Source organism: Tauraco erythrolophus, chromosome 7 (assembly GCF_009769465.1).
Source record: "Tauraco erythrolophus isolate bTauEry1 chromosome 7, bTauEry1.pri, whole genome shotgun sequence".
In the NCBI taxonomy this organism is placed as follows: domain Eukaryota; kingdom Metazoa; phylum Chordata; class Aves; order Musophagiformes; family Musophagidae; genus Tauraco; species Tauraco erythrolophus.
Window position 1 is genome coordinate 39104766 of NC_141471.1, and position 144179 is coordinate 39248944.

A 144179-nucleotide genomic window follows, 5' to 3' on the forward strand; every position below is an offset into this window, starting at 1 on the left:
AGGGAGAAAAGTGTAGTTACATAGACCTTTCTAAGACATTCAAATCTTCTCAACATAAACATATTATTATGGAACCTAATTTTAAGAAGATAAACATTTCTCTATTATTTAGCTTAAAACTGTAGGAACAGCAGTCCTAGGGGAGCCATTAAATGGTGGGTGGCAATATAATAGAGAAGACTTGTGAAGTATTTGTCGATTTGTACAATGTATTTGAAGAGAAAGTAGGTGCCTCATTAATATCTGATGTTGATTAATCAAAACAGGGTTTTTTTTTAAAAGATAAGTTGAAGATCCAGAAACTAACTTTGTATAAAAAAATAATTCAATTGGCCTTGAATGTAATTGACATGCTTAGATCCACCAAAGACTGTAATTAAAAGAAAAATGTCATATTTTTGTAACAGGAGAAATACACAGGTAGAGTATTACCTCTTACCCTAGGAGCCCTGATTATTCAGAGTTTTATCAGAGAGCTGTGGGAATGATTAAAATGCTTTGCAGGTGGGTGGTGTTTTTCCTGTTTTTCGTGCCTTAATGTATAGAAGCAAATACTACAGGACCTGTAAAGGAAGCCAAAGGAAGGTATAATGATTTGCAAACCTTTTATTCTTCTGCAGGTCATTATGCATGCTCTGGATGGCAGAATAGTTCTCATCTCTATGTCTGAGCCTTGAATTGTGTTTAGGCTGCAGAGTTCAGTAAGGTCCCTAGTGTATGAGTAGCCCCTATGCCGAGTACAACGCATTTCGTGATTTTTTTTTGTAAGTTACCAATGTAAATTCTCTGGCGTGTAAAAATCACATGGCTTTGCTGAGTGAGGTGAATTACTGAGTTTCCACTCAATTCCGAGTCTGCAATTTTAGCCTTTAAAAATACTTATGTTTTTGTATCCAGAGAAGGATGAGCGCAGGGCTAGATGGGGAAGATTGAGATAATCTCTGAAAAGTTGTTGAACAGCCTCCACAGTCAACTGCAGGGCTAAGACCAGCACATACCTTTGGATAGTCAAAAGCAAACACTTGCTCCCTTGCTTAGAGGGACGATAAAATGACACATGTCAAAAATAACAGAGTTATGAAAAGCAATTATTTGGATTTTGCTAAAGGTTAATAACTTTTTAGGGAATGTGCTGTCTTCTTTGACAAGCCAGATAAACGGGCATCGTGTCAATGTATGAGTGCATTTCTGGAACGAGGAATGTGCTGACACTACTTCAACATAAATGCTCTAATTGAAATACTTCATGGTGACCCTTTTAATGCCATTTTTTGTCATTTTTGCGGTTATTTCAGTCACATTTTTTCATACAATGCCTGACTGCTTTGCTGAGTCCAGGGATCGTTGGCTGGAGGGCTGGGTTTGGTTTTTTTTAGGACGCAATAAGTAAATGACTGGAAACGCATTGCCACATTCTGCACAGTGATAAAATTACTTCAGCAGAGCTATTCTTGTATATGCCAACTGATTATCTGGTCTTGATTTTTAGCCAGGAACTAACTGGTCATTAGTTAGAAGCTAAAGTGTATCTGTGTAAGATAGGAGGTCTGCTAATGTGATGTGATTTAACTTATGTCATGTGTTTATTCCTACCAAAGAAATGTCAGTCTCTCAGGCAGAGCCCTGATAGTGGCATTTTAATGTCTCGATACCTCTGGTTTATAGATTAAAAACATGAAAATATGAAAATAACCATGTTACACTGGCATTAGTGTTAAAATAGAGAATGGTAGCAAGCACTGGGGCGTAATTTTTAGTGACCAGATTAAATTTAGTGGCAGCCATTAACTCAAACAGATTTTCAGCAATCAAGCATGAATGAGTTTTGTGTTTTTTTCATTGTCTACCCTTTCTAGTTTTTAGACATAAACCTTTAATGACTTGCATGAGGAAATTCTTCATTGTTGCTCTGTGAACAAAATGTTTCAAAGCACCTAAATCATGTTGGCTCTTTAAAAGCCATCCAAGGTCAAATAGATTCAAAGTGATTCAGCATTAGAAAGGACCTACCTGCCTAAGATGAGGCAGTGTGAATACCCTTGTGCACTCTTAAATCTTACAGATTTCCGAGGAAATACTTAAAGCATTGGGAATGTTCGCATCAGCTCACTTAGACCCCTGTTGGGTTCTTGTATTCGATGTCTGGAAGAGCTTGTCTAATTCTATGTCTTGGGCCCCATACAGTAGCCCTAAGAAAGACTAATCTCCTAAAGAGACTTGTAAAACTAGAGTTGTACAAATACCCTTCCCTTTTATGGTTCTCCTATTGCTATTGAGAACTGTACATATTCTCTCCATTTCCAAATTTCGAGTGATACTTTCAATGCTTTTAGTTCTCTTTAAGGCTGTGCAGAATAGAAAGACAGAATTTTTAATTAAATGGGATATTGCTCCAATTGGATGGTCATAGCTGGCTGAACACTGCTCCTGCAGAACATGGCTCCTTAAGCTTTTCTTCTGCAAGTGTAGCTGTGCGTTCAAATAATTCAAATCTCCTGTGAGCTGTTGGAGTATTCACTTACTTCACAGTCGTATTTTATTTGATAGTTGATAACTCTTCTAAATTATTAAAATTACCTATTTTCATGATCTTTCATCTGCATTTTAGTGAAACAGACGTGCATTAAACAAAATTATCCATGGACTGTCTACTATTGGAAAGATACTGTTTAGAAATCTGAAGCAAAACCAGAAGAGAGCACAATTTGGAAAGACTGATTTGTAGAACGGACTAGATGAGCTACCTTTACAGCAGTGGCTTCTAATAGCAAGTTTATGGTAGGGAAAAGCAAAAGCTACAAAATAGCTGTCAATTCATATTGGGCTTATTTAAAGCTTACTGTCTAATTGCTGTTCAGGCTTGAACTCCGCCCCTTTTGTGAGCATTTTTTTTACATTTTAAATTACACACTATCGCTGATTTTTTAAGAGAGAATACCTCAGTGGGAAGTACCCATCATCTGAATCAATACACCAATTATAAACTATGTTGCAAATAAACAATTTGATCGTTTCTGTTTCTGTGCCTTATGCTGAAAGTTGAAGTGTCTCATTAAAACAAAAGCTGAAGTCTCATTCCATATTTTAGCTGTCTATGTTCTGATGATGAGAAAGTTCAGCAATAAAGCTGGCAACTACTGGCTTCTCCATAGTCAACTCTGTGTTCTGAATGAGACATTAAACAGAGCTTTTGACATGCTGAAATGTTTCAACAGCTACATTGCTAATTATGAACTGCAAGAGAATTAATTTTGCTCTTCAAAGGAACAGTGACTTTTCAGGAGTTAAAGAGAGGTGCTCATTTGACAGTATGATTATTTGCAACTTGAAAAATAAGAATGTTCTTTCTCAAAGTGTAGTCAGACATGCCTGCAAGGACAGTTACTGGATGTAATAGGAGTAATCATTGTGCCCAGAGCTATATGTCAAATGACAATCCAACCTGGTAAAAAGTGCCTATTTAAAATAGTTTGCAAAATGACTCAATGTGAGATAGTTGTGTATGCATATATATTTATTGCTGAGAGGGCAAAATAAATGAAAATAGCCCTTCACCATCCACAATATTACCCATTAGGGGTTAGAGAAGATGAAAATGAGCTTCTACAATTGGTAAGTTTTAAGCATAGAGCATAAATTAAATAATGCAATGATGTTTTATGTGTTGAAATAGAACTGACCTTATCAAAGAAGCCCCTTTATTACTATTTCAATTTTGTCTCCATCCACCAATATATGCTGAGACCACCGAGTTGGAAAACAATTTGGCAGAAAATGACCTGGGGGTCCTGGTAGACACCAAGTTGAAAATGAGCCAGCAATGTACCCTTTCCTCCAAGAAGGCTGATGGTATCCTGGGCCGCATTAGGAGGAGCGTGCCAGCAGGTCAAGGGAGATGATCCTTCTCCTCTGCTCAGTGCTGGTGAGGCCATACCAGGAGTTCTGGGTCCAATTCTGTGCTCTCCAGTACAAGAGAGATGTGGACATGCTGGAGAGAGTCCAGGGAAGGGCCACAAACGTGATGAAGGGACTGGAGCATCTCTCCTATGGGGAAGGGCTGAGAGAGCTGGGACTGTTCAGCCTAGAGAAGGCTTGGGGAAGATCCCATCAATGTATATAAAAAGGGAGGGTGCCAAGAGGACGGAGCCAGGCTCTTTTCAGTGGTGCCCAGTGACATGACAAGAGGCGATGGGCACAAACTGAAACACAGGAGGCTCTGAACACCAGGAAATGCTTTTTCACTGTGAGAGTGATCAAGCACTGGCACAGGTTACCCAGAGAGGTTCTAAAGTCTCCATCCTTAAGAGATATTCAAAAGCTGTCTGGACATGGTCCTGGGCAACTGGCTGTAGGTTACCCTGCGTGAGCAGAGGGGTTGGACCAGGGGACCTGCAGAGGTGCCTTCCAACCTCAACCATTCTGGGATTCTGTGATGTCTATCCCCATTATAGTCAATTGTGAAGTATAATTCTGGCTGTATGAAGAATAATATATGTGCCTAAAGAATACAAGTATTGTTCATCTTTCACATAACCTTTTACTCCACAGTTATATGTTATTGTTATATATATAATTACATATATAAAAATAAGAAAAATGTATTTAATAACATACGCTAACTTAATGTTTTGGAAACAAAGCTATAAATATGAAAGTGTATGTGGTAAAACTGAAAAATGTCTTTAAAGGAAATATACAAAAGGCATTAAAATACTAGTAATTATTAGTCTTGGTCCTGAAAGTAACAATAGAAGATGAAAAAGTAACTAGACTTGTTTATCCAGTGAATCACTTATCTGCACACTGCCAGTGAGCCAGTTGATTCTACGTTGGCTCTTCCTTGCACACAAGAGTCTTTCCTTGCACATGCAGATCATAGTTTTAAAATTAGTTTTTACTGGAAAGGAAGTCTGAACTTCAGACAATGGTGGCAGAAAGTCCAGGCTGAGGCAGCTCTTCCAAGGTGAGCTGCAGAATGTTTTTTTTATAATCCTATAGTAAGGGCAAAAGCAAAAAAAAAAAAATTTCTTTCATAGTGACTATGAAGAAATTAGCAAACAATGATTGTCACCCGTTGTTGTTACATAACTCTTTACTACCATAGGAATCATTAATACTTTTTAGAATATCTATAATTTAGCATGGCCGATAGCTACAGTATGGATATTTGTTAGCGTTCCTCTTATAATTAGAAATGCCACTTATAAGTCAGAAATACTTAATTCATGTGACATAATTTGTAATCTATCTTGTAAAACAGTTTCCTCATTCCAGTGCATTGCCAGTCTTGGTAGTCAGAAGCATCAAAGTTTTAGCTTAATTGATATCTTATCAGACCTACTTTAGCTAGGTCAGTCCCAGTGCTGATAGCACAAAACCACAAGTGTTGGTGTTACATCATCACCTTCACCGAGTATGAGGAAGTAGTAAAAAGCAATTCAGTCATTCCAGTGTCTTTCACAACTACATCCAGAAAGGTGGCACCTTTGGTACAGAGCCAGACACAGTGAAGAACAAGGTTTGAAGTCCATAGATAACTTTGCTTACTATATAATTACTGTAAGCCTATTTCCCAGAAATTGCTTATTTCCCAGAAATTGCTTAAGAATGGCTCTGAGTAATGTATTAACCGTTTACCACCCGTTATTTACAGAAATACTATCTTCTGTCTTCGTCTTTCTTTAAAAATAAATTATCTTATGTAATTTTACTTTTTATCTGGCTGCTTAAAGCTTTGCCAACTTTTCAGTACTCCCTTTACGGTATTCTTTTTAAACTTGTTCAGCTTTACAGTGTTCCATCAGCTTTATGAAAATATTTCATTCCTAAGATGATTTTCATCTTCTCTGCTCTGTGAAGAGTAGAGAAAATTAAGTGAAGAACTAACCTGCCTTTCCTTACTCTCACTTTCCAATTCCACAGTATCATTTTTGGTTTGACAATTTTCTGCAGTATCTTTTCGTGTCAATTATGCATGCAGTGAGAAACCTTCTGGTAGCTGTAATATTCCTCAAGTGTCAGCATTCACCATTCCCTTTGCCTTTCTATTTAGCATACAACTAGCTTCTAGTAACTTTTTTGGTCTAATAAATATTAACCTCCTGAACTGGTCTGTTTCATAGCTTTTTGTTAACAATATTGCTTGTAATACTATTTGTGAAAGTCTCTTATGCTTTTTTGCTAGCTCTAGTCTTGGTTTTCTGGTTTTGCTAAGGTCATTTCTCTTACAGTATTGATAAGACTTGAAATAATAAGAGACCCCTAAACTTCTGGTCAATCTTTAATTCTTTTACAGTGAGTCTCTCTAGACTCAGAAAGCTGTATTATAGCTGGCCCTGGAACATTTGTTGGGGTTTTTCAGAACTGATACCATCTTGTGCTCTGAGTTTCTCCTGTGACAACTGCTTTTAGCCTTGTCTTTAGCTGTCTCAGTTTCTGAATTTAGACTAGAAGTCATTGTCAAAAGTATGAACCTTTCAAGAAAACAGCAACAGAAGAGACCCTGGCAGTGAACCTTTTTTTCCCCACGCTGCCCTGTTATGACAAACATTAAGATCAAAGTTCGTATTAGGAATATCGTTTAATGAGACATCAATGTGCAGCACTTTTCATGTGTGCCGGCTGATTTACCAATTGATTGATTGATTTTTGCTAAGTGGCTCATAACTGAGGTCTGCAGTCCTTGCTGAGACCATTACCATGTGAGAAGTGAAGGCAGAAGCTGAGGGAGTTGTGTGGTCACTGAGCCAACCACCCAAACTATTATTGGCAACTTCTGTGAACTTGCTTTATTAAGTCTAGCAGTGGAGAGTGGAACATGATTTAATAAGTAGACCTGCTTTATAATAGAAAGAGGACTAAAAGAAAAAAAAAAAAAAAAAAGAAGCAGAACAGAAATCTCAAAAAAAGGGCAAATAGTAGTAATCTGGTCTGCTCAGGTAAGATTTGTCTCATTTGAGCCCTGACTTAAGAAGGGATGAAGTTTAGACTAATGGAGTCATCCGGAATGGGAATCCTAAGACTGTATCATACAAGGAGGAGAGTCAGTGTATTTCTCTGGTGACTCAGATGTGGTAATTGCTGTCCTGAGGCTCAGTTCCACACTGACAGCCATGCAGAAGGGCATCTGTACACAGCCCTGTTTAGACAGGGGCCCAGTGACCTCCTTTCACAAAGGGAGCAAGAGGTCTATATCTGGGCTCCATGAAACATCTCCCTGATCCTTAAGCATGACCTCTGTCTCCAGGTTGTATTTAAACTGATTGTTCTTTATTTTCCTACAAATGGATGCCATCAAACGTCATGCATGATAGCTAGACCATAAACAGTATTAAACTATGACCTATGTGAAGTTTTGTTCCCTGTGATTTAGGGACGTGGTATCAGCTGAAGGGCTCACAGAGGATGTTGCAGGGCTTCGTAAGGGTGAGCGTGGAGCCAGTGACCCGTGGTTTTCCTCCGAGTGTGCTGCCCTGAAGAATTGTTTTAGCTATTGAGGAATGGTTTTGCCCGCTCCTTCCTGGGCTGACAGATTCATAACTGTGACAAATCTAATGTAATCATCGGGAGTTTTGTTTTATGACTATCTCCTGGGTGATTGTTCTCCACCTAGGCTGCTGTGTTTCCACACCATCAGTCTGTCTGCAGCTAATGAAACACTTTAGGGCCACTTGTAGATTAGCTTTCACTGTTCAGTTTACTGTGCTTTTTCTAATTAATTTGGAAGACTAAAGTAACAACTGATAACTTGTTGGTTTTTCATTGTTTCTCCCATTATTTCCTTTTCTGAAGTCACAAGTATAGATAATCAGATATTTTCTTTATCTCGACGTTTCTCCTCTTGGAAAAATACATTAAGCGAACAAGCAAATTCAGAAGTTCTCTTGCAGTAGCAGAGAAGTATGACAGAGGAATTTAATACACAATATTATGGTTTTATGGTAAACTGTATGTGGAGCAACAGATGCATGGGGAAAAAAAGAGTAATATATTACCATTTTAATGTGAGAGGAGAAAAAAATCAGTCAGCTCTTGCATGAATAAATTTCATTGGTCTCATGAATAGCTGCATATAGTTTAAAATAATCCTTCTGTATAACAAACTTGCAAGCTAATTACTCTTAGATTGCCACAGCACGGTATAACTCTGTCAGTCTAGGAACGTTTTAAATTTTGCCAAAGTTGTGAAGTGGATGTAGTTGAAACTGGAATTGAATGGGTTTCCCAATCAATATATCTGCAAATTGTTGCAGGGTGTTATTCCAGGCAGTAACCGCGATCATTGCTAGGTTTATCCTTTTTTAAAACAATGGACTTAAAAGTGGCAGATGGTAGTTAACGATTAACATTTCTAGTAAACAGACTTTTGCAGGGATATATTTAAAGTGGTTGTGTGTATATAAATAGACAAGGGAGCATGAGCTATGCAACTATAATTGAATTATATTAGCATAACTTAAGTAGAACTTTAGTAAATACCAAACACCTTCATTAACTTGCACAATGTTAGGAGATTAATGACATACCCCCTGTAAATGACTCTTCAAAGCCTTGGGCAACATGGCAGTTTAGAGCCTAACTAGTAGCTGGTACCCCACCCTTTGTGGTGTATGGTATCTTACCTAACTCCTACCACTCAAGCTTGTCCTCTGCTGGGATTTCTAGAGGTTGAGGCAACAGCCTTTCCTGCAGAGAGCTGGAAACCTCTCTGTGGAGCGGGACTGTACACTCACCATGCCCTCCAGTCGTGTCGGTCTGCCTGCCAGGCTGGAGAGCCCTTCGCTTGCTGGGCTCTTAACACGGGGTGTGGGGGGGCTAGCTCAGACCCTACAAACTTACACTTTTAAACACAGAAGCTCTGCTCCCTCTGCCAAAAATTTGCCCAGCAGCGTTGTATAACTCTCACTAACAGAAGACACTCTTTTTGTGCTCCTGTAGTCAATAAGGGCAATAATTGTTTCCAGTTGCAGGTTTTGCAGTCTTTCCTTTTTCTAACTTTTTATTATTATTTTTGCTGATGCAGTTTCTGGAAAACGTGCCAATTACATATTCTAGTTGGTTCAAGAAGTGTAATTGAATCTTGTTGTTGGAACTGTCGGATCTGTGCATCAGAGTCCAGCCTGAGCACTGCATCATTTTAGCTAAGGCATGTATTATTCATTGGTGCACATTCTAAAATCTTAATAGTGGGGTTAGAAGCCTGATTGAAAACCAGTAGTGATTTGTCGGTTTATCATGCCATGAACAGTAAATAAAGAATGTAGTTACCAGTCTAGTTAATTATTTTAAAAATACTACTGAGTCAGGAAATTATATGCAAATTGGTAAGAAATTAATGCTTGTTACATTTGAATAATTTGCAAAAAGCACATTGAATCCACAAGTGGTCGAAATTTATATTCTTCTCTCACATAGGAAACAATACTGTAAATGAGCTAGCATCTCTCTTGGGAAAGAAATGTGAATTTTGCTGACAAGCTGAGGTCTCTCAGCAGAAAAACACATGCTGACAGTTTCACCCAGTGGCCAATTGACTCATTTCATTCCCTCTTTTACTTCTGTTTAGATGCTGAAGAATACCAGCCTCCGATATGGAAATCATACTGTGAGTATACAAGAAATTTGAATAATCTTTATACCTTACCACAGTGTCACTGTTAAATCTTTTCCCTTTCTTTGTTTGGAAAAAAAGACGTAAGTGTATTAGGTGCTTGTTGAAATTACTGTATGGGACAGCAGCGAAACCTGAACTTTTCTGGTTCTCTGTGGAGCACATGCAGCAGGGTTATAAGCAGCAAACTCTCTGGCTTGCCTTACAGGTGTGCAAATCCTGGGTTTCCTGGTTTCTCTGCTGAGATTTTCAGGAAGGATTCCAGAGGTAGAGGTTAATGCTTCATGTGTTTACTAAAGGTCAGGCTTGAGTATACTTGTCTTTTTATATGGGTCACCAAATCACTTTAAGATAATATTTTTGATCCTTAGCAATAGAAGATGATTTTTGAAGTGGTGGTTTAGAAGTTGGAGACACCACTATCGGTTCTTTGAACCTTCCTGTCTACCTTTAGAAAAATCGTTTACAGTAGAGTGCAATGTAGAAGTGTGCATTTTATGCTCTTTTTGCTGTGTTCCAGATGTATTTTCTAATAAAGTAGCACAGGTCTAAGACAAAATACTGGCTTTTAAAACCTTTATTAAAGATGGCCTTTAAATTTGATCTGTTTTTTTGTTTTGTTTTGTTTTTTGGTTGTTTTTTTTTTTTTTAAACCCTCACTGGAACTTTAATGAAACTGTATCTTTGAGTGTGGGATTCTTTTTTTTTTTTTGTGCTGTTTTCAGACACAGAAATATCCTAAGCAAAAGTCATCCTTTTATTGTGGCAACTTCAAATTCAGTACAGTGCCTTTACTAAAAAGGAACTACAAAAAGACAAGGATCACAGTAGTTACATGCATATGCATGTATAAGTTTAAAGACTTGAATAAACTTGTTGATTTCACTTATATGCACATTAAACTACCTTGCTGACTTCAAAGACATCACCTATATGTTACCTGAGAATTGTCATTCTGCCTCAGAACAGACTAGGATTTTTTCAACCAAAATTTGAGTATGCCACTAAATTACAAAAATTACTTCTCAGAACACTGTTTTCTAGTGAGTTTTTTGTTCTTGTTGTTGCAGTATTTTGAATGTAGGAAAAAAAAAACTCCTTAGAAGTCAGCAAGAGTGTACTGATTCAAGTTGGACCATTCCAGTGTACTTTGGGTACTTGGAAAGAAGTAGACATTTGAGTGGGTTTTTTTAGAAGAGGAATCTGGTTTACTAATGCAAGAGCTCCCATTGACTCTGATGAGACCAAGATTTGAAATGACAGATGTTTCCTTTTTTGCAGAGAGGAAATTTTCATTAAAAAGTCAGGGAATAAGCACATGCCTTTACTTAGCTTCTCTGTTGCCCCACTGGTGCAGCAGATAGATCAGTGCGTGCAGTGGAAATGTTTGGTTACTTCTGCCTGATAGCTTACACCTAGTCCAAGGAAACTTTTTTAAAAACTGAGGTAAAAAAATTGCGTGAACAAACAGAGTATGAGTATATAATTCCTATTCAGATACACGTAGGATGCCAATATTGTGGCAATGACAAAGACATGGCCTCAGCATCTGAACCCCATGCACGAATGACCTTGGGAAAATATTACACAGCTCCAAAATACAGATAATAGTTTAAGATTACAGAGATTTACTGCTGAGACTGCTTAGCCTCAGACATACGTTTTCATTGCAACATTGGGTAAAGTATGCTTCTTTACTCTGCTAGAAAAATCCCAGTCTGGTAAATTAATTTTAGAGGTTATGTCCAATGATAGCATTAATCTATGATGCAATCTACTGCTGTGACTTATCACAGTTTTAAATTAGTTGTATGTATTTTACTCTTAGCAGTTTGTGGTTACTGCCTAAGTAACAATTATTTTTAGTATATTTTAGCTAGTAACTTTTAAGTTTGCCAACATATTACTAAGATACTTTGCATACAGTTTTGATTTCTTTTTTTAAGTCCTGGATAAATTTAGGTGCACTATGTTGCCTTTTATTGACTTAATGATCAAGGCTTCAATCCTTCTAGCTTCTCAACAAGGGCAGATTTTCCTGTTTATGCAGGAAAAGTATTCAAATAAACAGCATTGCACATACCCATGGGCAAACATGATCAAAGTGAAAAGGCTTTCAGGATTCAAGCCTTACTCTTTGGCGTAATGTACAAGCTTGTTTCAGCTGTATTTGGAAAAGATGGACACTTCTAATGCAGAAGATCCTCACTTGCTTATGAGGAATTGTTAGAAGGTACATAGATTTCACAGATTAAAAGGTTTTCCAGGAGCTTTCTGATAGTCACGGAACACAGAGAATAAAAGAAATGGCAAGAATAATTTTGTATTACCAGTAAGGAACTTGGGGAAAAATTCTGGAAAGTTACTAGCAGCCAGCAGTCTCTAGGCAGTGGATTTGATTGCATTTATATCTGAGTAACAGATCAACAAATAAATATCCAATAACAGATTTCTTTTTGTAGTCTGCTGTATGTTAGGAATATTATACAAAGTGGCATTTTGCCTTTTTACCATCACTGAGGTGGGAAATAATGGAAGAGAAGAATCACAGACATGGGTTGGCAGGGACTTCTGGGGTGAGCTGATCTGGCTTCCCACTCAAAGCACTGCTGTTGTCGGCTCTTGAACAGAACAGCCGTGGCTTTATCTAGTTGAGTCGTGAAAACCTTCAGGATGGAAGCTCAACCACCTTTGTGAGTAACCTGCTCCAGTGCTGAAACAAGATAGTAATTTTTGTCTTCCAAACACAGAGCATATGTACATGAGTTTTGAAGAGATGTAGAATGGTTAGAGTTGGAAGGGACCTCAAAGATCACCTAGTTCCAATCCCCCTGCAATGGGCAGGGACACCCTCCAATACACCAGGTTGCTCAAAGCCTTATCCAGCCTGGTCTTGAACACTTCCAGGGATGGGGCATCTACAACTTCTCTGGGCAACCTGTTCCAGCGCCTCACCACCCTCAGAGTGAAAAATTTCTTCCTTATATCGAATCTAAATCTGCCCTCTTTGAGTTTAAATCTGTCGCCCCTTCTCCTATCACTACATGCCCTTGTAAAAAGGATCACTCTTTGTCTGCTTTTACTGCTGTTGAGATTGGCATGTGCTAAGCAAATCTAATGTCAATGCCACTTCAATGTTTATTTGCATTATTTAAGATCAGTATGCTGGTGTGAGGCTATGTGGCAAGGCTGATGCCATGCTTCAGCTCCTCACAAAACTCCCCTCCTTTCTGCCCTTCAGCAAATAACCACCACAGTGTCTGAGACTCAGTTTTGTTAGAAGTTAAGGCCTTATTTCAGCCAGGCACTTAGGTTCCTAATTAAGCATGTGAGTAGTCCTGCAGAAATGGACAGCTCATATTGTTGAAGCTCGGCACATGGATAAATGCCTGACTGAGATGAGGCCGAGGGGGTAAAACTAAGGAAAAGAGATAAGACAGTGTGTTTCTTTGCTGCTTTATAAAAGAAATGATAGGAATTTTTCCTCTCTGTTGGAGCATCACTGAACAGTAGTCATAGCTGAGTTAAAGGAGAAACTCGAGTTCATGACACACTACAGAATGAAAAAAGTGTGAAGAAATTGGTGAGTCTTTCTTCCCTGGCAGAAAAGGTGTGTCAATATTTGCATGTCACCCCTTGTTTCTTAGACTGATCAGATTTTGGAACTAGACAGTTCATTCTAAAACATATTGTAGAGTTTCCTTTATTCATCCCGTGAGACAAGGCTTGTCCTCTAGCAGGAACAAAAGAGAGATATATATATTATAACTAGTTACTGTACATCTCAAAGAAATGTTCCCCTAGAAACTAAATAATAAATTTAAGTTTTAATTTATAAATTTATGCATTCCCAGGTGATTTTGGTGCTGTGAATGCTGGCAAACTGTCTGAATTATGAATCAAGGACCAATTAAAAGCTACTGCATTTTTCTATTATGCTGCATTTCGGTCTCATGTTTAGTGTATATTATTACTGTGCATTTCATTTGCATCTGACGCTGGATAAAAACCTACTCTTAGTCTAATGCTGTTCTCTAAGCAGTAATAATACATTTTCTTCTTGTGTGCAATTGACTTTTTATAAGTTTCTCAGGACTGAAATAATAATGCATCATTATGTTCAAGCGTCATCTTTTTATGATCGAAGTGGGTTTGTCTCTAACCTGCCTGTCAGTTCTAAATGCTAAAATAGACTGGGTCAGATGTCAATCACTGCTTACCATTGTATTAAATGTGTTTTTCTATTATTTCGATTAATCATATCCTTATACATTGGATTCAGTTTTAAGATTTTCAGAAATGGAAAGGGGGGAAATGAGGCAGAAAGGCTTGTTTGACATTCGAGCAAGTAAATGAGGGGCATGTGCTTTCTGAACTTCTGACCATCCCCTGGACTCTGCTGAGGTCTCAGCAATGTCAGCCAGAGTGTGAGTGCCCAGCACTTTGGAAAAAGTATATAATGAAATCGGGCAGAGCTGCAGGATGTTCAGCACTTTTGAAAATGAGGTCACTTAATGAGGTGTCTACGCTCATTGGAACTTAGCTGTAGGGCATATTTTTCTCAAGTCACCTTAGCCATAATATTGCACTTGTATTCATAGCCCATTAGCAGGCTTTCATATAGCGATCGTTTGAACCAGAAACAGGGAAGAACCTTTCTAGAGGAGAACACGGCTTTTGGTGGGGTCACGCTTACTTTGCTCCGTAATACTTTAGTCTGCAAGATACTGCCTTTTCCTAGTTTTTCACTTAACTGCACTTTCACTGTTGTTTTACCTCCTCCACCCTTGCCTTGCTGTGTGTCTTTTCTGGGTGTCTTTGGCAGCTGTGTGCCTATGTGTGTCTCTGTTGTTTCTCTCCCGTTAAACTGCTTGGCTTCCCTTACCACGATGCCAGTGGTGGCTCTCAGTCCTTTCTTTCTGTTCCCAATCTGTCTTCTCTCCCTCCATCTAATAGTTCTGCATCTCTCTCCAGTAGTTCCACTGGACTTTCTTTCTGTCAGCTTAATGTCTCTCAATTTAAAGCTAATATGACCAAATATGAATTCTTTATCTTTCCCAGGAAATCATTTCCCATTCATGATGTTTTCTGTGATTAACACTGTTCATGAGCTTAATCATGCTCGTTACTTGGGGCCATTTTATCATCCTGCACGTTTAAGAGGAGGCAGCATATTATTGTTATTTATTTGTATAGTAATAATATTCTTACATTTTCTTCTGATGTATTTCTAAATCAGATATCTTTCTTAGTTTAGATTATTGTGCAGATTAATTACCCGTGCCTCTGAGGATGACAGCTACCTTTCCCAGTCTACTCAAAACGCAGTTGTTAAGATGATTTGCCTTCCTTGCATTCATCATGAATCCCTGCACTGATTCATCCCACTGCATCCTATCAGCATCCAGTTTTTTGTGTTTACTTTCAAGTCTTTCATATATCTGCCCTCTCCTGTTAGTCATTTCTTCCTTTGTTTTGTGAAGTGCTGACTCTTCTCCCCACCCTTGCTTCCCCAGTGATATCAGCCTCAGTGATCCTTTTGGTCATTTAGAGAGTCCTTCGCTTTTCTCTTTTTTTTATAAGTACAACACATCACAAGGTAGGCTTCATAGACTTCAGACCAGCTTGCTTTCCACCACAGCTGTCAAGGTTATCTTAGAAACAGATTCACTAGCTTAATTTGCTATGTCAGTTAATATTTAACAGGTTTGATTATTGAAAAATAAGATTTTTATGAAGTATGATTTCAATTAAAATTGAAATTAATAAATTGGGGAAATAGATCTTTTGCTTTAAATAGGAAGCAATCATATTCTTGCAATATTTTGAATCCTTAGAGTTCCTTCTCTCTACTGAAAATGTATGGGGGAAGAAAAAAGTTACCATTTTCCTCTTGAATATATTTAGGATTAAGCATGAGTAACTTGCTGAATCAGCGGTTATGCTGATTTCAGACATTCAGAAATGGACTCTAAAATCATGATATTGGACTCCAGAAGAATCTGAGTGTTAGAAAACGGTCTCCGATTTGTGAAGCAAAATTTTCGTGCTTTACTTGGCAATCCTTTTGGATACACAAGTCATTTGATCAGAAAAGAGTAAAAGAAAGGCTTTGAATCTTACTCAATCACACAACTCAAAGAGGTAAGACCGACCACTACTTATCATGAATCTTGTGCAAAAATAGTGGGAGGTCTGGTGGTGCTGAATGAAACAGGTTAAATCCAAAGCCTTAGAACAAATTCAGAGCTGGATCACATCCATATGCATTACAACTGATAGGGAATATAAGAAACTGAACTCTCTTTCTGTGCCCCTTTGAGGAACCAGGGAAAGGTTATGGTTTCTTCCACTTTGACATTAGCAGAGAGCATCGCCTCAAAGCTTACACGGCCACTGAGTGACAAACTTGGGTGCAAGCCAAGGACTTCCCCACTTCTCAGGTTTCATCACTCCTAGCCCCATTTGAAGAGAAGGTGCAGAAGGTGGGAGAAGGTGCTGAAGAGTAACACCTGCCATTTCAATTCACTTTCTGCAACAAGGCTCCTGTGTTTATCCAGCCTACAGGCATTTATATTCCTCCCATAATCTACCACCTTTCCAGGGTATAATTCTAAGCTTCATGAGCATTATGAAGACCTCTGTCCTAGAAACTTGGTCCTTTAAAAAAAATTCATAGACACAACATGATCTTTCCCAATACAAGAATGTCAGCATACCGACGGCCTTTCTCGAGGGAGGCAATCCAAACCTTTGGGATTTTTACTGGAGTTACGGAGAGACAGTCTGTCTGTGCTGGAATTGATTACTGTCATTGCATGTCAGCTTCCTCTCACGACTCCAGAGTGGAGAGGAGGGAGAGGATCTCATTAAATACATGCAGTGAAGAGGCTGGGGGCCAGGGTTCAGCGACTACCCCTAGCCTCAGGTCTCTCTCTTCCAGTCCTCAGAAGATTCGCAAAATTGATCCAGGGCCATTTGAATAGGGCATAATTGCTCTGAAAGGAATGTTTGCTTGCTCGTCAGTAATTGCCAGTGAATCTTGAAATAAATTATGAGATTGTGGTGAACCCTTTCAAATGTGCTGAACTTTTTATTAGCTTGTCCAAAAAACTGCTGGCATTACTGGTAAGCAATCTGTTCTTGAGTTGTTACTGCATGGCATATGCAAAAGTGAGATTTTATCCTGAGGTACATCTAATAAATCTTTCTAGCTAGTCTTCCCTGGTGTAGAAATGTAGTAACAAATACAAAAGCACATAATACTTCTAAAAATGAAAACGATGATCACTTAGCTAGTTTGCAGGTCAACAACTGATTTTCATATAAATGACTTGGATACAGTGGAAGACCTCCGTTAGCTCTCCTTTTCTTTACATTTGCATTTTTCTCTGCAGCCTCTGGCTAAAAAGACTCATCTGAATAAAAGTTTGCGTATATTACCGTCTTCTAATGATCTTTACACTTTTGTGCTTGACAGTGTATCAGTTGCAACAAGAGGCACCGCGTCCCAAGAGAATCATCTGTCCTCGGGAGGTCAGTTCTTCTTTCACTCTACCTTGTTAAATCTGATGAATTGTCAGCAGCATATGATTACCAAAAAATCTTTCGTATAGTCTGTGGGTAGTATTTGCTTTAATTTTTCTGAGCCATTATTTTTATAATAATTTTTCTTAAGGTTGATTAATTAAAGTAGATTAATATTTGCTAATTAGGCATGGAAGTCTAGTTCTGTCACTAGATATCCCTTCATTAGACAAATGCTCATTAATGATTGCTTAGTGTGCTTTTCTGTATGCTACCTAAAGTTACGTGTTTCCTTGTCAAAACAAAGGAGTATTTTCTTCTCGTATCTGCATATTAACATCTGCCTGATATGTTTCAACGTGATACGTGTAGCTCCAGTTTGTTGAGAACATTCTGCCAAGGATTATGTTCAAGTTAAAATACTGAACTGATAGCTGGAGAGCTTGGTTCTGTCTCAGAAACTTTAAAGGTATTAAGAAATCTATAGGGCTGAAGATTTTGCTGAGTCATCTTGTCTCCTTGTTTTCTTTTTCTGTATTTCTCCATTTCTACTTAGTTATATGTCAGTTCCTCAACCTACATGGCATAATAGTAATGGAAAACATATGTAGATGTGTCTGCTCAATCAATAAAACTGTGATAGCTATATCTTCTGTAATGTCAGGGACAAATTTTGTGCAAATAGACATGTAATACTAGTAATAGAAATACTAAACGCATGAAGTGATTGCACGAGCTATAAAAGATGATGTGAAAGAAGATAGAAACTGCAGTTCATCGGCGTGATATATAGCTCTATCCTCAGACATCATCCTGAGCTCTGACCTGCTTCCTGTGTACCCATTGAAGTAGGGCCCTAGCACAGCATCTGTCAAATGTTAACAGTCTCGGAACCATTTTGCCTGGGGGATGAGTAGTTGCCCAGGGTCATGAAGAAGATCCATTGCAAAGCCAGGAATTGAATCCAGTTTTCCTGAGTCCACCCAGCACCTTAACTAAAAGGCTGTTGCATGTTTTTCTCTCAAGTGCCATCTACCAGTTGTTTTAGTGTGAAGAGAGCAGGGTCTTGGCCTCAGACTGGAAGTATTCAAGCCCTGTCAGTTCAGGATGGTCCCAAGACATAAACGCAGGATGCTAAGAAGGGCAAACCAAACACCAGAGTGGGCGAACCCTCGTGTCATTCTTTCTCCCTGTCAAAGACGAGGCTTGGGGAGAAGGAGTACGCTGTAGCCCTGTGGGACTCCAGTGCAAGTGTGTGGAAGGGTTTTTAACAAGACCTTCCTCTGCGAAATTCTCATACAGAACAAGTGACAGGTAGGTCTCTGTGGCTGGTATTCTCTAAAGGAGAAGACATTCAGGTTTTTACTAAAAGAATATCACGTAACAGGTGTTAAACTAGTAGTTGTATAGCTGAAAATAGTTAAAATAAGCAATTTATTTACTTCCAGTGCAGCCTTAGAGGAGTTTCTTTGTGTGAGATAATAGTTTATCTAATATTTTATTTCTCTTTTTCTTACTGGAAGTACTTTGAGGAAGAGCTTGTCTTGAGGAAATCTGATTAATAAACATTGAATGCTTAGGAACCTATGCCTACAATTTGAACTCATCTTCATGGGGATACAAATTACTTAGTCTGAATACATTTAATCCAAAATTTATTATGCTATCTTAAAGCACTTTTTAGCTTGCCTCCATGAGTGAAAATTTGGATCAAGGTAAAACGTGTTTTTATAGTGAAGTAGCAGGTGTATTCTTGTTCTAGAAAGAAGCTTGTCTACACCAGTAAGTGAAGTAAATGTGCAGCTCTGAACTCTTAACCAGTGTGTTGTATTGAATTTATTTTCTTAGACTCAAGAGCATGTTATATACAACTGAAGTTATCCTTTGCTCCCTTTGCCAAATTTTTAAAGCCTGTACGTATTTATTGCCTATTCAGGTCACTTCCAAAGATTTGCAGAAAGAAGCTAAGATCCTGTTATATTAACTAAATGAATATGTAATTGGCCAAGCAGTACATAACAAAATAAGTAAAAAAATGTCTGATTCACATAATCTGGGTTTGTTTCTGATTAATGAACTGTTTTTAGTGGCTCACTTCATGGACTAAGAGAGTCCTATTTTGATTTGTTTTGTGGGGTTTTTTTTAATTAGTTAAACAGCTGAAAACAAGAGACTTTATCCAGGAGTAGGTATATAAAGCAGTATGAATTCCCACAAATGTGATCTTTGGTTGACTTGTTAGTTGGATTTTGAATCTTTGTGTAGCTCAACTCTATGTGTTCACAACCTGATTGCTAGAAACACAGATTCTCTGACCGAGGCGCCAAAAAACACTGCACCGCTGATGATGGGCTTTATTTTTACATATATTTGGGGAGGTGGGGGAAGGTGAGATGTCCTGATACCTAGATTGCTCCTTTTGGTTCATATAATCAGTTTTAAATAAAGTAGAACTACATACTGATTTTACAGAGCATCACAGATTATTTTAGAGAGGAAATTCAGCCCTGTGTTCCTATGGCACCTACTAGCTTTTCCTTAGCACACAGACTTCAAGGTCAGTGTTTTGGGGTTACTTTTCTTGATTCTACTTTGAGTTTAGTGTAATCTGATGATTGTGTAGGTTTGCCTCACTAAAGATGGTGTCTTATTAATCCTAAATTTCTGTCAGTTACACAGAAAGATCTCAAAATGTAATTCATGTTATGTATGTGAAAATATATTAATTGGCAATAGTTACTTAGTATGCAACGTGATGCTCATCCAACATCTGGAGAGCAGGTGTCAGCAGGGTGTGTGACTGACAGGGAAGAGATTTATCTCTCCGTGTGCATATCATAGGAGCTGGACTTTGTTCAGGGTGTTCTTTTGTATAATTTAGGATTCAAACTGCTTCAAACAAATGTAAAAATTGAAAATAATTTTAAATCCTTCATGATTATGGGAAGATGTCATTCATTCATAATTGACAAATTCTGCACTGTTCACAAGGAAATTCAAGCATCTGCTGCAAACAAAATCTGTAACACCAACAGATAAACTTGTGAAGGGTTGGGTTTTTTTTGTTGTCACCATTTGGCATTTTTCATCATTCCTCCATTTTTTCCATTGCTGTTTTCCACATTCTCCGCATTCACTTGCTTTTCTGTTACGTCTCTGTTACTTCATAGTCGTAGGGGTTTTAGCCTCAGATCTCTGCAATTCTACCACCTGATTTGTGTGGATTTCTTGATTAACTATATTGTGGAGACTGAAATCACCTCTCCTGATATGCAAATCACCAGACTAAAAGCTGGGACTCTAAATAAAACATGAACATTTATATCTTTGTGTCTTTGAGCTTTGCTATCACTATTTTCCTTTTTTTTTTTGCCTGCATAAATATCTTGTCAATGAAAGCAGGTCATTCTTGCAATGGGAATCATATCGAATGAACTGTTAGGGCTTCAGGTATCTAGCAGCTTTTAATTAATCACCACTGGCAGCGCAACTAGTGTGAATATTCTACCTTCCCAGTAACATTGGATTTCTGCCAATATCCTCATTTGTAACCATATTCCTTCCAGCAATGTTTTAATGATTTATTTTTTAAATAGAAGAAGGTTCGTTTAAAAGCACCGTTCAGGTGGAAGAGTAGCTTTTAAATATTGCGCAAATGTGATGATAGCCACCAAAGAATCAGATTGGTGTTGTGAGGAAGTCCTATTATAAAACATCTTTTAGGGTTTATTCTACAGAAATGCTGATAAATATGACATTCTCAGAGAATAATTCATGCTTTCAACTTCCTTATTTCATTCTAAAGTAATACTTGAAATATTTCTTAAAATTAAGAATTCTTTAAGTAGTAGACCAGTCAAAGGCAAAATGTCTTTTAAGGAAGTGAAGACTTTAGCAAAGTAAAAGAATTAAGGAAGAATGGTGACATTATTTGGGAACATTTTTAGTTAAACTATAGGCTTTTATAGATTTCCTTTGAAGAAAGAGTGAGTCTTACCCATGAGATTTTGGATTACTTGGTGTAGAGTCATTCAGATATTCATACCTGTGAATGCTCTTCCTATTCTGTTCCATCTTAATTGCTCACAGCAATTTTTGAGGCTGGTGGGGTTTGTCTGCGTTAGATTTTGCATATTCCTAGCAGTGTCTTGGCCAAGCCAGTGTCAGCAACAGTGAGAAACTCATCTAAATTTCCCTAGTGTGGAGAAAGCCTTAGAGCCCTAACTTATATTATTATGTAGAAAAATGTCAGTTAATTGCCTTCCTCATCGTTCTGAATTCCAAATAGATTGTTTCAGAAGCAGCATAAATGATTGTCTCTGCCTTTAAAGCATCAAAATTATGGTTTCTCGATTAAAAGCAAATATGATTACAAAAGGGAAACTTTTCGCTTTAAAAAAAAAAAAAATGAAGTCCCTTTTCCTTTTTGCTTAAGTGATTGTAAGAGACTAATGATGGTATATTCAAACTGGACCACTGAGGGTCTTTCACTCTAACCATCCAGAGGGTTAGGAACTGTTTTGACCCTCTGGGTATCCGTTACCCAGATTTACCAAAACAAGTGTATAGCTAGTGGCATTTCTTAGAGCATAACTGTTGAAATGGTCTCTAGCAGGTTTATAATGACATTGCCATCTTGTACACTACTAGCAGAGAATATACAGGATCTTCACACATCTCCAGAACTGAACAACTGCTAATTATTCTTTACTCGGTTATTCTCAAAGCTTCTTCTGAAACACAGGATTCGAGCTAAGCACAATGCAATTTACTAGAGTATGATGTAAACATTAGCAGTATTGAAAAGTGCTGGTTACTTTTGTCAGTCCTTCTTTCACAAAAATATTTTATATTTGTACGTAAGAAAAAGCTTGTAATTAAGTCAGCTTGAGCAAGGTTGTTAAAATTAAGCCTTAGTAAGACGTTTGCAGAGTGTATCTGACTGTATTTAATCATTGCAATAAGTCTTCCATGGATTCTCTTATTCTGCTCACTTAGTGACCTTTACAAGCTGAATATTTTCTCTTTCCCTCTGTCCTCATCTTTCTAAGAACAATGTCTATATTGTGGTAAAGTACTAGAGAGCTGTAACAGGCATTGAAATTGGCCATAAAATTGGTGTTAAATAATGAGAGTAAATGGGAATTTTCATGGCACTTGTTCAAATCACTCTACTGCAGAAAGTCAGACGCTACCATGAGAAGGTAGTCCTGAGACTACTTACTTACTGACTTACTGTCAGTCCTGAGACCTTATCTAAGATAATCCAGAATATTATATTATCTTTTCCTTAGAAAGAAACCTCAGAACACACACAGTGACGCACCAAGAGACTCCATTAGCCAGCAATTAAGTGAAAATGAGCAGAATTGTTCTGAAACCTATTTTTATTACTGAAAATGTTTGTACATATAAGACTTAATGGAGCCTGTATCTTCAAATTCTTATAATATTACTGCTACTTTAATTATGTTTTTACAATCCTGTCTTTATGATAGAGACAAAAAGACACAAGGAGGACACAGCAGTAGTCTGTGGGTTGCAAATGAAGCTGAAGAGCAATTCTGAATAGACATTGACAAAAGGAGGGAAGTTCTTCAGCTGAAATCCATAGCGAAAGTAGAAAGCCTGTCTGCACTGGAGGGGGCTGAAAACAGTTGAAGGCCAGGAAAGGTCTTTGGTTAAATTCGTGCAGAGGATCTGTGGAATGTCGAAATGTATTGTCCATAGTGAATTTTAGCTTACAAAATGCCTGTGATTTGCATCAGTGGATGAAAGAAAGAAGGGAGACCTGAATATTGCTTGCCCAAAATTCCATCACATCAGAGAAAGTTGCCAATGTTTTTTTCAAAGGCACTTTATGGACTGACAGGAAATCTCATGTCTCCTAGAGACCATGAAATCTCACCCTCCTGCAGTACCAGGGGAGTAAAGCACTCAGATGAAGCCACATAATCTTCATTTTAACAGTTCGTTGACTACTGAATGGAGGAGAAAACTTTCTAATTATTCTGCAGACAACGATAGTAAATATTTTCTTCAAGTAGTTACAGCTAAACAAAACTGGAAGAGGTTTGTCTGTTCCACTTGAATTTCATCAAATTTGATTTACTAATGTTCTAGGTCATGATTTGCAAATTAGGCTGATGTTCATCTTTGTCAGAGTCGGTGTGAACCAGTTGGTGCCTTTATTGATCCCTGTGAAATGGAATAGTTAAAGCCATCTTTTCAGAAGATGGCAACTTCTGACTAATGAGCACAAACTGTATGTAGCTATGTTTCTGGATGGATGAACTTGCTAATTATCCCTCTGGTCTTGGTTGAAAGCTTCTTTGGGAAGTTTCACCCTCGTCTCCGTTTTCCTTTGGAAGTGTGTGATGTGTCTGTGTGTGTGTATTTATGATTTGGCAATTTTCCTAATTTTTTTATTTCCTTTTATCCTTGGTACATATCAGTCTTTTCATCTAGTTCTTTTTATTTTGACAAGATGTCAAATGTAAGTGGTTTTCAAGCCAAAATAAATGAAAGCCTGTTTCATATCTTGAGTTAGAGAAAGTTTATCAATAAGTCTATGTGTAGGTGAAAATGCTACGTGCTTTTCTGGATTTGCATATCTCTTCCAATTTAGGCCAGTATTCCTTTTGTCTGGTGAAAATAATATGTAGAGGAGGGTCTCACTGTCTCTACTCTCTGACTGATAACTTTTTAAGGTGTCTGAGTGTCTTTTTTTCAAGATTTAAGATGAGAACATGGAGTAATGAGCAGTTGATGAATTTGTATTTCTTAGTATGGAAAAATATTGAAACTACACATCTGTCTATCTGGCATCCTATCTTCCTGTACATGTATGTATATACCTACACACAGAATGAACACATCAGCCAGTTACGCAGGTCTTTTTGGAACACCGAAGAAAAGTGAGCGTGAACATAGTGGAGTTCGTGTTGTTTTCAAACAGACTCCTGAATTTCAGGATTCAAAATGAAAATTCAGAAGGTTTGCAATGTAGATTTCTATTTATCCTTTGTTTCCAAAATATTTACATCTCTGTTTGAAATACCATCATGACTGACTAATATGTACTAACACATCTCAACTAATATGTACAAATAAGTAAGAGAGTGTGTGTGATAGAGATCTTTTTATGAATAGTATATCTCATAATTAAGTCTCAAAATATTCAACTTTATTGAAATTAAAGCATCTGTGAGTTACCAGATTGTTCATCACTTGGGAAATACTCTCCTACTTTGTATTTTGCAGAGGAGCTGATAGGATCTCCACTTTTTCCAGACTTGAGGAAAGTAGTTAGCAGTATCTGAGCTCCCTTATCCCTGTTCAGACTTTACAGATAAAAAGAACAGACTTAAGAGAAATGTCTGCTGTTCCCAAGTACAGAGCGGAAGTGTTCATACAATCAATGACAGGAGTTTAACTGAATGAATATTATTACTTCTCCTTGGATTTTTTCCTTTCAGCCTTCCCCTGTCCCCATGCACAGATGTTTTTCCAGTGTAATGAAGTGGCAGTGCATCTCACACCCCACGATGCTACGCAGGGTCTTGTCTAAGGCCCCCTCCTCCACATTTTCCACCTACCCCATCCACTCTCGGTTCTGATGATGTTTTTCATGATTTTCCTTCTACACCTTCAGCCCATGCTCGAGTTTATAACCGGTTTCCAACAGATTGGTTATAAACATTCACTTGGCAAGCGCGTTCACTGGGCACCTTGCTGAAGGGCTACATCAAACAGCAGCAGTGAGCTGGTTCGGAAGCGTGGCTTTTGGGGCTGCATGACGGTAGGTGATGTAGCACCAATTAAGTTTGTGCAGACGTACTGTGGACTGTTGTGGCACGTGTTATAGGAATGTTTTAGTGCTTCTCACTGGTCACAGAATGGCAAGCAGCATTTAGAGCAGTGATATGGCTTACTGCGCTTGCTGCTGCTGGGGATACTTTTCCTCTTGTTTAAATGACTCAACACATCATTCTTGGAAAAAGGGAGCACGGTTTAAATACTGTATTCAAATTTTTCATCTTGCATTCAAAGTAACATTGGTATTTCTTCTTACATTTAATGATGCCCTTACTGTGTGAATGGAAGCTGCATAACAAAACAAATGACTCCTGCTTTTGCTGTTGAAGTTGTTTGAACTTGACCCTGTCTCCCCTGACTATTTAGCAGCAGCTTCCTTGATTAAGATTTATTTCAGTTTATTTTAGCTCATGTTCAGGAGCACATTATTTTCTTTACTAGGTCAGAAAATATTTGGTTTTTCTTTTCTTGTCCAATCTTGCTCTTTTCTGTTAAGACCTGATTATATACAGAAATATATTCTAGTTTAGTAGCAATAGCAGATGTTCATGTTGGGGAGATTTTTGTTACCTTCTGGAGTTAATAGTGTTTTGTCTGGTATATTGATTATTGGCTGCTGGACAGTTTGCTCAAGGTCATAGATAGGAAACAAACCCAAGTTAAAAACATCCTCATAAAGGATGCCTTAGCAGCTCTTTTGAAAGTTTGGTACAAGCAAGTAAGCAAACAAACCAACCCAATTCTTTTTAAATTCTTTGTCTTTAAAAGTAATAGAAATGACCTTGATAGAGTGGAAATCAGCCTGCAGTTAAGTAACAGTCAGAGCTGCTGAGCTTCCTGTGTTTCTTTGCAATGTGTTATCCTTCTGTGGAAGGGTTGTTACGCATCTTACCTTATCTGTAGGTTACGGCACGCCGTCAAAGCAGAGTTGTGCAGCTTTGAGCAGCAGTTAAGAAAAGCATTCTTTGTGTTCTTCACTTCTGTCTTTCATTTTATATTCTTATAGTAGTGAAGAGCTCTATCCTACCTTCTCCCCAGCACTGTAAATTTTACTGCAGAATATTTTATTAGAAGATACCAAACACAATTTGGCACTTTGCTATGCCGATACTTTTAAACTGGGTTTTCTTAGTGAGGTAAGCAGTGACCAGTTTATCACTTGAAGGCTTTCTCCTCTTTAACAGTTCACTCAGTCCACAGCTTTCTTTCCTGAGAGCCTCACAGAGGTAGGCAGAGACGTGGTATTATTGTGGTTTTATATGTGATTTATACAATGTATTCAGTCTGCTCCCTGCTAATCCCTGTCTCCTGAGAGCAGTTCAGGCAGAGATGAGGAATAGGCTCGATCATGGTATCTCGGGGCTGGAAGAAACTCAAAAGATTGCCATTGCTGTGTCAAGACGAGATGTTTGCATATCCTGCTCTTAAACTCTTTCAAGGTTGGAGATTTCATGACCACCTCTGCTTATTTATTTAGTGTTTATTTATTTTTAACACTTTCCTAAGATCTAAGCTCTGTCTTCTTTTTTGCAGTTTAAGCCTATTACTGTCATGTCTAGTAAACACACAGAGAACAGATTCTTTTATTTCCTCTTGAAAGTGGCCTTTCTCCCTGTCTGCTACAGCCCCTCTCTGTTTTCTCTTCTTTAGGCCAATCTCTTTTCATGTCTTTCACATTTGCTAAATCCCTGCTCACTCCTGTTATTTGCTCCAGTCTTTCTCTAGATGTGATATCCAAACCCACACTCAGTATTGCAGCTAGAGGCTTTCTGAGTGGACGTTGCAAGGAGAGCTTTACTTATAAGGTGTCTTGTTGGCTGCGCTCTTGGTTTTATATCCCAGTACGGAATACTGGATTTGGCAGTTTTTGCAACAGACAGCATCAGTGATTCATGTTCATTTTATGATCCGTAACGTTGCCAGGATCCTTTTCTGTGGAGACCTGTCTAGTGGTTGCCTCTCTGGTGTTTTGAATGATGCTTACATGTTGGTTCCAGCTACTGTCTTGTCCTGGAGGCACCGTAGTCTCTCGCCATCATGAGGCTGAATGTGTATCCATTGAGTGGCCATAACGCTGGCATCTCCATGGCTCTGTGACTGAATGACAAAAGGAAATGCAGGCTTCCAAAACTCTTCATGTCACCTTTCAGGAGAGCCTCAGAAACATGGGCAGTGCAGGTGGAATATGTTCTGGGCGCTTGTGCATTGCTGTTTTCTTTCTGAGGAATATCTTTGCTCCTCCCTCATCACACAGCCAAAGTACATGAATGTACTCATGAAGTTACGAGTGCTGGTCATATGAAGCCTGTCCCATCAGTCACGTCGAATGCCATTGACTGAAAATCTTAGGGGAGAAGACCATCTTTTCATTATGTGTGTGTATAGTGAGTGTCTGTAATCGGCTTGTCATTGGCCGGGGAGTACAAATGTTACATTGCTGATTCTCCTACTAACAAAATTAGCAACAGGCTTTATGATATGATACTTTTTGCAAAAAACAGGAGTTGCTTTTCTTTGAAAACATCGGTGTCAGAGAGCCTCATAAGGTAATAGTAAGAAAGTGGTTAAAAGGTAGTAAAAGAAGGTAGATAAATATTTTCCTTCAAAAAGAATGTTCTCCTAATTTAAATTGCTTAAGAGTCATTGATGTGAAATTATTTGTGCTATTTGGAGGGCAAGTGAGACATGCTAATTGGTCTAAGTAGAAATTTCTTTTAAGAAAAATTTGAAGGCAAAAAAATTATGTTCTAGAAGTAATGAATACAACATAGTTTTTTATTTCATTCTATTTAATGGGGGCTTACAATCTTCCTTAATCCTTTTCGGTTGTTGATTGTAAAGTTAAAGCTTGCAGTCGGCTTATGACAATTCTGCCGAAAGCTGAACAATTCGGGCAATAAACTCCTTTCTATAAAGTCTGTTTTTACTGGGCTTGTCTTGAAAACTTCTCCTCCAACTCTTCTGTTGTTCTCTATGTCAAGCTGAGCTGAAAAATATGCTTGTTTCTAGTCAACTAGAATTACTGAAAAATAATTAGAATTGTTCCAAACATAAAATATATCAGATTAAGCTTCCTTTGGGAAAACGCCTCACTGCCTGCTCTGAATGAACACACTGTTATTAACTCTTGGATCTTGTTTCTCTGCTCTTTTTGTGTACTGAACAGAGAGCCAGGTGCAGCTACCCACCTTATTGTTTCCCTTCCTCTTTCATGTTCTCTTCATGGATGCATTAAGGCAGTAGTTGAAATAGGTAGATATATAATGTTATGCTATGCTGGCCCTTCTGAATTATAGACAGATTGCTGTCCTAGGGGGTTTTCTAAATTTTCATTTCAACATTTCTAGATTTCAGCTTTGGCCACTGGATAAGGAAATTTGTCTTGTGCAATGAAGTTGAAGAGAAATAAAATTTTTCTGAAATTAGGGTTATCTTATTTCCATAGTAGTACTTCTTCAGGGTATCTTCAGATCTTCGGTGCAGTGTGGCTTGGATGTCAGTGCTTGCAATGAAAATCTATCACATTAGGGGATGCTCACCTCCTGCCTTCATGATTCCCAGTAGTTTTGTGATGAGTTATCTTGCAGAGTGGTGTAGGATTTTAATACAATAATCTGTACATTAGCAGGAGTATGTCATGCCAGGGCTAAACCATCCTGGCCAAAAGAGGAGCCACAAATCCCAGGGCATTAAAATTCAGTAAACTTCAAAATTGTGTAAACATAATATGTTAAATTAGCTTAGATAGTATTTTTTTGAAGAAGACTTATTTCCTTCTCAGTGTTGACAGTACAGCTAACTCCACACCTTGAAGAATATGCTGTAACATTGTAAAAAAACTTGTAAAACTAGACTAAGTGTACAAGTCAGGGATTTCTTCTGGGGTGGGGAGAGGCAATCAGGTTTGACAGGCTGAGAGTCAAGGCTGGAGTACACAGAATCTCCCAAACATGAGCTTCCAAAGGCCTTTGCAGAGTGCCAGGAGAGCTGTGCTGGGTTTCATTTCTCTTTGAGCATGCTTCAAGATTAGATGTCACCAAATGTTGCTGGATTAGTAGTGATTTAGGCTGTTTCACCATACATCTTATTTCCTGAACAACTTTTTAAACAGTTTTGACATTCACTGCTGATTCATAATTTATACAACTATGAATTTTCAGTGTTTTCTCCGTGTTTTCTCCATATTTTCTGGAAAAATGGCCAGAAATGCCTGCGCTGCAACAACATTTTTGGTTTAATATTGGAAATAATACCTTTTTCTAAGCCAGAAAATTACCACCTCACATTTGAATTGAAAGCCACCACTTAGTTTTAGTGGAGAGAGAGAGAACCCTTTTAATTTATCCTTTGTATGGGACTAGTAAAAGCAAGCTATGGAGCTCTTCAAGGCAAAATATGTTTTCACTAATGAAACTTATTATTTGCTTTACATAATTTTCCTCAGTTTTGTACTTTGGTTTTGTCTATTAGCATAAGAGTCCTAAATGATTCAAACCCTCTGATCTCTCCCCTTGCTCATTGTCTAGTGAGATGGGCCAGAGTGATGGAGAAAACCAACTGGTCACCTGGGGAAAGTGGCCCTTGTTTTAACACAGAAATTGAGGGCTGTATGGAAAATGATGAAATTGTTCTTCGTAGCCATTATCTGTGGGAAAAAAAACTTCAGTGTATGTGTGCTCAGAATAAGGCTAATTATTCTGGGCTCCTACCACCGGGAAACAGCCACTTTTCTACCTGCAAATTTTCTGTTCTTTCCACAACTAAGAATTCTCTTAGGTGCATCTGCCTGACTTTGTGTGTGCAAGCCCATTCAGAGCAGGAGAGGGAAAGCTAATCCCAACTGAATTTCAGTCACCTTTGCCTTCTGGGGTATATAGAATTTCCCTTGAAGTTTGTGCAGTGTCTGTGGTTGGCGCAAAACAGACCTCCTGGCTCCTTTGATACTTGTAAGCCTCTGCTCCACCAATTGTGCAGGCTTTAGGTTTATTTCCAAGTTCGGTCCAACATTCTGGTTTTGATCTAGAGACCCTGATGTTATTTTGATCTTTTATCTTGCTGTAACTTTGTCTTCTAGTGTTTGCTCCTAGTGGCGAAGTTGGTTACAATCTAAATAATCATTTCAGGCTAAAGGCTTTGGTGAGCACAGGAGAGGATTTTTAGATTCTGGGGCACCTGGATGGTCTGGCAGATCTGGAGCTTCATTTCAGGGAATACTACAGCATCTTTCTTGCCTAAAGCCAAGTGCTGAAGTTGTGGCCATTTCAGACGTATGGATGCTAAAAGATGTTGGAGTGAAGATTTCTGTTTAATGGAGGAGGAGGAAGAACATGGGATTTGATGGGCTTTATGTGGATTCTCAGTAGAACAAATCTTTTAGCTCATGAAGAGCAGGAAAGATAGAAATCACAGTGTCCAGTGTAGTTCAGTCAGTTGCTAGTTAAATGCTAAAAATTTCACAGATAAATTTGTATTTTTCTGTAAATGGTGTTGTGAGAAGAATACAAAATGTGCCTCCGTTTGCTCAAGGAGTTATTTCCAGATTGCTTTTATACTTCATATATATAGCTATTTTTTATATATATACATATATATTTACATTTGGGGAGAAACTTGTGCTTACAAGTAATTTTGAGGGTGGATGAGTGCTTGTACTGTTAACTCTTGTATCTTTCTGAGGTAGATTGAAAGTGTTGGGATTTATTCCATATGTACATGCAATCAAGACAAATCTATATTTTTAAAAAGAAGCAGATTGTGAATCCTAGATTAAACTCACACTTACGTTCTCTGGTTTAAAGGTTTTATTTGACTTTCTGTGGGAATGAAAGTTTATCCGTTTGTTCCTTGTCACCATTTTCATGTACTGAGTGGCTTTTGTTTCCATGAAAGAGAAGATTGCATGTGGTGGTCTCTTCTAACCCAGCTTCTGATACCCATTTTTAAAATTAAACTCCCAGCTAAAAACATGCTTTGGGGGGGTCATTAAGGTCTATAAGGATGACAGGAAGGCAGCACAATTCCCAGATAATAAAGTCATGTAGCGCTGCTAAAGATGAACGTCTGAACAACCTCCTCTCTGAGATAATACAGCTTTTTCTTGATTATTTTTTTTTTACTTATAGAAATACAAAGCTAAAAAAAACTGAGTTCATACGCTTTCTTCTCTGAGTTGCTGTATGCGCACATAGAAACACACCACCTACACGTGGCAATTCCTCTGATTTTGCTCTCTCTTTGCTTCTGCATTTGCTTTTCCTCTTGTTCCTGCCCCTCAGAGCTCAAAAATGTTTGCATCAAGGTATTATTCCTAGGTAGGAGTTTCAAGGGTATGCTACCGCTATTGTTAGTGCCGTGCTAGAAGAGAAACGCCGAGCTGGGAAAGAAGCGCAGTAAGGACTTGATTGAACTCCCCGAGGTCTTCCATTGAAGATTCTCATTATCTTGAACCGACTTTCGTTCATCTTGTGCTGTATTGTACCTTAGTGACTCCAGGGTAGAAAGTCAGCTGCTCCAGTTTAGTGCGTGGCGTGTAGATTATTGAATAAAAAATGTCAGGTTTATGCATTTGCTATTCAGAAATAAAAAAACCTTCATCAATTTAAAGTTTTTCTGAGCGAAATAATGAGATTTACTCAAAACAAGAACAGGGGTCTTTCTTTCCAGTCAGACATAGCGGTGAAAATGCGTTGGTTTTATCCTAAGGGATGAAACAGTCTTGAAACCGCAATTTTTCTACGTGTGTGTCGAAAACGTCCGGGGAAAAAGAAAAAAAAAAAAAAAAAAAAAAAAAAAAAAAAAAAGAAAATTAGCTCGTGATAGACGTCCTAACGGAACGAGCCCGCCCGCGAAAGCTGAGGAAGCCGTGCCCCCTGCCGGCCCCTGCGCCGCGCCGCCCGCCCGCTTCCTGAGACCTGGAGGAATTTAAAACAAGGTCTAAATCTAGAAACCTTGTTTTGCCGAGATTGTTACACTTTTTATCAGGAGTCAGTCACCGTACGTAGGCAAAAAACGCTTTTAAGATGCTGTATAACAAAAGTAGTCTTACTTTATATTATAAATAAATACTAGAGTGACAAAACTGCAGTAAACTATTTTTTATCCGTTTGACCAGATTTTATGCAATTATGTGTATTTTTTTTTCACCATTGATACGTATTATTCTTCCCAGAAATCCATCAATAAAACCACCTCTTCTGTTTCCATTTTTCTGTTCTTCTGTGTAGTCATGTTCTAGTCACAGTTTTGAATCTGCAGAATTTCTTCCTTTATGATGGGTGAAGTAGTCCTCATTAATAATAAAGCAGAATTTCTTTTTATATGTCATTTATTTAAAATTGAGTATATTTACAATATTTTTTCCGTTTCTTTCAAAATTTAGGTGGAGAACAGACCAAAGTACTATGGAAGAGAGTAAGTATTTTTCTCTTTTAAGTACCTGTTGGGAGTATCCAAAAGTTGTTGTTGTAGTAGAACTAAAAAAAAAAAAAAAAAAAGACACAATAGAGGTCTTCTAAAATATTTTTTTTTTACCTTTCACTTCAACTGGGAGCTAAATATATCAAAAGCCTAATAGTTTAGCTATATTGTCCAGTTCTGCTGCACACAACCCATGGACTGTGCTGTTATGTGAGCCTGCGTGTTTATTTTCATTTTCTCATAGCAGTTTGGAAAAAAATTCTTGTCTGGAATATTTCTTCCTTTTATTTTGATTGTCACTCTAACTTTCCAGTGGTCTTGCAATGGCCTGGGGAGGAGAGAAGCAACTTGCCTCTCTGACTGTTTTTTTGTGTATGTTCCTATGCTTTCACCACCCTACATGGTTGTGGAAGTATGCGTGTGTGCTACTGCATGTGTAAACGCTGTTCTCCCTGCTAAAGTTATAAGGTCCGAAATACCCAGGTGTATTTTGTTGTGAGGAAAATAAATGTACCACTAGAGTATAATTCCTTTTTGCTCAGCAGTTGTCTTGCCAATAAATAGCTTGAAAGGGGCTGGATCCTGCATTGGCATGGAGATTTGGGCAGGTGAATATGAAAGGAAAAGCTGCTGCAGCAACCACTCAGATCTGGCATTTGGCCTTTACTAGAGTAGTCTGCTGAGGACCTAGCCCTTATCACTAGCTAAATTACTTAGATCACATGTTCTATTTTTTCTTCCATCCCAGACACATCACCTGTGTTTAATGATCCTTTTTCACTCTCAAAAAGCGTGAGAGCCGGTAGCTTTGCCCCTTAATACCAGTTTAATTTTTAAAACATTATCTTTGACAACAGGGAATTCAGATTTAGCCACTAGAGTACAACAGAGCTGAAGACATTGCCTACCCCAGTAACCCATCATGCTTCCTATAGCAGGACTTCTAAACCATTACTGCGATCTCTTAACCAGGAACCTGCCAGGCTGTTGACATTCTCTGGGTTTGTGGAGCAGCAAGGCTGGCAGGAACTCTTAAGAAATCACCTGGGTGAACCTGCCCAGGCAAGATCACATTAGTTGTTACAATTGGAAGGATTTCAGGACTACTGGAGACAGTCCTATAAAAGCAATTGACTCAGGGCTCAGTAGTGCTTGGAAAGAGAATCAGGAATTTCTAGGGAAAGAAATAGAAAATATGTAATTTCTTATTATATAAATCTATGATGTAGTTGCATTTTAAATAGTGCATATACTTGTGGTCCCTCTCTACCCCTTTTTCCTCCCCTGTTTTTAGAAAAGTTATGGAATAACAGCAAAGTACAATAGCAGTAGAGCAAAGCAATGCAGCTCCTACCAGAGGAGAAAAATGAACAGGTCTTCCTCAGTGGGTGTCCAAGAGAGGGACATGCACAGTGTCCCTCTCAAGTTCATTGCCACGAGGTGCTGAGGAGGCCAAAAGCATAAAGATATTAAATGGTTTACAAGTGAGATTCTCAGATTCATAAATGGTAAGGTCACAGCTTGTCGGATATGACTTCTGGCTAAACCAGTGATGGATGGACAGGGATGTGAAGTGAAAGAAATATGTCACTGCTTCCTGTACTCTTTCCGTAAGCATTTCTTGTCGTCTGCTGTCAGAGGCAGGTGTTTGAGATCAGAGGATCTCATACTGTGTAGAAGCTGGTTTTATGCCTTTAGAAAAATGTACCAAAAACATCCATGAGAAAACTTGGATAACTGAGTAATTAGCACCCATGGTTAAAGAAATTTCACAGCTGTCCCAAGTATCCTGCCCCAGTGATTTCTTAAATTGATTGTTAGGAGAGATTTTTTTCCTAATATCTAACCTAAAGCCTGATATATTTTATTATGAGCTACTGGAGTGAATAGCTTATGCTCATTATTTTTAACTGGAGTTATGAATTGCCATGAGTTTACTGGTAAAGACATGCTTAAATTATGTCATCTCAGGGATGCTCATTTTAATTTGGATGTGGTAATAAATGAGTGTGTCCCCACCAGTACAGACAGAAAATATGAATCAATTTACATAATTTTGAATAGAAAGTCACTCTGGAAAGATCACCTAAACCTAATATTTCTAACATATATTAATTGTGAGAAGACAATGTAAAGAGAACGGAACAAGAATTGTGTTTGTATCCAATGTGTTTTTCTTCTCTTTCCCTACTGAGCCAGAGGCAGTGTTAGAAATGTGCCACTTCATATGTATAGTCAGAAAAGAGAAAATGCTGAAGGCCAGTACGTTTTAGTGCCTTCTTTTTCAGACAGCAGTAAAAATAGAAACTTTCAAAACCTCTGAGGAGACCCTCGGAGACTTGTCAGCTGGCAAAATGTGTGTAGGACTGTAAAGACTGCATTTGTACTTATGGCAAGATCACCGCTAAACATTGATTATTTGAAGTTAATTGTGCATCCTAGGGCCTCTTTCTTTCTTAAAATAGCAGTGACAAAAGAATCAGAGAAGTACTGGGATTTTCCAACAGTGAATGAGGAACTTGCTGAAATAGAGAAAACAGTATCTTTCTCAAGGCCACTCTGTATCTTCTACTTAAATATATGCAGAATAGACTTTTGAATAATTGTTGCCATTTTTTGTCTCAGTTTTGCTTACAAAATTGAGGAAGCAATATTAATATAAAAATAAAGCAAACTGATAATAAGAATGACCTCTCATTTTAAGTCATCTCCATTTAAAAAAAAAAAATGCCTTTGTGCCTCATTTTCAATTCTGTCGTAAGGCGTCTAGAAAGGAAACAAGGAAGAGGGGCGTAGACTGTTAGAAGAGAAAAGTTGTGAAAAGACAGGGCGTTTACAGAAAAAAGTCTTTGGGTGCGGTTGAAGGGTCATACTGGCTTATACCGACTGAAACTTCACATACGGTGTAGTTTTTGTTTTGCCTCCATGCAGGACTTTCCCAGGCTAGAAGACTGTTGTGCCACTTTTAGATGCTTGGACCCTGTCCTGATGGCTTAGACCACAATGTGCTGCAGCGCAGAAGTTTTAGATTGGTTTCCGGGGTGGAGGGGGGCGTGTTTCTGGTCAGATGGTTCTGTAAGTCACTGAAATGTCTTCTCTTAGGTTTCATGGGATCATTTCTCGGGAGCAAGCAGATGAAATACTTGCTGGCGTAGAAGGAGCATATATTCTTAGAGAAAGCCAGCGGCAACCCGGCTGCTACACTCTTGCTCTCAGGTAAATGCTTTTTTAATAGAGGCTCATAGTTCAAATGTAAATTTGTTTAATGGAGGGGATTATACCAATTCCTTTGGAGTGAACTGTATCTCCACCGTTACTTGAAACGCTTCGTGGTGTCAGAGTGATTTTACACCCTCTTGTCAGCAGGTCAGCCATTGCAGTACTGCAGCAAATCAGTCACTCCCTCAGCACTTGGCTAGGAAGTCCCTTTTCAGAACCAGACTCTGCCCATTTTCAAAAATTTTTGCTACCTAGAGTTGTGTGTTGTAAAGATGGAGCTTCTCTGTGAGAAGAGTGTAAGGGATGTGAGTGAGTACAGAACAGGAGAGTGTCCTGGTAGAGGACACAGCCAAGTTGTCCTCTGAGCTCAGTGACGTGTTGTACACAAACATCGGCAATTGTTGGCAATAATAACCCTGGATAAACCTGGAAAATCATGAAGTCCAGTGGCCGACCAGCTGTCAGAGGCAGCATACTGGACTTCAGTTTTTGTCCCTAACTGGAATTCAAGCTTGCTGTAGAAATACAGTGTGAAGCGTGGGATGCTGCTGCTCAAAGAAGTAAGTGTCTGCTATTCAACTGAATGAAAAATGCAGTGGGAGCTCAAGCTACAACCTCACTGCCCCTCACAGGTGCCTTTCCTTGAAAATACAGCTGCTCCTCGCTTAGCTGAGCTGTTCAAAACCTGCCCACACAACAGTCTTAAAGCTGCTATGGGTTAGTGGCAAGAGGACAAGATATTGTATTGGGTTTTGACAAAACAAACTCCTTGGCAATATTTTACAGTGTTTCTAGCACTATTACTCCTGTGGGATCTACGCAAAATAAAAGTCTGCATTTTCACCCTTCTGCTAGTAAGCCAGAAGGAAAATTCCTTTAAGGAGTTATCCCAAGTAGCTGTGATACGATTCTGAAATCATCCTCAGAATTCATATTGATGTGCAGATGGTAGAGCTGGAAAAGCTGATGAGTCATGCCAACTAAAAAGTGGTATAAATGAAAAGCAACTTTTGTCTGCTGAAAAAGAACAAACATTTTTTTAGAGTTTTGGAGAAACATTTCAAAATAAAAAATGAAAAGAATTACTGAAGGATAGTGATTATGGCAAAATGCCTGTTGTTTTGACACATCAGTATGATTTCTAAATCCATCTGAATAATTATTTGCAGAATCATAAACTGAATTTGATTGTAAATCGGAAATTCATACCAAAAACGTGGGTGAAAAAAATAAGAGGCTTAAACACCCAACCAAGTATGCAGACATGCACGTTTGATGTAAGATAAGGAGCTTTTAACCCAATGTCATATCTTTGAATCTTTTAATCGAGAATGAGATTCCAGCCTCGGTGTTATAAACTGAATGTGCTATACAGCACTTTGCTTTTAAAACTCTTTAAAAACCCTGTAGATTATACCTGTCATAAATAGCTGCATAGGGCCACAGTTATCCCACAGAACTTTGGGTGTTTAATTGGGCCTCTGAACAGGAGCTTGATCTCCCTGGTTTCCTGCCAGAAGATGATTCAGACCCTTAGGATTTTAATTACTTGCTAGAGATGCCCATTTCTCTTCATTGACTGTAAATATGCCCATGGTGATGAAGCATCCAGTTTCTGCACCTCAGAAACATTTCGGGATCGAAGAAGCCTTAACATAGTTACGCATCCCGGTATGAGGTCTTGTCAATGCAAACATGCTTTTCCAATCGCTGCGGTAGTCCCTTTAGGAGTTAGATTTAAACCATGTGCATCTGGGTCACGTGGCTGGTTTCAGAGAATTGTCCTCGGTTCTGTAGCTCGGCCCACGAGGTGCAGTCAGGTTTAGGTTTGAACTTGAGTTGGTGTATCCACAGAGATCCATTTGCAGCCGTGTTCATATTCCATATATAATACAGATATATGGACTCAGCGAAATTACCTTCTGAGTGTTTTGACAGTATGAATTCTCTCTCTCACTCTTTTTTTCTCTCACTCCTTTTTTCTGGTATTTGCAGATTTGGCAATCAGACCTTAAACTACAGGTTGTTCTATGATGGGAAGCACTTTGTTGGGGAGAAAAGATTTGAATCAATCCATGATCTAGTTACAGATGGCTTGATAACATTGTATATAGAAACAAAGGCTTCTGAGTATATTTCCAAAATGACAACAAACCCCATCTATGAACACATTGGATATGCCACTTTGCTTAGAGAAAAAGTGTCCCGGAGGCTGAGCAGAACAAAAAACGAATCAAGAAAAGCAAGTGTTACGAGTGAAGAAAATACCCCAGTTGAAAAGGTAAGTATTTAGTTTAAAATTTTGACAATTAAAACCAGTCTTTCTATCAAATCTGAGAGAAAAAAAGTGTTTTGCCTAAAGACCTGTTTCTATTTTTCTATACTTCATTAAGTATTACTATCCCACTGAAAAGTTTATATCCTGTTAATGTGATCGTGGCTCCAAACTAATATTTGACTGGAGCGTATGATGAAAGCCGTCTAGTAAGTACTAAATGCAAATGTTTTCACTGTGTAAATATATATGTACACTTGGTTTACTTAGGAACCGCATCTAAAATTTTTCACAAGTTATGTTTCTTTGTCCATGTATACTCAAGCATATTCTGCAGTAGGATTATGAAACTGGTTCCCACTGACCCTTCACCACAGCTCAAGTTTGTTACCTTTCCATTCACAGTGCAAAGCTCCGCTTTTCTGCCAAATCTTTGGTGGATGGGTCTCAAATTGGGATATTGTGTGTTTTCCTCCCTTTCTTCTTGCTCTTCTCTTTTGAAGTGGGCTTTCCTTGATCTCCTTCCCTCATGCGCCTATATCCCATAGCATTATATGGATAAGGATTTGTTTACATGATGATAAATTGAGAATTTTGTGCAGTTAGCACCCATCTGAATATGTAAAATTAGAAATTCTTTTACATGCAAGAAGCAGTCTTGTAAGCAGTGACATATGGATATTTTCATTTCCCAGATGGTAAGGCAGTAAGAACTGTCAAACAAAACTTTTTTTTGAGTCTGGTGTTTGTGCTGAATTGACTTCCTGACATTTGTAAGCGTACTTCTGCAGTGTGAGTGATGATTTTAGCATTCAGTGCGCTGGCTAGCTAGTTGGGAACTAGCGACGGTTTGTATTTGGGAAGCAGGGATTGAATTTGCCGTCATGCAATAATATTGAGCATGAAAAGAGATCAGCTTTTTTATGTGTATCCTCATCACTCTAGGGCATTTCTAGCATAGTTGTTATCTGTTGGGCTTACATATCTGCATAGGCTGGTTATATAGTGGTTTGGATTTCTCAGTAGTAATACTTGCTCAAGTAACTGACCTGTCATGTAAACCTATTCATTCTCTGTGACAAATGAATTCCATTTACAATGACATTTTTTAGGGAAGGCATACTGCTACAGGGAAGTCCTTTGGAGAATGGCACAGCAACAAGTCCTCCATTCAAGTTTTATTTCAAAATGAACCACCGATTGCAATAGGGTTTGTTTCAATTAGATGGTATTGTAATATGTGAGAGGAGTCGGTTTCGTGATTTTTCAGTTGGTTCCTGCGATTGGACACTGGTTGGTTGTGAGTGCTGTAACAGGCACAAGAAAGTAAATTTTAATTTTGAGGCACACTAAGAAATAAACACAGCGCAGTGTGACAAACTTTTTTATGTAGGTTGGAAAACGATCCAGAGGATGTTCTGGAAAAGTTTGTTTTATATCAACAAAATACTGGACCATCATTGTGATGACTATAAATATTGCTTCACGACTGTAGTGTAATAAAGCAATCACGAGTTCAAAATCATGCTACATTCTCGAGGAAATCAGGACGATATTTTTTTGTGCAAGGAAAAACACAACAATTTCAAAATCATATTCAGTTTTACTTACAGTTCTTGCGGTTGAGGAGCAATGATCCTTTCTATCTCTCAGAGACTTTGGAGGGGTTTGTTCTAGTACCATATATTTCCTTACTCTGTTTTCTGTTGTGCTTGGGAGTAGATGTCATTTTTCAGGGTAGGAAGTTTTGAGTAAATACTGTAAAAACTCCTTTAAACCAAAAGAAGGCAAACTGTTCCTGAAGGGACCCCTGCCCTCTCTCCTTCACCACTGCCTTTTTGTTGATGTACTGTTATGCAGCTACACAGTATGTGACGCTGGAAAACAGCTTCAGATTAAAACTAGCTCACTCAGAAGAAAAAGCCTGTGAATTTTCAGCCAGATCTGCTACCTGATCCACCTCATATGAGTGGAAAAACAATGTAAAGTAAAAGGCAAGATTTTCTTCTGACAACAGCTCAAAAAATGATGATATTGGCTTAAAGTGAGCAGAGAGCTGCATCCTTAGTTTCAAATACCTGTGCTTGAAAACGTTTGGACTTGATGTAACTTCCTGTCAATAGTGAAAATACACCTCTGGACCTCGTTAATGATTGGATTAGGTTTTCTTTTGTATTGCATCTGAATGAAATTGAAGTGTTTAGAGTATTATTTACCTCCAAGGTGGTTCATGATGCAAAAGGTAGTACCGCAGGTCCTTACCCTATGTGGACAGGTGCTCACCTGGATTTCCGTATGTGCAGGCAGCAGCAGCCTGCAAGACTGGGCTGTGTGGCTGCGCTGTCATGTAAAAAATAGCTGGCTTCAGCTAAGCCATTACGTTGTTGGCAGCCCTCTCTGCCTTCCTCCCACTGAGGGGAAGCAGCAGAAGGAGGAATAGCAGCTGTTTCTAACATGTTTTTCTTGCCAGGAAGAGTAGGACCAATCACAGCTACAAGAGGAGCAGGGGCTAAATAGGCAAGGTGATTCGTTCACAGGCTGAAAACCTGCCGTAACAGCTGAGGCCTTGCTAGTGATGATTAGGACTCCCAATGGGCTTCTTTTAGTTTTCCATCATCTGATGGAAATCCACGTGAATAAAGTTTGCTTCAACTAAATTATTAGCAACTGAGAGAGATTAACAGAAGTATACACGGTGAAGCTTACAATTGTTGCTTTGTATGTTCCTGGGGAAAGCTCATGAGTGGTTTGGGTAGCAAAGACTCAGGAGTCATCATTCCCATTTCTTCCTCACAGTAACCTCCGATAAAGTATGGACTGGGCTGTGGAATAAACTGGTGAAGTACCTAGCATTTGTGAGTAATAGCATATAGGAACAGATGATGATAAAGGAAATTTAATGTTTGTTTTTATATAAACTTTCAAAGTCCTCTAAAATATAAAAATAATATGGGGAAGTGGTAGTTCAGTGGGAGCTACATCAGATGTTTTGCTTGAGGCTGTCATGTGTTGTACAGCATTTTAGATGAAGGACATTAGTTTGCCCACAAATCAAAACCTTCACCCACTTCAATTACTCCAATAAATTTCAGACCCATAGAAATAAGTGAATGAATATGCAGTATGACATTTTTCTGCAAAGTAAATTCTTTACTGCATGTGTGAAAAATCATTGTGTTTTTTGTAAGGTCTGTTTTCTCTGGCCAATTGAACAAGTAAAATGTCATTTTTTTCATAATTGAGCTGGTTTATTTGAAAGTGCTGCCTGGAGTATTTTGAATGTTTCAGAAATGATGGAGTGAAAGGGAAAGCCATACATATAGGACAGAAACTTCCCTTATTTCTCAAGAGAAAGGTGAGAATGCAGCACTCTAAGGTTAAGCATCAGTACTCTTCTTACAGATTAGGCTTTTTACAAGTGAGATTTTGTTTTATACTGAAACCAATTTCAGTGTGAAAGTGCAGCTGAAGGCATTTGTCTCCTTAGCGGGTTTGTTAACACCATCTGGGGAGTCTGCTCATTCCATTGCCTCCCACGCTGACAGTGGAGATTATTCAATGTCTCAGTCACTCCAGTGCCGATGCTCCCCGTGGGGTAGGTCAATGGAAGGGGGCCACCAAGGCACGGGCTAGCAGGAGGAGCACGCATTCGGATGAAATGTCTTGGTAGTGCCTGGGGTACCTGTCTGTTCTCATAATGATAATTTCTTCGAGGTTGTAATTAGTGGAGTCATGCCCATTTCAGAAGGGAGGTGTGATGCATGGGCTGGATTAAGCTGTTGTTGTTCATGCCCTTTTACCTAACATTTTTTGTACCAGGCCTAAGAAAACAATTATGCTTTAAGATGCTTAATGCTGTAGTTTCATCCAAAAGTTATTTCTGCCTAACTTTAAAGATGTCCTAGATTTGTAGACACAGATTCCAAATTTTGGTCAGAATACTTTAACGGATCTTTAATCCGAAAGGAGCCACAATGATTTTTAGAAATGAAGTGTTGTGGGAGTATAGCATGCTGCAAATACTTTCTTACCAGCATAGGCACTTGTCATTTTAACAGGAGTCAGCTTCAAAAATGATTTTGAATAGAGAAATAGTTTTTTACAAAGAACATTTGAAGATTGTATATTGTCTGTTTAGGGTTGCAATTTAAGCTTGGGCAAGTTGTGATCACCTGCTTTCGTGTTTGCTCTGCTTATGGAATTCTGTACTTGAGGCAAATGAACATATACTAGAAGATGTAGGGCAGATAAGTACCTGGTACTAGTACGTACTGTAATTAATTACCAGTAATTCACCATACTGGTGAATGTAAAAGTGTAACTTGCTGTAAGCAATTAATCTTCGCATGTAGGAGAGAAAAAATTGCAGTAGTCTGTCAGTAAAATACGTAGTTCTGAAACGTTTATCGCTGTCACATTCCATGTTATCCTGCAACTTCTGCCCTTACTGCGTCAGCAGTCTTTGTGTCCCAGGCAAGGAGAAAATCCTTCTTTCTAATCTTACCCCAGCAAGTGTAATTTGGGAAAATATATTCAAAGAATTGAAATGTTGGAAGTAAATGCAAGCTGGAGTTTCTTGAATGTTCTGATCAGGTAAAAACTCTCACAGTTGCTGATGAGAAACTGTCCCAGTTCCCTGTTCTTGCACCTTCATTCTCACCCCTGTGACCTGCCCTGTTCACTGCCGCAGCCACCCCGTGCCTTGGGCAGGAGCTGGACACTGTGACACAGTGCCCTGGCTCAGGCAAAGGCTGTGCCCCACGCCTTGGTTCTTTGCTATGCTGGTCTTACGCAGGAGCAGTTAATCGGTTTGGGTTGCCTTATAGCTCCTCAAGTATTCATGTTAGCACGGGGGTAGCGGTGAGAAAAGCTCTGGCAGTGATTGAGCTTAAAGTATTTGCCAAAAGAATGATCTTAACCTATCTGACAGAGGACGAACTGTTGGTAAACACGGTAAAGATTAAGGAAGGTTTTGTCCATGCCAGGTCTCCGCTTACTCGGATCCTGGCAAAGCTCCTGTCAACTTCTCTCCAAGTAGAATCTGGCTCAAGCCAGTTCAAATATACTGGTTGTACATGAAATATGAGCTTGCTCAGAGCCTAGGCCAGAGCGCTTGTTCTGCTCTCTGGTTGCAAGTACATGCCAGGAGCAGCAAAAGGCAGTTAATGATGATGGTCGGTAAAGAATAGTGTAGCAGTCAGAGCTAAACCAAGAGAGAGCTGTGTGTGGAGACTTCACTTAACAGCAGCACAGTGCAGAAAACTGTATTGCTGCTTGACATGGTAACCTCTCTATCTGTTTTGCTGGAACTCATTATCAGGCATTTAAGTGCAAATGACAGAGCCTATAGTTAATACTGCAGCTAGAACTAAAAAGCTGAAATGATAAGCATGTTACGGAGTCTGGAAGGCTGTAGATTTTCTCTGCAGAAAATCCTACACAAATAATAGACAGATAAGAATGCTATTCCTATTAAGGCAAAGGTGACAGAAAAGGAAGAATAACTTTGGTAGAAGTAGTAGTTGGTATTACTGTCCTCATTAGTCATGCTGCTCACACACAGTTTCCCACAGACGAAAATGCAGGACTTCCAGGAAAGACTGTTTTCTAACATCCCTTAATTGGAGATGTAATCTGGTTATGGAACTAAATTTTTTAGCAGCACTGCAGTTTTCCTTACATCAGAACTGTGTGGGAGACAGCCAATTTTAAGAGAACCTCTGGTTTGATTCAATTTTTGTAAGTATTTACACTTCTACATTGTTATTCACACCACGTCCCTTTCTGAAGGCCTTTCAGCCTCATCCTACCCCTCCATTTTTGTCTCTTCATTGAATTTTCTACAGGTACTGCTGTTAGCCAATGATAAAGAATCTTTTCAGTCTTTCATTTATTCATTATTCTTCTCATTTTGCAGCTCTTCTAAACCTCTAATGATCCTATTACAGGTGGCTAGCTAGTGTTCAACTCTCCAATGGGATGTCTATCCAGATGTTGAGCATGTCCTTCCACATGAGGGCTGCAGGGTACTGTGCTGTCCTAGCTGTGGATCATGGGGTTAAGAGGATAGTGAGCAGAAACATCTGTTCCTGTAGACTCTGGGCTGGAACCGCACTGATAGTTTGACCCGGTGTCTTTTACATTGCCTTAATCTCCCCGATTTCTGCAACATGCTTGGTCAGAAAAATTAAAATTCATTCTACAGAGACATCAACAACCCACAATGTTCTTTTATTAGGGTTTATGGTTTCACTCCTGTATGCATATCCACAGAATTCACAAGGGACTCCTCCCCAGCTGATTTTCCCTGGAAGATGTTCAGACACCACACTGATAAGCAGCAACATAAAGCCTGTACATGAAGGTGGCCTGTATCTGCAGATTTTAGTAATAAAAGGTGTGTGGTGTTTGTGTCACATTTTTGCTGCTAGAAGCAACAAACTGATACATCAAAATTACTTTGGGAGGAATTAATTCCTTACATCAGTCACTCCTGCTTGTCCTGCAAGAATAGTAGTCTACGTGCAGGTTACCACATGTACGTTCTTAATTGCAGCATGCCCTAACAAGAGTACTTAACTACATACCCCACTATTTTCTTTAAATAACTTAGTAATTTAGTACTGATTTAATCCAGAATACTCTTTGGTATTACACCACAGCGAGGAGGAGTTTATGTGAATACAGTAAATCTACCAGTACATGTATTTTGGTAAGCAGTTTTATATTTTCAGTGGCTATTATCATCTTACTGAAAACATAGCTGGCTGAACATTTTCTTTTGCCTTTCAATGTTGACATTCTTTTGTATTTTCCAGCTGTGTCTCTTTACAGCTTCTTTTTTTGTTTAAAGCATCATAAATATAAAATAGGCAATATCTAAGAAATAACAATAAGAAAGCTACCAAAGTAAAATCATGGAAAGCTTTTTAGTTCTTTCTCTCTGGCTGTCTAGGTTTATGCACAGGAAAAGGGATGCTGCTTTGTAGTTGACTGTGGCATTCCTAACTAATACCTAATGTTTTGCCTAATTAGGCAGGGATTTTTGAGAGGAATAATTGGGCTCATTTTAACAGTAATGGAAATTGACGGAATCAAGAGAAAGTGAGGTTCCATTGCAAAGTATTTGCTTAGGTTGCTTCCCTGAGCTGTTAACATCTTTGCAGGTTTCTGGTTTATGTTATTACCATCAGCTTAGGATTCATGACTTTTGCCCTAAGCAGAATAAGTGATATGATTATGCCTGAAGAGAGCTTGTAAATTGGAGGCAACACCGATTTACACAGATTGCATGATGCGATGGATATGATCTGATCCAAATGTTACTGGAATTAATGGGAAGGCTCCCAAAGATTTCACTGGGTCTTGGTGCAGTTCAGGGCACTGCTAAGCATATGGAGCAAAGGTGAATATGAAGTTTGTTACCACCGAACTGTTTCCCAATCCAGTGTTTTAGAAAGGTAGCCAAATTGAAGCAATGCAAAAACTTCATACTTGAATAGCACAACTGTAGATTAACATTTTCTCAAATGAGAATGTTAGATGAGTAGTGAAAGTGATTAGATACACCAGAAGTGCTTAAAGTAGTCCTAAGGCAAAGGCCACTTGGCTCTTCAAGTACAGTACTGTGTCTGCAGCTAGGCTCTGCTGAATATGTAAATTAATCTTTTCCTCTTGAGTATTTTCCTGTTATGAGTATATTAATAATTCTAATGAAGCTAAATGTTTGTTGCATTAAAACCATGCTTAGTTTGATGTATTAAAAATAAAAGCCTTATATGAGTTTTTTTTTGTCTTGGCTTTTATACTCTTTACATAGTTTAATGGTATTAAATTAGTATAAACAAACTTCCATAGGGATTGAGATGGACCCTTCAGCGTAAACATTTCATTTGTCTAGTCACTGGAAAATGAAAATCCATTTTTTAAGTAAAAATCTATACTTGATTATCTCACATGAATCTTGAGACACTGTGCAGGAATAGGCACTAAACTTTTACAAGCACCTCTGAATTGCCGTGTTTTGATCTTCGAAGTGTTCAACTTCTTAAGAATAGGAGAGATACTAATTTCTATTTGTGGATAACTTGGAATTAGTGTCAAAAGGAAAGTGTTTAAATAGTTATTAATATTTATCCTTTATGTTTTGTTTAGAAAATTAGTATTTTTAGTGATGTGCTTGTTTAGGTCATACATTTGCTTGACTAACTATAAGGAAAAAAATAACCTGTCCTCTGTGTTCATGGTAGACATGACAAGAGATGATAGCCTGAAATACAGTGGTGAACAGTGGTTAGCTATTAAGGGAGAAAAAAAGAACAGTGAAACACTAAGATGGAGTGCCTGAGGGCATGACAAAATCTCCCTTATCATAAGGCATAGAAACATGTTAGAAGACATCCGGGAGAAATGGCACAGGTAGTACTGATACCTGAGGCATACAGGAGAAAAACCTCCTAAAGTACCTTCTAATCCTATTTCTCTGTGGTGTTCTGTGCCTGAAAAAATATTTAGGTTCTGATTTATCTTGTCTAGATGAAGACATCTTACTAATGCAGCTAAGGAGCAGTTACTTGATTCCTTCCCATGGGAGGAGGGTACATTCCACGTTCAATTCAGAATTGTCACTTCACTAGTGAGGAATTAACTGAAGCTATTATCCTAATGTCCAAGGCTTCCACGAAGTGCTTAATGCTAGCTAAGATGCACCAAGTTCTTCCTCTTCTATATCCTCTGCAGACCTGCCAAGGAACATCTTGCCTGGCTTTCTTTGTCCCTACAGGCTGATTGGTAGTTGTCCCATCACGTGCTTTATACTACTCTTTCTGAGCGTAAAATGTGTGTGTGTCATATCCACCGAGCATCATCTTCCATACCCGGGGTGCAGGTCTCACCCCTGAGGCATGTGGGCACTTGAGTGAAGGCAGGTGCAGAGCCCAAGCAAATGTCCTCTATTTGATCTGGGCTCTCGTCACAGAGAGCCAGCTCAGCAGCCTGCACCTTTACCCTGCAGCCAAGATACTGAAAATCCAGGTGTGGGGATTTCCCCAGTCACCTCTTGGCTGGGTCAGCAGCTATCAGTCGGCCACAGTCTCAGCCACGGGGCTAGCAGAGCTTGCCGGAGCTGCCAGGCAGGAGAAGGCAGCAGCCTGGGCAAGATGACAACAAGTAACGGCCACAGTGAAGCACATGCTGTTGACCGTTCTCAGCTGAGGCTTGACGACAAAGGTCAGGAACCAGTGCTTTTTATAACTGCTCGTATTTGGAAAAGAGGATGCTGTGGTATGAAAAGTACAAATTGTAACAATGAGCTCTTTCTTGTAATGTATTCTCAGTGCTGGAGAACAGTGGGACTGAGCACGGTCGTCAGCGTGGGTTATAAAGAATGAATACTGCCAGTTAGACTTGATTGCCTTTTTGATAGATTTACAAAAGTACTGAATGAAAGGAATGCAGCAGATGCAGAATAATTGGATTTTTAGCCAAGTAGTACAATGTCTCATGAAATCCTACTCTTGACATTAATTCAAATTGCTTGGTGCACGAACGTGGTCACATGGACCAAAAATAGGTAGAGAAATTTCAAGCAAAGAATAAAGATAGGCAGCAACTTGATAAGCTGGGGAAAGGTGGCTGATGAAGTACTGCAGGGACAGGGAGCTTCATTTAAGATTTTTATTGATCTGGAAAAAGTGCAAACAAGACATTACCGAAAACTCAGGATGGTTTGTGCTATGATGTGACTCAGTATAGGAATTTAATCCCTAGAAACATAATGAGCATCCTTGACAGAAAAATCAAGAGAGTCTCGATTAGAAAATGTAAGAAGACAATTTGGCGTGTTTTAAGCACCTGAAAAGGGGCCAAGTCACATACATACCTGGAGTATCTCTGTGTTGAGACCGAGGGGTTTGTTTGTATTTAAGCCAGGTGTAAGCTTAAACTCTGTTAAGCCCAGGACTTGAGGTGAAGGACAATATTGCCATAGCCTTGGGACAAATTGTCTCCATTGCTTGTCAAGAGTGGAGGCGTTGTACTTCGAAAGCCTCTTTCCATGATTTTCTGCTGCTTCATCCATCCATCAAAAAAAATACCCATTGCTCTGGTAACTCATTGTCCCCTTTGGCAAGCAGGAATAGTGCTTCTGCTTCTCAGAATGATTGTGCCCAGCACCTGTAGGCAGGGAGATGTGGAAAGCCCTGCTTCCTTCACTCTGTGCCCATGTGCTGGTCCAGGTGCCGTTTGGCTGGTGGTACCAGGCAGCTTTTCTGAAGTCTGTCAGGCTTGTTTGGGATCTTGACAGTGGGGTTGACCCTCTCGGGTCAGTTCTTGGTGCCTTCTGCATTGCTCTCAGCAGTCAGAGGTGTGGACTCCTCAAACAAGAAAGATGGGCTGGGAGTGCAGCTTGGCCATTTGTCAGAGTCCATGAGGAGCACAACAGTACCTGGAGTGGAAGATGCTTCTTCAACGAGAATGCTGTAGGGTGGTTTTTTTTCGGGGGGAGAGGACGGGGGCAATGGTGGAGAAGGCATCTCCAGATACCTCTGCCAGACTCTAAACCACCTAGACTTGCAGAGAACAGCTTGGGAGGAATTGATCAAGATGATTTATGAATGAAATTGTCGCAATTAAACACTAGGTGGCATATTTACTTAAGGCTTTCCAGGGACTGTATTAGGGCATTTTATGCTGCTGACACCCATTTGTGCTTGTGTGATGAGTGTAGTTTCATGGGAACATGAACCACCTGATGCCTTTTTTTGACAACAAGCGTTAACAAACTTGACACCAGAACACCAGGGGTTACTTCACCCTTAAAGTTATTCTTTAGCTTCAAAGTCACTTCTATATTAATACAGTTATTAAATGCAGTGCGGTAAGGAATTGATGTACGTGGCAATGGTCCTACAGAAGGTCCAGCCTCAGAGGAATTATGTAAATAATGAGAGGGGTTGATATGCAAAGACATAATATGATTTACTTATTTTACTTGTCGGAAAGGCTGAGCATAAGAATATATAATGCATTTGAAAAGTCAAATGAAGGAAGCCTGATATTTCTCCTTATGTGAACACAAAGCACAGCTTTTGATTCCAGAGCTGGTATTTTAAGGTACTATCATCCAGTGGTTTGGGCAGAGTGCTCAAAGGCAGAAAATATGGCTTTATTCTGTGTCTACGTGACACGTGTTAAGTCAGCCAGGCTGCAGTTTTCTATATGCTGCTACTTCTCCATCAGTGAAAGAATAAATACACCTAGTTTACAGAAATGCCTTTTCACGCTCTGCATCCTGGAGAAAACTCAGTCACAGCCATCAAGGGGCAGAGCACTTAGCCTCTACCGAAAAAATACTATGTTTAGTGTGTCTGCTCTAAAAATTTTTAATTCTTCCTATGGCTATTTTAAGAAGATGGACAGATACTTTGGACTAACTGCAGATACCATGAAGAGAAACTTAGTGCAGGAGATACCCATAGTGCTGGTTGTGCAGGTTGTTGCAGCTCTCCCTGGAAGGGAGTTGTAGGTTGCTGACCCACGTCCACCACAGTCTGGGTTTCTGAGATGAATCCCATCATCTGTCAGTCAACTCTGCTGTAACTTGTGTATGGACCTCTGAGTCTTGAGAACTGGTTATAGCTGTTCAGTGCGAGCTCTTACAAACCAAGAGGGCCATATAAAAAAAGAACTAAATATGTGGGTCTGAACTGGGGCATGCTCATTTTGCCACTGCTGAGGAATGTGGAATGTGGAAAACAAACCTTGCTATGAGAACAGGATTATGAGGACCAATCCTTTCCTTGCCTGATACCATGCCTGTCTTCTTCAAGGGGAAAAGAAAGTCCTATTCCTCTTTTTTCTGTCCTCTCCTCACCCACAGAAGCAGGCTGTAGCTATTGCATTACCTGATGCTGAGGGATTTGGTGGGGTAAAAGCTGTACATCTGACAGCTTGCCTTAGGATATCAAAAATGTGCCCAGAGCATCTGTGCTCTGACATCAGGACAATCTGATCAGGTTCGTACCACCAAGATGAATTTACACCTATTTTCATTTTCAGTAGTATCTTTTGATGCCCATGTTCTGTAAAGTTTTTTGTGTCCGTTCATTTCCCAGCTCTCAGGAAAATACTACTAGGCCAGCACACAATTCGGATGGTGAACCAAGGTCTGCTGTCCTGCACGCAGTGGCTGGATCCCTGGCCACTACTGGGCTGCATTCACAAGGCTGTGTTTTACAATATAAGCATATAGAGAGACACCTGGACAACTCTTTCAAATAAATTAGTTCTATTTATTTATATATTTTAGGAAGTAGAGGAAAAAAATAATTTTCTTTTATTTCCCTCTTCCTCTTCCTCTCCCTTTAATTTGATTAGTCCAATCAGTGCAGTTTCCTAAATCCATCTGGTCTATAATGCATTGCTGAATGTCAGGCCAAGTGAATTTGCAGACAAAGCTTAAGGCACTTTTGGAATGGCTGAAAATTAAGTATATTGGCAGAGATTGGACTAAAGAGAGTGTATTTTCAAGGACATTGTTCACATCATTTGGTTTCCTGCAGACCTCAAAGTACTAGGAATTAAGGGAAAAGGCTGGATTGTGGTTTCTTTGTGGGCTGGCAGAATCTCAATTGAATAAAGTCAAGTCATCATTTGATATAACTTGCTTCTTATGAGACGTTGCATGCAGTGCAGGATTCGTATAACTTCCACATGATACTTTGTAGGGAATTTTTCCATGTGTGGTTTTTTAATAAGCTCTCAATTCAGTGGCTTAAGTTTCCTTCTCCACATGTGAGCAGTGTACAAGCTCTACATCATCCAAGTATAGACACTGAATTTCATGAGAATACAAAACCTTCTGCAATTTCCTGTGTTCTATTTCTCACTAAATTTTATGTTGCAAATTAAAAAAAAAAAAAAGAAATTAAGAAATTAAGTAGTTAAGGTACACGTAGCATTTTCATCCTTTGCAGGTCGCAGTGTGTACTCTACAACTAAGGCGTGATACTGCCCCAGTTGAAACGAGAGCAAACCTGCATAGCCACAGGCCAAGGCTCGTAGGGGTCCCATTAGAGCTGCCCAGAACTAGAAATGTGGACAAATATGTTGTGATATACATCCAGAGAGTCCAGTGCCTTGGGGCTGTGGTGAGCCAGCCTACTGAAGAGGTACAGCGTAGGCAGCTCGTACAGCTGTTGTTCAATACGTCAGCTCAAGTGCAGTTCACAGAGCGTGTGGGTTATTGCTCTGACCAGGTTACTTGGAGATCTTGGTACATGCATCTTACTGGATGACAGTAATGGGGAGATCATAGCAGAGTGCATTAGAACATGGATGGAGTTCAGACATCTCCCTGCTCAGTGTCTTTTGAGTACAGTTTTGTAAGGAGAATAAACAGTCCATTTAGTTGAAATCAGTATCTGGAGTTTCTACTACACGAGCAGACTCTCACTTGTAGCAAAATTCAAGGTCAGACTTGGGAATGAATGGCTGTATGGGCTAGTGCCTGAGCTATCTATGGAGTAGTGTGTATTCGCTAACTCAAAAGAACCTTCTTTGGTGCAAACAGATGGAGATGGTGAATTTGATTCTTCTGCAAATTATATTTGAGGTAGAAGACTGCAAGTAAAGGGACAATGATTAAAATGTAATGCTTTCCATTTTATTGCCTATTTTCCTTTTAAAATGTGAGTTCAAATTCTTGAATAAAGGTAAGAATCATGACATTAATAAGAAAGAGGAGATTAAAAATTTCAGCCATCAGCAGCCTTTCTGATTGTATGTAGATTGGGTTAACAGTTGTGGAGGTTTGCACTCTAACACCACCACCCTAAGAATAATTTAGTATTTTAAATAGTTATATTTTTATAGACGTGTGCAAGAATCCGGGAAAAGTCCTTGCATATTTAATATTCCAAGAATCAGATGAAAAAAAACAAGATAATTCAGTATTTGATAGCACTTCTAATCCAGCATAATATACTCACAGCTAATTGAGAGAAGAATATATTCCTATAGGCTTTTGATATTTTTTCTTTCTGTAAAAATTTAGCAGCTGCATTTGTGCATAGTAGATAAGTCTCAATATTCTCATCTTCATGCTACTTTAAAAAATGCAAGTGCTCAACGCTAAGTTCTGCATCATCTTCAGAAAAAAAGCAGATACAACAGAATTTAGTAACAGTGAAACAGAGTATTTATTGCAGCAGGGGAGATGTTTTTTCCACAAGGCTTCAAATACCAAAATTATACTAAACATGGAGGGAAAAGGAGATGTTTGTCCCTGCAAAACAGAGATCGGCAAATAGGAAACAGTTCTATAATAACCCATGTGGGACCATGGAGCATTTTGGATTAGCTATGCACCACGGGTAATTCTAGTTTATCTTTTTATTATTGTTGTTGTTCTTTTCACACTTCAGTGTATTTTAAGATGCTATCCATGGCCTTTTTGGGTATAATTACATTTTTCACTTGATCTGTAATTTAGTAGCTGGAACAAGAAGACAAAAGGTTATTTGGAATCAGGCCTGACAGCCAAGAGGCTGAAGTGCTGACATTACTCTCCCGCCTGACAGGCCTATGCCTCGTGATTCGTCTGTGCGTGTGCCTGTGATATATTTAAAAAGCCAGAAACCTAGCAGAAAAGGTCCTTAGCCCACACATAGGTGCAGGCAAAACGTACAATAATGAGCCTCAAACTCTCTGCTTTGTTTTCAGCAGGATGCCTTTTTCTTTTTTTGGCTCTCTTTCACTGAACCTAATGAAAATAGTTGTTGCACAGAGCATCAGAGGATGCCTCTTTTGCTCCTGGAAAGCATGTCATTGCTTTTTGTCCTTCTCAGTTTTCCTTCCATTAGCAGCACATATTCCGTTGAACTTCAGTCCATGTCGTTGAGCTGATTGTCTGCCTCACTGTTTTTACACAGAGCAGTTGGTCCATCAGTGGTTAGGTTGCCTGGTGTAGTGAAAACCTACTGTGTTGTTGTGTTCAGCATTTATCAACCAAAAATACTGGATATTCTTCTGATGTTCACCACTGTAGGGTTAAATGCTGTACCCAGTTGAATTAACATTTGTATCTCAGCAGCTGGTGAAGTCATTTCTGCTGGCTTCCACTGGGTCCTTACTTCAGCTTCCATTGCACACATGGCTTTACACATGGATGCTTTCTTCGTTTCATTCACAGATAGGAAGGCAAAGAACAAATAGTGAATTTAGGATAGAAATGCAGATCTGTCTCCTTCAAGAGCACTGAGTCAGTGGGATGGCTGTGGTAATTAGTGGTGTTGTGGTAATTAGTGTTGTTTTGTAAATACGTTCTCATGATGGTTTATTTGGAATAGTAATGTATTTTGTATACAGAACTGCCCCCAGAGGTCACTTTTTAAAGGAGGGGTCTGGTGGGGGGATATTATGGAGGCACACTTGCGCCAGTGGAACCGTCACTGAAGTCAGGGTTGTATCTGTGTGTCTATGACAGGACAAGACAAGACTACTAGGCTTTGTTTGGCATTGCAGTCAAGGCCAGTGAGGTGTTGCAGCCAGGGTCTGGGATAAATCCCAAACAAAAAAGTACAACTTCCAGCAGATTTTCCTTTAATTAACACATCTTTATTGATTTCAGTGGCAAATGCAGAAAAGACAGCTATTGTGAAGAAGCTACAAAACTGTGAGAAACAGAAACAATAGCAGAAATGGCATAAAAAGCATCAAAAAATGGCTTACCGTTCTCAATCATCAGCCTTTTTCCTTGAATATTTTTCTGTGGCACAATATCAAAGACAAAATGTTTGCCTTAAGCGCATTTTATGGATTTTTTGATAGTTGAGACAGTAGGATCTAAAAATTGCAGAATTTTGAATACATCTATATAGCTAGTGCTAGAAATTTCATGAGATTTAGTCTCCAAAGTCTGAATTTTCAAATTCCCCTAACTTTAGTGAATCTTTGCTCAGGTAAATAAATAAGCATATGATTTGCATCTAAGCATAGCAACACAGGCAAGCAGTGAGCCATTTAGTGAATTGACTGTGGACAGTGAGATAGGGGCAAAACTGAGGTTTGAACGTAGCAGCTTTTGGCTCTTAGTTCGTCCCTTGGTTCAATAGGCCCTACTACCTCAGCTTTGCAACTCTGAGTAAGATTTCACAGTGTATGCTTAGGAGAGACTTAGTAAGTAGGATGTCCTTTTCCTAGTTAAAGACTTTGCAGCTTTCTCATCTATGACTTTGCTAATCCCTCATGGGTGTATCTCTGGTAATGGTGCTTCAAGCTTTACCTTCCTTAGCTTTGGGCCCTTCCATTCATTCTATTTTTTTTTACTTTTACAGGGCTTTACTTTTTCTCTCAAAATCAAGCTTGAGAACTTTTGGTGGTGTAATAAAGGAGTCCAGGGAACTTGTTCTGGCAAAGGAGACTGTCCAAGCCAGAAACTTGAGAGAGGTTTTAAAATACAGCCTCTAAAAAAAAATATAAGAATGTTAATGTGGTTAGATTCCACACCTTCTGAAGACGACACTTCAAAACAAGGAAGTATTGCTGAACCTGACCATGTGGTCTATATAAAAAAAAAAAAGTATATATCCCACCTCAGTAATCAATTTTTTCTCTATTTTAAAGCTGTGTCACTGACTTTCTAAAAATGCAGATGCTGTGCTGTCACTTCAGAAGAGGTTCTGCTGCTCTGTTCAAATGGAGCAGCAATTAAATTTAATATTGTCTTGCAATACTACAGTCACATCTGGCTACTCTTCAGCCTCTTTGGCTGGGCAGGCGATAGGAGAGGCAGGAATTTGTAACTGTCCTGTCCGCACTCCCGAGCTGGTGAGCAAGAAGAATATGCAATCAATAAGTGTTTACAAAGCCCCATATATTAACTGCTACAAAGAGTCGCCACCACTTTGCCCCAGGGTAAGAGACATGGAGTTACTGCTGTTGCCACCCTTCAGTGCAGGGGAAACTCCAGCAACAGGCCATTGCTGACAGATAGAAGAAATTCAAGTGCCTGGACCTTGGGAAGAGGCAACACTGAGCTCTGTCCTACTGTCCCATCCTTTGCTTGTCCATGGGACGACCAAACTTGGTAAAAATCATAGCTGTGTTGCGGTGTCTATCCTAATCCCAGAGAAGCACGAGGGTGTAACACCAGCTCTTACTTACACCTCTTCCTATTGGATATTTGCTAATCTTTCCCACTGTTTGGATACCACCCTGAAGGGCAGGAGGTCGGCCTCAGTCCCTGTTCTGCAACATGAATCTCTCACCTGGGATGAAATGACAAATGATTTTGGCAAGAATGGGGCTTGAGGTTTATCCAGATTCTGTTGCAAAGAGAAGCAGATAATAAGAAATGTGTCTTTCTATTGCTGCTACCAAGGAACAGAGCATTAATAATTTCTTCTGACAAGTGACATCACTTCCAGAGAAGCAATGAGGGAAGAAGTAAACATAAAAAATATGAACTAAAGATCTGTGCATTGGCAGATCTTAGTTCTGTTGACTTCTCTTTTTGTTTAAACAATGTAGGCACATTTCTAAATGAACTATCAACGATCAAAGTTGTGAATTATTGAGGGCTTTGCAGAAATTGCCACCTTCTCTGCCTTTAGTCTTAAGTGACTTTGAAGGCGCAGCAAAGAGTGGAAAGAAGTCTTCCAAATTCAGAATAAAATGACCATATCTTACCATATCTTACAGATATATACATAATATAAACAAAGGGTTGGATCCAGCTAATATGTAATACTAAGCTATTAGTATTAAGTATTCGTTTTCAGGAACAGCCCTTTTAACATATCTCAGAATGGTAAGAAATGCTGTGCTTACCATCATTTGAAGGAACAAAGTTATGAAGAAATAAAACCAATTATTTTTGGTCCCAAATGTATAACATAACTGTTTCATTAATATTAAATATTGCTAATATGTGAATATGAAAATTACTTGAAACAAAAGAAGTTTCAGCTTAAGAAACTACTGGACCTACTTCTCCAACAGCTTGCATCAGCTTGAAGCTGGTGTAACATCTTCTGCCTGCCAAAAACAGGCGTTGCAGAATTGGAAACATTAATTTTATGGTCCTGGTAAATATACATAAATTTTTTTTTATTCTTACAATATTTTTTAAGGAACTCTAGGCCCATATCATTTCTCTCCTTTCTAGAAAAACAACCTTTTTTTAAAATGTGTGTTAATGTACATCAATGCTCGGAGAAAAAAGCGTTGGCACTGTTATCATTGCCCTTTTTTAACTTCCCCAGCAAGGTCCTCCAGGATGGTTGAGCAAAGCCCTTGTTAGGGAGTATTTTAATATTTTACATCAGGTGTGTTGCAACCTCAGCTTTTTCCCTTATTAGCAAAGGGTACTATGGACATCACACTATGTTGGCCATAGCAGGATTAATCAGAGCAACATCAGGACAGTCCTCGTGAGTCGGCCCTTGCTACATCCTTTCAGATGTCAAAGTGGAAATGAGGCCTTTCCTGAGAATCTGACAAGAAGGATGCCCAGAGAGAGTATAAGAAGGGCTGTTTTCCCTGGTACACTATTGGGTCTCTTTCCCTGAAGCTGAGGCTCATGAGGAGGCATGCCCACTTGCCTTCATGCTCTTCTACTTCTAACCTTTTTGAAAGAGGAGCATAGAATGGAGAGGAGGAGGACTGGTGAAGCAGAGATCCAGAGGGGAAAAAGGCAGTTCAGAGCTGCTCCATGAAAAAAAGTAAATGCACCTGTTCTCTGGAAGCTGAAGAGACTGTCGTGGCTGGGAAGTTTCTCCTCGGCCCTCTTCATTCACTGGCAGCAACGAAACATGTTGAGCCCCAACATTTCAGGTCTCACAGGCAGGGTCCTACTTTGGGATTCTGCCTGCCAAGTTCTCAGGTGTTGCTCTGAGAAATCTTGGAGAAAGTGACATCAAAGACAATTTTCGCCTCAGTCTTCCGTGAGAAAGTGCAGCAACAGGTTGCAAATTCAATTGCTAGATAAAATTATCATCTCTCAAAGGCCATATCTCCATATCCCTATATATCCCATATCCCCAGTAGGGATTTTGCTTTAACACCTTTAAGAATTTAAAAAGAGGGATCTTCTCAGTAAAATGTCAGTTGAGAAACCAACAGACTTGTTCCCAATCTGATGCACTGGAATATCTCCCTCTCGCCCTGTGGTTTTCCTTCAGTATTTTTTTTTCTTTTATTTGAACTATTATGCTGAAAACCACCCTATACCACCTTTATTTTTCCTCATAATTTCCCCTCTTGCCTTCCCAGGACAAGAAAAAGTCTTTCTTTTGGCTTTTTCCCACTTTATGCTTCAGAAACCCCAACACAGATACCTTGGTTTCTGCCTATGGAACATCGTCACAACAAAGGAAAACAGTCACGTTCTCCCGCAGCACAGAAGATGCAAGAAGGACCAGCAGCAAAGGGATTAAAGGAAGTCCCATAGCAAAGATATGCAATGCCTTGAAATTTTAAGTGCTAAAAACTATGAATACATAAAAGAATAAATCTTTGCAATTCCAGATGTTTCTGGTTGACACAAAACACTCAGAGCCAGTTATAGAGGTGTTTTTTTCTGTGAGCACTGGAATTAGTGATGCCTGGTTCCCTACTGATTTGTTACCTATCTTTCGGCACACCTTACTTCCACTTCAGTGAGCCCAGCCATCCCTCCAGACCTTTCAGATATCCCTCCCTCACGCTGATTCCTCTTCCTACCCTCTTCTCCCCTTGACATTTTCTTTTCACTACCTGTGAAGGTGACAGAAGGCATTGCTGCCAGGCCAGCCAGGAGCAAAAGCACAGGAGCTCAGACTGCAGGCTTCATCTCTCACCTCAGTCCAGCTTCCAAATTTCATGAAACTCAGTTGTCTGTTGCTCCATCAACTTCAGCTAGAATTAGTTAGCTGGTTCAAAAGATAGTCAGGGCAAGTGCTGAGACAGATGGACATAACACTGCAATCACATATCTATAGGCAAGCAGGCTAATTTGAGACTGATATTACCTTTTATTTTTAGTAGTAATTTTTTAAAGCTACATAGGTATGATTTCCAGACATGTTTTTTACCTCCCTGTAAGTGTAAATGTAGTGATAAGATCCACCTCTTCGCCCGACCCCCCCCCCCCCCCCCCCCCCCCCCCCCCGCCCCGATGTTTGTAAACATATCTCTTCTGCAAAATACCTAGTTGCAGGAGCTCCACTGGTTTCTACCAGTGCCACATAGACTGCTTCTGGGTGTTTCACAGAAAGCTAGCCAGGTACCTTGCAACTTGCCAACTTACTATATTCCACAGATTGGCTTCAGGTGGCTTTAAAAAAACAATAATCCAAATTTTGTCTTTCTCTCAATGCTACAGCTGTAGCTGACTGTAATTTCCACTACTTAATGGCTGCTGGGAGAAGATGCGGCTGTGGGTGAGTTGAGCACCTCACCAACAGCGTCTGAGTTTTGCTTATTTGAAACTGTGAGGTGGGTGATTCCTGCATCTCCAGAAAGTGGCTGGAGCTTTTATATGAGATGGAGAAAAAAAGAGGTTCCCTGTAGCCGTTCTTCATGCCCTTGAGTAACATGTGGTTCCCAGCCTTCTCCTTCCTTTTCATATGGGCTGAAGGGAGAAGAGCAATTGCTACTGTCTTTAGCACCTGCAAATAGCAGCTTTGGAAGTGGCAAAGTGGCCTTATCTCTATCCTGCAGAGGATAAAATGAAAGGAATCTCTTACCTCGTCCTTCTCTAGCAGAGATCCCTAAGGAAACTGCCCGTTTTGACCTCCATCCCTCAAAATGGGGGCTCTGGGTGGTGGACAAGGGACATCACCCTTCTGTGATGCAGTTAGGTCCCTGGCTGAGGACCACACACTTGTGTCCTTGCTGCAATGGCAAGAAGAGCCTCCAGAGTGGGTCTTGTCTTTGAACCTGAGTAGACGCTATCATTCAGGACAATCTGTTTTGAACTGGTTTGCAACATCCAGTTCCCCTGATTGTGCTCAGTTATGTGCGCTCAGCAATACAAAAAAAAAAATTAACTCACAAAAATATGCATCAAGCAGTCTTCTTTAGTTCGGTTTGGTTTAAATCTTCAATTAGGCAACTTCTAAAACATGTTCTCTGTTTTTCTGACTGCTCCGATTCCAAGAGAGATTGAGTTTCCTTTGTTTCTTTAATGAGACTGTTCCCAGCGAGTTACTGTCTTGTTTGTGCAGAGGAATAAATGCCAAAAAGAATGCTTCTGCTCAGCCTCAGCCGTTTGGCTGGGAGGTTTCCACATCACGCGTCAAGCTGGCTTTTCTTCCCTGATTGCAGAAAACTGCTCAGATGATGAGGGGAAGTACAAGGTTTTGACAGCACATAGAAGATTCCAACTAATTGAGTTCATTGGGAATTTTTCTACACAGCATTTTTTCTGTTGAAAAACGTCAACTCCTTGTGGAGGAGGGTCAGTTCCAATAAATTACTCACTTTAACGGAGACAGCCTGGAGGAGCCCACGGTAGAAGAGGCCAGGCTCAGACTGGTGCCCAACAGGGTGGTGATAGTATTCCACAACCCTCTCCCTTACAGGACTTAAAAATTGTGTCCAAAGTCTTATCATTGCCCTGCTGTCAGAAAAAAATTGTGAATATTCATTACCATCTCGTGCTCTTCCCATGACTGACCGATCCACAAAGTCATCACCTGCTTCCTGCTGACAGTCATTGTGCTGGCTCTTACTGCAGATGTTTGTCCTTGGGTTTTTAAGCTTTGGTCCAGTCTGGGCACTTAACTGTGTTGAGGTCATTGAGGTTCCCCAGTTCGTATATTTAGCTTGGGAAAGGGATTCACATTGCTGCAGGAGTCTCAAAAAAATTGGGAAAAGAGTCAACATTAAAAGAGCTTTGAAGGTACAAAGTTAAGCATGTGGAAGTTAGGGAGTGCCAAACCAAGGGTCACAGGTACAACCACAACTGTACATTTATGTGACAGTACTGTTTTTAGTTACAGGACCTCATTTCTTTCCTGTGGGGCTCCTGCCTCACTGCACTGGAGAAGCTGTTCAGCTAAAGCAGCATGGTTACGTAGTTAAACACGCTGTTGTCCCCCAGTTGGATTCAAGTGGTTTAAAAACAAGAAGAATTTCCAAATTTTGCCTTCCCCTGAATGCCACAGCTATAGTTGACTACAGTTTCTACTGTTTCCACTTCTTGAAGACTGTTAAGTCATGGCTGTCGGTGAGTGGGTGGCTGTGGGTGAGCAGCTTTGCCTTGCTATTTATGGAAGTGAAAGGCATGTGACGAAAAGGAAAAAAAAAAAAAGGCTACTGCAGTGATGAAACTGGTTGAAAGTTGTACAATGGGCTGGATTACATCCCTGCCCAGAGCCCTTGTTTCAGGTTTGCAAGTAGCTCTAACATGTTCAGAGTCTAATGAGGCTACTTCTGCTACTGAGTGCACAAATTAGATTCTGCAGAAGTATTGAGTAAATGCAGGTGAAACTAATGGGATCTGTTATCTGAATATAGCAAATAATATACTCTATTAAATGTTATAAAAAAAAATGGAAGCTGTGACTCCAGTTAGATGCCAAGAAGGAGAAAAGATTAATATAATGAGTCAGCCTCTTGTCAATGAAAGGGGAATAATACTAGGCTTTTGATGAAAATCATTGCGAAGCATCCAGACTGCACAGCTTCCCGATTCCCCAGTGAGCCAGGGGCCGAGGGAGAGACATTAACATTCAGGATTCAGAAGAAAGTTTGAGAGGAACATGCATGATGTGAACTGTTTTGGAGAAAAATACCTACACTCACGTAAACACATACAGTATCATAAGACTTCAAGGGTCAGAGCTCAGCTTGAATTAAGACAGATCTCTCTTCTTTAATATTTAGTGTTGAGAGGATGAAAGAAGTACTGCCCTAGAAAAATCAGTTTTCAAATCTGCTGGATGCTGGAATTTCACTTTAGAAGTAAATGGGGATGTTCTTTGCTTTGCTTTGCACTTCAAAGATTTACGTGCATGACAGTGAGTAATCAGCTGTTCACTGAGTGCAAGTCAGTGTGATGGAAAAATAGCCACCGGTTTGTTCCACAGAGTCGTGGGAAGAAACAAATAAAACACGACACAGGGAGTGTTGGATTTTTTTAAGAGCATAATGTGGCTGAAAAGAGCATTTCTTGCCACTAAGGGTAAGGCAATGGTCTGCCAGCTTTGTGATTGTTAAAAGCAAAGTTTTTAGTGACAATATTGTAATAAAAAGAAAGGAAAATGAATCAGACAGCTTTTTCAGAAAATGCTTCGGAGCATTTTCTAGACCATCCTCACTCCCTCAGTTGTCACTTGCTTTCCATCACCCAGAAGCAAGTATTTGCTCCTCTCACAGGTATCCTGAGGATTACTATTAATATTTTCTCTTCTAATTAATATCTGTTTTCTATAAAAGCACCAATGTGTACTAGGCACTTTACAGACAAATAAGGAAGCGAGTTACTATTCCTAGAAACTTGCAATCAATTGGGGTTTGCCTGAGGTAGCATAAAATGGATCTCTCTGAGCTGTATTTATTTATCTATTACTTGTAACGATTTATCTTGCATGCCTGGCCATGACAGCTCTTGTTTTACAAAAACTAAAAACACGGTAGGTGATCCGCAGCAGAATCTAAGCATCACCTGCAGCTGGAATGATATTTTAAGGGGAAAAAAAAATACAAAATCAAAACCAAATAAACAAACCACCCCTCAAAAAAAAACCCAAAAACGAAACAAAAATATGTTCACAGATCAATCTTGTCTGGTTCTTTTTCTTCCCCTTTACCCTCCGAAGTCTAGCCATCTCAGAAACTCAGCCAAGTAGATGTTTCTGTAGACTGCCAAATTTATATGGGAGAAGCCAAGTTCCTTGTGCTGATGGAGAACCAGTGGGGAGAAGTGAATCACAGGAACCTCAGCACAGATGCTGGGTGCTTGGAGCATCCTGTCCCCTCCAAGGAGGCTGGTGGCTACAACCTGTGTCTTGCAGTCTCTGATGGGTGCTCCAGGTTTGATCCTAAACAAATGGCATTAAAGTTCCTTCACCCTGAAGGTGGTAAAGCAAGAAAGTCTCTTGCAGAGAGAAAAAAATTCACATCTTCATTGGCATTCCAGATGATGTAAGACACTACTCTTCCCTGATGGCTGAGAAGGGATGCTAGCTCTAATAAATTTTGCTAATTGCTCGTATCATTTTGGGGAAGGATGATTTATCTTCCTTCAGTAGACAGCTAAGGTTCTTATTTGACAAACATGCTGACAGTAAATGTACACAGCTGCTTGAGATAGAAAGCTATTTTGATAGTATACTTCCCAGTACAATCTTTTTTTTCAATAATAATATTTGAAGGGTATGCAGGAAGAAGGACAAGTGGCTTTTTTTTGCTTAGAATAAAAGATTTCCTACTTTGATTTGGCTATGAACTCGGATCCGTATGAAAAAACGTGTTCAATCTTTCTAACTGCTGTACTTTTTCCCTATATATCCACTACTGCAAAATGCAGTCATGTGGGACTGTATAACCAAAATTGCGATTCTGAAAGTCTAAATATTTACATATTTCTGATGAAACATCCTGATATTTATACTTTACCTGTACACAATTTAGCAGAGTTGTTTCTAGTTTAGAGACAGACTTTGGGTACGTGAGGGTGGTATTTACTGTGCATGGCTCCAGCTTACATGCCAACTCTTTCTTTTGCCTATAATACGTTTTTGAAATACGACCAACTAATTAAATTTAGATATAGAGAGGTTTCTATATTGATATGCATATTATATGCATATATATTGTATGCATAGCATATCAGAAGGTATGTACATATGCAGATGTACTAAAGGCAAATAGTGTAATGTTCTATTACATGAGTATAATAGATTCATAAATATGAAATACTCCCACTGTTCATTGGTTTCCGTGCAGATTTATGGTCTATCAAATAGATTAAAGCCTGTGGCTGCTGCATAGTGAAGTAGGCAGCTGCTCAATATTTATTTTTATCTTCATTGCTGAAAAAGTAGACTGACTGCTCGTTAAATTAGTCCTGGTTCTTCCAGTAAGCACAGTCCACCTCCTTTGGCAGGAGTCCAGGTTAGAGATATTTGGAAGTTTTCCAGCAACACGTAGTTTTTTCCTTTTTATTTTTCAGAAAAAGTATGTTGGAACCTGAAATGTTTCATTAAAAAGAAAAAAATATTTTACTGAGTCCAAGTGACCATATGCATTCACACATCACACCTCCATCCTCAGCATTCACACCTCCCCACTTCCTTGGATTTCTTTGGGTGTCCTTAGTCTTGGTGTAACCTGCCTGATAGATGGGCTGATTATGTTGGAAGTTAGTGATCCCCGGGCCTTAGGCAGCCTGCCATGGAGCTGAGAACCCGAAACACAGTCTCCTGTCTGGCTGGCAGATCTTCCCCAGACACAGCAGACCTGAAACAGTGTCACTTTCGCAAGAAAATTCCTTCCACCAAATGCCCGCTGTTTCCCCTGGGGTTTAAAATTTTGAAAAAAAAGACAGAAATTCTACACAGCACAAATCCCTTGCTTTTCAGCCAAGTCTAGTCCAGTCACACTCTCTGATAAATAATCACGTTAATCCACACCATCTTTATCTCGCTACTTGCCTCTTTCCTATTATGTCCATGGAATGACAGGCTCTGTGAATATGTATATATGTGTATGTGTGTATATACATACATATACAAAATTAGACAAAATATGTTGTCTGTAAGTAGGTAGATTCATGTTGTGCCCAGAAGGGTAGTGCTGGAATTCTTCAGATAGTTCTTTCGTATTTCTTGGCTCCTAAACGTTTTAGTTTGCAGTCTGATTATAAACTTAGGAAGTTATTTTGAAAATGTATTTTAAGGCAAAGTCTAAGAGAGGCTCATATTGAACTAAAATACTTCAATTTTTCAGTAGATGTTCTAAAAATATTTTAGTTGTGTATGTGTTGTGGACTGCAGACTTTTGCACTAGCCAGGGTTGGTTCTTGGCTAGATTGGGGTTTCTTGGGAATTAATGAAGTATGTCTGTAAAATAATCTACATCCCATGATAATATTCAAGGAGAGCTCTAAATTTTTGTAAATGTTGAATAAATTGGCTGCCCTTTGTTCTACACATTTCTGTTTGACCTCATGCTGATTTATTCTCTAACGAAGTAAGGGATCTGGTTATTCTGGGCAAAACAGTGACAGCAAGGAGAAAAACCTGTGAATTGGAAGGGGGTTTCTGCTTCCCTCCACTTCTTCATTTGCGTGTTAATCGCTGATTCAGCGCTGAACCAAAGGAGAGACAGAAGCTTTGCTACGTGGGGTATTACATATAGCACACTTTTAAAAAAACTCTAGTAATCTACTGTTGGGTACTTACTCCAATATTTGCAAATTCTTCTTCACAAGCTTAAGAATGAATGTCTTTGTCTGTTGTGGTTATATTCCATTTCATATTTTTTCTTACACGAAAAAAGAGTCCTTATGAAAGTGGTGCAGCTTTCTAGACTGTAAGCTCTTCAGGGCAGGGAGCGGTCTCTTACTCCATATTTGTACAGCACCGCTGTTGGCTTGACCTGGTTGAAGGGTCAAGCTCCTGTGCACTATTGCAATGCAAATAATAAACACTACTGAAAAATAAAGAGTCTGTCCGGTCACTTGGAGTCTTACCCAAGTATGAACAGAAGGAAATTAGGTGTCAAAATCAATGCTCTCCGTTATGGGTTGTTTAGCACACAGTAACAATTTAAAATAGTAATTAGTTTTATAAATTAGCCATGTAGCTAGTTGATACTTCGCAGACTTTAGAAGATTTGCTGGTGATAAATATAATGGCATTTCTTGTTAACAATAAATAGCAAAGCTCTACAGATTTACGAAACAAAGGAAAATTCTTCTTACTCTGTGACCCTGCAGTTTAAAAAGCCCTTGAATCCTGAAGGGCTTCTGTAAATATAAATCACTGTAAACTGCAAAATTGCTAAAGCATACAGTGAAGTTTTCCAGTAAATCTAAAGTGTCTGATCATTCAATTCACTACATGAATTATCATACAGTTAACCGCAGAGGACATTTAATTTTTTTTTTAAAAAAAAGGTTTCTCTAGGCAATGAGTTAATGTGTATTAGTGATTCCAGACATCTTAGAGAATAAAAATGAAATTTTACCAGTGGAATTAGCTCAGTAAGTATTTTTCTCATTTGATGCTTTATGCAGTTATGGGACCAGAGTCATCTCAGCTGAATATGAGCAGGAAATGACAGGAATATCGATAGTATGGATGGCATGTGTAAAACTGCATTGAAAATAGTGACTCAAGTGTGTTCAGCAGGATGGATGGCTCACTTCTAATGTGAGACGGGTAATTACACAAGGGCAGGAAGCAGAAGGTGACAAATAAACAAGCTAAAAGTTTGTTGTTATGAGATGGCAGAGATCCCTGTTTAGCACTAGTGCCTAACTATCAAAGAGTCTCGGCTGAAGATTCACTGAATTCTTCTTCCTTTCAAGTGGAAATTTTATCATTTGCAAATAAGAAATATAAGTACTGCAGTTGTGCTTTAGGCAGATTGCTCTGGTTGCTCAGGACAACTTTCTGATTGTCCAGCCGGTATTTTTCAGTCAGGGAAAAATCTGCCACAACTTCCACCATTCTTTTTCGCCTGTAGCATAAACTTCCCATGACATTGGTCTGTGTGAAACCAAGGAGCTAATTAATCTCCTTATCCCTGATTGATCTCCAAGGCTCTTCTAATCTCATTTGGTGCTTATCACTGCTACAGATTTTAAGAAGTGATGCCTCCCTGTCCCTTTCCTTTGCCTGGCCCTTACTGGCTGGGTGTAGAGACCTGATAGCTGGATGGTTCCTAACTCTTCCCCTTACCAGTAAACACGTGTGTTTTTCACACTGCTGAGACCATCATTGATCAGACTGACAGTGTAAACAGCTGGGGGAGCAGCTGTAATTGCTTTTGAGTAGCTTTGTTGTTAGCTGAGAGCAACCACTTGTTCATTTCCGGGTATTGGTTCTTTGTCCCAGAGGCTCCCTGGGACAGATTTTCCCCTCGCCTCTGCCCTGCAGAGACCGTGCAGCCGCAGCGGTACAGAGGTGTGTAGGGCTTTACCTCACCAGCACCCAGTTGATTTGCATCGCGTGAATAGAGGCAGTGATGTGGAAGTCAGCGGCATAGTTAAGCTCTAGATAACATGGAGCTGAATCTGGGTGATGTGAGGAACCAACCTGAAAGTCTATTGGGGATTACAGCTCCTCTTCCAAGTCCCAGTGTTTGCCTGGTATGTGTTACTAGAGCCTGCAGCTGAAGGTATTGCTACACCCTCTGCTGCTCCTTGGCGTTTATACGCAGTAGTATGTAGTAAAGGTGCTTTTTTTTAACCTGCATCTACCTGAGGATTGAGTGATTGCCTTTAGGAACACTTATTGCCACCAGAATCTGTCCCATTGCTGCTACTGGCTGCTTGTTCCTAAAAACCAAGCTAGAAACGGGTGTTAGAGCAACAGCCTCTTTGGTGGCTCATGCGTTGCAGGACAAGAGTTACACATTGTAAGGCACATTTTGCCTGTTTGTTTGCAAACAAATCTAGGATGTTGAGGTTTGACCTATAAAGCTTGAGGCTATTTGTGAACTGTTGCCCCTGAAGAGAACCTTTGTCTTTGCGATGTTTTGTGACCGCTGAAGTTAATGAAGAAGATTAGTAAGAAAGTGAAAAGGCCCTAGCTGGGAAGAAGACCTCATCCTACACACCAGGAAAGTCTCCGGTCTGGTGCCCTGCAAGTACCATGCAGCACTGAAGACTGTGAAACTGGGGTGCAAATGAAACGTGAGCACAGGGGAAATGGAAGCAATAGGCTTGCTTTCAATGTCAGTCTTGTACTTCTGTTAAATTACTAAGAACCCATGTTGGCAAGTTGCAAAAAATTCCTGTAAATTAAAATAAAACAAGGGCAGCATGTAATCATGATGATGCTGATAGAGGATGGCAGGTCATTTAATGAAATCTCCCTGTATTAGAGCAATAGTAAACCAACTCGTTAAACTTCTAAAAGCAAATTAAATGGTTTTGGAGTGAAGTGAAAATGCATTTAAGTGATAAATTAACTTACTTTGTCAGAATGGGAAATACAGTGCTCAGCCCATTTTTCAAAACATAGAGCCAACGAGCTGTTATTTTTAATGTTGCAATTTAAAAAAAAAAAAAAAAGGTTTGTCTAATTTGGAAATTAACTTAATATAAATGAAAGCAATTAGTGTGATGTGAAAGAGTACCACCCAAAAAGACATATGTGGCGCTATGGTTTTCTTTCAATGCAGTGAAGTCTGATTTTAGTTGTTGTCTTGGGCTCTGGCAAATCTTTGACTAGTTCATGTAAACATGGGGTTTTAAATGCTACATTGTCTGCTCCTAGCTGAGTAAATCCTTCATTAATGCTGTCTATATTAAGGATGTCTGTCCCCTACACCGAGACTGAAGTGTCATACGTTACAAACAGCTGATAATCATTCTAAGGCAATGCTTCAGGGGCACGTCTCATCCATCAGCCTTCGCAAAGGCATGGCTATGGTGTGGTTCCTTCTTCCCACGCTGGCTGAATTAAGTCTGTCTTTCAGGTGAAGTCCTGATAGAGTAAAAATGGAAGCAGAAGATGGCCATGATTCACATCAGCCTGCTAAGACATGGGTCTTCTGTTATTGCTTTCTTCAACCAGGAGAGTAAGATTCTTTTCTGCTTGAAATTATGAAGTATTTAGAGGTGAGCCTTTTGTTTTAGTAGGCGGAACTGAGGCTGTCACTGCAGATTAAAAGAGCCCTGGGGAACAACTGATTGACAGAAAGAAAACAAATGCAAAGCCTCTGTGTCTCTGTATTGAGCTCGTACAAGGGAATGCAACTTTACTGGGCAGTCGTCGGTAGAGGTTCGCCTTTGAAACTAACATTTTATCAAAGCACCACAGTGGAGGGTTATAACGGTAGTGGGAAATTTCCGCACTTCTGTTTTTACTTTGTTCTGAATTGCGATAAAAGTAAAAATCTCAACTTTTCGTGACTGAGCACTGAGGAAGCAGTATAAAAGGCAGAAGAGATTTGAGTTAGATTGACTGAAACTGTTCCAACTATTTTTAATGTTTTATTAACTGTTTTTAACAAAGTATTTCAAACTGAAAACAGAAAATTGCTTTTTAAAATATTTCAAACTTAAATGTTTCCACAGTTTAAAAAAAATGAAATTTGAGTCTTGGTCAGAACTTCCATGTGCAGAGTTCCCAGTCTGATGAATCATGTATTCTACAACAAAAAATGTTTCCCTGAAAAATCCCCCCCAAGTTCAAATGTATGACCGATACACTACTCTGCTCTTTAGAGCAAAGTAAAAAATGGTGGTACTTTATGAAATGAATGAGTCTGCCCTCTGATTTATCATAACCCTTGGCCTAACTCTGTGATGTCCTGAATGCCTTCAGTTCTGATTGATTTAGTAGCAGGGGAAGATGTGCAGCACATCATCTGTTTGGGCACTTCCAGTGTAGCTGCTGGTGCTGCTATCAGCATTGCTGAGACAGTAAAACTTGGAGCGTGTTTGATGGGAGCTGTTATGTCTCTTGTCTTCATCAGCATCATGGTTTTCTGCACTCCCATCCGCTTGCCACAGCTGTGCAAAGCCACTGAAAGCCATGGGTTTGCTCCATAAGTCTCCCAGATAGAGCTGGTTTGCACAGCTGTGCCCAACGGGATAATATGAATGTTACACTTTGTGGTTAGATGCAAGAAGAAAAAGGCTCAGCTTGATTTTTGGGGCAAAACCACAAATAGACAGTGACGTCTCCCGGACGCTGATCTGCGCTTAGGAGTAAAACCAACCTCGAGTCTGAGCCTGGTTTAGCTGCTGAGGCTGAGGCAGGAGCTGCAGTGGGGCACCATCGAGTGGCAGGTCCCAGCCCCAGCTCAGGCTGCATGGAGGAGTGTGTCTCTGCTGTTCCCAGTCACTCAAGGAAAAAAGAAATTACTTCAGTGACAGAAGATGCTGGGGGCTTTCTTGATCTTGATGATGCCTATGTGTTGTATTCCCAGTTGTCTTTGAGGAGACTGAAGGTGCTCAATACCTTCCTTTTTTCCTTTCAGGGGAAAAAATCACCTTGAAGGAGCTTTTTATTCTTTGTGGAATGATTTCATCTTCATATGGCGGCATTCCTGCACGTCTAGTGCCTGTCAGTTGTTTCTCAGGGAAGGTGAAATTAAATAGTTTAGAAAAATAAATTCTGGTCCCTTTGGCAGTGTGTAGCAATGGTAAACGTAAGAGGGTGGTAGCAGCTACATGGCCACTTTGACAAATATTTTCGATGAGACATCCCTAAAAGCAGTACCATCACTTAAATGTAACAATGCACTTAACACAGTGGATCAAAATGAGTATCAGCATATGCCTGTTTGAGGGTTTTTTTAAAAAAAAAAGTTTTCTAAATTTTATCAAAATATTGCTATTCCTTATAAAATTGTGCTTCTGTTGTAATATTTACTCTACACTCTTAACAGAGGCTCTTGAGTACTAATTACATCTTACGGAAGCCCTAGGATCACAGGCAGCTTGTATTCTGTGATGGCTGGAAAATAGAGGCACAGAAAAGTTATTTATTTTAGTCTAGTCTGTGTGGTCAACAGTACACATATATACAGAGGCTGAATTCCCCTGTCCCAAAATGTAATCAGGTAATATACTTAAGATAACATGTAAATTCAAATAAATATTAGCTAGGTAAACTGCAGAAAATACTTTAACTGGACAAGATCCCTGTATACACAGTCCATTGAAGGTGTTCATAGTTCCCCAGAGAGTTCATCCTGGAGTACCGCAGTGGGTGGAAACCAAACAACTTTGGTTTCCAGTGATCAGGAAGGGGAGAATTCAGCATGATTTGATAGATGTGAAGCTGAATTCAAGGCAGAAAAGTGACTACAAAGCTAACTGCTTCCAGACCTAAAGTTTTGTGCTATTTAGTTCCATTGACTTAAGTAGTGAGACTGAGATCTGGATGAAATCCTTTAGCTACAAAATGTCGTAGCAGGATTGGTCCTAATGGTGAAACTCATTTATTCTGTTCCGTGTTTCCTCAACCATTTCTTATGAATGCCTCATCACAAGTGAAACAAAATTAAGCTGTAAACCAAGTTACTGCAGTTGAGTTATGGACTTGGATAGAGGTAGGGTACAGTATCAGTCTTGCTTTTTCACTACTATAAAAGTGTTGCTGATGATAGGATGGTATCTCTACAGGTTAGCTAAACAGCTGTAAAAGAATCTATATAATATTAGAGTGATTTCAACTGCATATTTCAAAAGAAACATCTTTCATTCTGCAAAATACAAACTTTTTCCTTTCCATGGGTAGGGTCAACGGTAGTTTGAGTTCATGCTGGTGGTAGCCCCATGGGTCCCGTGAATTAAATCCCAGGCTGGGTAGTGATGTCATTGCCTCAGTTCTTTTTTAATCTCGTTTTTGTGCTGAGCACAGCCATCTGTCGCTCTCCGAACAATGGCAGAAGCAGCTGAGCATGGTGTGCCATCAGGAACAAAAGCCACTGCTTCATACCAGAGGGCAGCGGGCTGCAGGTCACAGGGAGTCATAAGGATATCAGGGTCAAATGACACCTGATGCCACGCTGTACAGAAAAATAAAACTCAGATTATACAGCCTTTATGTGTTCATTCAGTAGCAGAGAAGTGAGGTCAGTCTTTGTCTGAGTTTTTCTCTGACAGCCGTGGGAATGCTTATGTGTTTTCAAGGGGAGCCTCACCACTACTTACCCACGGAGTAGTGAAGTAACAAAACCATCTTCAAGCAGCAGGGAAAACAAACACAACACAAAACAACTCTTCCAAAGGGAAAATAAAACAACTTGGGTACATTCTGGTACTCAGAGTTCAAAGTGTGTAATCTCAAGTGGTTTGCATATCCTATAACACGCCCTTATAAAAGCGCAGTGAACCATGCTTTTCATGCGCAGTCTGAAGCACACCATAGTTCCCTTGCTTCTTTGTGGGAAAAGGGAAGCTGAGCGAGGGCCGAGTGCTGCTCAGAAGCCACATTCAGGAGAGGAAGAAGTTGGTTATGCATCAATCTGCTTTTTCTGCAGGGTGAGCTGGAAGGAACTCGACAAGGGTACATACTCCAACAGGATGAAATTGCCCTTTCCTGCAGACGGCTTTCTACTTTCCAACAAGTGGTGCTAGTCCTGTCCCATCTATTCTCCTTCTGTGCTGTGTCCAGAAGGAAAACAGAACCTGATATAGGTTTAAGCTATAGGAACCTTTATTATATACCAAGAAGGAATACAATATATGGGGTAAAATTTGTGCATATAATGAAATAAGTGAGTGATGACAGCTGAGTGCAGAGCCGCCTATCTTTTCTTTAATCCCACATCACTTCTGTCTGCATGGATTGCTGCTCTGTTTCTAAGCAAACACACATTTTGGAGCTATTAGTCAGAGATATACCAGGGGTCATACAGCCTCACTACTTCTTTTGGGATGACAGTCCAGAATTTGACCCTGTCTCTCATAAACAGGGTGACATCCCTTGAAGCTTGATGGGACAAGAGCACATATTTCACAAATGGGTAAGCTGTAAACACCATATGCTCCCACCTCAGGGGAACATGTCCTGGGACATGGAGGCATTCATGGATATGCAGCTCAGCTCAGAAAAGTTGTAAGACAGCCATGGCTGGCCCAGCACCAAAGCCAGTGATCTTCTCCATGCCACAGTTCCATTTATGCACGTGGAAAACGGTTCCCTATTGCCCTCCTTTTTTTTTTTTTTGCCATGCGATTCCTAAAGGATACTGAAATAGAAGTTCAATCATAAAGCAAAGCATTTTTATAAAACTAGCATTTATCCCTTTTTTTTTTTTTTTTTGGTAAAGTGCAATGGCTCAGGCTTGTTAAAAAGTTTACTTTCAACCTGAAAAAAACGTGTTGTTCTTATTTGCTCATTGCCTGCTTTGTGTCCTAAATGGCATGAATAATTCCTTTCACCTTGGATTGTCTACTTAGTTTATGCATTTTTACAGGAAGAAGTCACAAGATGCTGCAGTAGAAGGAGACAGAAGTATTACTAATGATGGAAAACACATGACTACATTTCTAGGTTCTTGTACTGTGTTGTTTACCTGAAGGTGTCGTGACTGCTGAGCAGTAGCGTAACTTGGTCATGCTGTTTATAAGTTTGAGACTGAAGCTTCAGAGTTCCTTCACGCCACCTAGAAACTGCCAAATCTTGAGCAAAATCCTGTTTGCTGCTTGATGCTGATGTTGGCCCTGTTCTCCCTGCAAATTGCTTATCATGCCCATCTCCCTGGGAACAGAGCTCCCTAAACTCCCTGCTCCCTAAACGACCAGAGCATCACACCGTTGAAAATCCGCTCCTGAACTGTTACTGTCCAGGAACAGTTTTATAGATTGCCAGTTTTTTAGGCACGATGATTGCCAGTTCATGAATCACCATTTCACAAATTATTTGTTGTCTTTTACTTGCATAAACCTCTTCTTTTAACCCACATTAAAGTCTGTTGTTTTAAGCTGTCTTGAGCTTGAGCAAAACTTGCCTCGCTGCTGTGGGCTCCCAATTCTGCCGCAGCATACTTGACATTCTGGCAGCTCTCTTGGCGTCACTTTACAGCCTCTCCAGAGATCAGCTGGCTCTGCTGAGCGGTTAGTAGCTCCGAACATAAATGCCATTGCTGTCTGACTCTGTAGTTTCTGGGAAACTTTCCTAAAGCCTGTTTTCCTCCATGTTTTGTCATAACCCCGATGGGACTGGATTTTTGCTTCTCTATGTGAACAGAAGCTCTACTGTGGTCCATAAGATTCAACCTGGAGCGTATGCTGAAGGCTGTTGGTCTCACTCCAAGAGAATTTTACTCCCACCAGCATATAGTATCAGAACTCAAAGTGAGAAACAGAAGAACTTTCTGTATATTATTTTTGTATTGTATTTTTTTTTTCATGTTAAGTTTTACTGGGAGCGGATAGCCAAATACTGTATTGCTTTGAGATAACACTTGCCTGTAGGGTGTAGTAGTGTTTGAGACAAAGAAATGAGAATTATCCCAAAAGTGAGGATGTAGGTGTTTGAATACTGTGCTCTGTATGTGTTTGGGTGTGTAATGAGGCATATGGTCAAACATCCAGGCCTTACACCCATCAGCTATACAACGCAGTAGCTGTATAGCACTAGGATTTATTATCAAGCTCATTAATTTGATGTCCTGACATTAAGCAGACATAATGCAGTCTCACAAAACATGGTCCTTGATTTAACCCTGTGACTGAGCGTGGCACCCAACCAGCTCCTTCAGTGCACAAGCAGTTATGGTTAATGATAACCCTACGTGAGCAAGCCCAAAAGGCCCCAAGGGCAGGACTGCTGCGCTTATGGTGCCTCTTGCCCCTTTCCCATCCTTCCAAGGACACTGTGCCATGTTCACAGGCGTCACCTTCCTCAGAGGGGACGTTCTTGCCTTCCTCTCTCGCTCCCCAGGCCAGGAAGTAAGCACATTAACTTCTCCACTTCATTGTGGAAGCTCAGCAGGTTTGGCTCTAGTTCAAACTCTGCAGTCTCCTTGCAGGGCAGTGACGGTTTTAATCAATGGCAAGCTGGCTTTCCTAAACAAAGTGCTGTTTCTTCAGAAAGCAAGAGCTTCATAGTGAAAACATAAAAAGATGAACGGGTCATATACATGTAGAGCTTACGTGGCGCTGAGGCAGCACCCACTGAGTGTCTGGATAAATCTGTAATGTTTAGGATATTTTTTTTAAATCTCTGTCTCTTGACTAATAGTCCTGTATCTTGCAGAGAGTATGAGTCACTTCCCTCTTAGTTCAGAGAGGCCATTGTATATCATATTAAGTTCATTATGTTGCTAGGTTATTTCCTCTGTGGGTGAAATGTCAAAATACTGGCTACCTATACCATAAGCATCAGAAATATATATTAATTACAGAGTGATTCCTCTATAGTTATACTTTTTGAAAAAGTTCATCCAATGAGTCTGGGTAAACCTATAAAGGTATGCGTGTAACAGATAATATAGTAAACTGGGTATTTCAAGTTTCCAGAGCATGAGTCTAAGCCAGGTGTAAAGTATGGGAAGTATTGATAACCAAAATAAAGTACAGTTATTATTCTATAATTACTCATAGATATGATTGAGGCTGATAAAATAAATGAATGCTTATTTAATTTATTCTAAAATTGAATAGATAACAGAAAAATAGAAATAGAAAAGAGTTCAGAGAGAGATTAATTTTACCTAATTTTGAATATCTTAAAGTAAGGTATCTGTTTCTACCCGAGTCATCTAATTTCCTTATATGATCCGTAAATGAGCTGCAAGGACCCATTTTAAATTTGGTCTGTCATAGAAGAGGATGAATCACTGTCTGGAAGTTTCTGGTTTTCTCTTTTGGTTATAAAGAGAGATCAGATTATTGTTTTAGATTACACACCTGCCATCTGTCCATCCATTCCATCCATTCTATCCTTAAATGTCTATTTGTTAGAAAAATGCTCTGTTAGTTTTGTTGTCAACAAAAACAGTATCATTGACAGAATAATGTGATCACTGCAGATTTTGTACAAATACCAGGATAAATATTTTGTTTGAATATTGGTTTGACTGCAGACCAGATGTTATCATAGATACGTGTTAATTCCTAGGTGTGGTAACAGTACTCATTCATGTACATTGCAGTCAGTCAAATTCAGTAAATCACCTGTGTTGTACCTACAGAGAGAACAATAAGTGATTCAAAAATAAATTCGGTGCAATTTCCCTGAGAAAGCCCTTTTTGCAGATGAAGTGGCTCCTGCCAGCCCCACCCTGGGAGACCCGATGCTCCTCTTCCTCTGTGACGGCATCAGTGGCAGCGGTGTCTGGTTCTGCTCTCATCTGCTCTGCTTAGCCCTCACGGCCCAGCTCTTGAATCCCTCTGCTACCGTTTGGGTCATGAATATTAAGCACAGAGGAGAGGCTCATGAACTTTGCCAGGAAAATGTCATCAATAACCTTGACAAGTATGGAGATAGATTGGGACGGATAAAGGAGAGAGTGGGAGGAGAGGAAGTCAAGGCAATAAATAGGCTGGAACTGCTGTTGCCATGTTAATCTCTACAGGGTTATTCAGGGGAATCGCTGAATTAGTTTGTCCTGTTGCTAGGTCCTTTCCTTATTTCTGGACTATTTCTTCCTTGATACTGACAACATGTTTGTAATACAATGCATGTTTACTATAGTTTAAAAAAATGAGAAGTCAAAATACTATTTCAAACATTCTAAATACAGTGGCAGACATGAAATACACAGCCTGACACATTAAGTGACACAGTTGCCTGACAACATAAAAGGTTTTAGTCCGCCCGTTATTTTTTAATTGGAGATGACTGTGTAATTGCATACCACTTGATGTAACCTCCAGTTGTTGTTCCAAAATAGACAATAGTTTATTATATTAATACTCTATAAGAGGCTTACAGCAGCTATTATTTTTAGTAATAGTCTCACTAGTGCCTTCCCGATTCTGCAGCATTTCACCTTTGGCTGTTGTATTGCTTGGTTCACTACATTGTTTTGAGAAGAATAATCATGATGTGTACAGAAAAATCTGTTTGAGAAGGATTTAGAAAGGGGATCTGAAGTTTAAGGGAGATTATATTTCCATTTGCCATAGGTAAATTATATCTTTTATCTGTGGGGGAGGAGATCAAATAACCTATCAGAAAGAAATGTGTATGAAATGACAACTGGTCACTGTGATGCTGATAAACAATCACATTAATTTAGGATAGGTGTCAAGATCAAAATTTTAATAATTTTGACTTCAGAGCGTTTACTGCAAGAGTCCTCTTAAATGAGCAGTCCCTTTGGCTCTGAAGTGGGTTATCCTCAGAAGATAGGTGGGATTGGTGGTGATGGAGTGCACTCGGGCTCTCCAGAGTAGGAGCCCAGCGTAGGTAATTTGCTGCCATAAACTCTTCCAGCATAGTGTTGACAGCTCCTCAGACTCATGATTTGTAAACAGACTGGTTGTTATTGAAAAAAAGAAAGTTGCAACTCTGAGGAGTAAAAATCAAAACTACAGATATATCTTAATCCTTTAAAAAAACCTACGGTGCTTTTTTTCTATGACAATGCTCAGTTGACTGAGCTCCAGCTCACCTGAAAGGAATTTTTTTGTTGGAAACAAGATACTTTTGGGTTTTCCGTGAGCAAGACGGCACGCTTGGGGAGCTCAGATGGAGCTGTGTTCAGGGGCAACTCTCAGCAATTGCAGTTGGAGCTCTGTTGAACAGAGGAGGGTGTCAGCCAATTAATGTTAATTATTTTTGTCTATTTCCAACTCCCTGGGAGCAGGTAGATTGTGTTCCCCGCAAAAAGCAAACCAGAGAGCAGCAGCCGCCCGGTTTCTGTGTGGTCTGACCCCTTCCCTCATGCCGAGCTTCGTGCTGCAGAGCTTCCCGGCCCGGCTCGCCTCTGCTGTCTCTGTGCACCTGACTGACATCGAGAGCCTTCCCGCCAGAGGAAGGGTTTCTTAGGAAAGTGGAGTTTGCAAGATGGAGCTGGCAAGCGCCACGCTGCAGGCATCTTGCTCTGCTTTGTGCTCAGTACATTTCCTGCTTGGGGCCTGTTTCCTCCACCGCTTCTGCAGCACCTTCCAATGGCAGCTCCTGGTGCCTTGGCAGCAGGAGCCACAGGCTGGTGGCACTCCGTTATGGCGAAAGGCTTTGGCTGACCAGACTCCGCCACCGTTTCCCATCCATGCCCTGTGTTTCGCTAAGAGCCAGCTTCTTTGGTGTTGTGTCCTGAGCGCATCGTGGGAAGGGCTTCGTGGGAGAAAACCAGGAAAAACCCAATAGCTGTGAGATTCCTGCACCGTGTCTCATCTCCACAGCGTGTTTGCAATTGAGCAAACACAATCTGTCTGGCAGATGACCGAGGATGCTGTGCCTGCGAGGAAAGGGCCTCTCTTTGACCTATGACTGTATCTGTGTGCAGCGTTAAGTGTGTTTAGTTAGAGATCAGTCATGGGTTTGTCACGATGCCTTATCACAGAGCAATCGCCCTCTCGCTTGCGGTGTCGTCCAAGGAGACATGCCTGTGCCGCTCCTCTGCCCGCCGTAGTTGTGCCCTTTGGCAGGCAGAGCAGCGAGCCAAGGACCTGCCACTCGGTACCCCATCCTTGCCAGCCTGCACGGGCACGGCAGCGGTGGGGGAGAGGAGCCATCACTCCCACAGTGTCTCTTCCCACCACGCTGGAGCTGGTGCGGAGGAGCCGGGCAGTATGCGACGTTCCCCCGCCTCTTGATTGCAGCGAGTCCTCAGCGCTGCCCACAGGACTACAACAGAAATCATGCCACATGTACAAAACCGAAAGCTTTTCCTACTACAATTTGTTCTTTCCTACCCCCGTGGCCTTTGTTAGCAAACAAGACGCCAGTGTTTGAGGGGAGAGACAATGGTGTGGTTCAGCTTGCTCTGCGAAGGCAGGCTGGAAATGGCGCAACAGCTGAGTTGCCCTCTTCCCCCTCCTTTTTAATTCTATTATTCTGATTCGGTGACATTTATTTTGCTGTAAATGCCCAATTTGCAATACAGTGCATGTGTTTTACAGAGAGACTAGTAAACTAAAATCATATGTTAGGCAGAAATCCTTTGGTCTGAAAACTCAGACAACCCATATTTGCCTTTCAGCCTTCTCTAGCTTAGACATTCAGTGAAAACCAGCAATAATATCTTTAGCCGCTGGCATTCTCCTCCTTAGCTGCAGGCTAACTTGCTAACTTGATCAAGAGATCCTCTTTAAATGGTTTGACATCATGTGCAGTATTGCACATTAAGAAAAAGAAAACAGATAAAAGAAAGCGCTGGGGTTGGCCTGTGATATCAGTATGTTGGAACTGGTTGCTGCTGAGAATTTGTCGTTGCTGCTGTTTGCATTATATTTAGAGAGGGAAGGGGTTATGTACGTGGTCCAGCTCATCTCAGTTTTACAGCACCATTTTAGACACTGAACCTGGTAGAGATTTGTATGATTAAGTTTCTTAAGAGGATGCACTCACTGTTGGCCTTCCCTACACATCCTGTGTTTGCAAGGGATCCCATTAAACAACTGTCTAAACAGGGACCAAGCAAAGCAGAAAAAGCAACCTAAGAGATAAATAAAATTTCATATACAATAAACAGTAAATACTTATCTGCCTTAGTCATATGAACTGCTTTGGCTGGGTTGTCCTCTTCCAAGTCTATTAAGTTTAATGCTTCTGTGCGAATGCTCAGAGTTTCCATTAAATATAATATGTCTGATCCCAGGATGACACTGATATTCCAAAAATAGTTCAATAAATAGAAATTCCAAGATGTATCATCATAAGCCTGTAGCTTGAGTATCAAATCTGCCATGTTATGTAAAAAATATTGGTTATATAATAGGATTTTTATTAGTCTAGTGACATAAATACAAATATTAGAACATTATTAGGAAATCAACCTCTCTCTGACTTTGTCTCTGTTATGCTGGAAGTCAGAGAGAAAGTGGCTTATGTATATATGAGGATTTAGATGCTATAGCTTCAGAGGTATCTAACAACCCAGAGCTGGTTTGGGGGTTTTGTTGCAGATAAATGTAAATACATTTAAAATGGTACTGAGAAAAAAAAAAAATGGAGTGTGATAAGAACTTCAAACTGCTCCTAATGTTCTTTCGTGATGGCCAGAACTGAAGCCATTGCCGCAGATGAGGTCAGAGATGTCCCTAAAACCAGTGCTCCTCATCACTTGAAATACATCGAGAGCGAGCTGCGGAGGTATAGTCTGTCTTTATCTGTTGGAAAGCAGATAAAGGTCCTGAGCTGGCAGAAATCAGAACTCACTAGCGGGAGGACATATGGAAGAGCAGCAGGGATTTCCTCCAGGCAGAGCAATGTTCATACATGCATCCCAGCCAGTTGTCACCGGTGGGCAGAAAACAGTGCTGAGCCCTGGGGAAAGGCTGGACTAGGCAGCAACTGCTCAGCGAGGAAGGGGGTTGCGTCGAAATCCTCCCGGTCAAGGAGCAGAAGCTTTGGAGTATGAGAGCGAGTAAAAGAGGTGCTGTGAGTTACCTGGTAAAGAAAGGAATAAACTATGCTATACATGGAAATAGGTGCATCATTTTATATAAAACTAAGAAGCGGGATTTTGCAGGTTGCACAACTTCTTGAAAACCCTCAGTAGGGCACTATCTGAAATTGCACGGCCTGATGTTACTGTCAGCCGACCATCTGTCCTCATGGGCTTTCAAATCAGGAGAGCATTGCTTTTACTAAGAGCAGGCAGTCTATATGGTGGAGGTTTTAGTAAGTGAATTAGATGAACCTTTGACTTTTCAGACTGAGGTAAAAGCAGACTGAAAAAATAGACGCAAGCTCAACTTCTCAAGTTAATATAAGTGACTTAAATACTTAATTTCACATATTTTGTGGGTAAGTTGAAGTAGGGCGGACTGTAAAAGGCTGATGTGGTCTTTAGTGTCTCTAGTTCAAAAAGGCAGTTTTCCCAGTAGTGCTGGTAACCCCCAGGTTGTCTCAGTCGCAGCATCTTGAGCGTTAGACACACCTTAGAGAATTAAGTCTCACAGTGCTTTGCCGATCAGGTAACTCCTGTCCTGCTCTTATGGGTGGAGAATGGGCATACTTACTAAGGGAGCAGGAGAGGGGAGCTGGAGGGAGAGAAGCCCATGGGGAGGGAGCACTGAACATCCTTCCCAGGGGATGCTCAGTGTTACCCATCTGTGTCCTGGGACAAGGAACTACCTGCCCGTAAAGAAGTGAATCAGGTGCCCAAAGTAACACTACAAGCTGTAGCGCAGACTGGTCAGGCTCCAGATCCCTCCTGTCCCTGGGCTTTAACTAGAAATCACTTCCACCCCGCCCCCCCCCCCAAATTTATAGACGTGTGTAATCAGAGTGAAAGACAACTGCTCTTGCTAACTTGCAGACCCTGTTGTGCAAGCAGGGCCGTGCACAGGGGCTTCCTACATCCGTGTGAAGCTCCCTTGCCTTCCCTCGAGCACTGCACGGGGCTGGGGGGCTTCCTCTCCTGCATCCTTCCAGCTGGGCTTTCAACTTCTCTGACAGTGAGCCAGTGCCATGCTACCAAGCGCAGACTGACAAATCGCTCTGGTTTAAAACATGGCATAAAAGTGCTATTAATGCTTGGACTGCTGCTGGATTTTTGCCTTTGCACAGGATATGGGGGGGGAAGATATTTTTTAGCCCTGTAAGATTAAACAATCATCATGGCTTTAAGGTCTTAATCTGCTGGCTGATAAGTCTCTGAGTCTGAGTGTAATTGGATGCAGCATCAGATTCAGTCGTGTGGGCTTTCCTGGGGCTTTTTGTTTGTTTGTTCATTTTTATCATGCTGCGAAGTTGAAGTGATCTGTCCCTGGAAATGCCTTTGGGCATAAAGCTGTAACGTCGTGTCCCCCCTGGCCGGTATTTCGGCAGCACCTAGCTGGAGACTACCGCTCGGGGAGGTGGTGGGGGGAAGGTTGCTCAGTGTATGAATTCAGGCTATTGTTTGAGGCACACATCTGCCTTAAGAGATCGCACGGCACAGGCCGTTACTTATTCAGATGCAGAAGCTCCTTCCGTCCCACAAGACGGCCCATTCCAGTCACATGCCAGAGGTCTCGGCAGAATGGGCTGCAGCTGCTTCAAATCTGCTGTCTAACATCAGAAGCAGTTGGACAAACTGTACCGTACTGACTACAGTCAGGCTCCCGAGCGCCGAGGAAGACAGGGAAAAGATTTGGGATCCCAGCGCTATGTTCTCGGAGGATCTGTGGCTGGAAAATGAGAAAAACTGTGCCGTTGTTCACAAGTCGAAGCGAGGAAGGAAGCGCCAAGAGCTCCTGGCCGTGGCCCTGGGGGTGAAGGTGGGAGTCAAGGGGGCACTTTTGTGGCAACCTCTGAAACTCTTTGCCTATTCACAGATCACCTCCTTGGTCAGAAGAGCAGCCTTAACTCAAAACGACAACCATTTCAACTATGAAAAAGCACACAATTTTAAGGTAAGCACAACTTCCTCTTATTTTCAGCTAAAAAGTTCTGGTTTGATGCCTCACATTTTATTTTTTGCTCTGATGGGGTTTTCACACACCTATCTATACTAGCTCTGAGAAAAGTGTTGAAAAAACGTTTACGTTCTACTTTAAGTTCCCTTGACTGCACTCTTAATATGCTTTTACACAGGCACTTAATCCAAATAACGGTTTTGCTACTTACTACCGTACTTGATTGGCATTTTAGCTCTTTTTGCCCAGATTAAGTTTTCTTTTTTGTTCAGAAAAAAGTACTTTATAGTGACTGTCTTTATCTTAAAGCGTATCTATTTTTAAATGATAAAAACGCCGCTTTTCAAAGTCTAGCTATTATCAGAAGCCAGTAGCATTTCAGCAGCAAACATTTTGGACCATTTCTGTTTTCAGAAGTTGAGCGAGCTGGGGTGCTCCTTCACAATACAGCAGAGTGCAGCAGTGGTATTGTCTCCCAGCTTTTGTTCCAGCATCATATGCTAAGGAAATGCCCTCAGAGTCCCACTGAGCTATAGAATCTGAGCTTGTGTTTGTTCTTTAAATGAAACCAAATAGCTGGACAAACACAGGGATGTTTAAATGGATCATCTTTTTGCTGTGTTATACATACAAAATCAGATTCTTAGGGTGTTTTTTTTTCCCCAAGTGCTGTCTCTGGCGTGCTGCAGCAGGGAAGTGACTCAGCTTTGGAAACGGACCTTCCAGGCAGCTTGTACTAAAATGTTTTGCCAAAAGGACTGTGCTGGTTTCAGAGCATGCCAGCCAGTTCCCGTATCTAATGCTGTCAAGTTGCGGTTTGATGCTTATCGGGATGGATACAGAGAGAATAAGAGGCAGTAACAAGACAAGAAAGGAATGCAGCTCAGCTTTGAAACCTCAGTTTACTTAATGCTCCTTGAGGATGCTGATCTGGGTCACTGTCAGAATAGTTCAGCTCATTAGCAGAAAGAGAATATTCTGATATTCATCTCAGGCCTGTCAGAAAAGGAGAAGCACTGATTAAAATTATTTCACTGATTTCCTGGTTTATTCTTATTTTTCTACCTATTCTGCCATGCAGACATTGCTCTCCTTTGCAGTGCTTCTGCTGTAGCTGGTAAATCAATACTTTAATATTAGTGAGCAAAGCAAATAATAGCATCCCTTTTCTCATTCCCCCTCCTTGACCCAGTCTACAGAAAAGTCAATATTTATCTCACTGATCAGCACTGAAAGAAATAGGGGAAATACTCTGTGTTTTCTTGCTTGATTAAACCAGCTTTCACCCTTTCTGGGTTTTGCCCTCATTATCATTTTAATATCAAAACTATTTTAGTTTAACTAGAAAATATTTTCTCATGACTGAGACTTTTTTCCGGTTTGACCCATGCATTCTTTCCTCTTCAAAATTCCCCTTGTTTTGGCTTTGATTTATAATTGGACATGTGCCCAGTTAACTTTGCGTTTGCACAGTCTAGCTGTTGTACAGTCCCTGTTCCTTTCTATTTCAAACGAGTCATAGTTTAACTGGAAAATCACATGATTAAAATATATGTGTATTCAAAAGCTTGACAGCAGAAAATTGTTGGCTTATCCTAGTAAAGGCAATAAAAAACTTAAGGAAGAAACATTAAAGAAAATAAATTGTCCAGAAAGGCCAGTCAAAAGTGTAACATTTACTAAATGAACAAATATGTTCACTATGCAAATACAGTTCGTTTCCAAAGGAGTATATTAAAACATGTCTAGTTGAACAAAAGATGTGGATAGAATGCTTAGAATAGAATATTTAGATTTAAAAGACAGCTAAATTAAAGTCTAGTATCTTTAGTATATTCCATATTCATTACATTAAAGGGTTAAGAAATCATTTAGAAGAGAAAGAATGGCTTTATGCGTCTTGGGGCAAATTTCTTAATGGCTTTCGACAGCACTCAGGCTATGAAGATACGGGATTTATCTGAAGGAGACCGCTATTTTGCAGACATTCAAAGAGTTGTCTTCCCCATTTTTAAGTGAATACTGACATGTATTGTATCGCTGATCTCAGTTCATAAGGACAAAGGTTACATATCCCAGTGTCCATCATAATCTTGTCATAGGCAATTCTTCATGAACAAACTACTCTTTAGCTCTTGTACTTTAGCCATGAAGAATCTTAAAAATGAAGGGCACATTTTTAGCAAAGCTGATGAGGTTTTTGTAGATCTTATGTCAAAGATCTTATATACTAGAAGTGAGAAGGAACAAAAGGCAGAAATAGACTCAAAGCACAAATTCAGTGCAAGGATGGATCTTCCTCCATCCTTTCCAAGCTAATACAAAAATTAAAAAGAAGTGCTGGAGTTTGGAGAGTGAGGGTGCCAGATTATGCCGTTCTGAGCATCCGTGCTTTCTTCTTCAGACACTCTTCTAAATTTCAAGGCACTCAAGGCAAAAGAACAAGTAAAGTTTTATGATCCAGACTGATTTGTTGAGCTGGATTCATCCTGAGCACGCCACACAGTCACACAGATTTTGGTTTGGAGCTGGCGTCTCTCTGGTGGGATAACTTTGCATAAGCCAGTGTAGACATACCGTAATTCAGGAAAGAGAATAAATCTCTGAAGACCTGTCTAGAAAAACACAGAGGTATTTCTGTAACTATGTGGGCGTCAGCCTAACCGGATCGCAAAGTCCTCTTACCTCTCATTACAGTTAGGATCCAGCAGGATCCAAATTTGGGATGTGCTTTACCTGCCAACTTCAGAGGGGTCCCAGCTGGTGGGGAGGTTAACCTCATGCCTGAGGGCATCAGCATGGAGTTTGGGGACGCTCCACTTGTTTTGTTATAGGCTGGAAATTCATGAGAGGGCCTCTGTGCTGCTTTTAAGTGAGCAAATACAGCCGAATAATGTGCATTTACCACAATGTTGTGCCAGTTTGCCACTATAGCATGGGCAAATCCCAGTTGCAGGTGGGCTAGTGGAGTAAAGGCAGGAGCTGATTACAGACAAGTCAGAAGATCTGCTGGGGGAAAGGAGGCTCTGGGATAAACTTCCCCTTGTGTTAATCGCTGCAGATAAACACTGCTTCTGGGAGACAAAGGGTTTGGGGGAGGCATTTTTTACAGACATCATGAAGATTATGTGTATCTATTTAAACAAAAATAACAGCAGAGTCAGCTTTTCTTCCCTGCGAACGGCTCAGGTTCAGCAGGAGTCCACAGGAGAGTACAAATGTGCATGTATTCAGGCAAAAGTCTGAAAAAACTTATTTTCTTCAGAGGCAAATAGAAAAGTCTTCAAACCCAGTCACATAAACAAAAAAAATATCTCAGAAACGGCACATTTTTATAATGCCAATAAAAAACATGCATTTCAACTCAAGGCAATTTTTTAATTTGCTTTTGCAATATTGCTTAAGCGATTATTTTCTTTTGCCACTATATTGGCTCTCCTTAACTTTGGCATCAGTTTCTCCCTCTGTGAAGATGGCTCAGACACAGACTAAAACTGAATGCACAAACTAAAACTGAGCACCTGCAGTGGGAATTCTGCCGTTTGGAAGCAAGGGCACCTAAGGGCCGAAGGGCGAAGGTGAAGGCATAAGAAGGCAATAAGAAGAGACATCCAGTGTAGTACTGGGGGAGATTGTCCAGCAGAGATGAGAGGATGAACATAAGAAACAACTTTTCATTGAAAGAACTGGAAAGAAAACAGAGTGAAGAAGTTAGGAGTTAGACATTGTGGAAAGAAGATGAAAGACTGAACAAGAAAAGTACAGTGTATAGTCTGAAACGTCATATTTTTTGCTTATATGAACAAATAATTCCCTGTAAATTATTTTTTAAAGTTTGAAACTATGTGTCAACTCTAGCCTAAGCAGCCCAAGCCTACACTGTGTGTACAGAGAGGTCTCCTGCAGCTGCAGGATGGGGTAGAGACCAGTAATAAATAATCATGTTTCAAAAAACCTAAGCCCAGTCTGTTTGTAATGATGTAGTTACAAAGGGTGGGGTAAAACCTAAAAAAACATCTCAAAAACCTAAGACCCACTGTTACCTCCCCTTGTTTAAAATAGAGGTGAGGCCAATCTTACCGGCAAAATTCCCATTTACCGTTCAAAATTGTTGTGTGCAAGCTTCGGACTGCGTTCCAAGTGTTGTGTTCGTAAGAACAGACTTCCTTCATTATTTCTTTAAAATTAATGGCAAGCTGTAAGAGACTTAGTTCAAAGCTGCATCTTAAGGGATTTTTTGCACCTTCATCTAGAAACTTTTGAAGATCTTCTTTTTTCAGTTAGAGATAGCAAGCATTTCCCTGTTTCAGCTTGACCAGAAACCACCAAGACTAGCTTTTCACAGGGCACTTCAGCTGGGAGCTTGCTATTTGAGCTAAAATGCAGATCCATGAAAAACTGAAGTGAATGAATAAAGAGAGGTAAACCTCTGAGGGCCACCAAGCTGAAGAGAACAAGGGAAGGATGTGCAGTCAGCACTTCTCAGGTGGAGCCCTCAGTCAGCGTTGAGGACTGTTTCCCATTAATGACAGGAGAGATCAAGGAATAATCAGCTACCATTTTCTAAATATGCCACAGCGAGATCAGCTGAAATAAGCTTTATGTAAAGGGAGCAAGTAGGCCTCAAATATCCTAGCAACTGTGATGGACTTTAAACGTGGAATGGTGTGGTTTTAAAAATTCTGAGTGAGCTTTTACAGCCGCTTCTCACAAGGTTAGCTTTTGTAAACTGCTGCAAAGCAGAAGACAGTTAGCTATCTTCCCACAGCAGATGATTTTCACCCACAATTAAATGCAGGTGCAGATCTACTAATTATGTGGTTATCAGTCTAAAAATAGTAAACTTGCAGGCATAATTAGTTGTATCCTTAGCTTTGTGTCCACTGAAGGTCACATAGAGCATATCCCTGAAACTTAGATCACCAACTGATGTTAGGTATGGCCATTTATCCCCACTAAAAGCCAGTCTGAAATTCATGCTACCCACCCTGCAAAATAAAATAAGATGAAATGAGAAAGAAGTATGTGTCTAAATCTATCTATCTCAAACTTTATTGCAAAGTGCTGTTTCCCAGAGATACATATTTTTCTGAGGGGTAAAATACCATTTCAAAACATAAATATGACCAGTCAGATATTCCAGTTTTGACCTTTTACATAGGAGGAAGAATTTCTACTGCTTTAAGCTTATTCATGCAATTATTGACTGTGAGTAATTGGTCAGGAGTCATTTGTGGTCAGGCAGACATTTTTATCACTAAATCAGAAAGAGAGGTCTGTATTCAAATCAAAATACTTCATCTTCCAGAGGAATAGACTCAAGAGTACAGACTTGTTTAGCTGTGATCCTGCAGACAAACGGGGTGAAAACATTAGCAAGCCAAATGCTTGGCTTAAAACTTCACAAAGTTTATTTGAAAAGGGCAATGACCATTTTTTTACCCTATGAAAAGTAAAAAGCAGCTTTCCCCATCCCAGGGGGTGGAAGCGGCCTTTCAGCCATCCACCCGATGGGTAAATAAGAGCAGAGAGAAGGAAAAGGAAGCATTAGCAGCCGGAGTGTGCATGATTTATGTTTTGTTAAGCTCAATTAAGTCTCTGGCCAGAACTAGCTCCTACCATGTCCATTCACATGGGTGTAGACCTCACTATTTTCTTTTCAATGAATATGAAATGCTTACTTTACCAGAACATGTATCTTAAATAAAAAGGTCTTCCGCCATAACCTTTGGAAAAGCAGTGGAGGAAGCAGTTGTGCTGTGCAGAATCTGGCGTGGGAGACGTGAGCCCTGTCAGCACACAGGTCATTTTATTCCTCCTTATTTACTCATGTGGACTGTGGCAAAATGAAGTTTGCTCTGCTGAAAAATAGCCTACTGACATCTTTTTGCTATGTGAGTTCAGTTTACTCACTACAGTGAGGAAGGATGTCATTTGCTTTGGGTTCTAATGGATTCTAGTGTGCAAAATCAGAGCATTACCCAACCACAGCCTGGAGTGGCTGCTTAAGGCATTCAGTATCATCCCTGATACAAATTTACAGCAATGGCCCCGCGTTTTGTTCAGTTTTGAAGGACATATAAATACACATGTAACACCGTAGTCGTAGCATGCTCAAACCTGCCTGGTGCTCTTATGGGTCTTGCATCAGATCTGTGGTCACACGCATTCATGGGGAACCAAAACGTGGTGCATTTGAAGGGACTTTCTGTCACTGCATTTCCCCTAATTTCAAGTGATCCGTTGAAGAGCATTTGAATCATTCCTGTTTTGTTTGAACTAGACAAATTAAAGCACTGACTATAGTTCCTTGGCTTATTAGCTTTACTTTTTTCTCCTTTAGCTAGCGAACCTGATTTCCTCCTCTCCACTGTAGCTAAAATGTCAACTAGCAAAACCGATTTGTTTTCGATGCCATATACAGACCAGTTTTCTGTTATGTTAAGCCTATTGAAAGATAAACTTCAGGATCAAAGCAAATTTCTGTTTCCATGGTTTATTTCATCTAGACTTTGGAAAGATGTGGGGACTGTGTGCTAAAGATTTACTCCTACAGAGTCTTCTGTTGTTTATCCATTTCGGTTGTTCCATCTGTCAGACCATCTGCCTCCCAGTGACCCCATTTCTTTTTTTTTTTCCTCCATTTGTATTACAGGTCCATACGTTTCGAGGTCCGCACTGGTGTGAATACTGCGCCAACTTCATGTGGGGTCTCATCGCTCAGGGAGTGAGGTGTTCAGGTAGCCCTTCAACATTTTCTGTCTTTCTTTTGAAATGCTCAGGCGTCCCTCCCACCCTCAGCCTGTACTCCTTGCAGGAAGGGGGCAGGGATTGCTTTACAGAACAAGGCAAGAAATCCTCCTGCACAAGTTAGAGTGCTGTCATTTTCTTCATTAGCTGGTTTAGAAATGAAGTCACCAGTCCTTGGTCACTGAGGATGACATCCTTTCAGTAGTACCTTGGTCATGCGTGTGCTTTGGTGTATATATTAAGAATGCTTCTTTATGGTATCATTAACTTATCCCTGAATGTTTTTACATCTTAAGAAACAAGATTTGGAAGTGGCAGAGCCAGCCAGCCACTAGGATTCACAACCCATCTTTTTGCTACCAATGGCTGAGAAGTGCCCTCATTTGCAAAAAGACTGTCACCTGTTTCCTATAAAAATACCATGCGTTGCTGCAAGCCTTAAATAGCCCACCTTGAGGGAAAGCAAAATGTACGACCTTTGTTTTCCCAGAAGGATTAGTTTTCTGATGCCTCTCTAATTGTTTCAGCATTTTAATTACATTTTAATTACTTTAAATTTGCTTGTTCTTTGGTGAAAAAATAATCCATCTTGCAAAAATGCAATAATCATCACATCGCAAGCTTTTGGATTTAACAAGTGAAATGGTATTTGTGCATTGCAAATGTATTGCAAATTTCACGACTTCTTTCTACGGACCTTCAATCCCTTCAGTGTCTCAACTGAATATGCTTCAGTCTTACCTCTCCCTGTCCTGACCTCCAGGCATTCCTGATCTCAGACTGGCACCGAACACACCTGCCCCCAACATCTGCCTTGCATGGGTACAGGAGGTGGTTGTTACCTAAAATTTAGACAGCAGTTTGAAGGTTCAAAATACCTTTCACAAATGCACAGTTTTAGTAACTGCAGTCTTAGTTTTCTTTACATCTGGTCTGCCTGTAGATGGATAATGGTAACACAAAGAATATGAGAAGAACATTAAAAAATAGGAAAATTAATAGTAGTTTGCTTTTTAAGTTGTTTGATCTTCAATACAAGTGTGCAAAAACTGACCTTACTAATGCATAGAACTGCATTTGTTCACATACATAAAATATTAAACTTACAAAAAGGCTTATTTATTTAGTATGAAACCTAATACTCCTCTTCATTAAATTACCAGCATTTAACTCTAAGTAGACAGATGCATTTGGATTTAACTTCACATTCTTGGAGAACAGCACTGAAAACAATACAGGGAGGATCCTAATTGCAGCTGCTCACATTTGTTTAGATTTCACAAAACAATAATGCATTATGCAGTAATAACTGTATGGAAAAACACAGAAAAAACACCAGTTCCTTTAAATGTGTAGGTGTGTTTGTAATGATTATATGATTTTGCTTGATTAATATTTTATAAAGAATAATACTGAAATGTGCTGCAAGTAGTAGAGACATGTTTATATTTTGAATAGCTTGGGCAGTAAATCAACATGAAAAATCAGTAAGTAGCTTATTAGTCATGATACTAGACGTGTTAAGTTAGCCCAAAAGGTACTGTCAATGATGGGCATGACTGGGAAGGCATTAAAACAGGAATCATAGTTATGTGAGACCTAATGTAACTCACGATGGTCGTGTTTGCTTTCCTGAGGCTTAAAAATTCATTTGGCTGAATATTTGAATCTGTTAGAAAAATTCAATTTGTGGAGATCAAGCAGTGATGTTTAAGTTAATAGAAACCCACCCATGCAACCACAAGTGGGATTTGTCTCTGGAGTAAGACACCAAGAACCATTTGTAAAATGAATCACTTTTTTACATCATGCCTTTCACAGGATTTTATGTGCCTGAACTCACCTACAGACTAAACACAGGAGACACTGTAGTCACCAGTGAAGTGATGAGACAGGGATGGGGAGGCTGCTGAAGTGGCAGAGCGAGCCAAAATGCAACACTGTGGGAATGTGGAATGGGAAGGGAGGCATGCTAGCCCAAAGCACTGTCCCGATTTAAGTGCTCAGGTGAATCTTAAGTCTTTCATCCATTAGCAGCGCTAAGCCACAGGCCGAGCAGGACAAGACAGTCATTACTGTGCTAATTTTATAAAAGGCTGAACTAAAATACTTAGAAGTTAAGTCCCATGTCCTTTCAGATGCAACACCTAGAGCTTCATGTCTGGCAGTGAACTGACCCAGACTGCACCAGCGGTCACCTCCAGCTCAGAGATGTGTGAAGGACATTCAGAGTTTATATAGCTTTTTTAACAACTATGCTGGAGTTCACTTTGCCCACTATAAGTTTTTTACTGGAGATTTCCATGCTTGTCTTTCTCATCTCCATCTTATTTATTCTAGCTTTGCTGACTGATGGGGAAGTTATGCCCCTTGCTTGATGTGGCCCAAGGAAATAAATTGTTAGACAAGATATATCGGCATTGGTATTAATTAACCCGGCTAACTTTGTTTACAGACTGTGGGTTGAACGTACACAAGCAGTGCTCCAAATACGTGCCCAACGACTGCCAACCAGACCTCAAGAGGATAAAGCGAGTCTACTGCTGCGATCTCACCACGCTAGTGAAAGCCCACAATACCCAGAGGCCGATGGTTGTGGATTCATGCATTCGAGAGATCGAAGCAAGAGGTTTGTGTGCTTAGGAAAGCAGCAGACACAATTAAATGAAGACAACTTGAATTATGTGCTAGGCTAGGACAGGGTAGTATGCTTATGCACACTGAAGACAGGATTAGAGAAGGGTTTTTTTAGTGTAGATGATACATTGCTTTGCATTAGCTAGTAAAATTAAATCATGGCATTTCATAATGCATTTTCCTGAAATGCTTCATGAAAACATGTCAAAACATGTATTACATTACACTTCTGAAAGGGATGAACTTTAAAGTGAACTTTAAGTTCATATTTATGTGTCTTTTTTCATTATTTCCTTTTAACATACCTAGGGACACTTCCAATTTCAGAGTAATCTGTTTAAATCAAATCCCTTATTAATAATGTTTCCAGACATTATGGGGAAGAGAACACAAGTGAGTGGAAGTGACTCAGACAAGTGAGGTCACAGGCTGTGGCGTTTTGTGGTATGTCACAAACTGTGTAGGGTTTTGCATGAAGTTGTAGATGCCCCATCCCTGCAAGTGTTCAAGGCCAGGTTGGATGAGGCTTTGGGCAACCTGGTGTAGTGGAGGGTGTCCCTGCCCATGGCAGGGGGCTTGGAACTAGATGATCTTTGAGGTCCCTTCCAACCCAAACCATTCTATGATTCTATGATGCTCATCTACTGACTGATGGATACTGTGGCTCAGGCAGCGTGTCACAGCCAAAACTCCAGCTCGATAGGTTTTTGGTATGCAGATGCATGCCAGATTGAAGAAATACCATATCCCCTCCAACCCAACACAGTACTGATCATGTATTTTTGCTTAGCATAGCAAATGTGTATGTTGTGCTGCCCAGTAAGCCAAATTTCCCTGTTAGTCATAGCTTCAGCACAGGAATCTCATAATGTTGAATTTGTGGCATCTCAGTAATCTGCATGGCAACACTGATACTAGCCGTAGGGATTTCAAAGCCATGCATCATCTACTGAAATGAATCAAAGATTTACAAGTAAATCCTCTGCACTGCTCCGTAAATCTCTACCAGGATTATATCATCATTGCAGGGACAAACAGAAAGAATAGTTTGGACTAAGACAGAAGAGCTTTACTCCGATGATATAGCAGGAAGCTACACTGCATTTGAGATCTAATCACTTACTTGTACATTTATTGATTAAGATAAAATCTGCTGCCAGCTCTCTGCTTTTCAAACATCTTTAAATTTCTTCCTCTAATTGCTGTAGAACTATGTAAGATACTGATTTCATTCTTAAGAAAACAAGGTGTATTGGATCTTACAAGTAGGTTAGCACTGTGCATAGTCACAATAAGGAGCTCTGAGATGAAAATAAATAATGTGGCTGTAACTCTGCTTGGCTAGCACTGCCTGCTCTGCTGGGCTGGCCTGTGTTTCATGTTGGTTTGGAGTGATGGAGGGAGAGTCCTGCAAGTGAACAGGTCTCTTGTGGTGAAAGAACTGTATAAGGGATGTACTGATGTGGCGAAGAAACGTATCCATCACATGTATCATCTGTGTATAAGTAAAAGATGAGAGCAAAACTGGGAACAAATGTGCTTGTAGGGACAGGCAGTCCCTTACTTGCATTGTTATTTATCATCAAGCAACTAATAAAAGGAAAGGAGACCTCTAAAGCTTTATTAATTATAGCCAAATCCAGGAAAATCTCCCGCATAAAATGAATAAATCATTTTAACATCACATGCTGCACCATTAGCGAATTGCAATATTTTCCTCTAACATAATCAACTGTGTACCTAACGAAATCAGAAAGTATAAATTCTAAAATTCTTTAATACTTTAAAAAACAACTTAAAATTACTTTGATCCTTCCTTAAATGCTCCAGAGTTTCATATTCTAATTAATATTTTGCTGCACTCACTAGATCTGTTGTTCTTGCTTTATTGTTTTTAAGACGGAATATTTGTTGGTTACTGAAGCAAAGTTAACCAAGAACTTTTTGTTTCAGGTTTAAAGTCCGAGGGCCTCTATAGAGTCTCAGGCTTCACCGAGCACATCGAAGATGTGAAAATGGCCTTTGATCGAGGTACACCATTTTTTAATCTTGTACAATTTTAATCTAAGGTTTCAGTTCTAGGGCTTCTCAGTTCTGCTTGTGTTTATGTAGCTACTGTGGAAATGAAACTGGCATATAAGCAGAAGTACAGAAAGCAACTAGTCTTTTCTGAGTTCTCAAATTAGTCTGTAGAGCTTTTCATAAGAAGAAATCACATTTCATAGTTGAAAGGAATAGTTAATAGTAACTAATGGCAGGCAGAAGGCTAAGTGGGGACTTATGATGCTTAACTTATGATGCAGGACTTATGATGGGGGACTGGATGATTGCTTAACCAAGCAGCACAGCCTAGGATCCTAGTTCAAGTACGAACCTAGCTAGTACCAGGGGAAAGCCCTTAGTCCTATCTTTAGTAGACTCAGTGTTTTACAATATGATAATCTGTTTATGAGTTTAAGAACCAGGAACTCCCAACGGGAAAGTCACACTGCATGTAGCCTTGGAGAAAGCACCACACCACTGTGCACGTGATTGCATCTGCACAACAGACGAGAGGAGCATTGGGGAGATTGGTTGTACTGCATATTGAAAAACTAATAATTAAACACTGCCTGTTAATCATGATTACCATCCTAGTAGCCCTTCTGAATTGATTTAGCCGATTACCTTGGTTCTAGTTGTGCACACAGTCTTTGTACTCAGGAATAATTTTAAGTATATATGTTAGTGGGTGCAGAGAAGTGCTTTCATCAACAGAAAAAACATTTTCAAGTACATTGAAAAAGTTACGTAAACATTCTTCTCCTTTCCCATAAATAGTGTTTTCCTTCCTACTTGATTTTTTCAGGTATTACCTCTGCTATGTTAGGGAATAGGGTCAGACACCCATGGGGCAAGGCAGGTCCAGGTCAAGCCAGGAAGTCAGCCTGTGGGTCCAGGTACCGACCAGAAGGGTGCATGGCCAGGCACAGGCGTGGCCATGATCCAGCTTGAGGCAGCTACAATATCGCTCAGGCAGGGACTGGGGTCCCACAGGAAGGCGATTTAGGAGCTCATGGGGAGGCTAGACTGGGCTAGCAAGGTCTATGAGTGGCATGTCTTACACTTACTGTGCCTGAACACTTTGTTATTTGGAGACAGTCTGTCACACAGACGTCACTGGCAAAGAAAGTCCAACTAGGAATTTCCAAAGTGGCTGTTTTCTTGCTATACCAAAATATCCCTTTAAAAATAACACATCTTTTGAAATGCATTGGATGCTGCAGTTGTGAACATCGGCATGTACACACGTAGGTCAGCTGTGATTTGGGTGAAAGCAATGCGCAGTGATACGACGGCTATCGCAGGAAGATACACGTTGCAGGTGTGCCACATGAAGCAGTGCTACTGAGAGGGCCACAGTCCCCACAGCTCCCACTCTGCTTCCTGCAGGCAGATCTGGCCTGGCAAATCCTTTTGTTCTGTGTGTTAACTCTCCTCTAAGTGTACCAACCTGAAGGAAACCCAGAAGGAGAAGCACAGGTTGAAGAGGAAAGAGTTTGAAGAAAGCAGATGGCAATTTATGTCTGAGGATGGCTTGAATACTGCTGCAGCTGTAGTTCCTTTGCAAATGCTTCGAACCATTGAAGCCAGTTCAGTTTTACAGACAGCGTATCTTTTATTATTGCCTATACTCATGGCATAATCTGGAGGCAATACACAATTGAATTAGACCCACAGCAAGAAAGGAAGTGTAATTTACTGGCAAAGAAGGCAGCACCTAGGAATAGGAAGAGTAAAGTCACTAGCAGTATTGGGTTTTCAAAGGAAAAAAAAAAGCATGGATAACCATGGAATCGGAGAAAGCAAGAATCAAGTCTGTATACACAGGCTGTGACAAAAAACACTGGGCATAAATTGATAAAAAGCTGTGTCTTCATCTTCTTTTAACAATCTTGTGAGGAAAAGGGGATAAGAAAGGAATGAGAGAGTGTTGCCATGAATAATGCTAAAAGCAGTGGAACAGTGAAAAAGTTGTGACAACTGCATGACTAGAGTATTGCTGAGGCCAGAAGCTGAGAACTTCACTGTACAGTTTTGAAAATGTTTTCTCCCTGAACTGAGATGGAGAAGCAGGAGTTGAGGGTTTTTTTTTGCAGGAAAGGATTTAAAGAGAACAAAAATACTTGGGTTTTTTTTGTTCTGACTTGTGGGTTGTGCAGCTAGAAGGCGGTTGTCAGCTGGCAGAAAGTTGAATTGGCAAGACGCTTCCAACCTGACAGCTCAGGGCTTGCTTCCCTGTCAGATCCAAGTTTACAGAGAGAGGGACCCAACCCTCTCATCTGCATCCCAGCCCCGCAGGTAGGAACATTGCTTTTCTGCTGCCCAGTTGCCCCTCTTTAGCCCTAGACATCAGAGCAGCAGGGAGTGGACTATCCCAAGCATGTGGAATATCTCAGATCTTTGTCCCAGGTGACAGAGCTGGGAGAGGGAGCTGAGAGCCAGGTGGCAGGTCTTGCCTCCAGCAACGCCTGAAAGGTTTTTGTTCAAATTTCATTTTCTGCTCAGAAAGTGAAGTTTGTGGGAGTTTTACAGAACTGTTGTTGCCACGTTCACTATAGGAAATTAACATATTTTTTTTTCCAAAGTTAAAAAAAAAAGGAAAATTTGTATCTGAAATATAAAATGGAAAATTCCTGATCAGTTCTAGTTAACAGACAGGTGTTGCAGCAGAAGCAGCCATATCTGTGGCCACGTCACTATCTCAGACATCTCTGGAGCATGCTGCATAGCAGAAAATAAATGTGTTTTAAAACACCTTGGGATAGCTAGCTGACAAAGGAGAAGGTGAGAGCAGGGGTATGAACCAGAGAAGAGAACTATCTAATCTAATGGATAATCCTAGCACAATGCTAGACGATATACACTGGCCAGGAATAAATGTAGTCTGACAGTTTAAAGACCATTTTAAACCTCCTGGAAGCAAGGTTCTGAAACAACTTTTTAATAAGAGCAAAGATAAAAACCTTAACTAGTTTTAAAATGGAAGTTGAGGGGTTTATGAGAAGGGTTATAGAGCATGGTGTCTGCAGTAGCAGCGCGTTGCACTCTGCCATTACAGCGGTCCCTCCCTGCCCATCGTTACCAAGTCAGTCCCCAGGCACCTGGCTAGAATGCCAGGATGCTTTTGCATCTCTGGAAATACAGCTTAATAAATGGATTTGAAAATAAACAAGGGAGGAGTCCTCCCATTTAATGCGCAGGACGCATCCTTCAAATAACGCCATCCAGCTTTCTGGTTTCCCAAGCTCTTCATCAAGCCACAGGAGCCAGAAGACAGTATGATACAGGGATGAGGTGCAGAGGCTGACCTGGCCGTAGGGTACCTCTCCTGCTGATTTCATGTGCAGCTGAAGGCACACAATGAAGAGAAGCCAGCCTTCCCTCTGATTAATTCTGCTTTGCCAAAGGGACAGTCATTTGTTCCTTCCAAAGAATTATAGCGAGAACAGAAAAGCAAAGGCAGGTTTGAAAGTTAACTTCTTGGGAAGAGAATGGCATCTACCATGATATTATTTGGGCCCAATGAAGCTGTGATAGTTGGTTTTAAAACAGGGCTAAGTTGGTCCTCATCTGATTTAAACTAAGACTCCTTTCAAAAAGCCAAAGCAGTGTAAATACCCCTACTGTAAATTAGCATTAGGCTTTCTGAGGCACTGACAATGTTCCATTTTAGTGATTTTTGTAATGAGAAGGAGGGGAATAATGTGGATTTATTTAATCTGGTGAATGTTGGTGCTGTAGAATGACAGTTGCTCTCTGTCAGCATTGTTGAGCTGTGGCGTTGTGGCATCCAGAAAACCCTCATTGTGCGCTTTACCCACAGAGCTGCGATTGTCAGCAGTGCATTCTGTCCCCTCCCTTGTTTGTATGACTGGCTGGTACAATACACTTGCTAAAAATATTATGCTGTTAAATATTACATGAGTACTTAGAGACATCCTAATTCATATTCACTCTTTTGCCAGTGTAGGTGAAAGCCTGTCAAATGCCAAATCCAAGAAAAACCACAAAGAAGCACATCAGCATGGCAAAGGTTGTGCAATAAAAACAAAGCATTAAGGAAAAAGTAACTTTTAAGTAGAAATGTAATTCAGTATTCAGAGGGCATAGCTGAGGCTTTAAGAATGTAATACTTACTCCATTTCATTCTCCAATAAACTATCGATAGATTTCTATGGCATCCAAAGTCAGCTGAAACCTTTAAGGAACAGAATAAAGACTTTCTTTGTCCTGAGATATTCAAACTTCAACATAATGAGACAAAATATGTTGAGAGTCAAAGTGACAAGGAAAGAGAAATGATGGGGTTTGGGTAGGGTTAGGTTTGTAAAGCTGAAATGAATTATACGTTTGTAATCCAAAATTTTTTTAAAAAAGATCGTATTAACATATGGCCACTGCAACGATACTGAAAATACTAATTACCATCTAAGGAAAGTTACTGTATTGAAGAGTGAAGAAAATGATTGTGGCAATGCAGAAGGTACCATATAAAATAGATGTGGTTCGTACAGTAAGCTACTACAGAGGATCCTCTGTAAACTATGTGTCACGACTTTACCAGCAATTAATTAACTTTTCTTTCCTAGTGCTTTGAATTTTAAGTGTGTTTAAATTAAAATAGAAATCGAGGAATTTGGTGAGGATGAGAAATAAGTGCAGCCTGCCAAGGGCCTTAAATTGCTGAAACTGAAAGGGAAAAGAAAAAAAAAAAGAATCCAAAATCTATCAAAGGAAAATAAAAATCCACCTTCTGTTACATACCCACTGCAGAAATGTGTAGGTATATCACAACGGATGTATTGTTACACTCACTTTAAAATAATCTTCAGTGCGTTTCCAATGGGTGTACATTTGTCTCTGAAGTGAAGAGAAAAATCTTTGACTTGGGAATTAATGCATTTTTCCTGCAGTAAGTGAATAGGTAAATAAGAGGTATGTTTGAAGTACAATGTAGTTTGAAGTGCTTCTAGCTGAAGTGCCCCTTTAAGGAAGCTTGCTGGGCTACTTTGTAGAAGTACTAAATAAATAACAGTTCCATTTAGTGTACTGGTGACCTGGATAATAGATGCAACCTTCTGCTTTGCTGTATCTGTTCTCATGCAGCTGCTGGCTCCTTGGAGGTATCTGTTTTCAGTGGAGCGTTTTGAGTGCTCAGTGTCCATCAATTAAATAGAGCTCTCCACACAAAGCTTTACAAGACTAATGCTACCGTGCCTGGAACGTGTGGATTAAACAAAAGATTGGGGCAGTGTAAACATCCTCCTAGGGCTTATTGATGCTGTATTAAATTAAATGCTGATGGATGTATTCAGACTGCTCAGCTGCATCAAGAAAGGCTGCTTGTTTTAAACACTTAAGCATATAATCTCCTCTTGATGAGAACATGTAGTGCTATTAGTCGTAATGAGAATTATGTGCATACATTGGACAGGACGTATCACTTCAAGATTAATGCCATAGGTTTGTATAAAATGTCTATAATTAATATAAACTCTTTTACTCTGCCGCGAAAGCCTTTATCACCATCACAGATGCCGTGTATCAAGCACACCCACTGATCTGTCTGTATCAGGGCATGTCTACAAGCACTAGTTCTTGCGAGACAAGCAAGGCGATGGCTTTACAGCATGTCAGCACCTCGGTGGTAACAGCCCAAGCTTGTGCTTGCACCTCCTGGCAGATACAAGCAAACTCCTCTCCATTGTTGAGGCAAGCATAACCTCACATGGCCCTGCTCACCGTATGGTCCTCACCTTCACCACCTCCTGCGAGGGCAGCACCATTATCCTCACTTGAAAGGTGGGGAATAAGGACTATGGGGTAAAACTGACCTCAAAGAAGCCTGAGGTAAAGCTGTGGATTAGATCCAGACAGCCTCTGCCCCTACTTGAACCAGTGTCCTACCCTGTCTTTCTACTGGTAGACCGCCAAGGACAGGCCTCAGGAGGGGAGGACAGGAAAATTTCTCAGTCTGGAGAAAAATGTAGGTATGAGGGTACTAGGTAGTATGGAACAGATGTAGTCATCTGAACTTGAAAAATAATAGTGATCCAGCCTCACTGCGTGTTCTTGTAATTTCACTCATTGCAAGCCATGAGTTAGTCAAGGGCTTACCAGCAACACTTCTGATTAAAAGTGCTCCGTAATGGAGTTCTGACTAACTGTGTTATAATATGTGGCAAACAAAATGAATGGCATTTCAATTGCATAATTCATCTATTTAGCTGTTCATCCATTACAAGTATCCATATTCATTTAACAAATTGCGATCCACATTTCAGAATAAATTGTATAACTAAATGCCATAGCATGTCTATTTAAATTCAAATCTTTGCTATAAATAAATAAGTCAAATATGAAGACATTAGAGGACATGCAGAAAATAAGGCGGCTTTCTTACTAGCCAATCAGTATATATAGATTGGTGCAAGACTGACAGATTTGGATGTTTACTTTGATTTTTTCCTACTGGTCTCCTGAGGGTCATTGGAAATTTATGTTATTTCCCTGTGCTTCTGTTTCCCCAAGTGACGATGAAAAGAATGGTTCATACTCCTGTGCATTCTTCTGTGGATACAAAATACATCAGAACAAGTTATTAATAGCTTATTTTCAGTGAATAAATGGACCAAATTCAATAAATATAGTAACAACCTGATTTCTCATCCAACATGAAAACATTATGTGTGAGATAGTACACTGCAGACATTGTTGATGTAAACACCAGCCTCTCCAAAAGATGTAGCAAATAAATTGTTTACTAAAAGATAAAGAAACTACCATTCCTCATTCATATACTGTAAAGTTGGTAGCAATATATTCTCATTTAAGCCTTCCAAATGCTTTCAGGTTGTTTTTTTCTTGTCAGGTTGGGCACAATAAATCTGAATTAGAAGCCTAGCCTTGCTTCAGTCAAAATTAGCCTGGTTTCAAAAACATTTCTTCCTCCTTTTCTAGATGGTGACAAGGCTGATATTTCTGCCAGTATTTATCCAGACATAAATATCATTGCTGGAGCACTGAAGCTATACTTCAGAGACTTACCGATTCCCGTGATCACCTACGACACCTATTCCAAGTTCATAGAGGCAGCAAGTAAGTATTGCATAGTAATTTGTACTGATCTTCAATTACATTTCCCATCCATAAAGCTGTCCACATTAAAGAAAAATAAGACAGACAACAAATTGGAAGCAAGGGCATTGTTCTGTTCATTACTTCTCTGCCACGTCCTTCTTTCATGTGAAACTTCTGCTTGAATGTTACTGCAGATGGGACATCATGCAGGTACGCCATCCCAGGGCTGGCATCATGGCTGCAGATACATGGGTCAGGGATGAGTGAGCAGTGTGAACCTTGAGGATGCTTCTCATTCCCCCACCATTTTCCCCATCTCCTATATCATGGCCTCCTTTGGCAACAAATCTGTGCTGCTGACAAGCATGTCTCCTCCTTCAGTCAGTGAGGGATCAGAGCAACAAGGCACACCACAAACCACACCTGCCCCACAGTTCAGGCACATCCACTGTTCATTAGATCCTACAGTATCTAACCTGTGTTCAGATGGGAGGCATGTGCAGTTATCTCTGCCCAGAGTTGGCAGGTCATGGATGCACTACCAGAGAGGGAGGAGGACAGCTGCATTCATTGCTGTAACGCTGGCAGAGAGAGCTGAGACTTGCCTCAAATTCTGCTCTCCAGGGCACAGCCTTCCACGTAATGATAGTTACTCATGAAAACTCACCAGGTGGATTGCATCAAAATCAGATTATTAGTAAAAAACGTCAAAGACCTGAGGTGTCTAAGAAGTAGCATGCTTTCTTCCTTAAAAATATCCTTAGTCATTTTGAAATGTCACCCAGTATACGGATAAGTAGCAGGAAGGGTGGTCTGTTTGTGTGACTGTGCTGCCTTCCCTTCCCCTCTGGCTTACCCACCCTTGCACTCCCCATACAACCACAGATACCTCTGTCCTGTGCTCTCTTCTTCCTCCCTGGCAGAGCAATTATTCTTGCTCATCAGTAGTCCTATGAAGAACACATCCAGAGAAAGCAGTTCCTATCACGTCAATAGACCAATGTCTTAAAAGCAGGGCATAAAGATTCTTAATCTGCTAAAATTTCAAGCTCCTGGTGCCATTTGTATGGAAAGTCATGCAACAAATATAACTGACTCAGTTCACAGCTTAGGAATCCATACTTTTCATGTAAAAGACATGTAAAACCTGCTCAGATTTTCAGAGACTGCCAAATGAGCACTGATGCTCTCTGATCACTGATACCCACATATTTAAAGATGTTCAGAAATCTTTGTTCATGTAATTCCATGTCATTTCAATCTCTAGCTAAACTTACATATTCAAGCACGGTCTCTAAAGCATATATCCACACTCCCATCTGGTGTTGAAGGCTAATGGAAGTAATCTTATGTAAGATTTAAAGAGTCAGTTCCAGGCAGAGTATTATGAAACACTTAATGAAGCTCGGATACTGTACCTATACAGGCCTGTAGATAGAGCTACAGACCACAGAGATAACTATTGGGTGGTCTTTGTTGCTGATTTCTTTGTAAAGCCTGTATTTTTGACGATACAGAAGTTGCTGATAAGCTCCATGTTTATGAGTTTAATATTTATCCCTCCAAGCGCAGTCAGTGGCTTGTAAATGACTCCGTAATAATAACTTAGCTTCCTGAATTATTGGTGTTTACAAATGGAAAGCCCTATTAACATTAATCCTGTTTGGTGTTTTCACAGAAATCTCCAATCCTGATGAACGACTAGAAGCAATACATGAAGTGTTGATGTTACTCCCTGCTGCTCATTACGAGACACTTAGATACCTAATGATTCATCTCAAAAAGTGAGTTAATCGGCATGTAGGATAATTCTTGAAGAGCTTAACCATTTTCTGCTTTGAAAGAGCGATATTACTGAAAGTACCAATAAAGCTTCCACTAGGGCACTGCCAGTAAAACAATAATGTTACAAATAAACAGGCAAGCTATGTTTGTGTAAATGCATATAAGCCATGCACATATATAGCACAGATCCTTTTGCTGGCAGATCATTGCAAGCCTTTGAAGAGTTAATTGAGATTTGCCACGTTTCTCTGAGGCAGATAATATCTGAAAAATACCAGAATGGTAGGTACTTCAGAGATGTGCTGCAGCAAGTCACTTGATCATGCTTTGCTTCTGCCTCTCCTTACCTCCTGATTTGTCTTCCTGAACGATAACCCTAAAAGGAAAGAGCTGTCTCTTAGAAGTTGTTTGCTCACATCACAGTTAAGCCAAGAATCAAGCAAGGCCTATTTTTATATGACTAGTAAAAGCAATACAGGCCCTTACCAGTTATTTCCTAGCTCTTTTGGTTTTAAACACACTCTGCCTCATTTGCTTTCCAAAGCTTCTTTAATCATAAGACATACAAAATTTTCGAAAGTGCCTAGATTTCATTTTTGATCTCTTCTTAGTTGTCCCACTACTTGCAGCACAGTTGCAAATTTGGAGTATTTTCCGGGTTTGATCTGCACTATTCTGCAATATTAATGCCCACATGAAAAGGAAAAGACCTCAACTCACGTAAAATTGAATCAGAGAGCTTGTGTGAAGTGCATTTCATGCTCAATCAACTTCTCATTATGCAGAGACTTTTCCTCATTTTGAATCGGCTCAGGCCATTACAACTGAGCAATTTTACCTTTCGATGAGACATTACCTGGGCATGCAGGAGCTTCTTCAGACTGTGCAGAAATCAGATGTGCAAACACCCACCATCGTCAGCACATATGCATGGACAACTCAGGATGAACCATGTTGGCTTTTAAGAAGGCCCGTAGAGGCTGTAGGCAAGCAACCTGTATACAGGATCAGCACTTTCGTGTTCCGGCAGCAAATTTTTAATAGCCAAGTATTGACTTGCTTTCCTTCTTTTTTATGAACTGCACAGTACAGGCTTTGGTTCAGCTGTTGAGCCGAACTACTGATGAGACAAAATATAGTCCAAACAGCTGATTAAGCTTTCTCTCTCAAATACCTGCAAGTCACACAATGAATTCCCTCTCCTTTCCCAAATCGCAGCTTTCAACGTCTGCATGGAAATCAAGTGCATATCAATTCCTATGGAGAATCTATCAGAGAGATCTGAATCCAAAAGAGGGAAGGATCCTTTAGGTTCAGACTATCCTGTTCTGTAAATTAAACATAGAGTCCCAACTCCAGCCCTGGTGTCAGGGAGTCTGTGTATGGACTGCAGGATCACTGCGGGATCACAGCCTCTACACCAACACCGTTTCTCCACAGAAAAGCAACTGCACTCAGTTGCTGTTTAAAGCATTCATATTTCTTTATCAAATGGAAGGGACACTAAATTGAGCTAAATCAAAGTTGAGTAAGTTTTGCATTGTTTTTGAAAAATTAGAGGTACCTTCCCTGAATCTGTTTATTGTCTTAATATTGTCTTTCTTCCTCCTCCATTGAAAGAATAACCTAGTCTAGTCAGGAAGATCCAGCAGAGAAAAGTATCAGCAATGAAAAATGAGCTTGTCAGTCAATTAATTAATTGTTTTCTTCAGTCAAATGGAACATTCTGAGAACTTTTTGCTCAAAATTGGAGGAAATACAGTAGCATGAGCAGTCCCCCCTGTGGCGAAATACATACAACTCCATCCATGCTGATGTTGCAGTGAAGCTGCGCTGCTGAATCTTCTCTGTGTTCAACCCAGGCCGTGCAACCCACTCTTCCACACAGAGGTGCTAGTGAGATGTATGTGGTATCCCACAGCTGTTCCACATCTCTGCTGCATACAGCCACAGGTGGAAAACAGAGTGTTACATATACACTTCCACAGAGGTGTCTTGGGCTAGGCAGCCTTGGTTTATCTTTTCTCCTTGCAAAGCACAGTTAACATACCTGTGCTAGAAGATGACAATGTGTCTGTGAGTAGAGGCACTAATGGACTTCTGTCCTGAAAGCAAAGAGCAACAGTGTTTTTCTGTGATAGAGCCACTCTTTGCAGTGAGCCAACAGTAGAAGAAAAATCTTATATATAAGGACCTTACAAACAAGGGGAAGACCAGATTACCTTTGGTTTCAGGCTCTGTGCTCCCCTGATGGCATGAGTGAATCCACTGCTGCCCAGCTGGGAATTGCCATGGCCAGGGGTGATCTCAGCTGTTGCCAGGAGAGCTGGTTCCAAAACCAGATGTGCTCCACGCTGGTAGAGGTGTTGTGTATGGAGGAGATGTGAAACTTCACCTGTACTCTGTTTAGTAACTGCAAGTATCTGGTCCATGAGGGACTGTGACCGATTAAGGGACCACAGCTGTCTCTATACTGCAGTGCGAGAGCACCCTTGAGACCAAATTCAAATTCCAAAGGCTTGCTGGGACAATACGGATGTGATCCAGCTCTGTTACCTGGAGGGAAACCCTGAGCACATCTTGCATTTCCCAGCAGGCCTAAGGGGTAACTTCTCTGTGTCTTTGGCAGCCAGGTTTGCTCGAGCCACACGTAGCCTACCTTTTTTTTGTATTTACGTTATATGATGTGCATCAGGGAACAAAACAGCCTGCGGTCCTTCCTAGAAGTGCCTCTATTCTCTGTCAAGGATAGATGGGATTTGTAGCAGTCTGACTTTAGCAAACCACCTCTCTGGACTGCTCCAGGATTCAGCACAGTGCTAAAGTATAATGAGTAATCAGAGTCACTCAGCTGTCGGTTGGCCCGAGGCAGCCAGTAAGGCAGAAACGCGTGAACGTGTGGGTCCCTGCAAGCTGGAAGCACGGCGGTCACCAGTAATCAACAGAAAATCTGGGTTCCTATTCGAGAAGCACGTCCACACCTCCAGTCTGATGCACACCAAATACAACATGCCAGAGAACTGTAGCTACTGTAGAGCAGCTACATACATCATCATTTAAATCATGATGATGCTTTTCAGAAAAGCAATTGCCACTAATTCTTACACTCTAACGAATAGCTACATGGAAAAATCACTTAAGAGTCGCATGAAGGGTGTTTAAGGGCACTGGAAATCACAGCCTTACTGTAGTTGCCTTGTACTTGCTGTGGAAACAGTTACTATTTTGAGTAAAAGTAAAAAATGTTACTGAAAAATGTCATTATCTACCAATGCTTGATGTGAAGCAGGACTACAGATTAAGATGTATGTATTCTTTTCTTCTGGGAAGTAAACAACTACTTAGTTTTTTTTTTTCCATTCGTTTTTTTTTTTCCTATTTTAGGGTTACCTTGCATGAAAAGGAGAATTTTATGAATGCTGAAAACCTGGGAATCGTGTTTGGGCCTACTTTAATGAGACCTCCAGAGGACAGTACCCTTGCTACACTGAATGACATGCGGTACCAGAAGTTAATTGTGCAGATTTTAATAGAAAATGAAGATGTTCTCTTTTAGACAGAGAGAGACATATCTTCAAAGCTATTTGTTTTAAAATAATTAGTTTGAATGAAAAACAACATTTCTTTAAATTTTTTTAAACATAAAGGAAAAGTTCCTTGACTGCACTTCAATTTCTGCAAAGTTGCAGATGAATGCCAAAATGTTTAGGGAAAGCCTATGTCTCATAGACATATGCCTCTTTGTAGAAGGGAAAAAAAGGTCAGAAAAAATCCTCTTACCTTGTATCTTTTGCCTTGCCTCAGATGTATATTTGTTTTGAGAAGTTGCAAACAATTTTATTGTTAACTTATTAAGAAACACAAAACATATTTTAATATGGCTAGAGAAGCAAAAAGGTACTTAATCAGTGTTACTTGTATGCGCCTATACTTTTCCCTCTCCATGAGACATAATTATATATGTCAATTGTGAAACAGAACCTATATTATAAAGATATTTTTACTTTACCTAGCTGAAAGAATGCCATTTTATTTTAGCAAACTATAAATCAATGCGGTGCATTGATTATTTTCCACGTAATTCTTTCCTGCATTTTTGCTATGATATATTGAAAACAATTACCACTAATGCAGTATTATCCTGACATACCTCTTTATTGCAAGTGTTTAAAGTCTTTTCTTTTATGTATTCCAGCTTTCCTTAGGTTTCTTTGCATTTAGGGACTAGGACTAGCATCCTAAGACTGTACACTTTTAGCCATTTGATACTTCCCACAACATACAGTATTTGCTCTTCTTTTTTTTTTTTTTTTTTTTACTCCCATGTAAAATATGGTGTTGAGAATTTTTCAAAAGTCCTGGTGGTAGATCAGTTTCATATGCCAGATCTTTCTTGGATTACAGTAACATGTAACTTAAGTGATGCTGGGACACTGGATATTTTCTGGCCTTGTTGAAAAGTTAGCACTTTTTTGGGTTAATTATGAAGGATTTGGTTTTTCTGTAAAAATCGAGTTATGTTTTGTCATGTTTCTGTATTTATAAACGTACAGTAAATCTGCTAAAAATGTAGGTATTTATCTTGAATGTGTTTTCTGATGGTTTGTTTAAAAAAAAAAGAAAGAATGTGTAGGAAATGTGGGAGTTGGTAAATTTAATTATTACCAAATTCTAATATTTTTCTCCCTTCACAAACATTGACCTACAGAGTTCATAGTCTAACTGCAACTTATTCCTAATGTTAAAACTTTTTCTCAGCATGAGATGTTTCTGCAAGCATAGAAAAATCAACATACTTTACTACCAAACTCAATTTTCAATACAAAAAAAAAATAATAATCCCTCATCTTGATTGTTTATATCATATGCTTGGTAACTCAGTGATGCAGTTTCCTGAATTATTTCAGGGAGCACATGTTTCTATTCAAATTGAAAAATATGTGTAACTATGATTATGAAGGGAGTTGGAGGGTATGACTGTAAATTTGTTGTCTTCTAGAGAAATAACTAAGGGCTAGATAGATTAACCCAGATTGCAGAGCAAATGCTAAATAGTCTGAGTTCCCAATACTTCCATAGATCCTCCTGCCTTGTACAGGACTATTTGTTGTAGGTTATGTACTACTTAATACTGTCATAAAAATGATCTGGAAATGGTTTTATTTTGTGAAGTGAAATATGCTTTGTAATTTATGATAGTGTAAATGGAAGGAAAAATCCCATTAAATGTGTTAAAGAGTTCTGGTGTCTGTCACTGACCACATGGCAAGCTGCCAGATGAAAATCAATCGCCGATTACCGTCCTGACATTGCTGGAAACTTTCCTACTTGGAAAACTTAGAACAGTTTTACTGAATGTCAGCAGTTTCAGATTGGCACTTGGATGCCCATACTACCACAGCCAAGCCCATGCACAGATGTATTTTCTGCAACCACCCTGAACTACCTCTGTGTAAAACTTCAAGCAAGTAAAGAATCACAATATCAATCCAATCAATTTGCAAGAATCAATGCCATCAGAGCACTTTTCCGCTCCCTTGAAGGCAGTCATTTGACTAACAATGATTTTCTTTATTTTTTCTGGTCAGCTCAGTAATGAGTTATTTTTTTAAGCTAAGAATAGTATTTTAGCACCATAGTTTAGTTTTGCAGGAAGACAAACAAACCAATCTACTTCTGCTTCTCCCTTTCCCTGTACCATGAGCTAACTGGTAGCTTTGACATGTTTCATAGTCTGGGGTCTTCAATACATGCCCCATCCTGAGGATTCAATGGCAGTACAAAGCAGCATGTTTAGAAATACCCATGCATAGCATCTTTGGAGGGCAGAAGTCTCTAATCTGTTGGACGGAGGGAGGACTATGATTCTGCATCTTAAAACACAAGTATCTAATGAATTGTCCACGTTTGTCTTGGCTAACCGATGGCCAGCATCCTCAGGGGCGTACTGAATGTGAAGTTAAAAGGACCCCGTCCCCTCCATGCTTCACTAGTGCTGCACACACTTCATCTCTTACATCAGACGGACTGTGGCCATCACCACTGCACCTGGGGCTGAGCAGCACCTCTGAGATCCCTTCATCTCTGCTCCAGATTCACTATTTGAGAAAAGAAAAAGGCAGCAGACTTTTCTCTGCAAAACTGACTGCTAGAGAAGAAAAAGCATACTTATCCTTAAGGGAAGCCTGTATTCCAGTATACAGAAAAAAATGGGTCTGACTGGATTACACCAACTCCTTCCCTTTGCTTCAAGGCATTCAGCGAGAGTGTGACGGCTTACCCCTCACAAGGCACTACTAGAGAGTAGTAAGAGTCATTTGAAAGATGCTCCAGGAGTCTGTGTTTGAGCTGACGTAAATTCCCTGCTAGCTCATTTCATCTCGAGTGGAATGCAGCTCTGCTTCTCTGGAAGCAGGTGAGATACCTGTGCCTGACTGCATTGGAGCCTCTCTGCAGCTGGATGTTCGGCAGGAACCTCATTCCCCTCCAGCTACTGGAGATGCCTTTAGTGGTGCACTGCGGGTGCAGCCGCAGTCCCCTCCTGCCAGCATCCACCCGCGCTTCCCGTCTGCCATTCGGATAGCCCCATCTTCTGGTATGACGGGCGCAACTGGGCACCCCTCACAGCCGGTCCTCGGAGCTGCCGGGGTGAGATGACGTGCCTCCCATAAAGCAGCAGTGTTTTAGCCACCATTAGTAAAACATTCTGTGAAGTTAGTGGTTTGTAAGGTAGTTAACTTTCCAAAGTGCTGTGCAACTGCTGAAATTTCATCTTTATACCTCTGTCTTTGCGAGACTCGTTGCCATCAGGTTTAAATATTTCGGGCCTGCTGGGGCAACGGAACCAAGGAATTGTTTCCTGAGAACACCACGCTGGAGACGAGGCAGCGTGTGCTGTGTCTGGCTCCACAGCACACGTCTGCTGAAAAGGCAGCTGGCAGGCATGATCGAACAGGGAACTGCTGAAGGGTTTCCTCAGCTGAGACACCGATTTGGGGCTCCTCTACCCAGAGACCACTTGTGAAACTTGATTATCTCTGTCCCGCTGTCAAATACCATTGGAATTGGACAAGGGATGCAGGAGTTACTGGGGAAGGAGAATAATTTGCAAAAACAGAAGCACACAAAGAGCGTTAAGAGCAGGTATTTTGTTTCCTCGGAAAACCTTTTTAAAACAAAGCTACAAAGGAGACAGAGCTTTGCTCTCAACTCACAGCTCTGCGAGCTGAGGTCAGTTTAAGCTACAGAACGGGTCTAACAGAGCACAAAACTAGGTGGGTTGGTACCACATTCATTTTATTTCTAAGCAAGAGGTAAGACTACACTTTCCTATACACTCGACAGCATCAAAGCTCACACAACATGAGAGCTTAGCGAAGGAGACAGAGCTGCAGAGGCACTTGGCCTGAGACTCTGGGAAGGAACATAGCAGGTTTGGGATCCCTTCTGAAGCAAGGGGCTTGAAAGACCTGAGCTGTGTGTTACTGTCAAATTTGGGATATAGGAGGGAGGAGGGATCGTGGGTGTAGTATTGGGCAAAACTCTGGTCTTAGTAAGGTCTCGGAGAGGCAGCGGGAGTGTCTGTGGTAATAGCTGGGCTGAAGGAAGGCTTAAAGTCACATTGCAAGGAGGTGAAAGTGACAGTAGGTACTGTGAGCGGTTTGCAGAGCACGTGGAGCAATTGTCTTCTCTTTTATGGCAAGCTCAAACACGGCACAGTGCGGACTCCTACAAATGAGACATTGCGAGATAATTGATTGACTGTCTTTGCACAAGGCCCTGCCTGGACTCACATGTCTGGAGGGAGAGCGTTTTCCTAACCCAGCTAGGCTCCTGCTTTCTCCTTCTCCCTCCTACCCGGAGATGAAGGCAGCTGACAGCCTCTTCTGCTGTACCTTCAGCTGCCTCCAGTATCACGCTCCCCCATGCAGAGCACAGACAGGGTCAAAGGCAGCCTGCTCCCCTCATCCTGCTAATGGCTGGGTAGGTGCTGCCCTGCTATCTGAGAAGAGAGGCTGGAGAGAGCAGAAAAGGAGATGGGGGTGGGAGGAAGGCTCACAGAAGGTTCCACAAGCGGACGCTTCTCCAGCTGTTCAAGCTCCCCAAAGTGGCAGCAGCTGGAGAGGCTACAATGTTTTCCCTCAGTGCTGCACTCTCCCCAAACCTTGCTCAAGGGGCACAAGCCACAGGAGCCTGTCTGGCCACCTTCTTATTTCATTATTGACAAGTAGAGAGTCAAGGTCAGCAGAAAAGGGAGGGAGGAGATTCGAGTGCCAGCAGACCTCCCTGCCAATAACCAGGAACTGATGAAAACTCTTGAGTAGGAAGGTAATTCAAAACACTTACACAAGGAGAAGAATGCCATCTAACTGGATCTTCAAAGCAGAATTATATTGCTATATCGCCTACAGCCATTTAAAGTGAATGAAGAGACTATAGGGCTCATGAAGGTAAGAGTGTGAGCATCAATACGTTTTATGTTCTTGAGCTGTAGAGATAAATTCCTTGATTAAAGATCATAGTTAAGATTCAGCAATCTGAACCTTAGGGAGCTATGATTATTGTTGAATGCCCTAGGGCTTGCAGATTTAGGACATCAATAGGTCTTACATGGGGGCCATACTTCACATTATCTTTCTCTGAAGGCATGGCATTCTGGATATAATTATGCTGATATTACAGCTAGAGCCAGGACTGGGAATTCAAAGCCTGAAGGACCCAGATTATTGCAGGATGTTTAAGGACTGCAGTTGGGAAGAAAGTTTGTGCCAGTTGGAGCCAGTGCTTTATAAGTTAAAATGGAAATGAGCAGCGAGTTGCAAGTAGAGAAGCTGTCAGGGTTCAGTTTGCAGTAGACTCGGGGATGTCAGGAACCAAGCTGACCACCGGAAGCTGCCTTCATTGCAGGGCTCTGCAGAGCCTGACAAGGTGGGGTTCACAGTATTCTCTCTTTTCTCAAAAGTATGAGCCATTTGTTACTACTAAGATGAAGGTTAGAGTGAGATATAGGGTTAGCTTTGGACTTTGGAAATCTAAAGCCTAAAGAACTGAATTGTTACTGAAGTTGCAAAAACTACAACATGCTGGTATCAATAATGATCGACTCTGTCTTTCTATTCAGGGTGTGTGATCTCTGGTTAGGAGCACAGATGTTGGATGATCTGATTTTTTTTCTTTGCAAGTCCTGCAGAGCTAGCAATGGTACTGGTGTCAACAGTCACAAATATCTGTATTTTTCTGTTCTGCTATAGTAAAAGGGCAATAGTTTTATCTTCAGATATTGGGAGGGTGAGGGAAGATGAGGTTTAGAATTGGGGATTCAAAGAATCAGACTGAGTTTGCTGCTGGATATACAAACAAAAGAGCTGGTGTTGGCGGCCTATGCTCTTCTGTTTGTTTCTGCTGTGGGGATTAATTCATGGGATACAAGAAAGGGCTGGTGACTGGTTGGGAACTGAAAGTTTGAGGAGCTGTCTTTATGGTTTGTTTTGATGAAGTTCTAGGCTTTCCTTAGAGTTACGGGTATTGTTAAGGTAAAGTTTCAGAATCTCTTGTGTTCTAAGACAGATTTAGTCATGAAGCTGAACTTCCCATTGAATGAGAATGAGCACTAGCACTAAGCTAACATCTCATGTTCCACTATGGGACTAGTTCCCTTCATGGAGCCACTGTTAGGGCCCAGGTAAGTAAGGATATTGTCCATGCTAGCGTTGGAGGTAAGATCAGAAAACTTGAGACTACATCTGTTCAGTCAATAAAATGGAATCAAGGGCCTCTCCCATGCCAAGTGACGGAGTCTTCCACTGTCCACATTACATTGCACTTAACTGAGGTCCTCTCAGGGGCCCATGGTATCACTTGTGGCCTTTGAGAGTATTTTTTTCTTCTAGAGGCACTGAATCAAAAATTGTGATTTAGCACCTGTAATAATGCAAGGGCTGTGTTGCAGCCCATCAAACTGGTGGTTTTGTACTCGGAGGCTCAGATGGTGCAATGCACATCCTAGACTGTTACATGAGGAGTGGCTGTGTACTGAAGTGCTTGAGGGTATGAAACCTGTTGCAATAAAGCTGGAGGACTACGGACTGGGACAAACTGGTGTAGTTTTCATCCATTCTGCCTAAGAGGAATAATTCTTTGCTCTTGCTGCTTCGAAACCATGCCTGACCAGCAGGTATTCAATGCCATCAGCCAAAATCATGCCAGGGAGTCATCACTAATAAGGCCAATTCACCAGGTGCAGGTTCCAACTCACTCTCCAGCTCTTATTTTTTTTGGCCGGACAGGCATAGCCTGGGTGTGAATGCTGCAGTCCCACAGCCTTAAGCAGCAGCCTGGTGTCAACAGGGAAAATGTTCTTCCCCTTTATAAAACAGTTGGAGTCCTTACTGTGGTTATGGTAAAGGCTAAGGTTTGAGATGCTGCTAGCACTTGAAAATCTAAAGCTAGAAGAATTGAAGTTACTTCTGGCTTCTTCTGAGTAGACAGCATGATGCGGATCGGGGCCGATTCTTTGTGTGGTCTTTTCCTGTATACAGAGGTCCCTTGGTTTAAGGCTTTGAGATCTAGGAGTTTCAAGAACTTTTGCCTGAATCCCAAAAGGCCCACTTGTGCCAGCAGGTATCAGTGTTGCAATTTTCTTTCTAAACGCCAATTGCTCAGTTGTATGTTGGTCAGGGTTAGAGTTTAAGAATCAAAACCTGAATCAAGCATAGTGTTGAATATTGCTGGGAACATGGACCTAAGAAGAGCTCTACTCTTTATAGGTGCCTGTGCTGTATGTTGTTTTCCGCAGTAGACTCAAACATGTCCTTGGCCTTAAGGTTTGCATTTGACAGTACAGTATATTTGCTGGATTGTCTGAAGCTTCAGGGTAAATAAGAAATCTGATAGCAATATTCACTAGTGCCCTTTATGCTTCTGAGGACATCGTTGGATCCCCTTGGTGTCATTATGACTGCATTTAATATTTGGGTTAAAGTTGCTGTTAATGTTTTGGAAACAGCAAGTTTCCAGAGCGCAGGTGGACACTGCACAGTCCATGATGTCCAGAAGGCTGATGTCTGCAGTGGACAGTGCTGCTCTTCTACTGCAAGTAGAGATGGATCCTTTCAATGCAATTAGGTGATTAATTTGGTAATCTAAGGTTTCTAGAGCCCATTTTCAACTTGAACACAGTAGGGTCTGCAAAGTTTGGAAAAAGGATGGTGGGAAGTGCAACTTTTTTTTTTTTTCACTTTATTTTCACTGCAGTCACAGTTCAGGTACTGTAATTAAGGTTAGTTTGAAAGGTGACATTAAAGTTAGTCTTTGGGAATCTATATCTTGAGAATACCAGAGTATTTCTGAATTTTGGAGAGCCTGCAGAATTACAATGAGACCTGATGTCAATATGGTCCAATCCTACACAAAAGGAGCATGTTATAAGGTAGGAGAAAAGGCCTTACAGTTTTATTTTGCAGTACACTGGGGCAGCTGCTAGAATCTTGCATGTCCACCCTAGCTGGCTACAAAACTCCATTGATTTTTATCCTCTCCTCCTGCAAAGGACAGAATTTAACTGCAGCAATCTTATTAAATGAATATAGTATCTAACTTCTATGCATTGAAAGAGTCAATGGGTTATTTTACTTTCCTTTTTATATCAACATTATACACATAGGCATCCTGAAGGAATGCAACAACTACTATTGCAGTAGGAAAGAGGCAGAACATACATTTGCACTGTCAGAACTGTTTTTATATAAACACTAACCGCAGTGACAATCTTGTGGAACAGCGTGTTGTGACTGAATCATAGCAGCAACTTTCAAATGCAGAGCAGGTTTTGCTGTCCTGTGCGTACACATGCAGGCAGCACCCTCCCACTCGAATCGTGTCTTACAAAGCTTTCCAACCTGCCTGTCTCTTTTCAGTAGACCCTGCTTTCTGTACTGTGTTGAAAAGGACAAATCTCTTTCATTGTAAGATGCTTTGATACAGGCTGAACTGAAAAAAAAAAAAAAAAACAACACACTGATTTGATGTAAGTTTGATACTATGTGAGCTAAGAAGTCAGATCTATGGTAATCAAAATAATATAAATGGCAAATGTTTTGCATAAGTCTATAACCAGAATGGAAGCTACAAATGTCAGCCAGTAACGTTTTGTGAAAAGGACTTTTAATAATAAAAATTTACCCTTTTTTCCTCCATAAATTCCCTTTTTCCCAAGCACTATCCTAGGACGCAGATGAGAAGAGATGCTAGTGTTCTCTTTCCCAATGGATACAAATTGAGTAGTATAGCAGCAGGTTACAGTCACTGGGGGAAACTTGGCCCTATAGAGCCTGATGCCCTGGCACTATGCAGCTTAGAAAATGCTAGTTGCTTACTTGTTAGGAGGGAATATAAAGGCCATCTTTTCTCACTGGACGCCACTGGTTTATTCCATAGGAGAGATTTTTTGCTACCAATATCAGTTAGTATGATAGACAGTTTAGAGTGATTTCAAGTGTGTGTGCATGCATGCTTCCCTGTCCAAAACCACTTTGGGTTTGAAGAGAGCAATTTACGAAGTAATCTACGTGCACATCCCAGGCTTCTCTCTCAATAACCTATATTCACCAATTTTCATATGTCTTAACTTTATGGGCTATTCAGGGAAGCTGCAAGTAGGAGAAGTTGATTTGCAGAAGAAGATGAGGCTGAAATACCACTGCTTTCACAAACTCCTCCACACGATCACGGCCATCCTTGAGTAACTGAGTGTGTAGCTGATGGGAAAGGTGTTAGGGATCAAATGAATATTACATGGCATAGTCTTCCAATAAATCACCTTTTTTAACACAAAGTGTGGCACAAACAATTTTTTTTTCTCCTTTGTGGATGAATAAAAAAAAGATAAAGACATTCGTATGGCCATATATATCCATCATCATACAGAAATTCAAAGTCCTAATTCTAAGCTGGTTCAAGTATAAATGTCAGACGGCACTGTCTCTCCTGGCATGCCAGCTACACTCATTTTTAAAGACAGCCAATTACAGGCAATTGTATTTTCTTTAAAGCTATGAAATACTCACCTATGCACATCTATCGTGCGCACAAACGAAATGCGTTACTGTTTCAGCCGCGCACGCCGACACCACCGCATCCATCCCGGTAGCCCTGGGCTTCACTACGCGCTCACGGTGCTGCCTCACCCACGCTAAGGCTCCCTCCTCCTCCTCCTCCTCGGCTCTCCCCTTCAGGGGGACACCGACCTTCCCCCGCCCCGCGACCCCCTCCCTGCAGCCCCGAGGACCCGGCTCCGCACCCCGGGGCCGGCCCCTCCTCCCGCGGCCGCTCCCCCGCCCCACACGGCGGGCGCCGGGCAGGTGAGCGGGAGCCGCCCCGGCCCCGGGGCCGGCCGGGCCGCCGCCCCGCCCACGGGGGCGAGCCGCGGGGCTGGCCGACACCTGCCACCGCGCCGCAAAGGCGTCCGGCCGCTGCTCCCCGCTGCGGCTCGCCGGCACCGGGCGGCCTCTTCGCCGCCTCGCTCCTTCCCTGCCGCGGCGATGGAGCCGTAGAGCCGTGCGGAGGGCGGAGCGGCCGCGCTTCCCCGTGGGAGAAGGAGAGCGCTCCCGCCGCGGGCGGGCGGGCGCCGGCAGGTCAGTGTCGCCTCCCGTACCTGTTGCGCCGGGAGACGGCGGGGGGGGGTGGAAGGAGGGAGGGAAGGAGCGGCGCCCCGTCGCAGGAGTCCCCGGGAGGTAGGCGGGCTCGTCCCGCGGGGAGGCAGCGGCTCCAAGGCACCGGGCCTCGGGGTCCGCTTCTGGGGCGGAGGGGGCGGCGAGCGGCGGGGAGCGAGTCCCGCGGCGCAGCTCCGCGGCTGTATTTACCGTGAGGTCTCTCTGGCAGCCGCGCTCGGGCCGGCGCGGTGGCGCTTCTGAGCCCGTCACCGGGGCTCGGCCAGGGGCAAAGCGCAGAACCCTCCCCCGCGCCCCGCGGCTGCCTGTGCACGACCCGTCCCTCGCTGCTCGGTGGCTCCGCTAGAAACGCTGCCGGCGTTGCGGGGCTGCCCGCCTGCCCCGTGCTGGGGAAGAGGTGTCCTCGCCGCCTCCGGCTGCACCCTGCGCCGGCCCGAGCGGCGGAGGGGCCCCGGCGGGCGCGGTGGCGGCGTGCCCGGCTGCCAGCCCGCTCTCGCTCTCTTCCCCCCACGCAGGAGCCCGAGATGGCGGACAGCGCCGCGGCCACCGCCGCCCCCGGCGCCGGCGTGAAGGGCAGCTCGGCGGGGCCCTGGTGGAAGTCGCTGACCAGCAAGAAGAAGCACAAGGAAGCGAAGGGCGCCGCGCCCCCCGCCGCCGCCAGCGAGGCCTCCGCCGCATCCCCGAGCCCCGGCGGCCTGGAGGAGCAGCAGCCCCCCTTCGGCAGCAGCGAGGCCGCGGAGGCGGGCGGCGGCACCCGCCGGACCCTCCACGTCTCCCACTCGGGACGCTTCAAGGAGAAGCGGAAGGTTCGCACCTCGCTGCTGACCGACAGCGCCCCGGGCCGTGCCGCCCAGGGGGGCGAGTAGCCCGGGAGGGCGTCGTCCCCGGAGCCGCGGCCGTCCGAGGAGCCGCCACTGGACGGGAGGCTGGAGCACCGGTGGGACAGGTGGCCGGGGTCAGCCTCACCCAGCCTTGCGGGCGACACGGAGGCGAATGGCAGCGTCTCCCCAGCCCTGAGCGGACACTGCGGGGAGCCCGGCACTACCGCCCGATGAGTGACTCCCATGCTGCGTTACTCGAGCACCGCCAAGACCAAACCCCTGGATGATGGGACAATGTGATTGTCTTAAAGAAATAACACCAATGAACACCCCGGTCCCTGTGCTCGGTGGGACTTTGAGTGGACTCAAAGGTGCTATCCCAGGGCCAATGCTGAGGTCTTGGTACCTTCCCCAGCTCTTGCCAGGAGCCAACGCGCCAACTCCTCAGGCCCATCAGCTGGCTCCTCTTGGCCCTCCAGCTGAGGAGGTGCTTTGCTGCTCTCATCTCACACGCTGCCTTATATCGAAGGAAGAGGGGAACGAAGTGCTCTTACCTAATTTCAGGGCCGAGGGCCTCTGGCGGTGCTGTACTTGCTCCTGCCTTGCTGTTAGCAGGCATACCTTGAAACCATCCTCCGTCACCTGCAGGGGTCAAAAGAGAGGTATCATGAGGGGCAGACGCTTGCATTCGGCCATGCCACACACCACATCGCATTTAAATATGCAAGAGGCAGGACTGTGCTGGTTTTCTCCTTTTCCTCGCTGTGTAATCATGAGCAGGTGTTTCAGAGGCTGGTCTCCCAACAATAGTTCTGTTGCAGAGGGAGGCCAGTTCTTGTCTAGGGATTCACACTCTTTTTACCCAGGGAACACATGATTTTTGCATAATTGGTGATAACTGGCATAATGAAACTCTGATGAAGAAATTGTGTGATAAATGTAAATACTCTTCTGGGAGACGAGACCAGCCCTGGAGAGCATAGGCAGGATTGTACTCTTAATGTGGAAATAGGCTTGGGCACCACTGGAAGTGTTCTTTACTGTTTACGTGTACGAGGCTTGCAAAGCAAGGTTAAAGATTCCCCAGATTTATTTTGATAGCGAGATAATGTGCTTTAATATGGGCAGCTATCTGCTCCCTCCAACAGCTCCGGGATTTTTGGACAAAGTAAACTGTAAGCCAGATTTGTACTGGTGTTGTGCCTTACAGAGCAAACTCTGCTAAAAACACTGGGCAATTACACATTTCCTGATAGTAAGTGATGTAGCAACAACTGGTTTATTTATTTTAAATGCATTCGCAATATTAAAGTTAAATGGTTCTAGACTTTTTCTGAATGTGAGATAAGATACTACATAGTGGCAGGAACTGAAAATTATTTCCTAGCACTCACGTATTATGGGGTTATGATTTTGTTTAGTTGTAACTAATGATTTAAGGTCAATTAAAAATAAAAAAGTGACCTTAAAGGAAAAAAGAGCTGAGAGTTGAGTTCCAGGTGAAAATACAGATTAAGCCAGTCACTGACAATCACTGTACGTACAGTAAATGCTGGGCAAGTGCCCCATGGTTCAATGCGTGTAATAATAAATAATGAACTTTGAAAGCTCCTTTTGTGCAATAAACTCAAGACAACTCACTGGCTTAGATACTTACCAGTCCTTCACTCAGCTGCTCCTTCAGACTCCAAAACCCAAGGACAAAGCGACTGTATCATCATAAATCTATTTCCATAAAAGCTTTTCTCCACCCCATGTGCAGACATATGCTTTTTAAATTTCATTTAGTAAAACTGCAAGGTACCGATTGGTTTTGGAATGACTTTTTATGATCCTGACTACATGCTGACCAAGCAAAGAGCTGGGGGATTGCGGGCGGGGGGTGGTGGGGGAGGATAGCTCTTAAAAGCTCTTAGAAGTTTCTCCTCAGAAATGCTTTTCATATCTGGAGCCTCTTCAGTCAAGGGGCATCTGAAATCCTTCTGTCTAGGAGAAGCAATTGGAGCAAACCCAGCCTCAGACAGAGGGGAACGAGAGAGAAGGAGGAAAGTTGAAAAGCTGGGAATGGAGAGACAGATGAAGAAGAATCATAGTTCAGCTACAGTTAGGCCAGCATGGGGAAAAAAGGAGGCAGAAAGGGGTGGCTTTGCCTCCAGTGTTGTCAGACTACCTTTGGAAGGCAACATGTTCATATTTATTACAGGCAAAAAATAATCTGCCTGTATTTATGCATTCTGGGGCCCAAAGGACTATGTGTGTGTGCAAAATGGAAGAACAAGCAAGCAGGGACTGCGCTGGGCATTTCTTACTCTTGGGTCCAGTTTAGTGTGAGCTCTGTGAGGGCCAGATCTTCAGAACGATCCAGAGGCCTGATTGTGCAGATCAGTGTGTTCTACAACTCATGCGGATGCTTTTCTGCCTTTTCAGTCCTTGCACTGTTGTGAGAATGCAGTTTCCTCTTTTTACCCAGAACCTCTGCTCCTTGAAAATGTCTCAGATTTATTAGTTGCAAGACTTTACCTAGGCACAAGATCTCTACCAATTCGGGCTTTATTTGAGAAGAAGTCTGCTATGCTATTCAGATGGCTGCTGTGAAAATTCGATATCAGTACTGGTTAATATGTGACTAAATATTAGCCACGTCTTGGTCTTTGTGTACGGTCCTTTCAGCTCAGAAATTTGGTCAGAATACAAAGTCAATAAACACACATGAAATGAACTCACTCGCAGCCATCCTCCATCTTTATCCTGACCTTGAGCTGTGGGAAGGAGATGTAATTCTATCTTCCTGCTCAGTCAAATCCTTGCTTCAATGAATTTGATAGCAGCCGCTGAAAAACTAGATCCATGAGAAAAGGGGCTGACTGCCTCGTCTCACTTTCCCCGCCCTCCGTGCAAAGGCCGCGCAGCGATATCTTTAGGTTAGTGCTGGGCTGGGTACCACAGCGAGGAGCGAGGAGCCCCATTGGCCATAACCACCTTGAAGTGCAGAAATAGTCCCCTTGTTTCTCAGTCCCAGCATCAGATAAAGATTTAAGCAATCTACAGGCATGTAAATTAATTAAGCTGGTACAGAAAAAGCCTGCATTTTATGGAGCACCTGAGAATATTTTTTTTAACCCTTGAAGAGGAGAAAGTTCGACTTTCTTTTGTATTGGAGAATACTTGTTCGGGTATAATAGTGCATTTCTGTGCACTATTAAATTATTAAAAGGCTGTCGGCATTCTTAATATAGGTATTTGCCTCATCTCCTTTATAAAGATCATGAACTGGGAAGTAAGTTTAGGAAACAGGGTGGCTGAGAAAGTAGTTGCTGTTTGTTTTTAAAAGCAGGCAGTGACATATTGACGAAATAAATGGAAATAAGCAGATGAGGTTCAACCTCAGCTACGTCAGTTGTAGTGCAATTTTCTTAATATTATTCCAGATACTATTAAGGATTGCAGGCTTGGGGCAAAAAAATAAAGATTTAGTAAAAGGAGTGAACTTTTCAAATAAACTTGCAAAGTTGCCTGCTTGCTCCTACTCTTGTCAAAACTAAAAATAAATCTCTGAGTAGCTGTCTGGTGAATCATTCCCTGCTATTGTAGGCTGGTCAGTCTGGACCTCAACAAAGATTATAGGGAACACCTGCAGAAAATGATCCTAAATTGGAAACACTGGAATAAATGCCTTGAAAGCCTCAAGACTTTTAACCTCAGATGTTATGTCAGGGTATGACTTAAGCTGAACTGAAAGAATGGAGAGGGAACTTTACTGTTTTGGGGAGGTGAGGGGTCTTCACTCTCTTTGGGGTTTGGTGTTTTTTTTTTGTTACGTTCTGTCTTCACTGTAGTGCTACCAATGATAATTTTGAATTTGAAATATCAAGTCTCTTGTCCATTAACAAGATGACCTCATATGAGGGTTAAAATCTGAAGGACAGAACTCCCAGCCTTGGCCTGGCCAGCGCAGCTGGATGCCTCACTTGAAAGCCCATGTTTAATTTAGCTCATTCAAACATCTGATACCTATTTGGAAGAAAAGCTATTTCAAGTGCAGGTACAAACTGGTAGCTCATTTTGCTGCCTTTTGGGATCCTATCTGGCAGGGGAAAAGAAAGAAACCAAAACCTGGTATTTTCTAAGAAGTCTTTTAAAAGCTGAGGTGAGAGAGGGTTGATTATAGAATTATATTTGAGACCATATAATTACACCATTTTGAAAAACAAACCTTTCCCCTTCATCACTAATTTATTTTAAAAAGGATGGGAAACCTGCTGGCTGTGATTTTTCATTTCAGAATAAAACGAAAGGGATAAAGTTGCTCAATTTTATAGACACCAGAAGTAGTGAAGTAGTTTATCTGTTTTATCCTTAATGACACATCTGAAATTCAGAAATAGCTCTAAGAAACAATATTTGGATGTAGTTTTCAATTAAATCAATTGATTAGCAGCTGCAGCTTACGAATTTGATTTACTGCCCATTTTATATAGATAAAGCAATATAACATCAGATCATATGTGTTTAGGGGATAGCAAACATCTTTCCATGATAGCTGTAAGGCATGATTTTAAATGAAGAATTTACTCTGGTGTGTAATCCTCATCAGATCTAGATGTCATGTTTCATGTGAGTAAAAATGAGTTAGAATGTTTTTTCAGGGTATTAGTTACCAGGCTATCAGATGATTTGGGATGTGTGAAGTAGGCTTGATTGTCAGGCACAAGCCTTTACTCACCATGAATCTTCTGCTGCCTGTTTGCAACACCTCAGGTCTTTCCCCTGATCCAAAGTTAACGTTTATTGTGGTAGTTCCTTTTACATTAAAGAGGTAAAAGCATGATCCTCTTCATTGCTGAAAATAAGAACCATACCAATGTATGCCTGTTGAAATCAAAAATTAGAGGTACTGTGCACTTGGACTTTGGTGGCTGGCTTTTTTTTTTTTCTTTTCACTGCTGACTTCAGTCCATTTTGCTTTCCAGGTCTTTGTTTTATTCTCAGGCATAAATGTATGGCTATTGCAACTGTGGCTGTTGCCCAGATTGTCCAGCTGGATTGAATTGATTGATTTCCTAATTAAGGTTTAGACCCTGCCTACAAAAGGTGGGCCATTTCCTCCTGGCTGTGGGAGATGAAACAACATCTTTGGAGCTGCAGTCTGGGCTGGTGAGCAACAAAAATGTTTGATCAGTTCACTGATCTCACAAGAACTGCCCAGTGACAGGGGAGTGGGAGGTACTTCAGTGGCCAAGGGAAAAGGAAAAGTTATAACAGATCCATTTCTGCATGTGCTTCTGGGCACATTTGCTCTCAATTTTATGAACAGGAGCAGAACTGAGCCTTAGTCTTGATTCTGGAAATACAACTACCTGAGAAAGAGAAGGAGCCTCACAGTCTGGAAGTCCTTGGTTGTGTTTATCTTGGCATGTGCTTTCAGTGACAGAAGTTTCCAAAAATCAGAGCTGGTTTACCTGTCCTGTTTAGCATCATTGGGTTCAGGACTAGGAACATGGTGTAAATGTAAAAGATAAATCCAACAGTACTTCCTATAAACAGAAAGAGGAGCAGGAGAAAAAACGTATTTTCTGGCTTCTCTATTTTTGGGTTCTTTTCTTGGCTCACCAGTGCTACAGCAGTCTCCTTGCTGGACCCTAAAGCAGCTAGAGAAGTAGAATTTATGAAATAGGCAGACATACAGAATATACAAGGATAGCATTTTGCAATGGCTGTCTCTTGAGGAAGAGACAAACCAACGACCAGACATTACACTGGGCATTTAAAGGTGGCTTTATTCTTTCTGCAAGGCCAGGAAGCTACGGTTTGTTCTTGGCTCAGTTCTCAACTGACAAACAGTAGATATTAAAATGCCTCTAGGTAATCTATTTGCTATGGCAAGTGTTAATTAACATCTGCTGAATTGCATCTGAAATGGAAAATGGTGAGAAAGTGAGGAATCACATTAGAACAGCAAACGTTGCTGACCATGAGTGAAAGCAGCTTTGGAAAGTGGAGGTCCCATTTTAAAGGCAGTTGAAGCACTTAAAATATTATCTTTAATTTGTATGTTTTTATTTTTCTGCTGTAATAATTTACCCTACAGTTACCTTTTTAATGAGTAATCTTATTCACTATTTATTACCTCTCGAGTTTTATTTATTGGCTTTCTCTTTTTTGTGCTGGAGCAGAAATTTGGCTGGGCTTGTCCCCTGCAAAACGTTCCCACAAAATTTGAAGATATTCCTATGTCTACACCTCAACTCAAATTAATAACAATACCTTGCAGTTGTGGAGCGCTCTGGAGAAGTGAGCTCACCGCTGCACACTTACCCTTTCATCTTCCTGAAAAAAAGTGTGCATCATCCCTACTTTAAAGAAAGGAAGTTCAAGATATGGGGCTAAAGTGAAGCTTGTAAGTAACCAATTTAGTTATAACCTCAGATGTGTACTTAAACTGATGTAGTTGTGTGAGTATGTATCTCCCCTCATGCAGCTGCAGATTTCCAGTGTGGTCAAAGGGTCATATTGACAAAAGCATTGAGGTGTCTGATTCCATTTGCTTCAATGGTGTCTCAGTACCTTTGTGGATCTAAGCTTCAGTAAAACCTCTTAGAAAAGGGAGCATAGTTACGCAAAACTATCAAGATTGTGCTGAGATGAGGACGTTAAAAAGGTACATTCTTGGTTTATTTACCAAGACAAATAGAGTCAACAATGCAAAAGAGATGCCGAATAACACACGTGATTTTCGTTCTGTATTTTCAGTTATTTGTGCAGCAGCAGTATAGCTCCTTTCTCCCCTCCTCCCTGGTATATTCTTGCTTTTCAGCTGCTATTTGATCTTTTCCAGTCTTGACTCGAAATTATTCCTTACAGAACCTCTCAGTGTAGCATTTCGGCAGAGCCATTGTTCTTTTGTCCTCTGCCTGTAGATCAGCTTTTACTGCTAAACAGCTTCTTTATAAACCTCAGTGAAATCTTTTCTCGAGTCTTTTGTCTGTGTTGAGAACAAGACCAAAGGTTGAAAGCAGTTTTAAGTCCTGGTGTGTGGAACATCTCCCCCCCACCCCGCCTTGCATTTTGGTGTTACTGCTTTAGCCTTTACCTGTTTCGCTCTGCCAGCCGGGATGGGGCACGCCCTCACCTAGTACAATACAAACCCGTTTAATTAAGAGCTATTCAAGCTCTTTTTTAAAATGTTTGCTTCAACAAATGCCCATGTCAAGCAGCGGTCATACGACACCTTTCCAAACTCTGCAATCCAGAGCAGTAACCAGCAATGGAATTTTAACTCGCTTTTGGATCTGAACCATCACGGTAAAGGTCCACAGCTTGTTCCCAAGACTGGGGCAGGGTCACTTGCCAAGGCTTTTCTGGTCTCTTCTGGCATTTGCATGTTCTGTAACAGTTTCTAGAAGTGATACCAAGAAGTGTCTGCTATTGGAGGAGAGGCAAAAATGGCAGTACAAATCAGGCTTCTTGAGATTGGGTGCTTATGCATGCGAATGCCCAGCATGCACTAGCAAAGGGGGTATTTTCAGGACATATGTGATACCCAGGCTTTGGTGTCTGCACATAAGATCATAGAATCATAGAACAGTTTGAGCTGGAAGAGACCTTTAAAGGTCATCTAGTCCAACCCCCTTGCAGTGAGCAGGAACATCTTCAACTAGATCAGGTTGCTCAGAGCCCTGTCTGACCTGACCTTTGAATTTTTCCAGGGATGGGGCACCTACCAACTCACTGGACAACCTGTTCCAGTCTTTCACTACCCTCATTGTAAAAAATGTCTTCCTTATATCTAGTCTAAATCTACCCTCTTGTAGTTTAAAACCTTTACCCCTTGTCCTATTGCAACAGGCCCTGCTAAAAAGCTTGTCCTCATCTTTCTCATAGGCCCCCTTTAAGTACTGAAAGGCTGCGACAAGTTTTCCCTGCCAGTATGTGTGAAGGATTTGCATTTAGGTGTGGACCTGTGCAAATCAATATAGGCTGATACACACAGAAAGCATTTTGAAAATGTCCTCCTTGTCTTGCTTGGGGATTGTAGCATCATCTGGAGCGTGCCTGCACGCCCGGTGTGACTCCTCAGTGGCACTGTACCTGAGAAGGCTCTGAGCCTATCACACCTCTCCTAGAGCACCTTGGTAGTCCCTCGAGAGGAAACAGGGCTTGCTCAACCAGCAAAAGGGAAAGTAAAAGCTGCTACTGAAGGAGTTAATGCCACAGGGATCCTGGAGGAGCCTGTCTTAATTACTCTCCTTTGCCAAATCAAAGCTACTTGTGCTTTGGCTTGTGGGAGCTGTGTTGCTGTTGCCTATTGCTGTGACAGCTCCCCCACCTGCTTTCATCTGCCTTTAAGTAGTGCAGTAATATTATTTGGATATGTTTGACAGATTTGAGAAGGGGAGTGGTTCACTGAAAGTTTTTCCAAAGAAAGAGGTTGGAGAAGAGCCCTTTTTACGTGATAAAATAAAGCTGAATTTATGGGGAGGGATCTCCCTGTCTAAAGTCCATATCTGTTCACAAACAGACCCACGAAATTCTTGTGAGGGCTGCAGGATCTTATCTGAAGATTCAGCTTACTCCAGGGGACTGACCCAGGTGCCCTTTCACTCTCGTAAGAAGTAGTGCATGCTTTGAGGGACCTTGAACCTGAGACTTGTTATCCTTGCTAATGGATCAGATCCCAATGTGTAGGAAACATGCAGACTTTTCACTCACATAATTGGTTTAAGAAAGGCACATTGACAGTTCCCTTTTGCGCTGGTGGCAGTGTATCATCGCTGTGCCATTTCCATCAGTCCTGCTTGTGGTGTTTGCTCGTTAGGCCAGCTAATTGCTCTCTGCTTTGGACAGCTGCTCTGTTACTCTTTGCTGTTAATCTTCACTCTGGATCTGCCCAGAGGCTATTAAAAATATGCCTGAGGATGAAGATGCTTTGCTCTATCAGGTAGTTAGAGAAACTTGCCTACTGTTAGAGAAACAGGCTGTGAAGATTTGCAGCCTCAGGTGACCCTCCTGACAGAGGCAGCTTTGAGTCCCTGTGGGCACGAGGGAAGCACAATTGAGGTAGTCACCTTCCTTGCTAAGTGTCTTAAACGTCAGGCTGGGTATCTAAGTGCTGTTGACGAAGCTCAAAAACTATTAGGCAGATTCCAGTGAGAAAAGTCCACAGAGAGCTATTAACACAAAGATGGGGTTATAACCTCCTGATGGGAACTTCTCAAATAGAAAGCATTGATCTCTTGTCAGAAGTGGGAGAGCATAGCAGAGCAAATGTCCCATGTTAGTCTTGTTTAGGAGGTGAGGAAAGAGAATATTTGCTATCAAGTACTGTACTAGATGGACATTTGGTCTGACCTGGTAAAAATCTGTCTCTCCTGTTATGAAAAAATAAAAGCAAACTATGCAATTCTGTGGAAGAAACAGTACTGGCATCCATGCTTGAGAGGGGATTCTGGGATCTGGTGTGTGCCTTTAGGAAAGCATGTCCCAGAAGAAAGTGAGGACACAAAAAATTTGTGCCTGTCCCCAGGACTTTCACCTGAGCCCAGCACCTGAGCTTTGAAGAGTCCTTGCCTGGAATGGAGTCAAAAACCCAAAGCTCCTTAGTGAATCTCGGCTTTGCTAGCAGGCCAAAAGTCATGCATTTTATTTGTGCCAGAGCAAGGACTCTTCACACAAAAGTACGGTAAGTTCTGCGTTTGCCAGTACTGATTTCTTTGCGGCTCAGACCTAACAGGCACCTTTTGCAACTGCTACGACGAGCTATATCTTTGCTGTGTTTTATCTGAACGTGGGTGTACTTTTGCACATCATGTACTAATTTCTAGGCAGCTAATATTTGCTAAATGCTTTTGAATTCCTCTGCAGGGGAGCTGCACGAGCAGAAGGGATGGCTTTCTGCTCCTAGGGGTGAATGAGCACTTGGCAGGAGTTCCTGTGCCTGCACTAGAACATGAAGTATCTTTTAAAATGCCTTGTCATATTCAACATTTGGAAAAAAAACTCAAATAAGCCAACTCCAGACATGTGTGGAGTGACATGACACGCCGGTTTTTATAGCAGTTAAACTGTCCAATGTTCAAACAATAAAATATTCACAATTACACAGCAATAGACAATGTCCTTCCTGCCGCAGGGAGGGGCTGATGTGAAAAAGCTTTTCACCCACATCCTTTGGGAGGAATTCGCATCCTCAGCCTCCTTCCCAACGGAGACTCCCACTTCTGTCAGCTCTAGGGGCTTTTCTTTTGCAGTAGACAACAGCTTTTGCACTCCTATACTCTTTCTAGTGGCTCTCCAGATTTTAAACTTACCTACCGGGGAAGTACTTTTTATATCAGTTATGGTATAACCTGAAGATGACCTAGAGTGCCCTGATAAAAGTTTAATCTGCAAGAAGAGTGAGAATTTTACCCATAAAACTCCAGCTATGTAAAGCTGATCATTGCATATTCACTTTTGTGTATACATAAAATTGCATAACATTGGTCATTTCCTGAGCTGGCACATAGTAGCTTCTTGTAATTTATGTTCTTTAGTAACAGCCTCAGTCTTGTAGAGACTGGCTGTCTTTTTACACCACTGTAATAAGCCCCAGGAAAAAAAAAAATAGTTTTTTTTTTTTGTAATAGGTATTTCAGAATATTCTTTAAAAAAGAAAAAATTTCCATTAATTTTTTTTAAAGGGAACTGTAAGTACCTCTGGAGCAGGGACTATTGCAATTTGCATGACCAACTTCAGGCAGGGAACTGACTGCTCAATACAAGTCCCCTCTTTTTAGTAACTGCTGAGATTTTAACTTGTATGAATCGTGAATCCCAGGCTCAACCTACTGCTCACACAAGTTTTTGCTCACTCTCTTATCAGTTTGAAAACATGCAGTTTTGACAAGCTTTACTTGCTGGGCACTGGCAATAGTTGCTGTTATTGATTCTGATTCTCTGTCCGGAGTGATCCTGTTTGGAGGATTTAAGATTTCCATAACACTTAAGGCTTTTGCACTTCGATGCATCAGTCTTAACACTCACTTTGCCCTCTGAGGTCCTGAGAGGCACGCTGAAAATGCAGATTGAGAACTTTGAGGGGAAAATACAACCATGAGATTTCAAGAGGTTTTAATCAGGGTTTTACTTACATTAAACATAAATACCCTAAAGCTCTATTCATTAGGAACAGGGGTGTAAATGCAAATTTCTGTATTTGCAGGCCACCTTCTTGACACCGATGACCCGACTAAGGACACAGCTTTCACAGGTTTTCCAAAGCTGTCTCCTTTCCACAATTAATAATAATACGTTGTAGAAATAGCTTAATTTAGCTTAAATTTAAGAGTACTGTGTGTAAATAAATCAGGAGTAATCCAGGCCTACAATTTTATTAGATTCCTTGGGGAGGAGGAGTTAATCTGATGTTCTTAATGCTCACGTGAAATATGTCTGGGTGCTCCAGGCATTACGAGGGACGCATGGTTCACTCTGCCAAAAGTGGCGAAGGGAGAGCTTTAAGAAGTAGAACGCAGTCCTGCCTCCAGTTCGATATATCAGCCTTGTTTTGTCTTGGGCCCAGAGCAATCTCACTAGGCACCAAAACAGTTTTTAATCTCTGCTCTGTCGCCTTCCCTAGTACCTAAATTCGCATCGTGCGGTTGCCGCTGTCTTCTCTTCAGCTGTATGTCGCTGCTGAGGCGTAGGTGGAAGGTCCTTCCCTCTCACACTTTCTAAATTCTGAATTTTCTACAGAAGGGATCTTAATTCCCCATTTCCATACGTGAGAGGAGTTGACTCTTTCACGTGCTAAGTAGCTCTGCTTTTTACTTGCTTAGAAAACTTGATAAATGGATGTGTCCCGTGCTGCCATCTCCACGGAAAGCAATGGCATGCCACACATGACCAGTCCCCAGTGGACGGTCTCCTTCTGAAAATGTCCTGGAAGGCACCTGGAAGGGACAGCCAGAAATCTGCAGGGAAAAGTCCTTCTCTCCCCAACCCAGAGCATGAGGAATACGGTTCATTCTTTATGCGTTTGCCATGAGTGCTGCAAATGCTGCTGGGTTTGAACTGTAAATTGTGCTGGGGCCGAAAGGTTGAAGGAGTAGGAAGCCCAGAAGCTGAGGAGTGGGACATGGTGTGCTCTGCCTTGGTTACAAATGCAGCAGGGTAACCTGCCAGGAAGGAACGAGACACGACAGTATGTCTTCAGAAGTGACATCCATTGTAAAACAGATTCCAATGTAAATGTTGCTGTATGCTCCTCGATGGGCAAGCAGTCTAATTTGGTATGGCCAGAGAAAACAGCCCAATAACGAACTGGGGGCAGGGCTGATGCTTGTTCTGTGTTTTATTGTTATTTGCTTTATGAGTATGACTCAATGCCTATTAACAAATCCTGAATTAGCATTTTTAGTAGTAATGTGCTAAAGTTGATCCTGATCCATGGCTGGTAGATGAAAGGACTTTTAATTTCCCGATTGAGAAAAGCTTTTAAGGACAGTAAAGCTCTCTTATTGTACTGTTGATATCTGATATTCAGTGGAGTATGCCAACAGTTCCTGCTGGCCTCAGCCACAGTAGAACAACTCTGAGGATTTTCTGCTTTTATTCTCCAAGTTTTATATGCAGAAAAATCTAGATTTCCTGCTACTTATGGAAAGCTGAGAGCTTTATAGGACTATATGGCCAAACCAATGCTTTAAGTTGAGCATGCAGCAACCATCGTATATATTTTAAAATGATACATATTTGATTGTAGGATTTAGAGCTGTTACGTTTGAAGAAAGATATTGCCTTTTAATTCTGATTGTGAAGACTGAGACTGTGAATGCATAAAGGGCATAAGATTAAAAAGTTTTGTCTTCCACAGCAGCTAGACCTGAATGGAATGATTCCCTTGTTACTTGAGAAATAAATTATTAAATTGGATAAGAGAAATAGTTCTCATGAATCAATAATAGTTTAAAAGAAAAAAAACTACAAAGGGTAATAAACAGTTTTCTGAATGCAGGAAGTGGCTCATGGTGAAAAGGCAGTGGAGGGCGAGGTGATGAGACTATAGATTATTCAGAAGAGTCAGAGTTTAAACTGTGATCTCAAGACTTGGCAAATAAAATGGCAGATGAAAGTAAACAATCCTTACTATATGCTTACAATGGTAAACTCTCCAGAAGTTGTTACTCTTTGGTAAAGAGGGCTTGAAACTTGTGTTAGCTATTTCAGGAAAAATGCCAGCTCAGTACTCTGTGGTAGTCCAGAAAGGTAAATAAAATGTTAAGATTTATCAGTAAAGGAACAGAGATCAAAACTGAAAACTGCCAGCTCATGATGTCACCACAGACTGTTGAAGGCAGTTCTTGTCCTTATTTCAGGGAAAATATTGTAGGGCTAGAAAAGGTATAGAGAAAGGTAAAAAGATGATTATAGGTTCAGAAGGGTTTTTGTTCAAGATGAGTTTAGACAGATTTGCTTGGAAAAAACACAGTAGAGAAAAGACATAACACAGCTATACAAAATCACAAACAGCAAAGAAAGGTGAGCAGGAGACCATAATTTTCTCCCTCTATGCAAAAGGTCAAGAAAGCTGTTTTAAAGTAATCCGGAAGTATTTTTCACAACCAAGGAATTAAGCTGTGGTACTCCTTGCCATAGGGCATTGTGGAGACAAAAAGTGTAAGTAAGTAAGTTGAAAAAAGTGAAATGAATAAATTTGCACATGAAAAAAAAATCAAAACCTATTAAATATGAAGATATACATCAAACTTCTGTCTCAGGTAGGACCCAACTAGACTGTTAGGATCTGTGAGGATATGCTGCAGGAAGTATAATTGTGCACTCGCTTTATTCTTACACTTTCCCCCTAAACATCTGCTCCTGACTGCCAGCAGAGGCTGGCTATTGGCCTGGACGGACCTTTGCTCAGATCCAGTATGACTGCACTTGGGTACCATAAATCTGATTGTTTGACAGGCAAATACACCGAAATGAAGTTTATACATCAGATAGTGCAGGAAGCTATGCACTGTCTTATGAGAGTCCCATAAAAAGTATACAAGCAATCTATCATTCTCTTGCAAATATATTGCAGGGAGCTATTATAAAATGGCATGATGTGCTCGTTATCTCTGCTCTATCAGACTATCGGTAGTAACTCAGTACTGTTATATTGCCACAGATTATATTATTTTCATAACACAGCTCATGGCAGAATCTTGGCGCCAGAACTTCTGATAGTTTAAAAGGTTATTTCTCTGTTAAAGTCGAATGGTTGCTTTGAGATCAAGGTCTTGCTGCCAGTTGGTCTGGTTTAACAATAAATTAATATACACCATCTTAAAAATTAGGATATGCTTAAACTGCAGGTCTGAGATGCATTAGACTTCACAGTTTTACATGAATCTGAAAATAAAACATAACTTCAAAGAACTAAGAGTTTACAACATATTGAAAACCTGAACAAATTAATATTCTGAACCTGTGTGTTAGGGAGGGCTGAGAAAAGGACTTTTTTTCCACAATTATAGAGCAATCCAGACTAAACAGTGGTTCATCTTTAATAGAGATCAACCACAGTTGCCCATTCATGTAGTATCATTCATTATCTGACGAACTCAAAGTGCTTTACAAACATGAATTAGCTAAGGGCTATGAAGTAGGCAGACACTAGAGTAACTTGGTTTTTAGAATGAGAAGACTTTACTGCAGAAAATTCACATGGTTTAAGAAATTTCTCCTGCCAAAAAGCACCAAAAAAGTGAATTTTGTGAAGACAGCTTTCTCTTACATCCATGTTTCTGCTGTGTTATATTTTCACAGTATTTTAATGTGTTAACATTTTGAATTAAGGAAAGTCCAAATGTTTACTAAAGGGATATCTGACTGTCCCGTAGAATACTGTATTTTGTTGGAAAAGACACCTTTTTGTAGCTGTGGTTGAGTTCAACTGAACTTTGCTCTTTACAACCCTGTTCCTGTTGGCAAACTCCACTTCTGCCATTGAATTTCCAAGGAGCTCGTGACTCACGGCAGTACCACCTTCTGAAATTGTTAAGCACTAGCTCAGGAATGACCCTTTTCTCCAGAATACTCCCTGTTGGTCAAGTTCACATACTTGCAATAGCAAAGCCATTATTCACTGATCAACTTACATTCCCTTTTTGAAAGGAGGGAGAGAATACTGCATTTTGGGGGAGCTGGAGGCTGACAATTCAGGTGGAGCAAAGCTGGTGTCTGCTGCTACCCTTTGCCATGAGCTACTGAAAATGGATGTTTTGGTTCACCTAGAGAATCAGTAACTGAGATGTTTCGGCAAACAGGCTTTGGGATTGAAGACAATCACTCCACTTTAAAGAAAAAAAGCCCACAAAACCAAACAAAAATCCCACGACCCAACTTTCAGTGGAAGCAGTGCATGCCCTGGTGCAACGTAAACAGTGAATGTAAAGGAAGGACAAGGAGGGAAAGCTGGAGGTAAGGCTGATCCTGGTCAGCCATATAATTTCACTCACAATCTGCCAAGTTTTGCAACGTGGATGGGAAACGTGGCTTCCTAGTAAATGGATGGGATATTTCCAAGGGAAATTAAAAGGCAGGTGAAAACAATCCTGGAACTTAACACTGCCAGGCACAGAGCTGGCGAGGCTGGCTAAAATGCTAAATTCTGCCTCTTTTGGCAGTTCTGGTTTTCAGGAAAAGCTGAGCTCCTCACTTGAAAATTCAATCTCTTTAAATTACTTTATGAGTTGAGTAGCCGAATCATGAATCACTGCTTCTTGCATTAGCTGGTGATCAACTCGTGTTCATCTATCTGTTAAAATGCCTTGGTGTTTTCTGTGGAATATTTACCACAAAGTAGGAAGATATGCTTGACTGTCTTCTGTTTTAAATGGAGAACATTTCAATGAAGAAAAGCAACAGAAAAAAGGCTCTTTCTGAGCGAGATGGAACACAGTGTGAACCTATCCCTCTTTAAAATAATTTTGCTTTCGTGGTGAGACTGCTTTATTCTCTCCATAAAACAAAACATGGAATTACTCATGCGAGTAGGCAAAACATTCAGAAATTAATCACAGTATTTTCAGGGAGCTACAAACAGCTCCCTTTGGGATTAAGAATCTTTTAGAAATAACAAGTGACCACTTAGCTTAAATCCTTTCTCATAATCCAGAGGCTGAGGAGTGCTTCACAACTGAGCTTTACAGAATTCCCACATTGTTTTTTGAAATTTGTAGCAGGCTTTAGACACAAAACTTCTGCAGCCTTCTGTGGGAAAAAGGAGCATGTAATCCCTTTAGTTATTCTTGAAGTCTCCTCTCTAGGTTCCTAACCCCTCCAGCTGACCTCAGATGAAGCAGCCTGCTGATTTTAAGGAACTGAAGGAAGACAGGGAGGAGGATAGTCCTTAGTTTAGAGGGAGATCGCCATTCAGAACCATGGGAATATGACTGTTAGGAAGGACTTTGCTTTAGTATGGAATTTACCAGGAAAGGAGTGCAAGGACTGCATACAAATCACAGGCTGCAGTAGCACAACAACTAGGGCAGCGAGAATTGCTGCAGTCTGGATGAACTGCATCACAAGAGTATCTCAATGAAAGTGAAGAATGACAGTAATTTACCAAAGAGTCTATATCCTTAATGAGCGTAAGATCCCTATAATTTTACTGACAATGCATTTGATGTACTATTCTCTAGTTTATTGCAGAAGCAGCAGGAAGTCTCTTTGAAAGCAAAACAACAACAAAATTAAAAGAAAAAACCTGTATCAAATTAATGGTTATGTCTCATGTGTCCAGGCCTCTGAGTCTTTTTCTTCCTGAAGTTGCGTTTTGACCCCTGTGACCAGGAATGCCATGTCAATACTTGGAGTCCCTTAAACAGTGTCTCGTTTTTTACCCACCAACAATGCCATTATACTGGTGCAGAAAAGATGTTGAATCAAGAGTAGCATGGCCTGGGAAGCAATACTTCAAGTCTGTTCTGCATTGATGAGATTGCAATTGGAGCATGCATCCAGGTTTGAATCCTTCAGGCATTAAGAAAGAGGGAGGGTAAGTAAAGAGAGTCTACGGGAGGCACTTAATATGCACGAGCAGAAGCCTAGAAAGCATGATATATGAGGCCAGACTGAAGAAATTAGAGTTTTTTAATCTAGAAAGGAAAAGAAAGAGCAGGAAACAATGGTCTCGAAACACCTATAAAATTGCTGCGAGAAAGAATAATCTGCTTCCTGTGTCCTTGGTAGCTAACGCAAGGAGTGATAGGTTTTGACTACAAAAAAGGGAGCTTAGATTTGACATTTGAAAAAGCAGAGCTTGGAAGGCTTGCCTTCACTGTACATGGCTTTAAGATAAGGGTATCTCTGAAATATAGCTGACACTGCCTTGGGGCAGGAGGCTGGAGCCAGGGATCTCTTCGGTTCCTTCCAGCCTTCCAAGCAGCTGGTCGTAAAGGGAGAAATAATGGCTGGCTGTCTCTCTTGGCTGTTTTATGGACACAGGAGGAGGAGTTCTACCAAGGAAAGAAATTTACACTAAGCTGATCTTGCTGAAAACATTTGTTTGGTCCTGGGAAACATGCTGAATGATTACAATCCCTATATGGATCTAGGATAATTTTGACACCGGCAAAGATTGTAACCACCTTCACAATACCTGGCATGTACTATGGGAAGGTAGAGTAATATAAATAAAAGCGTCTTACGGGGGATGATCTAGGATCTTGCTTAAGCAATAAGATTTGTAAGGAGTTGTAAATGCCAAAACTTGTCCCTTTCCATAATGACTCTGAGGAGTGCAGCCATCTGCCCTTGGAGAAGCTGAAGCCATAAATGACTTCTGCAAAGTGCATGTTAGAAGGAATGACTAGCTCTGATAAAGAAGCAGTAGATAAAAGCTCTGTAAGAACTGGTGAGTGCAGGTGTTTCCAGGGTCCAGAGCAAACCAGCACGGGAGGATACAAAATTTCACAGCAGCGTGTGTGTTTTACTTTCCAAGCATTTCTCACAATGTGCCCACAAGCATTTACCTTATCCAGCCTGAGCTGAAGCCATTCATTTCCTAACCAAGCAGAAATGCTGTTCAGATAGTTTGGTCTGCAGCTAAAGAACCCTAAGACAGGCATGAACCAACATGAGGGAATGCCTCAGCTCAGCCCCTTGCAGCAGTCACTAGATGTTTCCTTTACACAGCAGGCAACACAGTGCCCACCCTGGAGCTGCACAAATATGAGGAGACAGCAAATATCCACGTTCGCATCTGTCAGCAGCAAGCACAGCCTTGGAGCAGTAAACTCAGTAAACTCTGCCAACTCAGATTAAGGATTAGTGATAAAAATGCAATGATTAAATAGCAGTGAAAGACTTTGGCTGAGAAGTTTTAGAGCATGGAGCAAGAACTGGCATTTTCCGGCCACCCATTTGGTTCAGCAGGAGTTTCATATGTTCACAGAATGCAACAGGGTCTCCTGACGTGTCTGGGTAAACCTGTGTGCTATCCGAATACCAAAATACCAGTGCCTTCAAATAAGACTTAGAAAAATGAGGGAGAGGAGTGGTTGCAGTACTAGTGGCAGTCCCAAGAGCAAGCCAAAACTGTCAAGTGGGAGGGAGACTGCAGAAGAGGATGTCCCTGAAGCAGGGAGATATAGGTGCGGATGGGTGCTCTTCTGGGAGCACAACCTCTGCAAGAAAGGCCAGCTCTTGGCTGCCTTCGCTGTTGTTGATGTGGAGTTGGCTTTTGGTTTTGAACGCTGGATGGAGAAATTGCAGGGGAAAAAATCTTTTATACTTAAATACTTTGACTATAAAGTGCAGCCTATAAGGTAAAGAAAGCCTTACATGCAGAAATATTCATGGAAAGACACTAGTTTTCTAGTAAGAGTCAAAAGAATATAAAATAATATTGTACATATTTTTAATAGTTACAACTTGACCGGTCCAAAATCTCACTGTCAGTGGGAAATTGGCATGATTGTGCTGCCAGTAAAATCTCACATGAATTGGCTCTTATTTTCATGTTGTTTAACATTTTTTGTCAGAGACATGAAAGAAAAATAATTCCCAGTCTTAATGATTAGTGAAAACTTGAGCTGACACAAAGACTGGAGGTAGTGGGTAAAAATGAAGAGGATGAGTCATAGATAGAGACCAGTCTGGGTCGTTTGGTCACGTCAAATGACATGTACAAACAAAAATTAATTCTTACAGAGATAGTAGGACAACCAGAGCATGAAGGGCAAGCCGTATTTGCAAGCTTTCAGTGGCCAAAATATCTGCTATAAACCTTGATGTGTGAGCAGGAGACTAGTGAGAATGAGTGAGGAAGGCATATTGCCTCCATCATCTGGTGTAGCCACTTCTAAAAGAACATCTACATCATCTATCTGGGAATGATTAGAGAGAAGACTGATCATACAGGAATGATTAAAGCACTGGAAAATATACCTCAGAGTGTAAGACAAGAGGAGTTCAATCTGTTTAGCTTAACAAAGGAGCCACAGCATGACAAAACTTTGATCTCAGGGTCCTTGATCTAGCAGATGAAGATATAACAAGATCCGGGACAGGATGGAAGCAAACCTAGATTATAAATAAGATGTAATTTTTTGTAAAATCGTTGCAATTTTAAGCTAGTAATAGAATTATTTATAGAAAAGAGGCTCTAGTTCAAGCAAGAAATTGTTCATGAAAACCTTCTGATTCATCGTATAGATGAAGTCAGCTTCAATAACCAAAATAATCCCTCAAGCCAGGTAATCTATGGGTTACTAAGAAAATTTCCCACGACTACTACATTATTTCATTATGTGTTGCAAGCATGTCAAGAGACTCTCGATAAAATCCACAGTTCTTTGTAGTCAATACTACACAGCTATGTCTCAGAGAGGAAGTATCTGTCCCAAAGAGTTCTAAAAGAAATTATTTAATGCCCTATTTTGCAAATTAAGTAGTTTGAGCAGAATCAGACAGGAAGCTTGTGGCAGAAAACAGATTTGAATCTACATAGTACTTAGCACTATCTTAACCAAAATGTCATCCTCACCTCACTGAGACAGCTGCTGACATCGTGCTTATAGAGCAAGTGATAAGATCCTTGCAGTGCCCACATGCTGGTGACTCACCCCTTGTGCGCAAAATGGTGACGGAGGAGCGCAGAAGGAAAGGGGCGAGGAATAGTGACATGTGTGCACAGTTCATCGGGACGGCATCTCGACTGTTGCTGATAGGACAATACTGTTGAGATTTCTAGGTCAGTGTTCCCACTTTTTAGTGATTCACATCATGTGAATTAGCTATTAACCCTCCAGCGCCAGATACAGAGTGGGGTGCATGGGAAATGCAGGTCCACGCTCGTACGTGCACAAAGCTGAGAAGGCTTTCAGGATTTGTACTGCTCTGAAAGTATTTGAAATTAAGCCCAGCAACGACGCCTCAGCTCGCTATAACCACAGCCGCGTTTGCTCACGGGAAGCCGTTGCATCAGACTGACGGTATCTAGGCTTTGGACGTGCACCGCAGGGTGCCCTGTGGTCCTGGTCCTGATCCCTACCCCGGTTCTCTGTGTGCTGCTCCCTGTGCATTGGCAGCAACGCAGAGGGATGGGGGCAGAGGGGCCAGGGGCACAACCAGGGCTCGCACCAGCCTGCTCCCAGCTCAGCACATCTGATGCATTCCCAGGGCACAGCCTTTACGAGTGTCTTCAATCCACCCTGACATTATAACTGCTCCAGGTCTGTCCTGTGTGTGCGGACGCCTGGCTCATGGCAGCCCTGAACAAGGCAGGCAGCGATACAGTGACCGGAAGGATTTTTCATGGAAAATTAAACATTCTTCAAGAGCTGAAGGGAACTGGTTTTTGTGGACAGCTATTCCTAAAAATATTGAGTCTCTTTAGTTTGAATTTATTCCCTGTCTTCCTTCTTCTTCCCATTTATGGAAGAGGAATGGATTCTTCTCTGCCTTTGTTTTAATTTTCATTTTTCATCTTGCCTTTTCAGACTGCATTTCTACTGAAGCACAACATTTTGAAAGGGGTGTTTCTGAATGGAAGAGGAAGCAAAAAATCAGGAGTTTCACTTGAAAAATGGAGGCCTACTGTCAGAGGTGTTAGAACACCTCTGGAGACATTAAGTCTGTAGGGAAGAATCACCCAGACTCGGTGGCTATTCCTTTGGTGGGGACATCCATACGCTTCATGGCTATGTGTCATGCAGAGTGGGGAAGAGAAGCCTTTTCATGTCTAGTGCCTTCAAACCTGCACGTCAACACTCACACACATGCACACTCAGACACGCTGTGCTTTTCCCTGCACTCTAAAGAGTCGGCTGGTTCTTTCAAGTGTTTATGTAACACCGTCATTGCTAGTTAATGCATTGGAAATGCTGAACAGCAATTAAATAGCAATTAGTAAGCTGAATGCTTTATTGTGGTCATAATTCCTTTCCATTTTACTCAGTGAAGGCAAGAATGTCTTGGCTGCCAGCCAAGTGATTGCTCACAAGGGTGATTATGCATTTCCACAGCATCTAGAGGGTTAAGTTTCCTGCTGAAATCCAAAAGCCAGCAAGGAAGAAGTAGGCCTGTGAGATGCAGGGCAGGAGTGACTACTATCTTAATAACATGTTACATAAGGACAAACATTTTGGAAACAGTTCTCTGGTAGAGGAGCCGCACTCCTCCAGTCTTGTAGCTAAGCTAAGAACTTTTTCATCCCTTCCACAATATTGCTTCTTTATCGTTCCATACTTTGAACACTGTCTTATGAACTCTAAAAATTATGGCACTTATTTTCTTATCTCGTTAGGGTGAGCATCAGATGAAAGATTGTGGAGATCCAAAGACCCGTGTTCATTTTTACCCATTCACCTTTCCAGCATGTCCTGTGACTGCAAGAAGTCATATCACAAGCTGTTCAGCTGTAACTAAGCTGACTAAATGAAAATAAAAGAGCTCAGGGTAGCTAGGTGTGGTGCCAACCTTTGCTCATGTGCTTTTGTTTGCAGTTGGCAGTGTCCAGGCTCAGCTTATTTATCTTATTCACTGAAAACCGTATATTTAATTGCCGTCAAAAGGAAATGGGCATGTCTTGTGGTTCCCAATAGGGTTAGAAAAAGGCAGTGGTCACCTTATATTAAATCTAAATTTTTTGCTGCAGGACTATGGTTCCATCCAGGCCAAATGTGGAGTTTTTAAAGAGTCATTAAAAACTTTAACAAAAGTATAGCTGTAAAAGACTTCTTCAATTATATTTAAACATTAATAAGAATTATCCTTAATCTACAAGTACCTTTTTCAAATAGATGCAGTACAATAATGCACACATCTCTGAGGTATCACTTTTTTAAACCTTCTCAAACCTGGGAGATTTCTTGTCTAGGGGTGCAAGACTGGCTGCTAGTTTTGTATTTAACCTACTATATATTTAACCTATTCTTATTTGAAAAACTTGCAAGTTCAATTAGTTAAGAGAACTTAGAGTGTTCAGCAATGCTCCTACATAGACAGTGGCATTTTAAGGCTACGTGATAAACCCATTTAGAAATTGTTTCTGTGGCCAGTGCATACACTCAGTATACTGAAAAACTTAATTGCTAGGTTTCTCAAAAAAAGTCTCTATTTTTGTCTGTCTTATTGCTTACATTGCCTCCTCCACTTTCATACCTGAGGGCATGATAAAGGAATGTGTGTATCTGCAGAACTGCACTTGGTACGCAATCATTGAAGGTAAAGCTTTCCTGGTGGCTTCCTATTCCGGACAATAATCAAAGAATGAGAAGTGTTATTTTAACCAGCTACTCCACTGTGACTGCTGCATGTAGAGAGGGACAGTAAATAACAAGTACAGCAGCATTACATGTACTGAAAGTATGGTAAAGATCAGACAGGCTTTGGCTTCAGAAAGCAGCACTGAGGATGGTCACAGTTCACTCTCAGTATTATAAAATTTGCAAAACTCTATAAAAGGAAAGACAAATTCAAAGATACATTAACTACTGTGACATTTCACTCATAGAGAGCTTGATTTCATTTAAGTGTGTCTAAATCTTTATTAATTCTTATACTAAATAGTAGGTATACATTTCAGACTTGCTGACATGAGAAAGTCCCTTCAGGGTGCAAGCAGAAAAGTCTCTCTTATGTGTAAATGTGTCTGGGTCAACAAAATCCCAGCCAGTGATTGAAAAGCAACCATGATTCACTTTGAAATCCATGTCTGTTAGAGAGGATTGACACCTAAAACATTTCTCGAAAGCTGAGAGTTATATCTGACCATGTAGAAAGCCCTTTGCTGCTTCTGAGAAACTGAAGTAAACTCTACATCATGGGAATACTTAGGCACAGGCAATATTATAAAATGATGGTATTGTTTTCAATGTCACCAGAGCTCCTGGGATGTCTGCTGCTTAGAAAGCAGACTTTTGAATATTTTTTTCCTTTAGAATTACTTTACCACTGCTAATCAGAAGTATTAAAGTCTTATCTCTGAGTTTTCTTTTAGTTATACCGAAATTCAAAGATTGGGCAAGATACTTTCAGCTTTCATAATTTTTAAGAGGTCGCCACCAAGTGGTAAAGGAGAATTAGTGCCATTTTTCAGCTCCTGCAGGCAGCAGTAGTGTGTATAGCAATGCTTAGAAATGACGGTGCAGATCAAAACAGCGCCATAAAAACACATGCAAAGCAAATATTAAGGATGATGCAATAAAATGAATTTTTTATTTTAGGGCGGACTAAACCATTTGAAATGTAGATTACATAGCTTTCACCAACATGCTTTGCTCTAAAAGAAACAGCCCTTAGTAGGTAACTTATTATTTGAACTACTGGCATTGGTTATTATGAAGACAAGAACCACCTGAACCGTACAACTGTGAGTTATCGCCATTCAGAAAACTCAATAGAAATGATTGCATTAACACATCTACTTCTTTAGCTGGCTAGGTTTCAAGGAGCTAAGTCTCTTAAAAATTAGCATGCTATTATTTAGTCACAATTTTTCTGGACTAAAAAGTGTTACTTGTAAGCTGTATGATTGCAGTGGGAACAGGATTTCTCATAGAGGGTCTTGGACAACAAGTTGGACATCAGCCAGCAGTGTGCCCTTGCAGCAACAGAGTCCAACTGCATCCTGGGCTGGAGCATCTCACATATGAGGAAAGGGTGAGAGAGCTGGGAGTGTTCAGTCTGGAGAAGAAAAGGCTCAGGAGGGTTTCTCATCAACGTGTACAAATATCTGAATGGAGGGTGTAAAGAAGATGGTGCTCTTTTCAGTGATGTCCAGTGACAGGACAATGGGCATAAACTGAAACACAGGAGGCTCTGTCTGAACATCAGGAAACAATATTCATAGTATCGTAGAATGGTTTCGGTTGGAAGGAACCTTGAAAGATTACCTAGTCCAACCCCCTCCATTGACAGGGACAGCTTTCACTAGATCAGATTGCTCAAAGCCTTGTTGAACCTGACTGTGAACACTTTCATAGAATCATAGAATGGTTTGGGTTGGAAGGGACCTTTAAAGATCATCTAGTCCAGCCATCACTGTGATGGTGACTGAGCACTGGCACAGGTTGCCCAGGGAGGTTGTGAAGTCTCCGTCCTCACAGACATTCAAAAGTAATCTGGGCATGGTCCTGGGTAACTGGCTGTAGATGACCCTACTTGAGCAGAGAGGTTGAACCAGGTGACCTCCAGAGGTGACTTCCAACCTCAGCCATTCTGTGATTCTGCAGTAGAGTAGTCATCTGGTTTGTTTTCATTTACCACAGCAAGCTTACCAAAAGCTGTTACTTTTGATTCACAAAAGGAAACTGTCAACTTGAATGTGCTAAAAGAAGGGAGAACAGGAACTTCATATGCTACATCTACGTAGTGGTCAATGTGTTTAGTCCACTGAATATGACTTTGCAATTACTTTATCCATTCTTGTTTGCCATTTCAAAAATATTTTCTGTATTCTATGACAGAAGTCAGAAAAACGCACAAATTTAGCATCATTGATTCTTCTGCAAAACTAACACACCTTTACGTCACTTTCAGAGTATCTTAATGCTTGGGATCACAACTAGCAATTTCTTTAAAGAAAAGTCGTCTTTAAATAGTATTTTCAGACCACCTTGATTCAGTGTTCCACAGTACTGTTGGTGGGCTCTGCAATCATAAGGCCTTCTCTGGTCTCACATTATTTACTACTCATAAAAGCCAACTATGCAGAAGGGAAACATGGTCTTCAGGAAACATGTACTTAGGTGGAGCTACAGGATCCACCATCAGAGGTGGCCATGGTGTATCCCTCCCATGTTCCTGGACTTCAGGAGAAGAAATTCCATCCAGAACTTCTGCAGGCTGTGATCTGCCACCTAACAAAAGTGAGGGCGTTTGGGATCCTGCCCTTTGTGAAATGCAGTGCTTACATAATCATTAATCCTCCCCTGTTTGTTCCAGTTTTTTAAAATGTCGCTCACAAAGTGGGGGACAAGTCTCTAGTTTCATGTGATTTATTCAATGAAGAATAAAAAAGCCAAAGAGCAACTTCTTTCTGGGCACTTAAACAATGAAAGTCTTTCATGTCTTCAGTGATCCATGAACCTTATCATCATGAAATGTTCGTGTTGGTAATTCATTGTGATGTGACCGATCACATACATCACGTAATGCAATCAGCTCCAAAGATGGAAAAAGCTCACACACGCACAAGATGACTTTCCCCTCATTCTCTGGAATAAAGAGCCTCCTGCAGCTATATTGTACCCTGTTTTGAGCCAGTGATCCAACACAGACAACCTTGGCTTGGGAACCTTGGCTTGTGTTTCAGCAAAGACGGTTCTCCAAACCACTGATACCAACAGGCTTCCTGTTGAGCAGCAAGGACCAAGTGCCTCTTAGGAGCAGACCCAAAGGAAATTTTACATAGATTGCTGCTTTGTAAAATAGCTTTATCTTTCAAGACAGATTGCACGCTTAAGTCCAACTTCTGGCAGCTGCATTGGAAGTCAAACCCGAAAGCAAGCTCCAGCTCCAGTCTCTCCATGGGTATCAGAGCAGACTGTGCTCAGGATGTGACCACTACTGGTGTCACAGTCACAATGTTATGGCATGTACTATTCATGTCCTGAAGACACTGTGACAAAACTAAAATACCCAATGCTTTATCATGCATGTAGTTATACAAACGTTACTCATAGCTGGAATATGTTTATAAAACCATGTAGCTATGTGTTTGTTTAAGACCTGCGAGGAATGCCAGACCTACATTTTCCTGCTTCCCATTGCTTAACGGAACAGGGAGCAGTTGAAATTTGTTGTTTAGTGGGCAGTGGGATGCAGTGGGAGAGGTGGGAGACGTAAGGCTCCACTGCTCATGGGTACATACGAGCCCGTGAGGATTATATTGGATTATGACAGTGGCCTTGGTGCAAATGGACACTGGTTGGGAATAAATTCTAAATTCAAGGGACTAAGTCAGCCTTGTTTTAGCCAGATGATGGTGAGCATGTTAATTGTATTTGGTTTTAAGCTGATATAGCTTAAACAGTGCAAAAAACAGAGGTAAACTGGGCAGCAGTAGGGACTAAAGACACAAAGCACCTCAATATCAGTGTATTATCTGTCCTCTAGTCATGTAGCTGTTGCTGGACTAAACTGTCTGATTTGTGCACCTTGTAATAATTATGCCTCCAAATTGATCACACAATTGCAACTCCGTGATTAGTGTAAAGTTTTACTTGGTGAACGTACAGTACAAAGTTAATGCCCCAGTCCGCTACATGGACAACTTATACATCAAAAGCTGCTGATGCTGGCTGCCTTGGATGTGGTGTTGTCTAATCATATTTACTAGGCTACCTTCTCAATCATATCAAGGTCTCACATGCAATTTCTTTTTTGCAATGGAAGTTCATGTGCAGGCTGCTGCCTTGACTGATACATTGAGGAATGAACCATGGACCTTGGGGGAAACAAACTTCAAGGATCTATGTGCTGCTGCAGTTTGAGCTGAAGAGTTAACAGAGTCATAGCTGTAAGCTGCAAAACGCCTCTGTGAATCAGCACAGATGGGATCTGTATCACATACCACAAGGGGCTTGCACTTCAGTTCAGCTGAGTCTGGCTACCTCAAGCAGATGAAATTTTGCCAGGGGGTTGAACAATGAACGGGTGTGTTTAAACTTCTACTGGTTTAGTGAATAAATAGCTATGAACAACACTATCAAAATGGTCTCTTAGTCTCTTTGCCTTTATTCTCATTTCTACAGTTATTGCAGTAGGAGCAGTGTCAGTTTGTGACTTCTAACCTCTGTGATGTGACAAGGTTATTAATCCTTCCGTCAGCTTAAGCCATGTTCAGAGACTGAAGCAGAAAACAAGGATCAACTTTCTTTACTGGCATCCTCCTGTGTTTGGGTATGTGTATACTTTGCTACAGTAATGACAATCACATTTATGTCAAACCAAACCCTTTTTCTTTTTACCTATTCATATACATTAATGTAAATTTAACATGTTTAGCACAGATTTTATTTCTCTGTGTAGGAGAGTATGATGAAAATAGCCACAATTTTGGCAACTGTCTCAGAATACAAAGATGTGCTTATGGGTCTAAGGCAATGTTTGGTTGTTTCCATTTAATTTGTGCAACTCCCTTGATTATAACGTGTTTACACAATTTCATTAATGTTAAAGTAATGAAATAGTGAAGTAGGCCAACTCTCTTCTCTTCCAGACCCAATGCTGCAATGAACAATCTGTCAAAGAGATAAAAACTCTTATAGAAAGTAATCACCTGACGGCAGACATTCAGGGCAGATTTTGTAGGTGTCCCATGATTGCAGTAATCTCTTCTGAACATGTGGCAGCCTCCTGGTGACTTGGCAGGATGATTTTGCTGCACCCAGCTTCACCAGCCGTTGACAGGTGGTCTCGTTCTTCATTTCACAGTAGGCTACAAAATAACTGCTGCATTTCATTACACAAACAATGAGGGAAGAATGTTCCTAGAGTTATTAACTGCAGAGAAGACCTTGAGATGCAAAAATCTGATCCACATTCAGTCCATATTTAGCTCATTTTTCGAAAGAAGGTTGAGTTTGGACTCTAGTGAGGCTTGGATGTCAGGATTGCTTTAGTTCCACCTCTGTGTGTTAGCAGGTAAGCCAAGGCTACAAAGGCTGAAAACGTGCTTAAGAAGACGTGCTCAAAAACAGGTTTGTTCGTTTCTTTCAGATCTGTTGCATTTCATGCTATGAGAACAAAGCACTCTCAACTGAGTTCTTCCCACAGGCCCCCCCTGCACTGGCTGCTCCCCCAAGGTATGCCCCACTCCTGCTCCTGGCTCCCCAGGGTGCAACTGCTAAGCCACAACTGGCTGCTCCTAAATTGATTTCAAATCCTATTTTTTCCAGGAACCAAATTC

At 40.9% G+C, this 144179-nt stretch overlaps 2 protein-coding genes across 9 annotated transcripts; both read left to right on the forward strand.

The window, feature by feature from the left end:
* The first annotated feature begins 37691 nt into the window (after positions 1 to 37691).
* CHN2 (chimerin 2) lies at positions 37692 to 104880 on the forward strand. 8 transcript variants are annotated; one of them, XM_086614329.1, is made up of 8 exons: positions 37692 to 37871; positions 80923 to 81000; positions 87659 to 87743; positions 90209 to 90382; positions 92344 to 92421; positions 99394 to 99531; positions 101192 to 101297; positions 104683 to 104880. In XM_086614329.1, exons 1-8 carry the CDS (start codon positions 37734 to 37736, stop codon positions 104852 to 104854), a joined length of 969 nt encoding a protein of 322 aa, XP_086470455.1. In that variant the 5' UTR covers positions 37692 to 37733; the 3' UTR covers positions 104855 to 104880. The 8 variants fall into 8 exon arrangements, with proteins under 8 accessions (XP_086470455.1, XP_009982844.2, XP_009982847.1 ...); XM_009984542.2 differs by lacking the exon at positions 37692 to 37871 and having other exon boundaries at positions 80755 to 81000; XM_009984545.2 differs by lacking the exons at positions 37692 to 37871; positions 80923 to 81000 and adding an exon at positions 80755 to 80865.
* Positions 104881 to 115483: 10603 nt separating this feature from the next.
* PRR15 (proline rich 15) lies at positions 115484 to 115831 on the forward strand. The gene has a single exon (XM_086615153.1). The coding sequence runs from the start codon at positions 115490 to 115492 to the stop codon at positions 115829 to 115831; it is 342 nt and encodes a 113-aa protein (XP_086471279.1). The 5' UTR covers positions 115484 to 115489.
* Positions 115832 to 144179: the final 28348 nt, after the last annotated feature.

Coding starts and splice junctions, on each gene's coding strand:
- CHN2 (XM_009984542.2), top strand. CDS start 80,755: ATGTTCTCGGAGGATCTGTGGCTGGAAAATGAGAAAAACTGTGCCGTT. Junction 81,001..87,658: donor AAAAAGCACACAATTTTAAG/GTAAGCACAACT, acceptor TTTGTATTACAG/GTCCATACGTTTCGAGGTCC. Junction 101,298..104,682: donor CTAATGATTCATCTCAAAAA/GTGAGTTAATCG, acceptor TTCCTATTTTAG/GGTTACCTTGCATGAAAAGG.
- PRR15 (XM_086615153.1), top strand. CDS start 115,490: ATGGCGGACAGCGCCGCGGCCACCGCCGCCCCCGGCGCCGGCGTGAAG.